General features: G+C 42.3%; 2 protein-coding genes and 1 long non-coding RNA gene across 8 annotated transcripts; 1 reads left to right on the forward strand and 2 right to left on the reverse strand.

The window, feature by feature from the left end:
- Positions 1-19,885: 19,885 nt before the first annotated feature.
- On the reverse strand, positions 19,886-79,892 carry NXPH2 (neurexophilin 2). Of its 2 annotated transcripts, none has more exons than XM_077830475.1 (4): positions 79,857-79,892; positions 79,301-79,385; positions 78,189-78,341; positions 19,886-22,719 (listed from the first exon to the last, which is right to left on the reverse strand). In XM_077830475.1, the coding sequence occupies exons 3-4, from the start codon at positions 78,240-78,242 to the stop codon at positions 21,976-21,978; spliced, it is 798 nt and encodes a 265-aa protein (XP_077686601.1). In that variant the 5' UTR covers positions 78,243-78,341; positions 79,301-79,385; positions 79,857-79,892; the 3' UTR covers positions 19,886-21,975. The 2 variants fall into 2 exon arrangements, with proteins under 2 accessions (XP_077686601.1, XP_077686600.1); XM_077830474.1 differs by having other exon boundaries at positions 79,251-79,385.
- On the forward strand, positions 78,757-103,025 carry LOC144272433 (uncharacterized). Of its 5 annotated transcripts, none has more exons than XR_013347551.1 (5): positions 78,757-78,846; positions 88,694-88,828; positions 92,460-92,585; positions 93,390-98,197; positions 99,538-103,025. It is a non-coding gene; the product is annotated as an uncharacterized LOC144272433 (long non-coding RNA). The 5 variants fall into 5 exon arrangements; XR_013347550.1 differs by having other exon boundaries at positions 78,760-78,846; positions 88,645-88,828; XR_013347553.1 differs by having other exon boundaries at positions 78,760-78,846; positions 88,645-88,828; positions 99,541-103,025.
- A 38,599-nt stretch (positions 103,026-141,624) lies between these two features.
- LOC144272347 (transcription factor 15-like) lies at positions 141,625-143,041 on the reverse strand. The gene is made up of 2 exons (XM_077830348.1): positions 142,607-143,041; positions 141,625-141,657 (listed from the first exon to the last, which is right to left on the reverse strand). Exons 1-2 carry the CDS (start codon positions 143,039-143,041, stop codon positions 141,625-141,627), a joined length of 468 nt encoding a protein of 155 aa, XP_077686474.1.
- Positions 143,042-144,179: the final 1,138 nt, after the last annotated feature.

Below are 144,179 nucleotides of genomic sequence, written 5' to 3' on the forward strand. Positions count from 1 at the left end.
TGGGAAAAAATTTAGACACAGATCTGAATCATATTGAGCAGCCAGGGGGGCAGAGGAGAAAAATGATAAAGTGAAATCATCAATCTTTTTGCATGTTGGTGGGGAGGAAGCATTAACAACTTTAAATCTGAAGAAGGTGAAAGCATGAAGTTAAGTAAAATGCTGACTACATCTGAGGAACTTTGCATGCCAAAAAGTAATGAAACCTTTGAGAGAGAGAGACATTTTTTACATGCATGCAAAAAGCCGGATAACACTGTAGAGCAATACGTCACAGAATTAAGGAAACTCATTAAAACCTGTGACTTTGGTGAGCTGACAATCTGTGGTCAGAGATGGAATCATTTGTGGCTTTAAAGACAATGTGTTAAGAGACAGACTGCTTCGTGAAGGAGACTTAACTTTAGAAAAAGCTCTCCAAATATGCAGGGCAGCAGAATGTGTGAAAGCATAAGCCAAAGAGCTGATTTCACCAGGAGGGTTTATCCTTTTACTTAGTACAAAAGGATATAACCAGAACAGGTCAAATCAAAGAGTGGAACCACTCACTATGAAAACCACTGCTGGGGGAAGACTGGCTACAGTCATGTGGAAGGTGTAGATCACAGCATTGCTCCAAACAGTGTATTGCCTATGGGGAAAATCTGTCATAACTGTGGGGAAAATAATCACTTTGTAAAATGCTGCAAATCCCAAATGCAGAAGTCAGGTGCATTCAGTTAAAGACAATCTGGTTGAGAAATTTTTCATAGATTACTGGGATCTAGCAAGCCTGTTAAGAGGGACTGGATACTGCCTATGACAGTGAATGGAACTATTATTCCACTGAAATGGGACACCAGACCTCAGGTTAATATTCTGTCTGAACAAGCTTGAGAGAGACTAAAAATTAAGACCAAAACTGAGAATGACAAAAAATAAAAGTAACTGGTTATTCTGGAACAAATATACCAGTGAAGGGGAGGTGCGTTCCTAGCGTCAACCATAAAAACACGTACCGGCTCCTGCTCATTGTAGTGCCAAAAGAGGTGACACCAATTTTGGGTGTGGCTGCATGTGAGAAGCTCGATCTGGTAGAACGGGTGCTCTCACTACAAGATCATACTGAACCTGGCTCTGAGGCACTCTTTCAGGCGTATCATGACCTGTTTCAAGGATTGGATTGCTTGCAGGGTGAACATACAATCTAGATAAACAAGCAGGTTCCTCCAGCTATCCATCCATATACCAAGGTACCATTCGCACTCCATGCTGAACTCAAGGCTGAGCTTGCAAGGATGAAACCAATGCAAGTGATACAAAAAATTGAGGAGCCAGCCGAATGGGTGAGCTCCCTAGTCATTGTGGAGAAAAGTAATGGCCAGCTATGCATATGCTTAGATCGCAGAGACCTCAACAAGGGCATAAAAAGAGAACATTTCAAACTACCAACCAGATAAGACATTATGGCTCAATTTGCAGATGCTCAATATTTCAGTAAATTGGATGCATTCTCAGGTTTTTGGCAGCTAAAATTAGTGGAAGAAAGCTCAAAACTATGCTCATTTAATACCACATTTGGAAGATTCTCATGCTTACCCTTCAGGATAGGTTCAGCACCAGAAGTGTACCACAAACCATACAAATGATCTATGAATACATTAATGGTGTTGACACCTCAATGGATGACATCAACTCGGGCTCAGTGAAAAGGAGCATCATTGTAGACTTTGGGAAGTCCTGGATGCAACTAGAACTGCAAATAAACTAAATGGGGAGAAATGTGTTTTAGGGGTTACAGAACTGATTTTTGTCAGGGACATTATTTCCAGCGAAGGAGTAAAACCCTATAAGAGGAAGATTTCAGCCACTGAAATGATGCCACATCCCCAAAGAAAGATGTCCAACGGTTCCTGGGAATGATTAATTATCTTGGAAAATTAATACCGAGTCTATCTACCAAAGCAGCAGCTCTGAGAAAACTCCTAGAGAATAAAAATGAATGGTATTGCGGTGCAGAACAGGAGGAACCATAGGAAGGTTTGAAATAACTGGTGCAAGAACCAGTGTTGAAGTTCTATGCACCAAGAAGGCCTATTAAAATCTCAGGAGATACTACACAGTCTGGGTTAGAGGCAGTGATTTTACAGAAGCATGAGGATTGTTGGCAACCAGTGGCATCCAAATCACTGACTGAGGCAGAAACCAGATATGCACAAATCAAAAAGGAGCATTTAGGAATATTGTTTGCCTGTGAGAGATTCAATTAGTATATCTATGGACAGACAGTGGAAGTTGAAATGGACCACAAGCCCCTGATTGTGTTATTTAGCAAATTGCTAAATGACTGTACCTTAAGGATTCAAAGAATGACGACAAAGCTGCAAAAATATTATTTGGTTGTGACCTACATGCCTGGTAAATTAATGTTCACTGCAGATGCATTTTCCAGAGCAGTGGCTGCCAAGAAACCAGAGAAGACTTTAGAGACAGAGATGCAAGCTTATGTAGATCTGACTGTAAAGTCAATTCCCATAACTAACAGGAAACTACGACAAATAAGAGAGGAAATGGAGAAAGGTGAATCATTGGAAATACTTAAAGAAGTGACAATTAAAGGGTGGTCTGAAGAAATAAGTAGTTTCTGTCCAAGTATAAGAGACTATTGGAACTGCAGACATGAATTTACTGTGATAGATGGGGTGATTTTTCCAGGGCAGTAAGGTTGTAATTCCAATAAACCTCCAAAAGGATTTTCCTTAGCTTTTCTATGAGGTTCATTTAGGAATTGAGAAGTGCAAACAACAAGCATGAGAGGTGCTGTATTGGCTGCAGATCAATCACAACATCACTAATGTCATGGGAAACTGCTTTTCCTGCTTGAAACACAAGCTATGCCAACAAGCAGAACCACTGAGACCTCATCCAGTTCCACAAAGACCTTATGAGAAGGTCAGCACTAATTTATTTACCTGGCAATCAAAGGATCATTTAATAGTCACAGATTAGTATTCTCTGTATCCAGAAAGGTGCACACTGCACAGTACTAATGGTAAGTCAGTGAGAGCTCGAATGAAGGGAATCTTCTCCAGACATGGAATTCCAGTCCAAATTACACCCAATCAAATGGATTTGTGGAGAGGTCTATACGGACAATAAGGAGCCTTATGAAAAGACATTTGAGGGGGGGGTGATTTGTATAAACCTTTATTGATTAACTAAAGTACACCCTGAAGAATGGCTTTCCTCCAGCTCAGCTGTTAATGGGAAGAAGGATCAGATCTAGTTTACCAATTACTGGTAACCTCCTGTAATCTCATAACAATGACACCATGTGGAAGATGGAAGAAAATCAGAAGTGGAAGCAGAAATATTTCAACAAAAGGGCCAATGATCTCCCATCTCTTAACCCAAGTGACAGTGTGCCTGAGGAATCACACCACTAATACTTGGGGCCAAAGGGGTACCATTAAAGAACAGCTACATCCAAGATCTTCTGTAGTCCAGACAGACCAGGGTGACACATTTCAATTCATTGAAGGGATTTCCCATCTGACCCTTTATCATTAATGCACAAAGGAGAAACCTGTCAAAGATCAAGAGAACAACTGACTCTAATGAAAGGTTGATACTAAGAAGATCAGAGCTGGAGATTAAACATCCCAAAAGACTCCTAGATACTTCTTAATCTGTCTCGAGAAGGAGTATTTGAAGAAAGTGAGTAGTAAAGACTCACTCCAGAGTGGTGTGTTGGTAACCTCTGACACACCGGGTTTATAGAAATGTACTAGATGGGTTGAGAGTTTAATGTGTGGTGTTAGATAGTTTGCTGGACTAGATTGAGAACTGGTGTATTTCGGCTATGGGAAATATAAGGAAGAGTGATTCCACAGCAGACCCCAGAATTTGGCCTGACCATTAGGAAAAAAAAATGTTTCTCAGCCACCCTGCTGAGTCTGTGTTGATTGAAATTGCCTGTCAGTTTTACAAGGTCAGTGTTAATTGTAGAAGCACATGCAGAGACAAAGAGATTGTTCTAAAAGTAACAAGATAACGTCTGTCCTTTATGGATGGTACAACTTTGTTTTCCTAAACTCCAGAATAAGATTTGTGAACCCCCCACTCTTGTGTGCTTATCTTGTTTGTTTCCTTTTAGATATAACAAGTGGGATGAATAGACTTACTGAAGTCTGCCATGTCCCACTGACTTTAGAATGGTTATGTTAAAGGATGGGTAGGTGATTAAAATGCAGATGTGACAGGATAGATGGCGGAGTGTAATTGTATTATGATTGAATGAGGAATGAAAGATTAAAGGTTGAGATGCCAGCCTTAAAATAAGATCGTCTGGCTGAAGAAAGCAGTGGACAAGATAGCCCAATAACCCTGAGGGCATACGTGCCCCAAGGACAGGAGGGCCGAAGAACAAGATAATAACATAGCGTCATTTCGTCATTGCTGTGCCATCTGCATGATTGACTATTACCTCAAACATGAGAACAGTGATTGATGATCACTTCAGACATGAAAATAGCATGATAAAGCAAACCCTATAAACTTGTATGAGGATAAATCCCTATAAGAACAAACCCTGAAGACTTTGGGTCTGACTCTTCAAACCAAGTTTCAGGAGCATCAGATGCGCATCTGACAAGGCCCTGCTCCCTCCTTGTGTCCAGGCCACCTGGCCAGTGGCTTGGCATGAGCAACTCTTAGGCTGGTAACTATGATGATAACCCTGCAGAACCTGTGTGTGTATAAATCAATGTGTGAAGGAATGTGAAATTGAATAGAATGTTATAGCTATAACTGACTGCTTACTGTGATTCTTTCTGTATTCACAATGAACGTGGCATTTTGCCGTAACCCTTTTAATAAGACCCTGCAGATTTTTATTTTATGGGTATAACAAGTTAACTGTTCCTTTATATAAGAGTTAATTCTTTTTTCTTTAGCAGGGAAGATGTAGAGAGATGTTTACGAAAGATTGATGCTCCCATAAGGGACTGTGTTGTGAGTGTGGGAGTTTGGAGATGTGTGCCCTGAAGCCGGAGCTTGGAAACACTGCCTGGCTGTGTGCAGCAGTTCACCAGAAACGTTCTCCAGTTTGTTTTATTTCTTTCTCATTCACTGGTTTGCTGTTTAATGAACCCTAAGATCGTGACAGAGACCAAGTTTGAAAAACATCCCAAAAGCTTGGTCACTGAAAAGAAAGGGGATTAGGAAAGAGAACATTATGCAACCGTAACTACAGCAGTTCCTACTGCTACTCCCACAATACATGAAAACAAATTCTTAGACAAAGTTCTGGATAACATAATCACTGTTGTTCAAGGCATCTGGTTGCAAGTTACCTACTTTGGAAACTGGCAGCTTCTCCCTTATTAATGAAATCTCAAAAAGAAAAGATCGCTGGTAAGTAATTAGAGGTTTCCGAGTAGCGGCCATGTTAGTCTGTATTCGCAAAAAGAAAAGGAGCACTAGGGGTCTCTAAGGTGCCACAAGTACTCCTTTTCTTTTTGGTAAGTAATTAGTGTGCTAATTTGTTATATCCAAACTGACTAATACTGAAATCTTGGCATATAACCTGCTAACTTCTTCTGTGCCTATTTTTAAATCTAGGGCTAACTGCCAATGGCCTCCCCATCTCATATTTCACTTTTCTCTTTATTTCCAATTTGGAACTAATTACAACGTATCACCTTTCAGGAAGATCACCAGCTTATTTGGAGCTGTTAAGATAAGGTAACTCAAATGCTGATTGAAACATTGTTGTCCATGAATTGAAGGGTCTGTTGATGAACTGAAGGGTGCAGTGCAGCCGCCTCAGATCAGGATGCTAATAAACAGGCATCTATCCCAGCTTTCTCAGCTGGCTGACCTAACAAATGTAGGGAAAATGATGGAATGTCTACCAAAAAAAAAAAAAAAGACGTCAGAAATGACAACAGAAAGAGAAGCCTTAGGCATTATTTGTATTGTGGTATGGCTCCAAAGTTCCAATTCTGAGCAAGGACCTCATCTTGTGGGACTCTGTACAGACACCTACCCCAGATGAGTTTACAACATAACTTGAAATAAGATGTGTGGCAACCAGAGCCGTCCCTAGGGGACAGCGAATTGGGGTGACCATTCCGGGCCCCGCGCTTTGTGGGGCCCCGTGGACTGGTGTGATTGGCCAGCAACACATGGGCAAAGGGTGAACCACTGGCTGGGGGAGGCTACCCCCAGCCCCGCCCCTTCCACCTGTGGGAGAGTGCGCAGGGAGGGAGAGAACACCACCGCAGCCTCCCCAGCCCCGGGAAGGCGGGTGGTGTGAGCCCAGCCCCGTAGAGCCCTAAGGGGGCAGAGTGTGGGCAGGGCCACGCCTGGCTGTTTGGGAACGCACAGCCCCCACTATACTCCCATACCCGGCCCCAGAGCAGTTGGTCCCGGAAGTGATGTCACTTCCACCCTGGACCCCGCAGCCCTTTAGGGACAGCCCTGGTGGCAACAATAGGAGGGGACAGGGAGGAGAGAGGGTGAGTCTCAAAGACTAGATAGGTTTGAAATGGGTGAAGTTGATTTCAAATCATCTGAAAGATTTTTAATAAAGAAAATTAACTAATCAGGCATAACCTAAGTAGTTGTCCACCAGGGTTGCCCTTAACAGGACACCAGAATGAGCATTAAGGCCCCTGTATGCTCTCATCAACATGGGACCCAAACCTTTCTTCACCTCAGGAAATCTGTTCACTCTTCAAAAGGGTGCCCCTGTTTCATGCACAGTCCATGTGCAACAGGCACTTCTAGTTTCCACATGCCCCCAAATGATCTGCTTTTGCTCCCAGAGCATCTCAGCAGTTAGTCCTGACTGCAGGTTTTAAGCATCGCACTGACAGTTTAGCTGCACATGTGCGTATTTATTCAGTCATCAGGTGAATATGACCATCTAGATTGGATAGTACTTTATGGCCAATTTATTTACAGGTATTTTGTATTTTATTGCATATTTTAACTATTGTAAAAGCACCCTGGAGTCATGGATAAAGACTTTCAATAAATTGCAGGAAATAAAATACCATTGGTCAACTTCTTAAACATCTTTTAATTAAAGCCCTCTTCTTCTATATATAAAGTATATTTAATTTTCTTAAACTATTCCATTTGATCTGTTTGACTGTTGCTGTTTTTTGATAGATTGAAAAGAAGCTTAGGTCATGTACCTTTTTATAAGATCCACACCCCAAAAGGATATTCCACTAAGCCCTTGTATCAAATTACTCCAAATGGTAAGTAGGTAGATCTGTTCTGAGTAAACTGTTTTCCTGTGAACTTATTGTTTTTTAATTGGGCTACAGCTGGTGCTGGATTTGTGCCAAGTTAGTGACTGGTTTATGTCTTTGCATAGTTTATTCTTCTTGGCTTTTCCCTTGAAGCTTTTATGTTGAGTCCAGGTTACGCTGGGAATCGCAACAAGAGGTGCTAGAATTTGGGATTTAATCCTGATTTTTTTTAATGTACAGATGAGTAGCAAATATAGGGGCTAAAAATCTGAGAGACTGAGAAGCTAGCAGCAGTCTCTGCACTATGATGTTTCTATGCTACACTGCTACGTAGCGGCCAATACGTTCTCTCTAGGTATAGGTCTTCAAGTCAGGTCTAGTAGGCCTGTGTTGGAAGCTTTCCAAAATAAGGTGTGGTTTGACCAAAAGTGGGATGTTTCAGCCCCTTGCAATTCATGTTTTTCTATCTAAAACTAGTATATCAGAAACGTATTTCATGAACTCAGTGTATTCCATGCACTTGATCAGCTTCAGGTGCACAATCAACAGGGAGCTGTCTGGTGACATGGGATTTAACCCCTTTCAGCTAACTCCAGAGACCTAAATCCAGTACTTGGGGACATTATATGAATCTGTGGCATTCCTTGAATGACTGTGTTTCCATAAACCCATGAATGGATTACACTAATCCGTAGATTTTTATCAGTGACAAGTACGGTGCAGGCAGTGTTCTCCAATTATAATTCAAAGCAAGCTTGCCAATATATTATATAAATGTCATTTTATTTAATATGGAATGGAAACTACTTATACTAAATATATGTAAGAGATGATGATCACTGAAGAGATAGAGATGGGAATGACATCGTCTAGATTTTTGAATTAGGCATCCCACAGCTAAAAACCCACTTGATGATACGCCTGTCATTGAGCTGCCTGGGATATATATTACTTGTCATTGCAGATCTTTCCGTATATCTGAATATGGAGAGTAATGGTGGGGAACCACATTATTATTATTATATAAATAAGAAATTAGCCAGATTATTCCGGTCTACAGTAAACCTACTAAATGAAAGGCTAAAACAGCAGCTCACTAATGAACAGAAGTCTAACATTCTTGCATTGTACATAGAATCATAGAATATCAGGGTTGGAAGGGACCTCAGGAGGTCATCTAGTCCAACCCCCTGCTCAAAGCAGGACCAATCCCCAATTTTTGGCCCAGATCCCTAAATGGCCCCTCAAGGATTGAACTCACAACCCTGGGTTTAGCAGGTCAATGCTCAAACCACTGAGCTATCTCTCCCCCATTAATTAATAATAATATATAATTATTAACATAATTAATAATAATAAAATTCCATTCACAGGGAGCCAATGATGCACTGATCCCATGCTTTCACTCAGGTGCTCTGGCAGCTCTTACAGTTGGAATAGAGGTTACAATTTTGGGTTCACTTTTTATCACTCTGGTAGGTGAATTCACATACTAAAGGAGAGTGTGCATACCTAGCAAAGCCCAATAAACTCACAAGTGAAAGGTGCTCTGCTGGCCTTATAGATTTTTCTATAGCACTCACCGCATTAGTACCCAAGCATCTCACACTTTATTTATTATTTGTATTGTGATAGCACCTAGTAGCCCTAGGCATGGACCATGACTAGGGTGACCAGATGTCCCGATTTTATTGGGACAGTCCCGATATTTGGGGCTTTTTCTTATATAGGCACCTATTACCCTCCACCCCCATCCCGGTTTTTCACACTTGCTATCTGGTCACCCTAACCACGACCCCATTGTGCTAGAGGCTGTACAAACCTGGATTGTCCCTGCCCCAGGAGTTTATAATCTAAGTATAAGACAAAAGACAACAGAAAGATCTAGACAGATGTGGAAGTACAAGAAAACAATGGGACAATATTGGTTAGCATGATAAGCAGTGGTCTCTGCACACTACCAGCCTAACTGTTCTCACAATGCTCTTATGAGAAAGAAAAATAGTATCTTAGTTACGTTAGGGAATCAAGGCGCACACATTACGCAATTTATCCAAGGTCACACTGGAAATCTGCCACAGAACCTTGATCTCCTGAGTCTAGTCTAATACCTTGAATACAAAGCTATCCTTCCTTATCTTCAACATTATGGTTGTGACCCTGCCAGCTGCTGAGCACCTTTTCAGCACTTTGCACTCTACAGGCTCAGGCCGGTTATATCTATCAATATAAAACAGAATTCTCTGGATCCAAATGATCAAAGTTCTTATAGAAGAAAAGCTAAAACAGATCAACCAATCCACTGAATGAGCCCTATTGTCTAGAGCAAAAGGATTTTTTGTTAGCTAAAGAAAAATATAATTCTATCCTCATATGCACACATTAGGATCCTGATGTTTTTTCAATTATTCATCTTTTTCCATGCATCTAAAGGTAGAATCTGAACCACAGAATTTAAAATGAAGAACAAAGGCGATTACGCAAAAAAAAAAAAAAGTATTGTAATGATATAACTAGAAAAAAGATTTGTTAGACGTGTTTTGGTTAAAATAAAAGTACATTTTAGGATTGTTTTAAAATAAAAGGTTAACGTAAAAGCTGTTTGCTACAAACATTTGCAACTTCCTGCATATTTATTTTGTTACCAAATGTCATTTGTTAACATATTTTAAGTGAAGGTGTAAATTGCTTTCAATTTCTAAATATAATTCAAATTCACACAAAGTGACCATTATTATTAGTCCCTAACATGCCTCAAAATTAATTTTAAAACATCTGCTAGTGTAGCGAGTGACCAGTATATTTGAGCCTACAAAGCTATCAGATCCAGTACATAATCATAATTGAATTAATTCCTATTGTTTACACTCGTAGCCTGAAAATACAGAGTTAAGCTTGAAGCTCTGTCATTGAGCTGCCCTGTTAAGTAGGTATTGGAGGGGGCTCAGCAGTCAGTCTGCATTTCTGGGTTTAAGTAAGACATGTTTCTTTTCATTCCATTTTAAAGTATTTTCAAAAGTAAGAGTAAAGTATTTTCTCTCGTTACATTTTAAAAAAAAAAGTAACCAATTTGAAAGCAAGATGGTCAACTGGTGCTCCACAGGCTAAATGTATCTCACTGAATTGTGCAGCCCATAGCTGACCTCATCTGGCAATGCAGGTGTGCAGCATGTACAGTCCAGTTTTCAGTATGCAACAAACGCTTTGTCTTGATCCAAATGGTGGTTATTGCCAAGCTCAGAGTTCTTGCCCCCACACTATACAGGTTAAATGCTTGTCCTGCAAATATCTGAAATGCCAAAATATATCTGCAGGTTATCTTAGCACACTGTTAGAATATAGCTAGTAAATAAGAATTGTAGCTCACTTCTAGTAATCCTTAGGGCTTGTCTACATGAGGAAATAACTGGAATAGCTATTCCACTATGGCCATTCTGGAATAGCTCCCTGCATGTCTGTTCAGGGAGCTTTCAGTAATAGCTATTCCAGTCTATTTTCCCACATAGAAAAGCCCTTAAGTTCTAGGCATATGACTTACAGATTGTTTAAACTGTAAACGAAAAGTTTTATGAATGATGATGCATCGCAAATGGGGGAAGATGGAGTAAAAGTTAACTAATTGGAAAATGATCCATGTGTCAAATCCTGCTCGCTTTACGTGAATGTTCCCGTAGATGTCAGATTTCTCACATAAGGCAAATAGCTCTAGGCCACAGTAATGGGCGGGGGATAATTATAATGCTTCTAAATGTTTCTTTAGCTGAATGTTTTTTATAGATATAACAAACCTTTTATAAATCCAGTATTCTTTCAGCATTTGTTTCGTTAACAGAACATCCTTTACTATTGTTCTCATCGTTGTCAATCTCCATCATCAACGGCAAAAGCTCTTGTGCAGTTAATGTTGGTTGGGCAACTTTTTCCGGAGTTCTCCTTTCAGTTATCCATTTCTGTGCTGCTTGGAATCTTATCTTCACAAGCACATGTACTTTATTTTCTTTGTGTTGCAGAATCTATTTTCAGTGGCTGAAAACTTCACTTCTCAAGGGAAAAAGGATAAAGTGGGAGCACGCTAACCCAGCATGTCCCTGGCAGTAAATAACTGAAACGTTTGAAAGAAAGAAGTACCATTTGCACAGTGCTAAATGTGCTGTGTCATATAAAGCATCCTCTAGATATTATAGGAAGTCATCATAATCTAGACCAATACCTGGGAGATATTTTCTAAATGTGGGCCAGATACTGAGGTCTTAACAGAATACTCTGGCCAATATTATTTGTGTGGAAGGGATGTTAATTGTGGGTCCTCACATGTCACAGCCAAGGTTTGAAAGAGGCTTAGCTGCTTCTGTAGCAATGCTCTTCTGCCCCAGTCCCTGTGTAGTCTCTTCTGTGCCATTTGGAATTCACAGCCTGGAGGGCAGTTATGAGGATGTTTTGTGTGAGAAGGTGATCCAGACATTAATGGGAGTGTACCCGAGGAAGAACTGAATACGGGGAGGTGACTTACCTGTAACTGGAGGTTCTTCAAGATGTGTGGTCCCTATCTGTATTCCACTGGGGGTTATGTGTATGCGCCCAGACCTGGAGCTTTTCAAAGTAATAATGTCCATGGGTATGCACATGGATCCTTGTGTACTGCCTTGTGGTTCCTCCCGAGGCATTAAAGGGCGGGTTGGACCGACCACATCTTTAGTTCTTTCTCCATCGCAGACCTACTGGATTTGCAACAGAGAGGAAGGAAGGTGGGATTGGACTACAGATAGAGACCACACATCTCGAAGAACCTCCAGTTAAAGGTAAGTGACCTGCCCTTTTTCTTCAAGTGATGGTCCCTATTGTATTCCACTGAGAATGATTAACAAGCAGTATCTAGCTAGGAGGAGGATGCGAGGAAGATGACAGGATCATGGAATGGCAAACTGCTGCACTGAATGAGGTGTCTGTTGCAGAATCATGGACTAGAGCATAATGAGAAGAAAAGGTATGTACCATGATACCAGTCTGCTCTGTGTTCTTGGGGAACCAGGGAGCAGTATCCAGCCTGTCTGACTCATGAAAGACACCCCCCCCCCAGCCTCTCCTTAAACCAAAATGCATCAGAGAAAAAAACTTGCAGAGAGCGATGAAGGATGGATGGGAGACACACCTAGACCCCTCTTGACAAGGGTGACAAGATTAAGACATCTCCATTAGCATACACAATGGAAAACAGAGACAACTCCCATGCATGAAAGATGGGACAGGGAGACATCTCAATTTGCATACAAAATGGAGAACAGAGAACCGCACTGAACTCTGGGACCAGAAAATCAGGGAAGCACGGCATCATGGGGGATCTCTGCTCCAGATGTTAACGAACCTACACCTGCACACACCCAGCTCAGCAATTATCAGACCAATTCTAGTAATGAATACTTGATTGATATCCAAAATACTGAAGCAGCCTAGTTACATTGTGAGCTCCCTGGAAGAAAACACCACCCATAGCCAAGAGTGATCAGCTCCCATTGTCTAGCCTAAAGAAAACCCTTGAGTCATCAGTTTACCTATAAACAAATCTAGTGTTCTCCCTTGAACCACTGAATTTTCTCCACAAAAATCCCAACTCACCCTCCAGTCAGTGTTCTGATGCATGGATCCAAACTCTGTATCAGTTCACTGGGACTCCGTCTCCTGACTGATCGTGCTGGGGGCTTTGCCTGTCTCCAGCACTCAGGACCCTGAGCTACTAGCATCACCTGGGAACCCCGACCAGCTCAAGCCTCATAGAGTGGGTGAGATCCATCTCTCTCTTTTTTCTTTTCTACCTCAGGTATTAACCTTTAAAAATGTAACTGTCATGTTTGTTTAGCCCTCCTTGAGTAATTATCACTATTATTCAATAAATAACTTTTATGGTTAAGTTGGTTGCCTCTCTCTCTCTCTCTCTCTGAACTTTACTTTTTTGTGTTTTTAGCTTCCCGCAGTTACTCTGCAGCAAAGCTTCTTTTACCTAAGCTAAAGAGCCCTGTAGTGCCCAGTAATACCGTGGGGTTGCTCATCAAGTGGGTTACTACCAGTACAATTGTGACGTGAAAGTGGGGATAGGGACGTGTTAAACCTGTGGTATATAAGGGTGGGGGGAAGGGGGGCAGCTGAAAGTGCTGCTTGACCCAGCCTATTGAGACCAGGGGCACTTAAAGGTGACAGCTTGAAGGTGCTGCTTGACCAGCCCATTGAGTATAGGGGCATATAAGGGGATCAGCTTGTGAGTACTGATTGACCCAGTCCGCTCAGACTTGCTCTGTTTGTGTGTGTGTGTGTGTGTGTACACGTGTTCATCTGGTTCTAGGGCTGGAGGAACCCAGGCTGGGGAACCTAAGTACTGCAGGATAGCTCCATTGGGAGAGGACTTGCAGAAGGAAGGAGTAGAGCTCCATATGAACACACAAGTGACATAAGCAGTACATTAATAGAATTACAGAACCTTCCCCCCCACCACTGACAAGGAAGAGTAATCCTAATAAATGAAACATACCCCAAAGTAATGGGCACATCTGGTAACAACCGAACTCCAAAGGGCCATCTTACATACACCTGCAAAGGGCACATCATGGAGCGCAGAGGTAGTTGTGAGGTAGTTGTGCTCACAGGGAATGGGTCCACATCCCACCTGGTGGGGACCATCCTGATGATTGATAGCGGAGAGCAATGCTCCCTGAAACCCATTTTGATATTCTTTGGGTGGAGATGGCCTGCCCTTTAAGTCTCTCTGTTAGGGCAACAAATAGCTGGGAGACTTCCGGAATGGCTTCGTCTTTTGTCGTTAAAAGGCTACGTACATCAAGGGAGTGAAGTTGCTCTTCATCCTCTGAGGTATGTGGTTTAGGAAAGAAAGTGGGTAGATGTATGGATTGGTTGAGGTGGAAGTGGAAAACCACTTTTGGTAGAAATTTGGGATGCGACACAGTGAAACTTTGTCCTTATTGAACGTGGTGAAAGGTGGGTTTGCCATCATGGCCCCCATTTCGCCAACCCTCCTTGCAGAGGCAATAGCAACCAGGAAAACAAACTTCATAGAAAAAAGGGAAAGAGCAGGAGGCCAGAGGTTCAAAGGGAGAGTTCATTAATGATGTGAGGAGTAGGTTGAGGTCCCACTGGGAAGAGACAGTCTGAATGGGTTTGTATTTACATACTAGGCCCTTCCAGAATCAGGCAGTCAAAGGATGGGTAAAAACCAAATGCCCCTCCACTGGAGGGTAGAAAGCACTAATAGCCACTGTGTGCACCCTGTTGGAGTTAAGAGTGAGCTCCAAGGCCTTCAGATGGAGGAAATAGTCTACAAGCATTGGAATGCCCACAGCCTCAGGGGCAAAACCGTTCTGTTGGGCCCAAGAAGAGAAACATGCCCATTTTGCTTGGTACAATCACCTTGTGGAGTCCTTCCTGCTATTGGAGAGGACATCTTGTACTCCCAATGAACACTCCCATGCTAGTGGAGGAGTCCATCCAAAAACCAAGCTTGTCAGGTGAAGTGTCCATGGATTGGGGTGCCAGCGTCTGCCGTTGTGTTGCGTGAGTAGTTCTGGAAAAGTTGGGAGTGGAGAGGAGGATGCTTCGACATGTGGAGAAGAAGAGGAAACCATAACTGGCGAGCCCAGAATGAAGTGATCAGGATGACTGTCACCCTCTCCCACTGGAGTTTTTGAAGGATGCGATGCAAGAGCAGGAGGGGAGGAAAGGCATACTTGATTCGGTCCGAGCAGTCGACGACCAGCGTGTCACCCTAGTCCGTCCCTTGAGCAGTACTGAATGCACTTGGTGTTGGCATGAGATGCAAAGAGGCCCCTGATCAGAGTTCTCCAGGGACCAAAAATGTCTGAGTACAGTGTCATGCAACTCTAATTCATGGTTGATTGTCAATGTTCTCTGCAGAAATTTTGCAATCGTGTTCTGGGTTCCTGGTAGGCAGGCTGTCAACAAAAGGATATGATATGCAATGCACCATTTCCAGAGGTGTACCGATTCTGCACACAGCATTGGGGACCTTGTGTCCCCTTGCTTGTTTATGTAGTAAACCATAATGGTGGTGCCCTCCATGGCAAGAACATGATGAGAATGGATAGCTGGTAAAAATGTATGGCATGCCTTGCGTACCGCCTGAAGTTCCAGGATGTTGATATGCAGCATGGCTTCCTGAGCAGTCCAAGTGCCTTGTGTCATGTGATCTCCCATGTATGCACCCCAGCCATCAAGTGATGCATTTGTTATGACTGTCATGCTCAGAGAGGATGGAAAGAAGAGCATTCCAGAGCAAACTTGGAGCGGGTCTGTCTACCATTCAAAGAAAGAGATGACTTCTGGTGGAATGGTAAGAATGGTGTCCATGGGCTGGTGCATAGGGGAATAGACTCCCTGCAGCCATAGCTGCAGGCAGTGGAAGTGCAGGCAAGAAAACACTGTGACATACATGCATGCTGCCATGTGACTGAAGAGGGAAAGAAAAGTTCTGGCGGGGACCGAGTGACTGGAAGATAAGTGTGTGTGGAGGCTGTGCTCCTATGAATTCCAGGAACTGTGTAGTGTGCAAAGTTGATTTTTTTTTTATGTTGACGCTCACTCCTAGGGAGGAGAAGAGTAGAAGGAGCTGGGACATCAAGTTTCCTTTCTGGACTGTGCCACCAGCAGCCAGTCATCTAGGTAAGAGGAGACAAGGACTCCTTGTAATTAGAAGTTTGCTGCTACCATGAACAAAACATTTGTGAAGACCCCTGGGGCAGTGGTAAGTCCAAACAGGAGTATCCTGTATTGGAAGTGCTGAGGATCCACCATGAATCTCAGGAACCCCCTGTGGGCCATGTGAATGTCGATATGGAAGTAGGCATCTTGCATATTGAGAGCTGTGAACCACATGCCTTTTTTTTAGTGAGGGAATAATGACCGAAAGCATGATTATGCTGAACTTTGGCTTGCGAATAGAACAGTTGAGGTGTTGGAGATCCAAGATTGGTATCCATCCCCCGTTTTTCTTGGGCATCGGAAAATAATTGGAATAGAACCCTGTGCTCTAAAAGGCAGTAGGGCAGTGGTTTTCAAACTTTCTCCACTGACGACCTCTTTCACACAGCAAGCTGAGTGTACCCCCCCCCCTTATAAATTAAAAATGGGGGAAGGTAATTTAATGAGCGCTCAGCCAGAACTCGCAACCCCCATTTAACCACCTTGCAACCACCAGAGGGGTCATGACCCCTAGTTTGAGAGTCTCTGCTATAGGGACTGGCTCCACTGCTCCTCTCTGCAGGAGGTAGTCCACCTCTAGAGTAAGAATAGTGTTGTGAGAGTGATCCTTGGGATTGGATCAGGGCGGGGGATGTGGAGGAGGTAACATCACAAACTTGACGGTAGAGCCTTGTTGAATGACATTCAGGATCTTCTTGTCCATTGCTATTGCTCTCCATGCTGGCAGAAAGAGTTTGAGATGGCCCCTGAAAGGGATGGCTGGCAAGTGCATTGAAGTGCAAAGTGATTGATGGCTTTCTAGTTGCATTTGGACATATCGCTTATGCAAACATTGAGTGTGTTGGGCAGAGGACAGTACTGTTGGAGCAGGCAGAAAGTATCTGGGGACCTTTGGGCGGTTCTGTGAAGGCTTGTAGGTGGTAGAACTGGGGAGTTCTGTAGCATTGCATATGTGGCGGGCGTTAAAATTTTCGCTTTGGTGTTGGCGTATATAGACCTAAGGATTGCAAAGTGGCACTCGAGTCTTTCAGTGAGTGCAAGGAATCATCCGTCTTCTGATTGAAGAGGTGTGATTTATCAAAAGGAGGTCCTCAACTCTTCCATACCTCCCTAGGGAAACCTGAGGCATGTGATCAGGATTCGCTCCTCATGACAATTCCAGTCACCAATATGCCCAAAGATATGTCTGCTGAATCAACTGCAGTCTGACGTATGGACCTAGCGACCAACTTGCCTTCCTCTAAAATAGCTTGAAATTGGGCATGATCCTGTTGAGGTAGCTTATCCACAAATTCTACCATCTGTCCATAGTTTAAAAAGTCATATTTGGCTATCAGTGCCAAGTAGTTCAAGATCCTGAACTGGAGGCTGTCAGAGAAAACCTTGTGACCCATAAGGTCTAGCCTCTTGCCCTCCTCGTCAGTGGGGGTGAAGAGTGTATGCTGCTGTTTAGCCTGTTCTGCAGCAGCCTGAATCACCAGGGAATTGGGCAGAGGATGAGAGAACAGAAACGCAGACCCCTTGTGTGGGGGGGGTCAAAGTATCTCTTTCTGTCCCTACTGGGGTGGGGGCGTACGTGGCCAGTGTATGCCACACAGTGCGAGCCAGTTGGAGAAAGTCATCATTGATCAGTAGGCCACCTTGGCCAGTACCAATGCACGTAAAATGTCTAGTAATTGGTGCTGACTGTCCTGTACCTCATTCAATGGGAGCTGGAGAGCAGGTGCTATCCTTCATAACAGCTCCTGAAACTGACAATAGTCCGGAGGAGAGAAGGCCACCGTCAACACAGCCATGTCTGGGGACTACGAAGGAAATCTCTCTGGATCCATTGGTATAGTTGGGGCCAGGCTGATCAGCACATTGTCTAGTTTTGGTTCCGAACATCTACTCAACGAAGAATGGGGCAGTGATACAGGGGAGCCCTCCTGCATTGAACGGGACAGTTCTGAAGGTGAATATTGGGGCCACGAGCTCCAATATGGCCAACCTGGTTGATCCTGCTGTTGCAGTGGTGGTGCCCAAAGAGTCAGTGGTTCCTGGGCTGAGCTAAAGTAGGGTATTGCCACGGTGCCATCATAAACCTCTGATAGTCATGTCTTCGGAATGGAAGCAGCGGACCATGCATAACATCCAGATCCTCAGACTCAGAGGAACCGGAGTCCAATACAAATGGCAGTGCCGATGGAATGGGGCGTACTGTAGAAACATGGCCAAAAGGTGGCGCTTCCAAGACAGTGGATGGGGCTCTTTGTAGGCGAAAGTATGGGAACACATGGAGATCTCATCCTTTCAAGGTGCACTTTCAAGTCTCCCTGGAGTCAACGGAACCAGGGCCAGTCAGGGGATCAGTCTCTGAACTGATGATTCATGGGACACTGGCAGAGCCAATGCAGAAGGGGTATGTGTGTCCGGAACTGGGACCAGGAGATCCGGCGAGTGATGTGACATCTTGTCTCTTTTGTAGGCCTTGAAGTGTGGCACTGCCCTGTGGACGGAACTCATGGATGGCGTGACAACTTTCTTGGACCTGGAGGAAGACTTATTGCCAGGCTTCTGTGACTCATGGCTAGGACCTGGTGCACGATCTGTAGCAGTAGTACCGGCTCCACGGTAGGAGGCGCACTCTTGGGCTGTTCGGGGGGTGTTCCCTGGCCAGGATCTGATGGAGGACCCCTGGCAACCTCCATGAGGTACTTCTTAAGACCGAAGGCTCTGCCTTCCCGTACGTGAGCAGGGAAGGAGAGGCAGATACTGCACTTGAACATGGTGTGGGCTTCCCCCAAACAGGATAGACAGCATTGGTGCTCATTGCTGAGGAAAAACAAGCAAGGGCAGGAAGCTCAGACTTCAAATCCTGGCCTCTTCAACGTAACCCAGTACCCAGACCTGGGTGCTGGAGGGTGGGGGACTGTTTGGCGGGAATCTGCAGAAGTGGCATCCCAAGACCTTAACTGAACAAAAAACTTCTAGAAACAAGATAATTACTACAAAGAGAGCAAAAATCTTGACTATATACAGTACCCAGACCTGGGTGCTAGGGGTTTGGAGGAGAGGTGATGTTGGGGACTGTTTGGCAGGAAACCATCAAAGCGGCATCCCCAGCCCTTAAACCTACAAAACTTCTAGAAACAAGACAACTATTATAAAAACAGCAAGAATCCTATGTATGAAAATAAAAAGAGTTTTTCTGGGAAGTTTGGAAAATCTGCGAACAAGGATGAGAGGACAGCAGAAGTTCTGACTTGGAACATGCGCTGATGAAAAGGGACTGAAGACATGGTCGGTCCGCCCCACCCTTTATTGCTTCGGGCTAAACCATGAGGCAATGCTAGGGTGCATGCATGGAATGATGGACATTACTACTTTGAAAAGCTCCAGCTCTGGGCACATGGCATATGCATACAACCTCAGTGGAATGCAATAGGGACCATCAATTGAAGAAGCATCAATGAGGCCCCTGATTCTTCAATGATTTATGCTCGGGAGGTCTACCTGTGAGGACTTCATTCCAGGATTGTGGCCTGAGTTATCACCTTAGGATTTGGCTCCTGTGTTATAAACATCTTTTAAAATTTACCTAACATTTTATTTTATTTTATTTTTAAATCCTTATTCAGTAATCAAGTCGTTTAATAAACAGCCCATGGTAAGAACTCTGCCTCTCATGCAAAACTTAGATTTCTTTTCTCAGTCATCTGTGCCTATAGACTTAAACGCTATAGAATCTTACAGTGCTCTGTTCTGCTGAGTGTCCCAGCACAACTGTACATGGATAGTCTGATGGACAACTGTACATCTGGAATAAGAATCAGTACTGAACAGGAAAAAACTTTCATACAAATGAATCACTAAGCCAGTAAATATGTAAGAAGAAGAACAAAAACATTTTTAAAATTAAATATACCACAAACAAGTGACAGATTTAGCAAACTCTCTTTATTTACAGGGAAATACATATACACATATATTCTGTATATGTACACATAGATTTAAGTACTATATATATACATATATGATTTCCACATACTCTACAATAAATACTTTGTAGTTTTTTAAATAGTTTATAGAGCTGGGTAAAACTACATGGCAATAAAATTGTGGCTTACAGCTAAGTTACAAAAGCACCAAACACTGAACATATAGAATATAGTAATAAATACTAGCATATATACAGCTAAATCTAAGACACGCTATACAGAACACAAAACAGAACATTATGTAGGTATCAGTAAGCAAACCAAAACTCATCTGAAACCCAAAGACCATTTGTATGGAATAAGCTGTGACAGGAAACTTTTAGATTTTTATAAACAAATCCACATTTCTAAACTTGTAACTTTAAGACAAAAACAAATTAAACATTTTCTTTAACAAAGGATTTTTCTGTATGAGGCTTTGCAATAAATAAGAATAAAGAAATAATCTAGTGAGTGATATCCTTTCTGATTTGACATATGGTCTATCTAGTTGTTGTTCCAGAAGCACAGCTGCTTTAGCAAAACTTCTTATATTTATGTACCTTTCTGTCAGTGCTCATCAGTTCGTATGTAACAAACAGCTCTCTCCTTTCCAGCCAATCCCTTTCCAAACCTTGGCAAAGAGCTGTGACATCAGACACTAAACTGTGACATCAGAAAAGAGAAGCAGAAGTTCGCTTCTTTTTACACACGTGTCTTGGTAATCAGCAATGGTGGTAAAAAAAATAACCAAAAAAAAAGTCATTTTTGCTTGATCCTGAACTGTTGAAACTGATTTTGCCATTGACTTCAGGGGAACAGTATCAGTCCCTACGTAAGCAGCATACAGGGCCAGATCCTCTGGTGGTATACATTTATACCAGTTGAGGATCTGGCCATATGTTGAAATGTGCTGTACTAATGGCAGTGGTTTGTAATCTTATATGTGGTGTCTAGATTTTCGTTGACCTTTCATTTTTCAGGGATTGTGGTTTTCTTGTCTTAAAAGATACTAACTAGTTTAACTGGGTTTCATGAAAAAGAAAAGCATGTGTTATTGGGGTATTGGCCTTCTCTTGGGACACTTTTCCATTTCCAGGAAGGTAATAAATCAGGATGTGCTGGATAGCAAGATGTTAAGGCAAATACTTTCCTTTAAATGGAAACCACACTCTTATTTATTCTGGGACTTATTGAACATGGACCATGTTTTTCCAGGGTACACTTATATTCTATTACCACCTTAAAACTAGTACCGATATAGATGTAAACATCTGAGTATAAATCAAAACAATGGTGACCACAATAGGGAAAAATGTACACCAAACCTGTATACTTGGTGGGTCTAACAAACTAAGGATCATTGCATTTCCACAGGTAAGAATTTGAAGAAACTGCTCTTCCATTCCAATGACTATGCATTACTGCCGAAACCCAGAGTAGGAATTCAATTCTCTTTCATTTCTTTAATAGAAATAGCATTTTATTTAAATATTAGGACTCAATTCATCAAATCCTCTGTGTGTGACAGTCCTGTTGACATCAATTGAAGAGTTGTTGAAATTGAGTTTTGCATGTGGAGAGCTTCCAGGCCTGGCCCAGTTGTCTTCCTCTTATTGTTTGTTGTTTGGGAACTGTAGGTGCTAACAAAATACAATCAGGATTGGGACCCTAGGATGCGAGGTGCTGTATATACCAGTAAACTATCTCGCTGCATCTGCTATCTAAAGCAGCCCTTTAAACCTACTTCTATAAAGATAACTTTCCAGATCAGTGTTTAGCACATGCATAATTTTGTTCCTCCTTGCCACATTTTGTTCATGTCTGATATTTCTCTTATTATTAACAACATAGCCAGAATGTAATTGTGTTAAACGAAAAGGATTGTTACATAAACAGGCTGAATATTTATGAAACAGCACAAACATCTACAATTTTTTTAAAGACATATTTAACCTGATAGGGAAGCACTGTCCTCTGCAGACGATTAAAGGAAACTCATATTTATGACCAGTGCTGTATTTCTACAGTTACTCAGCATGTGAATTACATCAGCCAGAGGACAAATAGGGCGTCTCACTATGGTAATTATAATCGGGGCAGACCTTTTGCACCAGTTTGTAATCTACACTGTAAAAAGCGATGTAAATGCAGATAACTTTAAATGGTTTAGAACACAACCATGAAACATGGCTTTGTGTCTGCTCTTGGTAGCAGATCTTTGAAGGGTCAAAATTGCACAAGGCAGTTTTCTTAGCCCGATCTGTTTTTTCATACTCAATTCGGCAGTTGAAGGACTTGGATTCCTTGGTCTCCAGCGTTGACTGTGGAGAAGATTCAAATTCCACCACCTTGGAAGGCGGCACCAGGCTTACAGAAACATTTCCAAGACCTGTTGAGTTATGTCGGAAATAAACACTGAAGGTTCCATTGCCATGATCAACAATTTTCCCTGTGATGAGGAGGTTTAGTTTAACAGTTTTGATGTTGGAATGGAAGTCGCCCCACCCAAACATTTTCTTGAATTTCCCAGTTTTTACTATTGGTCTGCGCTTAGTCCGTGCAAGAGATTCTTGAACCTCAGTGATGTTGGCTAACCAATCCCAAAAGTTTTCTATGCTGTCTGAGTATGACATCTGGCCATGTTTCAACACTGGAGATGGCTTAACAAATAGGCGTAAAGGGTTGATGATCCTGGAATGGACAACGTTGTTGACCAATGTCTCTGCAGCATCTTTGTCTTCCCAATCCAGCACTTCTGTGGCATGGACTATTTGTTTAGTGTCACAAAATATCTGTTTCAAAAGAGAAAAAGTGAAAATAAAAATGTGAAGATAATGGGGTGGTTATTAATATTTAGTTGTACATAAATAGGGTCCAAGCCCTTAATTGCATGACTAGCCTTTACATGTAATCCCATTCCAGAGGACTACTCTGAGTAAATACTACTGCTATGATTTCCAGGACTAGGGCTCAAAGGGAAAAGACTGATTTCTTAACCTCAAGAGATTAGTGTCTTAGAGGTAGAGTGAAATGGCAAAGCAGAATTTTCTGTTACTATTTTCATTTGCCTAGTGTCTCTTCCCCACCATCCCCTTCAGATCCTGTTCTCTAAAGACTGTCTGTTTATAATGTCCATACGTAACTTTCTTTTAGTTGTGCTGTACCTGTTAATGCCTTTTATATTGGTCTGTGCCTAGTAACTTACCTTGTGCAATACACTGTAGTAGGAAGAGGCCCTGAAACATAAGCCCTTGTATCAGAGGCCTGGTATGAGGCCTGAGGCCTCGGCTAAAGTAGTGGTCAAAACTTTGCTAATATAAAGCAAAATCAGGCTGTGAACTAGAGGCAGGCCCTGCTCACAGAATCTGTCAAGAATAGGGGTGATACTGCAAAAACACATATTCCTAAGAGGTGCTAGGCACAGAGCACTCACGCAAACGCATTCCAGAAGGATGGTACCAGAACACCTTGATACCAACACATTCCCTAAAGATAACAGGAACACACTGACCCATTCTAAAAATAAGGTCAGTGTGATGGATAGAGATGTACAAGGTGATGGGTGATAACCGGCTACATCAGAGGGTGTCGACTAACTATGTCAGAGGGGCAGTATGTAACTTGTTTGTCTTGATGTATAAAATGGAGTCTAAGAGGGAGTGTCTTTGGCTAGCCGAAGGATAGTGGAAAGTCCTGCCACTAAATAAGCTACGTCGATTGTCCCGGGCATACACGCATTGAGTGTACTTGTAGCAAGTAGGGATGTAAAAGGTTAACTAGTAAGACTAATGCTTTAGTCTTACAGGTTAACCTGCCTTAACAGTTAATCCTGGGCCAACCGGCTGGATTGGCCCCAGCCACTTAATCGGTTAACCGTTTAAATGACATATTTTAACCATTTAAACGGTTAACTTTTAAAATGGTATTTACATTCTTAGTAGCAAGTATAAGGCACCAATACTGTGCTCTGTTGACAATAAACCTAATCAAGTTCCATCGCTAAGAACTTAGTCTGTGGTTATTGGATAGTTCGATCAGAGCCTGCTGTACAGGCTATCTGGCCAGAGTCAGTACAGCACGCAGAGAGAACACACACTCAGCCAACATCTGACCATAAACATCATGTAAAGTTAGCACTCTACTCACAAAAAGACATGGGTATCTAACTGACATTTTAGCTACCTAAATCCCAGAATGAGGCCAAGTGATTCCTAAAATCCACACTCTCCTGCTACTGACCTCACTCACTCGGCACCTAAATTTTTGTTGTAAACATTCTCTAGGCACCTACATTTCTGTCTCTGCACATGCATATTGCTGCCTCCCTCTAGGCATCTGGATGCCTATGCCCTAAAGCGATGCACAAAGCAAGGGGAAGATAGGTGTTCCTTCGCCTAACTTGCCTGCAGGGCTCAATCCAGTAAGTGTACTCAGACCTTGCCTACCAGATCAAGATGAGCTCACACAACACAGCTGGGTGTGGAGGAGGAGGACCACCTCTTCCATAATTGTTCGGTCAGTGGCTAGGTACTAATCTGGGATGTGGGACACCCCAGTTCATGTACCTCATTCCACTTGAGAGGGATAAAGGATTTCAGCAGGGATCTGACACCTCTGAGTTAGGGTTCAAAAAAGAACTAGATGGGTTCATGGAGAATAGGTCCATCAATGGCTATTAGCCGGGATGGGCAGGAATGGTGTCCCTAGTCTCGGTTTTGCCAGAAGCTGGGAATGGGCGACAAGGGATGGATCACTTGATGATTACCTGTTCTGTTCATTCCCTCTGGGGCATCTGGCATTGGTCACTGTCGGAAGACAGGATACTGGGCTAGAATGGACCTTTGGTCTGACCCAGTATGGCTGTTCCTTTGAATGCCCTAGCCACAGGATATGGACTATAGTGTATTTTGATGTGGGGCTCCTTCAGTCTCTCCTACTATGCATAAATAATTTTAAAAAGTTATTGGAGCAGGGGGACTGGATTCTAGGTCTCCCAGGTGTGAGCTCTAGCAATCAGGTTATAGAGCAATTCTCATGCTTGCTTACATGTGTGCTCGTGCTCTGTCTCTCTGGCCCAATGACTCTTTCATTAGTTATCCACAGTGCCAGAGCTTCAACAGGAAAGACTGAGGACTTTTCTACATGGTGTGGTAATATGTCTATGGAGGGGTGGGGTATGATTTCTAAAGCAGATTCATGTGTTAGACATAAATTGGTCTGTGTAGACCCTATTGGTGCGCTTCAATGTAGTGCTGTTTGAAATAGTACTATATTAAAGTGCACAAGGAAAGCATTAGTGGACACCAGCAGGGTCTACATGGGGCCAATCAGTGCATAGCACATTAGTGAGCTTCAGAAATCGCACTCCCCCAAATAGTGCATTATCCCGCGTGTAGACAAGCTGTGGTGGAGCTCTACATGAGACTATTCCAGAACCCAAGGGACTAGGACTCTCACCTGAGGGCTGGTAGATTCCATGTGAGAGGGAGAAGGGATTTGAACAGGGGAGGGGCACATGAATGGTGAGTCTCCCACATTCCAGGTGAATAATGTAACCGTTGGGATAAAAGTTATGAGAGAGGTCCTCCACACTGCTGCTGCCTGCAAAAATGGCATAGGTGTCTACCTCCAAGAAGATATTTGCAGCTGAGAATACCAAGCAGAGGGCGGCACCTCCCTTTATTCTGGGTTTAGATACCAAGTTCCCTGGAGGGGCAGGGTTTAGGACACACCCCTTAGTTTGGCACCTGCTACTGGCTAGGTTAGGTGAGAAGCTAGCATGCTGGCTTTTGTGAATCCTATTCTGAGATGCCTCTCTCTCATTCATTGTATAAAAAGTAGGAGTGCAAACTTCAGAAATATGTGAATCTCATTGATCTGAAGCTGATAAAATACGGTGAGTGTGTGTGCTCTTTCAGAATAGCTTAGATGACACTTCCTTCAAAAATATAGAAATATGTGTTATTTTTGTACAATTCTGGGGCAGGCCTCAGTATAAACAAAAATGTTCTATAGTGATACTGTATAGGCATGCCATATCTTTAGCACTTTTCAGGATCCACTTTCTTGAATGTATAATGAAATCCATCCTTTTCAATGTTTCACTTCTCCCATCTTCTCACCTTGCAAAACACAGAAAACTAAAAGGCCCTAGTCTGTTATGTTCCCTTTACAAACACTCATGTTTTCTAGTAATAAGACTCTAAAACAGCATCTGAACATACACAGTTACTTTTTACAGTCTTTTTATAATGTAAAAATTGAGATGAACCTGAATCAAAACCTTCAGTCGAATGTTGAAGGGGGTTCAGAATATGAGTCTGCATCTCCGTTTACATCTACAGCTGACTCCCTCTCTGTACAACATACTAGCCCAAAACTTGCCAGCTTTGAAATCTGGATCCAAATTTACCAGCTAGACCCTATCTCTAATTAAAAATGAATAAGCACATTTCATTAAGACTCCAGTTAGGAAAGGGGAAAAAAAACAATAAAGATCACTCCTAGGCAGAGACCTTGTATGTCAAGTTTCTGCCTCTGGACTCATTTTTTAGGGCTGAGTTATCAACTCATAAATATAGGGGATTCTAATGGAAACACTGACAGATGGTTATCTACAATAGCACGAAAAGGATTGCTGTAATGATACGATGGAAACCTGTCAATATGATGAAAGGGCCTGGGTGAAGAAATGGCATGTTTATGTATGGCTCTTTAGCCACTCGCAACCTTGCTCACAAGTTAAAGAGCAGCGGGATGGTTTGGGGAATAGCACTTTCCCAGCACAACTTGCCATAACCACTGCTAAGCAAATAACTATCAGCTGCCTTGTTACAGAAACGCCATATTGCTCGGATGAAACAAGAATGGATCCACACTGTCACCCAACCCTCAGTCCAAAACCTGCCACGAACCTTTTCTGAAAAATGAAAAAAGGTAACTCTTTTGCTGCACTTACAGATTCCAACTGGGGCCCAGAAGTAGCAATGTTGAAATACCATGATGGAGGCTGTTAAAACCATGTTTCCTGCCTGCCTGGAAACAGGAGGGCTCCCGGAAACTCATCTCTGGGCCTGTTCTGAGCAAGGTTTGATGACTCCCTGGTTAAAATGCAGGTGCCCAGTCTGCACTTGTGCCTCTACTCTTAATGGCAGCTGCACTGGTGGGAGCAATGGAGGAAACTAAGAAACAAAGCGTAGAACAGAAATTGATGAGGTTGGCCGTGAACATGTTGTGTGTCTACACTCAAACTGGGAAAGTAACAGGGCAGCTCAGAGTGTTTTGCCTTTTGCCAGGGGTGTAGGCTTGCACACAATTGTCTTTCTCTGCCTAATTCAGCACACCCCCCCCTTTTTTTTGCGCACCTTATATTGGAGTCTCTAACTGTGCTTGTGACATCTGTTTGACCAGACTTTTTTTCTCCCAGTTCTCTTTGTAGTAAGAAATCCTAGAAGGGTTGCCTAACATACTGCTGGTGATGCTCTGTGCATTTCGTTAAGGTGCTCTATCTCACAATGAGACAGTATGGGGCTGCTGACCACATTGTCCCAGAATTCACTGCTACAGCATGGTGGGTGTGGATACACAAACTGCATGGTTATGATGTGAAAAATGTAACTGTATGGACACCGCTCAGCTGTTTGTGCTGCAACAGGGTCAAATGCGTGACACAAACTGCTAACAAAAACACAACTCTATTTGTGGCATCAATGGGGCTTTAGAGGGTGAGCTATCATTAATCAAGGTGCTGGGATCACAACACCGTATTGTGTTAAACCAGTGGCATCTGATCACATCACATTACGTAAGAGCATGCGGTATATTAAACCCCCCATGATTGTATTCACAAAGGATAATCTGACATGTTCCTGTAACAAAGGTGACACAGATGACTGCATCTGACAATTTTCTGTCTATTTTTGCACAATATCCAAATAGCCGGTTATACAAATCATTGAGCTATGGGAATGAATATTCTGGTGCAAGGAATATTTTACTCAGGGGGAGAAGGAAGAAATAAACATTGCTGGAAGTGGTGAATAAAACCGTAAACTTTTAATATCGGACTCCACCTCCATTCCTATTGTTATCTTGTCACACTAATTCCATTGAGAGAACAAGGCTCAGCAGCTGCAAAAGTTGAGGTGAATCAGTTGCTTGAAAGGAGGCTACACCAGCTCTTACTAGGGAAATGCTTTATGTTTTGAAAATGTTTAGTTTAAAAATGTTGCTAACAAAGAAAGACTTGACTTTGGACCTGCCAGGGCAATGTACCACAGGAACCCGGGAGAGGAATATGGTGAGATTGTTAGAAATATGAATTTCTATCTGTGCTTTTCTATCTATAACTTTATTTTATTTGTGCAGATTCTTTTATTTTCAAGTCAAAAGGTTTTACAGAATAGAAGAACAGAACTCTCCAAGGGTTCATTTTCCTCTCTACATTTCAAAGGCTCCGTATTTGATGACAGCTTTTTGTTATTAGTGAGCACAGCCCAGTGCCTTTTGTTAAGTTGTTTATTCACTTTGGTTAGCAATTTACAGGAAATAAAAAAATCGGTATTAAAAGAATGCAGCACATGCTGGAAAACTGAATTCCTCAGCATCTCACCTCCAGATTCTAGCTACATTTTGCTGTGTAGCCTTCCTTGTAGTGAAGATCATTGTTGTCTGAATAGTTGAAAACTCTTGTTTAGTAAAATGAGAGAACTTGTGTCTTTTAATTTGTTTGCCTTCAGCAGTAGGTCCCGCTCGTTGCACCTGCTTTTGCTCATTCCCCTAAAGCCAGTCATAGATTTTGAGGCCGGAAAGGATCATTAGATCATTCTAGTTTGACACAGACCTTAGAATTCACTGTTACCTCTGTCTTGAGCCCATATGCTTGTTTGACCGCAGCATATCCTCCAGAAACGCACCTTGTCTTGATCTGAAGGTATCAAGAGATGGAGAATCCACTACTTCTCTTGGTAGTTTGTTCCATATGTGACTTATTTCTAATTTGAATTTGTGTGGCTCTAATTTCTAGTCACTGCTTTCTGCGATGCCTTTCTTCTACACTAGATTGAGGAGCCCTTTCATACCTGCTATTTTCTCCCCATGATGGCACTTATACACCACAACCAAGTTTACTTGATTAGAGACATGGGGTAAAATTCTTGCCCAATTTAAGTCAATGAGAGTTTTGTCACTGACTTCAGTGGAGAGAGGATTTCATGCCTGGTCTCGCTTATGCAGCTCCCCATGAAGTCCATCCCTTGCTCATGGTTTTCTTCCTCCCAGGCTTTGTCTGCGAAAGAAGGCTAAACTGCAGAATGCCCTAGTCTGGGTGAGTTTTAAGCTGATTCCATATTTTGGACACTGGTCCTATTTATATTTTTACTTCATTTGTTTTGTACATCCTCCCAGCCACCAGAGCTTTTCATGTGGGTGACTTTTTAAAATGTCATATTAAATAAACAGAAGATGATAAGAATTGTATCCTTGTAAGGGTCGAATTGTTCTGATGTTTCCAGGGTTTTGCTCCAAGTTATCAGTCAATCTTGGGACATGGTTTTTACAGCTGATCAGTGAGAGAGGCACCAACTTCATCCCTGCCAGGGTCATTTCAAGTCTCTCAGAAATGAGTGCAGATGAATCGGGGAAGGGGAAGAAATAGTTATCGGAATAAAATAGATCTGAACCATTATTCCATCCACTAGTGATGCTGCTGTGATCCTTCTAGCGTATCACTGAGCTGGCGGGGCGGGGAGCGGGGGGGGTCCTAAGAGGGCCAAGATTGTTGTCAACCTCTTCCAGCTGCCTGAATGAATCTTATCAGAGCTCCACTTACGTGGGAAGCTAGAGTCTGGAGGTAGCTCCTAACTCACTCAGGACTTGTCTACATTTGAAATGCTATAGCAACATCACTGCAGCTGCACCTCTGTAGCGATTCAGTGTGGGCGCTACTTAGGCTATGTCAGTACTACGGACCTTACAGCAGCACAGCTGTAATGCTGCAGCTGCACCGCGGTAAGGTCTCCTGTGTAGCTGCTCTATGCCGGCAGAAGAGCTCTCTCTCCCACCGGCATAATTAAGCCACCCCTGAGTAGCAGTAGCTATGCTGGCGAGTGATGCTCTCCTGCCGACATAGCGCTGTTCACACCTGTGCTTTTGTCAGTGAAACTTTTGTTTCACCTGACAGACGAGTTTTGCCGACAAAAGTGCTAGCATAGATATAGCCTTAGGAAAGCGGTTCTCCCCGAGAGGCGGTAGCTATGTCAATGGAAGAATTTTTTCAACAACCTAGTGCTGTCTAAAGGAGGACCTAGGTCAGCTTAACTACGTTGCTCAGGCTTTTTCACACACCCTGAGCAACACAGTTAAGCTGAATGAATTTTCTGCTGTAGCCCAGGCCTCCGAATGCTGTACCAGTACCATGGTTTTATTTTGAAAAATAGATATTCATGTTCACACTATAACTTCTTATGGTACTTCTCTGGCTTCTTCATGCTAATTTCAGTATGTCTGCAGTCTTTTATACTGTGTATTGCAATAATAATGCAAAACCACTGAACTGGTGGAACAAAAACCTGAGCTTGAAAAAAGGGGAGAGGGAGAGAAATTGCTCTGCTTTATCTGTTTGAACATTCAATGATTTCAACACATTTATCAAATTTTAAATAATTTATGCCTTGACAGGGCTTATCAATTTTGCAAAGCACACACATTAGCTAGATACAATGCTATCATATTTGCTTTTTCAGCATCTTACACTTGAGCTCAACAAGATTAATAAAAACTCAGACCTTCATCAATTAAACAGAAAAATATAAAATTGTATTCCATTACAGCCTTTTTGGTATGAAAATTATGACAGATTCTAATAATTCATCACAACAAGCTGAGCTTGAATTTTATTGATAATTAAATGTGTTTCTCCCAAAGGCCGAGACTGTGATGGGTTTTATGGTAGCAGATGTGACTGCTGTCAGGAATGCTGTAAGGAATTTAGGAATTAAGGACCATCTTCTATTAACCAGACCACACAGAAGAGCCATATTTGATGCTATCTAGTCACAGACATGTTTTTCAGAATTTGTTGTGCGCCCATATGCTTTCATCATGATAAAGATTTAATTCACATTCCAGGGGCATTACTGGCTGGGAATGAAGGCCCTGATTCAGCAAAGCACTTAAGGACATGCTTAAGTCCATCCCTATTCTGCAAAGCATATGAATGGATAATTAAGTGCTTTGTTGAATCAAAGCCTAAACTGTTAAACATGTCAAGTGACTGAGTGAAATCACTAATGGCTCTTCTGTGTTGTCCAGTTAAAAGAAGAGGCTACTTTGCCAAAACTGACCCACCAACTGGGTAACTGGCAAATATGAGACTGCTGGATTACACAGATTAGCAAATTTAAGTGTCTAGCATTTACATTGATTAAATGAGTAGTTACCAATACAGCTGATGAAAAATTTTCTATCTAAATGTTTCTGGTGGACAATGCAGCTTCCATAAAATCAAAATTTACCTGGGGAAAACTTTGATTTTTCTGATGATTCCGTTTTCCATTGGGAAAATCTAAATGAAATATAATTTGGGTCAATCTGAATCAGAACATTTTGGTTTGTTGAACAGAATAAAACACTGCATTTTGGCTTGATTCATCATTGAACCAGATCTGTCTGAGCTACCCGGTGCTTCATGGGGGTGCAGTTCAGGTGCCTTATGCCTTTGTTCTCCTTTATAAGCGGGGCTTCCTGGCTGGACTACATTTCCCAGGATGCACAGGGATCTCCCCTCTGGTTGAACTGCTGTGACATCGTGGGGAGATGTCCTCATCCAGCCTAAAGAGAAGAATGGGGCATGAAGAACCTGAACGACAACTCTCATGAGGCATTGCAGTAGCTCAAACAGATGCAGTTCAATGTTGAACAGAGCAAAAATGAAATGCTTTTTAATTTTTTAATGGAAATTTTTCAGAACTTTCTGTTGGTTGAAGAAAAAAATCAGTATTTCTACTTTTCACCCCAATTCTGGATAAAAGCAAATATTAAAATATCTGAATTTTCCAAGTGATGGACATTCTGATTTTTGACCATCTTTGATTCCCAGACACTTATACTGTGGTGTTCTGAAAATTGTGTTCAAGTTATGATCTGTCACTTTAGATTCTCATGGGCTTTCCTGTCCTGCTTGTAGGTATGGGGCTCTGTAGGGAAGCATGCAATCTGGGCTTGCCAGCAGCCAGCCTAGAATAAGGCATGGGGGCTGAGTTGTGGCTCTCTCTTTATGGAGCAGCCTGTTTTGTTTCTTTTTGATTTGGGGTGGTTGTGTGTTATTCTGGATTCTAAGAAATCAAGAAGTGTTACATTATAGCCTTCCAGCAACAATAGTTGTTTTTATGTAACTACTCTGTGTGCACACTGTGAAACATAATAGAGAAAACTGGTGATGAGGATGTATTAAAAATAAAAATGTAAAGCTAAAATGGCTATATATGGCAATATGAACCATTTCCAATTTAATGAAAGAGAGGACAATTTTGCAAGATATATTCGGAGAATTAAGCAGTATTTTTTATGCATGTGCTATAGAAGATACTGATAAAGGGCTGTTTTCCTAACGTTGGTGGAAAAAACAACTACTACTGTGCTTAAAGTTGTTTTCCACAAAAACCTGGTGAACTGGAGTATAAGGGCATAATATACCACGGGCAAATGTGAGCTAAACAACATTAGCTGAAGTCAGTGGAAGTTGAGTGTGTGCAATGACTTGCAGAAGGCACTTACCCTTTTGCCAGGATTGTGCCCTGTGTTTCCCTCCCTTGGTCCATTTTGTGTGAAACGGATGCAGATTATTTAATGACAATTATGTCGGATGATTACTGGAAATTATTTTTGAAAGGTCAATGGGGCGTGTAAATATCACGTAGCTCCCATACTTAGGAAAAAAGAGGAAGCTTTAGGAAAATACAACAGGCTTCTGAATTTGATTTAAGTTGTGGGGAACCTATTAGAATGACTAAAATGAGACAGTTTTGCAACGTAAGGGACAGTCAGCATAAACTCTCAAATGGACGCTCTCATCCAACTCTCTTATTTGAATTCTCTGAGTACTAAATTAGTAGATAGGAGTGAAATAAACATGGATATAAATTTTCCAGGGCTTCAACATTTTACCAAACACCTCTTCACCAGAGACAAAGTTCAGGGACCCTTAGCCTATACGACTTTCTCCAACCTCTGACACTTTCTGGGGTTACTATTTTTTTTAAAACTTACTAACACAGAGAAGTGGCTCCATACTCTCTCTCTCTCTCTCTCCCCCTCCCTCCTTCCCTCCCTCCCTTTCAGGAGTCCCAGTTTCCCCCTTTGTTTCCTCTTGTGCTTTATTCTTCAGTTCCTAAGTTCTGGAGACCCAACTCCCTGCTGTGCCTGGAGAACCTGTGGAAAGTCGAGTGCAGTACACACATGGTATCACACAATAAAAACAAGTGTGTTTTTAACTCGGGTTGAAACATCATTGATAACACGGCAACTTGGCTTTAACTTATCTTTCTATCTCCTATGCTTGACTTGGGCAGGGTGGACTCCAGTGTTTGGGCAGCATTTTGTCCCCCTGTGCATGCTGTGGAGTGGTCACAGAGCACAGCTGTTACCTGAGTAGCAAATCAGAGCACAGTTACCAATAGTTGTGCTAGCAATGATGGGAAACTCAGGGAAGGGGTGGCTTGAGCTCCAGAGCTTTGACTCAGGCCTCATCTACACTGTGGGGCGGGGAGGGGAGAAGATCGATCTAAGATAGGCAACTTCAGATATGACAATAGCATAGCTGAAGTCGACGTTTCCTAAATCGACTTAGAATCACTTACTTCGTGTCCTCACGGCGTGGGATCGACAGCCGCCGCTCCCCCATCGACTCCGCTTCTGTCTCTCACCGTGGTGGAGTTCCGGAGTCGACGGCAGAGCGATCAGGGATCGATTTATCGCATCTACACTAGACGCGATAAATCAATCCCCGATAGAATGATCCCTACCCGCCGATCCAGCGGGTAGTGTAGACATGGCCTCAGAATTCTACCCAGGGAGCCTCCTGAGAGGCTGCAGAGGGTTGGGTTGACTGAGAAGGGAAGAGGTCACTTATGAAAGCACTCTGAATGTTGAATAAGGTTTGGTTCTGTGGCCAGGACAGGGACAGAGGTTTCACTGGCCACGCGCTTTCACTGCATCTCACTTTCAGCAATTTTGTGCTCACTTTATCTGTCTTTTTAACTGCATGTTTCTTTGTTTCAGGCTCTCCTGTTTAAAGTATATTTTACAAAGAAAAAATTCAGGTGTACTGCTCATTGGCTATGGCAAAGCTATTATTATCCACTTAGCAATACCAGTCCCAGTTCTAACCGTAAAAATGTGATCCACAGCCACTTATTTCCTGATGCTCTGTTTCCTAGTACCTTGCCATTCATTGTGAGAGAAGATTTTCACTGTAAAATGCAAAACACCTGTGGTTTGAATGTGGGAAGAGTTGTTTAGGATTAAAACGGGGGCCAAAACTAGAATCTGTAATGTCAGGATTAGACCCTATATTTGCTAGAACTACACTAAAGAGAGAAGAATTATGGCTAATACAGCGGATAACGATAATACCCCAACAATACTAAAGACCCTCCCTATTTACTTTGATTAACAGAGCAATCTGAGTTTTGTTAGACATTTGTCCAAAACTTTGAATTAATTATTCCTCAATGTAAATGAAAAGATCACACACACATTGCTGCCACAGTTCAACCATGCTAATCAGAGCGAGATATGGGAGGTGGGAGTTAAGAAGAGAGGTTAAAACACATACCTTGGAATGCCCTTTGCTTCACAGTCTGGTTATTAAGGGCATTGAACACCCATTCCTAAACTGAAGCAGTTTTCATTTTGCAATTCACCCTCTTAAATTCTAAATAACAGCCAGCCACTCTGGCAGCCCTTCTACCTCTATTTAGAGATTATGGAATCTTTGTGTTACTGCTCTTGCCCAGTTAAAAACCAATAGTAGTCACTAATTTGGTTTTCATTTTCTTGATCAGTAGTCTCATTTTAAAAGATATTAAAAATATTTTCACTCTTTTTTAGGATATTCCCATTTCAGCAAAGATACACATTCAAAAGCAGAACATTGCAATACAGGGCCTCATTATTCAGAAGCGCTGAGCATCCAGAATCCCATCAAAAGTCTGTGAAAACTGTGGGTGCATAACACCTCTAAAAATCAGCCCTTTACTATATTTGGGATTTGCAAATTGCTTTGCAGCTGGGGAGTTTTAAAGCATCTACAGCTACTGCAACTTTGCTGCACTAATGAAAGGTGGCCAGAAATCTCCTGTTCAATAGATTATATAATTGGATTGCTTTAACAATTCTGTCTTGTCTCCTGTAGTTAAAACTAAAATGACAAGCTGCTTCAGCAAAAAAAAACACCCTCATGATCGAACTTTGCAGCCCATTAAATTTTCTGCTTGTAAATGAATCTTACAAAGAACTTCCCTCCCTGTAGAGAAGACACACAATAGTATCATCCCTGCTGACAAAACTGAATACAATCTCTGCAGCACAACATATTGCTATCAATGATTAGTGGTATGAGTTCTCCCAAAACCATATCTCTTCTGAATCTTTAGGGAATTGTCAGAGCAGTATAATAGGAAAGTGACAGAAAGGGAATGAGGAATGACAGACTCAAACTATATATCAGTATATTAATTGTGGATATTAATATTTCCTGACATCATACATCATTGTCTGAAAAGCTATTAATACCGATAAGTACAAATAGGAACTCAAACATCTGAAGGAAGGCATGAAAACAATTGCAAACTTTGCTCAGCTTGCCTGAAGATTTATTTAACTTTTAGCCTTTTTCAGATACCTTTTAAAAGTTGCCAGACTGACACACAAAATATAAATTGGAAATATAAAAGGAAATATATGGGTTCAGCACTGTTTTTGCTGCTAATGTTGAATATGGCAAATTCTTCCTTTAAGTTGGTGCTGGTAATGTGGGAACAACATGAGCACTTTGAAAGACACGTTGCCATTTTTTTTTCATGCAAAGCTCTAAGAGAAGAAATATACAGGTAAGGGTTAAGGAATCAAATAGAAAACTTTTGAAAGCACAAAGTAATTTTCAAACAAAATAACCATAAAAAACTCACACATTGTAAGGAGAGTGGTCACTTTAGATAAGCTATTACCAGCAGGAGAGTGGGGTGTGTGTGTGTGTGTGTGTGTGAGAAAACCTGGAATTGTGCTGGAAATGGCCCAACTTGATTATCATACACATTGTAAGGAGAGTGATCACTTTAGACAAGCTATTACCAGCAGGAGAGTGGGGTGCGGGGAGGTATTTTTTCATGCTTTGCGTGTATATAAAGATTTTCTACACTTTCCACAGTATGCATCCGATGAAGTGAGCTGTAGCTCACGAAAGCTTATGCTCAAATAAATTGGTTAGTCTCTAAGGTGCCACAAGTACTCCTTTTCTTTTTAGAAATATACTGGCTCCATGTTTGCAAACGTTCCGATTTAGGCTGTGAGCTCACTATATCTTCTAAACTAAGCAGATTTGGGCCTGTTCAGTGCTTGGATGAAAGACCTCAAAGGAAATGCAATGTGTCTCAGGAACCTGGGTTAGTTATTCGGTACAGAGCATTCTTTCCCCTTATGGGTCATTAGTGAATCAGTGTTGCAGAAGGGATGCTGCTTTTGGAAGTACTGCCTTTTAGATGTCATGAAAATGGAAGATCCCAGTGTCAGGGGTCATTAAAGATTTAATGGCATCTTTTATTACCTTTAGTGTGCTATCTAGATCCCTATAATTATTACAGATGGTCAACATTTTTCCAACAAACCTTTTTTCAATGAAAAATGGCTTTTTTTCACTAAATGAACATTTTTGCAAAAATGTTAACTTTGTTTAAATTGTCTATTTTTTGGTGAAAAAATGGGTTTTTCACAAACTTTTTTCTAAAAAAAAAAACAGAAAATTTCTGGGGAAAAAATTAAACAAAAATTGTTTTCTTTCCAAATTTGTTAGTGAAAAATGCTTTGTATTTCCCAACCTGCTCTAGTAATTGCGTTTTGCCTATCCTAAATGTTAGATTAATTGCTTGCATACTATGTATAGTATGATCTATATTTTGAATTAATCTACCTGTTCGCTGAGAACAGCCATTTTGTTTTCTGAATTGCTCCCACCTATTCTCAAAGAAAACACATACTGTAGTTTCTCAGGGAGACTTTACTTTTGTTCTTATTATTTTTCTTAATCTAACATAAATCTCTTTGGATTTAAAGTACATGCTTTACTCATTTGTCAGTATAAAAACATGTTTCAGAGTAACAGCCGTATTAGTCTGTATTCGCAAATAGAAAAGGAGTACTTGTGGCACCTTAGAGACTAACCAATTTATTTGAGCATGAGCTTTCGTGAGCTACAGCTCACTTCATCGGATGCATCGGATCCTACAGCATCGGATGCTGTAGCTCACAAAAGCTCATGCTCAAATAAATTGGTTAGTCTCTAAGGTGCCACAAGTACTCCTTTTCTTTTTAGTATAAAAACAGTTCTTCACACTCTTGTCCTAAACTCTTGTGTAGTGTTGCTGTGCTCCGTAAAACATGCCAGTGGAGATTACTTTCTCTACCACTGGAAAGCAATTTCTATATTGTTATAAAATGTCCTGTGATCTTTCTGAATAAAAAGTGCTATGCAAAATATTGTTCAGGAAGTCACTGTTTTTTGCATATTGTTTCTTGCAATTAGAGGCCATTATGGAAATTTTAGTTCAGTCAAATCTTATTTTTCTGTGAAAAGAATTTAAATATGAACTGAAATGATTCCTTAATACATTTAAAAAATCCATTTGGGATAGGAATTGGCATACTAGATCAGACCAGCAATCCATCTACTCTGGCAACCTGTCAGAGGCCAGTACCAGCTACTTCAGAGAAAGAAATCCTGTATTAGGCAGTTCTAGGTGTAACCTGCCCAAAGGCAGGGACAGGTAAGGCATAGGCACCATGGGCCCAGGCCTAAGGGTCCATCTCTTGGGCCCAAGCTTACTTTTTAAGCAAGTATTCAGTCCTCCTAACTACAAAGCTTGAAAACTGATGTGAGTGTAACAGATGCAGTGATATCTTCCTGAGCCTGCAGAGAACCTGGAACAATAGCTCTAGATAGTGTGATAAGGTTGCCAACCCTCCAGGATTGACCTGGAGTCTCCAGGAATTAACAATTAACCATCAATTAAAGATTGTCATGTGAAGAAACCTCCAAGAATAAGCCCAACCAAAATTTGCAACCCCAGGTGTAAACTTCTTTAGTTTAACAAAGAGAAGGTTATGGGGTGAATTGATTACATTCTATAAATAGCTACATGGGGAACAAATGTTTAAAAATGGGTTCTTTGCTCTAGCAGAGAAAGAGGTATAACACAATGCAATGGCTGGAAGCTGAAACTAGACAAATTCAGACTGGGAATAAAGTGTACATTTGGAAAGTAATTAACCACTGGAACGAGTTACCAAAGGTCATGTTGAGAGTCTCCATCACTGACAATTTTCAAATCAAGAGTGGATATTTTCTAAAAGATCTGCTCTCTGAGTTATTTTGGGGATGTTCTGTGGCCTATGTTATACAGAAGGTCAGCCTACATCATCACAGCTGCATCTCTTACAGATTAATACCATGATCCTGCTACCTGTTCTGCCTGGGACTTCTACGTATCAGGCCATGTGGTTCAGATGGCAGAACTGATGGCTTCAGAAGAAACTTGGGCCTAAACCAACTTCTTAAACGTATTTAGCTGAATTTTAGAAAAAGTTCCACCTCACTTTTTTTATGGCTCAATCCTGCAAGATGCTGAGATGCCTTCATCCCACACTGAAGTCACAATGCAACTTGCAGAAGCTGCTCAGCACCTCACAGAGCCAGGCCCTAAATTAGCTTTCTCTTATTGCAGATTAAAATGGGAACACGTAACACTCTTTGCCAAGCTATCACCTGCTGACCATCCGTCTGCTGAACTTTATAGATAATAATTTTCTCTCCTGCTTCTTTCTTTAATGCCTGAGGGATTTCACTTTACATTTGCTAAGATCAGTTAATTAAAATACCAATTTCAAACTGTAATTATCTGTTGGTTAGCATTGCTGGTTGAACCAGCAGTAGTGCCAATATGCTCCTAACTGCAGGAGAGTTCACAGATGTTCCAGTCCCCAGGAGTTTCTAGCAAGAGTAACTATAGCACTTTAAATCTCTTCCAAGGTTGCTTCTATTTGAGAATGTATTTTAAGAATAATAGCAAAGCTAACAATTAAGAATAGTTTATAGAGTGTGGGGGGGATACTTTCATGGAAATCAGTAGCATCCACAATAAATAAATCTTCTGATATTAGTGAAGTCAGCTATACTCTGCATAGCTTAAAAAATTTAAACTAGAAATGGGCCTGAATGTACATGGATCCAGACTGAGCCCCTTAGAATTTTGGAATCTGTTTGGGTTTGGATCAGAATGTTTGGGACTCTGGCTGGTCCACCTTGCGCATAAATACACAATACCAAAGATTGCTTTGAATGCCTATTTAACTCTGTACCATGACACCTCTTTTTATTTTAACTGCTTTATGGGAGAAAATTTTAATATAAAAAACCTAATCATTTTAGCAAGCTACAAGTACAGAGAGAAGCTGCAAATTTTGAGTGGATTTCAGAATGTGTATTATAACACGTAAGAGATCATTAACAAAGAAAAATATTAGTTATCTACACCCTCTGAGAGTCTAACTAATGAACCTCTAACAGCTGCTGTTGAAAAATCAGCAACACTATTACTATCAGTTTCAAGACAAAGCACAGCTGACAGATGTTTGAAGTGATAAATCAGTCTGCACAAGGATTTAAAATAACAAGCCCCAAATGGTCTTTAAAAGACAAAGGTGCTAGAGCAAACTATTTCCAGGCACTTTAGATACTGTCAAAAGTTTAAATCACTGATGCAATTATATTGCAAAACAGCAATGACCAGAGTTATAGATTATGAAATATCTAACAGTGATAGTACCTGAGCCAAATTTTGAAAAAGTTTTATATTCATCTTTGCTTTTGATGGCAGTATTGAGAACACCATGCTGCCCAGAATATTACTTCTGGGGATGTGTTATGAAAAGTTCACAGTGGGATGATGTATAAAATGAAAGCGAATTGCATTTTTCTTGTACATTTTAATTAATCCTATTTTAAGACAAGCAGTTATATCTTAATAGGCTTCGAACACCATTATTTAACTAAGTCATAAGCTTTTTTTGTTGCTTCATTGATGACTGAGACTCATAACACATTACCAAAGTGAGAAAGATAATTAAGAGCCCATTCCTATGAGGTACTGGGTGCTTTCAAACTCTGTTGGCTCCACTGGGCAATAAGGGTGGTGACAAGAGACCTCTAACATGAAATACAGACTTCTTGCACTTTGCTTCAACTTGCATTCATGCGTCTTACTAGATAGTGGGTAACCTTTATAGTTCAGTATGAGGATAAGTATTATGTACATGAAATAAAAATGCAGATGTTTACAACCTCAAAGCCTATGCATTTTACTCCTGATTCAAACAGAAGGTCATACGGATCTGGTCCTATGAGGTATTAAGTGTCTTCAACTCCCATTACTGGAATCCACCTAGGAAAATGGATCAAGATGGAATATGCTGGGCCCTGTGGTGTCCATGGCAGAACAGTGCTGCTCAATTTGCATTACTCTTATTCATCATCTTAAGGTAACACAATAGGTAGCTATGCTATGCTAGGAACACTAGAGAACCCAGCATGCAATGCTTATCTTGAGCTGAACTGTCCCAGGCACCTTCTGCATTTAATCCATGGGCCACACTGGTCATCCAAGCAGCTGGGACTAAGCTAATTTACACCATCTGAGGATCTGTTAACTTAGGTTTCAGAGTAACAGCCCTGTTAGTCTGTATTCGCAAAAAGAAAAGGAGTACTTGTGGCACCTTAGAGACTAACCAATTTATTTGAGCATAAGCTTTTGTGAGCTACAGCTCACTTCATCGGATGCATACTGTGGAAAATACAGAAGATCTTTTTATATACACAAACCATGAAAAAATAGGTGTTTATCACTACAAAAGGTTTTCTCTCCCCCTCCCCCCCCAATCCTAGTCTCCTGCTGGTAATAGTTTATCTAAAGTGATCACTCTCCTTACAATGTGTATGATAATCAAGGTGGGCCATTTCCAGCACAAATCTAGGATTTAACAAGAACGTCTGAGGAACTGTATGGGGGGGGGGGAGGGAAGGAATAAGAAAGGGGAAATAGGTTACTTTTTATAATGACTCAACCATTCCCAGTCTCTATTCAAGCCTAAATTAATTGTATCCAATTTGCAAATTAATTCCAATTCAGCAGTCTCTCGTTGGAGTCTGTTTTTGGAAGGTTTTTTGTTGAAGAATTGCCACTTTTAGGTCTGTAATCAAGTGACCAAAGAGATTGAAGTGTTCTCCGACTGGTTTTTGAATGTTATAATTCTTGACATCTGATTTGTGTCCATTTATTCTTTTACGTAGAGACTGTCCAGTTTGCCCAATGTACATGGCAGAGGGGCATTGCTGGCACATGATGGCATATATCACATTGGTGGATGTGCAGGTGAACGAGCCTTTGATAGTGTGCCTGATGTTATTAGGCCCTGTGATGGTGTCCCCTGAATAGATATGTGGGCACAGTTGGCAACAGGCTTTGTTGCAAGGATAGGTTCCTGGGTTAGTGGTTCTGTTGTGTGGTATGTGGTTGCTGGTGAGTATTCGCTTCAGGTTGGGGGGCTGTCTGTAGGCAAGGATTGGCCTGTCTCCCAAGATTTGTGAGAATGTTGGGTCATCCTTCGGGATAGGTTGTAGATCCTTGATAATGCGTTGGAGGGGTTTTAGTTGGGGGCTGAAGGTGACGGCTAGTGGCGTTCTGTTATTTTCTTTGTTAGGCCTGTCCTGTAGTAGGTGACTTCTGGGAACTCTTCTGGCTCTATCAATCTGTTTCTTCACTTCCGCAGGTGGGTATTGTAGTTGTAAGAATGCTTCATAGAGATCTTGAGCTGTAGCTCACGGAAGCTTATGCTCAAATAAATTGGTTAGTCTCTAAGGTGCCACAAGTACTCCTTTTCTTTTTGCGAATACAGACTAACACAGCTGTTACTCTGAAACCTATCTTGTAGGTGTTTGTCTCTGTCTGAGGGGTTGGAGCAAATGCGGTTGTATCGGAGAGCTTGGCTGTAGACAATGGATCGTGTGGTGTGGTCAGGGTGAAAGCTGGAGGCATGTAGGTAGGAATAGCGGTCAGTAGGTTTCCTTAGGGCTAACTAAGGTTAACTTAGGGCTATTCAATACTGAATTACTCCTGGTGCTGTTTTTAACCTATAGTGCCAACTTTCTGAAAAGGTGGTGGTAGTGGGGAGGGGGTCTATTGCTGTTCCCAAATTCAAAATGTACTTTCAACAAATAGTCTCCAATGTTTGTATAAAATTTGCTGTTCCAGGGAACACTGCTGCCAGCAAACACCTTCAGTAGAATATGTACTGAAAGGAAACACCAAAGGGTGTAAACAGAGACACAGCCAATTTATTGAAAAATGTAAAAAAGGAAGTAGAGGGAATTTTTGGCAGTGTTTTGCTCAACTCCAGTGCTAGGTCATGGGTCCTCTTGTAAACGAGAGTGAGACATGCTTCCTTCTTAATAACAATGTATTATTATTATGGAGTGTGATCCTGCCTCAGCACAGGAGGCTGGATTTGATCTCTCGAGGTCCCTTCCAGCCCTACATTTATATGATTCTATGGTCATACACACTTTTTTCCTTAGGCATACAAAATCAGAGTTCTACTTCCCTCCTTTCTCATCCTCCCCAGTGCAGATGGCACCGGCTGTATTTACTTGGGAGTAGGGAAGGGCTGAAAAATGCTGCTTCTCTTTCACTTGCCCCTTCTGTTGAGTCTAAAGACGTGGCACGCTGGAGTACTTGCAACAACCTAGACACTATTACGTTTGTTTGCAGTTTAGTCTGCAGAAGAGAAGAGTGAGGGGGGATTTGATACCAGCTTTCAATTACCTGAAAGGGGGTTCCAAAGAGGATGGATCTAGACTGTTCTCAGTGGTACCAGATGACAGAACAAGGAGTAATGGTCTCAAGTTGCAGTGGGGGAGGTTTAGGTTGGATGTTAGGAAAAACTTTTTCCCTAGGAGGGTGGTGAAACACTGGAATGGGTTACCTAGGGAGGTGGTGGAATCTGCTTCCTTAGAGGTTTTTAAGGTCAGGCTTGATAAAGCCCTGGCTGGGATGATTTAGTTGGGGATTGGTCTTGCTTTGAGCAGGGGGTTGGACTAGATGACCTCCTGAGGTCTCTTTCTACTCTAATAGTCTATGATTCGATGTGCACACATGTTGTTTGTGTTCTCATGCTGACGTCACATGCAACAGCATGGCGTGGTGTCTGTTACTATTCTCCTCATGTTATGCATGAAAGACCATGACAGTTTTCAAAATTTAATTTAAATCCTTTCCCATTCAAACCAACTAGCATAAAGTAGCATGCTGGGGCACTTCTTGCTCTCTTATTGACTGCCTACCTATGTGCATGCATGCTGCCTTCTTACACAAATTGCTTTTTTTTTTTTAAAAAAAAAAGAGAAATCACTGATCGAGATTATTATTATTATTATTATTTTAAAGGCAACACTATTACCCTCTGACTAGGAGCAGCCAGCCACATTGGCACCTCCTGTGCACTGCTCAATGTGCTGATCTTTCTCAACCGGGTTCTGGAGCAGCAGTAGTGACTCTACTTAAGTCTGTATGAGAGCTTCTCTTATAAACCCAATTTTAATCCCTTTTAATTTGTTCACCCCCTCCCATATCCCACTGAAATGGGGGAAAACCCTTCCTTTAAGCCTGAAAATTTGTAGTCTTATGTCCCAGGAGGATGTGGGGAGTGGGGTTAGAGATAAATTGGCTAAGGCATTTTGAAATTAGATCGGTTTCCTAAAATTGAAGGAGACATTTTTTGACCCACTTATCAATTTAAACATAACTCAGTTTCTGGATTAAAAAACAACAAATATTACACACTGTTAGTCCCATTAAAAACTAGTGCTTATACCTAATTTTTAATTTAGGCATGTTCATAAATCTTTGATGATTTTTGTTTAGGACCAGGGCCAGCTAGAGCTAATCCCCAAACAACAAAGTAAGTAATTTTCAAAGTGGTGGGCCCAAAACTTAAATTCCAATCTGTGCATATTTTATCAGGGTTTGAATGAGAATCATTTCACCGTCTATCGGGTAGCCGGATGGAGCAAACATATTACTTTGCTTTAAGAAAGGGATGGGGAGAGATGGCATAGGCATCCGGCTTAAGCCAGGAGAATGATATAATATCAGATACATACTCAATTTGGTCACTTTGAATAACTTTCAACTTGCAAGAGTATTCAGAGACAAAACACCAGTACTGTACTACATGAAGATAATTTCAAATCTAGTTGTTCTGCATAAACTGCCTCAAACTAGAAAAGGGACTCCAGTAGGTTAATCATCACACCTTCCTATTTTTAGTGTGAATTACTGTTAACTCCCCAGATACTGATTTGATCTCTTCCAGGGACTAATTTCTGTTCCAATTGGCATGTTTTTACTGGACTATTTCTATTGAGCACAACACTTTCAAACTGTGGAAGAGCCACATTAGCAATATGTTTATAGTTTGTTAAACAAGCGTCAAAGACAACAGATAGACATCAGAAAGGGGAGATCCTCCACCATGTTGCTTTAACCTCACAGGGAACTAAAATTTATGTTTTAATGAAAAAATTGTGTAACCCTGGACACAAGAATGCAGGAAGCAATCATTTGAGATTTTGTACTGAAAAAAGAAGTTTAAAAGAAAAGGCTAGAAAAAAGTAAAATACACAAACCCTCTGCTAGGGCACTGCAAATAACATTACTGTATCAACATAGACTACAAATTCTCACATTAGTGGGTCAATAACCTCTGTGTCTGTGCTATCTATATTAATAACTGCATACCCTGCAAAGGCTCAAATTTGAGTTCATTTTGTATACGCATAAAAGATGAAATCCTGGTTCCAACGAAGTCAATAGGGTCAGGCTTTCAGCACAAAAGTTTAGATGCTTGTCTGAATTATCCAAATTCTCCTCCTTCAATAGCTCCTATGACCTTCCCACAGGTTCCAGTCCTGTCTGCTTTCTGATGACAAAAGAAGTTTGATCCCTCTAGCAATGTGGGGTTCCTGTCTCCTTTTGGATTTTTTCTATCAAACATCATGTAGAGCTCTCTTGCAAGTACTGTACTTGTTTCAGACATGGAATTTGCTAATCTGAAAAGCAGCTGCTGCTTGTGCAGTAATAAGTTTTGTGTTTTTAAAAACAGATTGAACCAGTTTGGAGGAATCCATAGCTGCAAGCAAGATTTATATTTCACTGCCTAATGGACCACCTTCAGTACATGCCACTTACTACCATTAGGTTGGTGATAGGAGGAAGGGCTTTCTTTTTCAAATGGCCAAATCCTGAGCCACAAGCCAAACCAAAGTAAAATAGCTTTGTATATATGAACTATAAGGAGCTAGGGGAGAAAGAATCGTCAGTTCCCATTCAAAAGTAGGGTCTGAGCCACATGTGCCGCAGGGTCATTGCTGCTATCGTTGGGCATGAGGAGTAGTGGTTGAGGCATGCTACTCAGTCCAGGGCTGGATTTAGGGGCAGGCGACTGCCTGGGGTGCCGGCTTGGGGGGGCACCCGAGTTGCTGGTTGTTAGAGACAAAAGGGAAAATAGAAGTTTGAAGTAAAATGTTTCAGGTATTCCATATGTGGATTCATTTTTCACTAACCTCCTAGAATGTTCTGGATCTTTGTAGAATCTCATGGAACCTTCCAGACTTTCTGAGAACTACGTTTTCCTTGAACTTCCTAGAATGTTGTCCACCATGACCTCGCGGGTATATAAGGGGTGGAGCATTGCCAGTCAGTCAGAGAGAGGTAAGAACAAAATGAAGTGAAAGCCCAGCTGCGATATTGTGAATCTTGTTTTATTGTGTAATTGTGAAAGTGTACTTGTGTTTTAAGACCTGAAGAGAGTAAGCGGTGACTAATAAAGGATCTATTTAAAGAGACACCAGAGAGATCTATCAAACCACTATCTATGCAACAATACTGTTACTACTTTTGCCACGATTAACACGTAATGTTTGATGACTTTCTTAGACTGCGAAACATAGACTTTTGCTCTCCCTCATACTGTTTTCCTTTGTAGAAAATAAAAGATGCCCCCAAAGAAGCCTTCAGGGGCTTAATGTAGAAAACAAAAAGCTCAATTGCAATCTAGTTTGCCACAAAGGACAAATTTGATGGGAAAATATCTGAAACAGAACAACATGGTATTAGGCAGTAGTGATCATCCCAGTGCAGGAGAAATTGAGGAGCAAAGTGTAAATAATGGAAGTCCTATTACTAAGGAATTAGAAAATTTACCTGAAGATAAGGAATGAAAATGTGAGGAAAGTAATGGAGAATCGTGCAGTTTTCCTGGTGGCATAAAGAACAAAGAAAAATCTGGTTTACATGAAAAGGAAAGAAATGATAATGAAGAATTAGCCTCGCATCACACAGGAAACAGCCATGAGAAAAATTGCACACCCAAATAGATACATCAGATCCCGCTTCCTGGCTGGTGATCCTAAATTCTGCTGATATTGGTCATACAATTTTGAATGGGCCAGACAAAATCAAGGATATGACATTTCCAGTCAATGAGCAGAAGCGACACTTCTCAAAGTCACACTGTGAAAGAATGCTCAAGAATACTGAGAAACTGAATCATTGACAAAGTGTCCTGTTTTTGTTGCAAAATATTTGAAAAGAATGCTAAATTCTTGCTTGCGCTTTCTGGGTACAATTACAGGCATAACTTAGCAGATGCTCTGAAGCAACATGAAAAGTCACCCGGCCATTTTACGGCCTACTCCAAATGGTTGAAGGTTTAGTCCAGGCTCAAGCTGAAGAGAGTCTGATCTCAATTACCCTCTTCACTGCAAAGAATAATTTGGCTTTCCGGGGCTCGTCCAATAAGTTGTTCACTGAACATAATGGTAATTTCCTCAATTTGGTAGAGCTCCTTGGGAAATACATCGAGTAGTTCGTAAAGCAAAACAATTCAAAATGAATTGATTGTCCTTATGGCAAGGAAGGTGCTTGATAACGTATTGAAGTGCCTCAGCAAAGCGAAGCACTACTCTATAATAATGGACTGAATTCCTGACATTAGTCACAGTGAAAAGATGTCATTTACAGTAAGATTTGTTGACAACGAGAATGGCTGTATCCAAGTAAAGGAACACTTTATCTGTTTCCGGTCTGTGGACGACTTTACTGAAAAAAGCCTAACAGAACTGTTTATGAACATTTTGAATGAGAATAAAATAAAGCTTCAGAATTGCTGTGGCCAAGGCTACAACAACAGAGTGAACATGAGGGGAAGAAACTGGTGTCCAGGAAAGGATTCTTGCACTGAATCCAAGAGCTTTCTTCGTGCTTTGTGGCTGCCAATCCCTTCCACCTGGTTGTCTCAGATGCAGCGCCATCTTCTTTAGATTCAGTATCTCTCTTTGGAGTACTGAAAAGAATATATGTCCTGTTTTCAGTAGGCAGACAGGAAGACACTCTTGAACAATCGTATGGGGCTTCACTGGATGCTGACACATGGGGAATGTTTGGATGTCAATGATAAAGACCTCTATGTTGAATTGGACAATATTGTCACATTTTGCAACACGGGAAGCACTCTCCACTCCAAGTTCTCCAATTTACTCATGATGTAGAGTTGAAGGACACTTTTCCTAATGTATGGATAGCTTTGAGGATTCTGCTCACTCTGCCGGTCTCAGTTGTGAGTGGTGAGTGCAGGTTTTTGAAGCCCAGGCTCATTAAAACACAGCTTTGATTGACAATGGCCGATGCTTGAAAATGCCGTTGGCCAGTCTTTGGCTCTCTCTGACACTGCTTCAGTTAGTAAGGGCAAAGGTGAGAAAAGGACCTTTTGAACTAAAGGACGAGGGTTAACATTCTAAGGCTGTCACCAAATGTAACACTATTTAATACTGGTCCACCCAATGCTGGTGCACAATTCAATTACTTTGTTAATACATTTCAGTTCTTAAAATTAAAAAGTTCCTGTAAGTTTAAAGGAAACAATTTTTTTTTAATTTGCTTATGTATGGCATGAATAAATACAGATGTACAGATCCTAGCATGGAAATGTATCATCTTATATGACAGGGATGAACCATGCATGCAGATTGTGCATCAAAATTGTGAAATGGGCTACAAATGCAATAAAAAATAAGGTATTCAAAAGTTTAACAAATGGAGGGGAGGACGCTGAAAACGCTCCTTGCCTGGGGCCCCATTTGGTCTTGGACCAGCTCTGATTCAGTCCTATTCCTATGTCCTCCCTCCCCCACTGCCCTCCAAAAATACACTTATGGAGCCACTGGCCAAATCCCTAGCAAGCCTCCAGCATATGCCTGGATTCTCTTCCCCTCTGCCATGAGCTGTGGAGATCACCTCCACAGCATGCTGTGTGAGAGACAAAAGTCTCCCTGTTAGAGCTGGTCAGACAATGACATTTTTATTCCACAGGAAATTCTGACATTTCAAAATGTGTTTTCATTCCAAATTGGAATGACAAGATAACATTTAGAAATTTCCAGCACAATGAAAATTCTGAAAACTTCAATTCAGAACCATTGAATTGTTTCATTTTGATAATGTTGAACTTGAAACACTGTAATATAAAATATTTATTATATCATATGTAGTATTAAATACAATGTCTATATATTAAAATTAATAATTTAGTATAATGAGTCTCAATTAAACATTTTAAGTTAAAAATATTAAATGAGGCCTTAAAAATCATGATTAAAAAAACTGGGTTCTTTTTATGTGCCTTGCCGTCTCTTAGCCTTTACGGGTGCACTCCGTTCAAGTTTTCAAGCTTTCCCCCACACCCATGAAGGCTAGAGACTTCCTTTATTTTTTTTTAATGAAAACTGAGATTTTCACATCATCACTTGACTCCAGGAGCTGAGGCTTTAAGGAAAATGCCAAATGTAACAATAAAATCTCCAGAGTTGGCAACAGAGTGAGTGTGCTAGAGGCAGGGCTGTTAGCCGACGGCCAAGGATGTTTGGTGAGGTGCCAGCTATGCCCGTTTATACCATCCGTGACTTTAACCGCTAGGACGCACTGTCCCTTCGCGGCGGGCAGCCCGGGCTAGGCTGACGGATGCCCCAAGGTCCTAACCACCCGTGACTTTAACTGCTAGAGCTCAGAGCTCCTTTGCAGCGGGCAGTCAATACTGACTGACAGGTGCCCCAATGGCAGCACTAAGAGCCTCTCCACACCCGTGACTTTAACTGCTAGAGCTCACAGCTCCTTCGCAGCGGGCAGCCAGGATTGACTGACAGGTGCCCCAAGAGTTTGCCCCGTGGAGGCGGCACAACTCAACGCTAGGCTCTTAGTACTCTCACCTAATGGCCAGGCTTTAGAGCCAAAACGGCTGAGGTTCTTTAATTGTGTCGGCTGCTTTACAGTAAACCAGAGAAAACAAGTCAGGCTTATGCATAAATGGTTACCAAAATTTATTAAGCTAGATTCTAATCATGTGGTTACAAAATTGCTAGTGCCTACTTATTTAAATGTAGAGATGTTACACACACAAACAAGTTACAAAACTGAAGCCACAATCCCAAAGGAAGAAAACAAAGTATAGAGCTCTATTTCAAAATATGTGTACACTAAAGATAGGAGATCAGGTGTGGGTGCTTCTTACCCTCCTTGCATCTCTCGATTCCAGCGGTGCCAAGCCAGGATCGGTCACTCAATTCCGCGGAAAGACGAATAAGGGACAAGGCGTAGGGACCCTCTTAGCTGCAGAAGCCTTGGGAGGCTGTCACTTATCTGACCAGCAGATAGATAGTGAAAAGCACTCAAAAATCATGGTGCTGTAGGTCCCCTACTTATACCTCTGTACTCCTTTATTCTCTTTCTCCTTTCTTATGCCAAATTGAGGCTGGTCTGTCTGGGTGACGCCAGCTTTCGCAAGAGTAGTTTACACTTGCAAGGGAGAGAAACAATAAGTGTTGACTACTGGACATTTCTTTTATCAGGGTAAATATTTTCCCAACTAGGATGTTGGTGTGTGTGCATCACGCTATTTAGTAGGGGCTAAAAGCCATGTCTGTCACAGGGCCTCTGCCTGCTGTGAGCTTAATCGTTGTATCTGCCCCCAGAGGCACACCTGTGCTTTCACAGCTTCAAAGGCTGTGCTGGAATATATGTTAAGTGCCCTGTTCCGGCTTCCTCCTGTGTTTCCAGCAATGCTGGTCTGAGGGGGGGGGGCTGGCTGTCTGGCTACAAGGGCCCACATAGATCACAGCATACTGGGACCAACTTCTGCAGCAACATCCTCTGAATTCTATGGCAGCATTAATTATTTTTATCATGATTCTACTACACTCTGATTCCTCCTCTGGATACACACACCACTCTGGCTCATAGGTGAAAGTATGTATTGACATAGAATGTTTGGATTATTTTTTTGGATGGGAACTCTGTTATGCTCTTCAGGTGGTCTAACTCTACCTTTTGGGCCTCAGCTGCTTCACCGTTCATCAGATGGGTTAGCTCACCAACCTACACTTCTGGTGTGACTACACAAGCATCACAGGCAAGAGAGTGGACTGAATTTATGACAAGGGACTCAGCACCAATACGACAGGAAGTGGCATGAGGTTTCTTTGGTTTTATGTTTTTTAAAAACAAACACACACACACACACACACACAATCAGAAACCCAAACAAGCCATGGCTCGTGAATAGATGAGAAAGGTGGTGTTATTTTGGAGGAAGGAGTTATGAAAGATTTGGTGGGCAGGGAGAAGAACTGATGGTAAGTGTGACAGGGTGCACTAGGTGTGGATGCCCCTGCTGGAGGCTGTGTGACCTTGCCACACCCCACCCCAGAAAAGGGAAGTAGAGAGGTCCTCCAAGTTGCCTAGAGCAGCTGTATGGGAAGCAACCAATCAGGGCCCAGCAGGCTAGTATAAGAGGAGGTGCAGGGCCAGCGTGAGATCAGCTTCTTGCTAGAGCTGGAGGAGAGTGGATGGTACTCTAGGCTAGCTGCTGGGACAAGGCCCTGAGGTAAGGGCTACATCCAGATACCCGGCAGAAGATTAAAGCTCCGGCTGAGGGTGTGGGCTAAGGTTGGGGCTGGAGACGAGGGTTTTGGGGTGTTCCGGGCTGGGATCAAGGGGTTTGGAGGGTGAGAGAGAGACCAGGGCTGGGACAGGGGGTTGGGGTGAAGGCTATGCGTGGCACTTACCTCAGGCAGCTCCCAGAAGCAGTGGCATGTCCCCCCTCTGGCTCCTCTGCGGAAGCACGGCCAGGTGGCTCTGTGTGCTGCCCCGTCCATGGGTGCCGCCCCCGCAGCTCTCATTGGCCATGGTTCCCAGCCAATGGGAGCTGTGGGGCTGGCACTTGGGGTAGAGGCAGCACACGGAGACTCCTGGTTGCCCCATGCCTAAGAGCCTTAGCCCCACTGCGCCGCCGACCGGACTTTTAATGGCCTCGTCAGCAGTACCGACCAGAGCTGCTCGGGTCCTTTTTCAACCTGGTGTTCCAGTAGAAAACTGGACACTTGGCAGTCCCAGAAACTGATCTACAAGGCCCCAAAGTAATTTTCCAGTCTGCAAAGAGGCACTACCTAGTTGCTGTCCACAAGGAACCCAAGGCCCATGTTTGACTTTGCATAGATATTGAGTGAATTTCAGCAAAAGTTCTGATAGCTGAAAATTATTTGAACACTATTTCAAGTGCACCTGTTTGCAGCTGAATAGTTGGGAGGAAGCAAAAAGAAAAGGAGTACTTGTGGCACCTTAGAGCCTAACCAATTTATTTGAGCATGAGCTTTCGTGAGCTACAGCTCACTTCATCGGATGCATCCGGTATGCATCCGATGAAGTGAGCTGTAGCTCACGAAAGCTCATGCTCAAATAAATTGGTTAGTCTCTAAGATGCCACAAGTATTCCTTTTCTTTTTGCGAATACAGACTAACACGGCTGTTACTCTGAAACTTGGGAGGAAGCGTTGTTCTTTCTCCATGGTGCCTGCAGCATAATTGGCTTAGCTGCTTTTTCTCCCTTATTCTTCAAGGTCAGTACACGCTGTGACCCAGCACAGATTGTGGGGAGGAAGAGAGGTTACAAGGAGGCTTTGCTGCCTTCTTGCTCCTCTGTGGCAGTGGCTGCTGCTTCTCCCCTCCCCATGGCCAGACCATGATCCTCCAACTGCTGTTTCCCTTCTGGCACCTCTGCAGCATCAGATCTCCTCCTGCTCCGGAATAAACTCAGAAACCTGGCATACTGAAGGTTTGATGTGTGCCTCGGGCTACCCTGCCTGTCTCATGCTTTACTTCTGCAATCTCCACTTTAAAATCATCATTTTGCCACTACTGTCAAGGAAACTGGCTTGTCACTGCAGCTCTCTGGTTCTAGAGAGCCCGCAAAGGAGCATTCACAAGAAGGGCTCTAACCTTCCCAGAGAATTAGTCTGCTTTCATTTTTAGAGGCACAAATTTCTTGGTTTACCCCCAAAAAAGTAATTCTTTCTATAAAAGTTTTAACTGCCAAAATCTCAAATGTAAAAAACTAAGATAAGAATCTCTAATAATGATTATCAGGGATATACTGGAATTCCCATACACTTCTTTAAATCAGAAGTGCAATGGGCACACTTAAAAAGTTAATTCTGGTTTCAGAGCTACTACAGTTCATTTTAAATATTACAAAAGTCCACCTTGTGGTGCTGTCTTCATAATAAAATAGGCCTGCATTTGCAACCAGAATACATGAGGAAATGTCCCATACCACAAGTTAAGGACTTCAGAAGCAGGCCCATTAGGACTCCCATGGACTTCAGTAAGAGATGGCTCATGCCCATATAGACTATAAATTCCTCAGGACATGGAACCTGTCTTGTCCTCATGTCTGTAAAATACCAGTCAGACATGTAAATAATAACTGATGTGTGACCGTGACCACAGAAATTAGAACAGAACCAGAGAGGTAATATCTAGTGACTATATTCTGTTATGAGAATGGGTAAGTACTGGTTTCGTTTTCAATTACTAATATCCTGCTGTGATAAATGATCAAACAGAATACATGTGGTTGTCACATACTGCTTTATCCATTGCCTCAACTGAATACCATTTTCATTTTTTGATATTTGGCTGAATATTACAATCAGACACTCAGGACATACACCAGGAGTTTGTGAAGCACAGCTGAGAGTGACTGTTGTAAAATATTTATTACAGAGCCACTCTTTTTTTAATCTCCTGTATATTGTTATATTCTTATAACAAACAAAGGAAATCAAACCACAAATCCTACAATAACATGATAAACAGGGTCTGAGTTTGCTCCCAGCAGTAAAGTAATATAACACTGAGATTTGAAACTCTGTCCTTCATTTCCCTTTTTCTGCCTTGTCACTAATGCTGCAAAACAGGGCATTATCTCCTATACCAGATGTGCTGCAATATCTAGGTTCAATAAATTTGGAGTTTCAGCCTTATTTCTGCTTTTGTGTTTTAAATTGGATCCTAAAGTGACTTTAATTTAGGTTTTTGAGGGGTTTTTTCCTACATTTCATTAGAGAAATGGAGACAGTACCAGCAATGGCTAACTGGGAGATTTTGGTAATTCTGCAAAATTTGAGAAACCGTGGCCAGATTCTGATCTCTTTTAAATTGGTGTACATCCAACTTCAGTGGAGTTAGTTACACCAGCATAAACAGCATGAGGATCTGGCCAGCAGGCAATAGTCTCTTGGCCAGTGCCATAAACGGCCTTTTAAACTGGCCCATAAAGTGAAGAGAACCAGAAAGTCCATTCAAGCCACTGCCAAATACAGCAGCCATGGTAAGGCATTAAGGAGTTTACACAGCTTCTGTTTAGTCAGGAAGTAAACATACAGGGGCAGTACAAGAGAAACCAATATGTCTCTCTCAAACAGGAACTAAGGCCCAGATACTTGGAGGGATTTAGGCTCCTACCTTTCATTGAAATCAGTGCAGTCCCAAATTAAAATGTGGATGAAACACGCTTCTTTTCTGGCATGTTGGCAGGGAAGGCATGTTTGAAAGAGGGAAATATTGTGGGGGCTAGCTCAGAGGAGAGACACCTAAGTGTTTTCTACCTAAGTATTCCCTATGTTTTGTCCCATTATTGTATGAATCTATGAAGTATCTAGTTTCTTTTGACCCTTCACTCATTTGGGAATTGATTCAATGCACTTTGAAGTCAATGGGAAGACTCTCACTAGCTTCAGTGATCTTTGGATCAGAGCCCAAGAGCTTGATTCTGCATGGTGCTGAGCAATCTTTGTGAGATGCTGGGTGTGCTTCTCTGAGACTTGAAGAAGCTCAGCGCCTTGCAGGATCAAACCATTGCACACCTTTAAAGAAGTGAAGCATAACGTGTAGTGCTTCCAGTCATCCTCAAATGAATCAGTTAATTACATTAAATTTTTTTACTCTAGTATGTAGCATAGTCCAATTAAGTTGCTAAGTCAATCACATCAGCATAAACCAACCATATTGTTACATAATTCTTTTTAATAAACAGAGTTATAATTATATGAACGAGGTTATAAGGTGCCAGATGCTTCTAAGCAGGGAGCCTAATTTATTTCATTGATTTCAAGAACCAACCCACTCATGTGTAATATCTTTTAGCATCTAAAATGTTAGTTCTTATCTCAATGAAAAGTAGCTTTCTGTCTTTCTCAAACATGTAGGGAGGGAAAGTTGCAGAAGAGCTGAAATGTTGCTCCCACTCTGCTCCCTGCCACCCACTCAAACAAATAAATATTGCCATGAAAAACTGAATTTGATTCAGGGCTTTGCCAGAGTTTTTTTATTTTTTAAATCTATGAGATAAAAATTGTAACAGAAAACAACAGAGGTAAAATAATGTCTAATTAACTACACCTACTATAAAGGCACAACATGCAATACGTGAAAACAAATGTGTTTAAAGAAAGACCAGATGTTAGCTAGAGGTTAGTGCTTCACACTGCTGCATGGGGGTTCACCTAGGTTCATTTCCTAGTCACAGTCGCAAGGCTGGGGGAGCTATCAAGTAATGCACTCAGCCCTAGAGGGGAGTGCTCTCTCTCAGTCACCTGTGACTCCTCTGGCTGAATAAGCAGTGGCATTTAGAGGCTGGAAAGGGATCTCCACTTACTCCCTTTTAGGAAACAGGATAACTGTTCTGCAGTTCAGACTCAGGTCTCACTGGGTACAGGAGGAGGAAATTTAAAGTTGGGGTGTCTGTGATGTGGACTCCTTAGGAGGAAAATATAACACAGAATTAAACAGTAGTCTAGTAGGGGTTGTTTTTATCGTTTTTGTCCTTGCTTTTAGCTTTTGTCTACCAAAGTGACGATTGTACAATAAAAGATAAAGTGTTTATGAAGAGCTTTATAAAGGGGATGGGTGAACCATGAAGAATTCCAGTTTTGCAAATCTCACTGTTTTTGGGGCTGCAAAATTAATTATAGTTTGCAGCTTTTTTTTTTTTTTGCATAAGCTGGTGTGTGTTTAAAGGTGATTTAGATTAAAACAAGCATGGTTTTTACATGAAGAAATTTTGTGATACATATTAGGAACTGAATCATCCCTTAATATGCAAGGATAAGGTAACACAAGGGGACGAACTCTATCTATTGTTTGGTACATACTGAGTATACTCAGAATTTCACCGCACCATTCTGTTCCTTTTCCCATTCTTTCTGTATGTATTTTTGACTCTGCCACTCTCTGCTCATCTTTTACTCCATAATTCCATTGTTTTCCCTTCTTTTTAAAAAAACCCACTGTCTTATCAATAACAACACTATTCAGGCTATTCTCACACTTTCAGGATATTTGTGTGCGCCTGAGATTAGGCAAAATGAGTTGTTTGATCCCTAATGCAAAGATTACTATTTTAAAAAAATATTTTTGCAGCTGAGAAATAAATATTTGCTGCATCCTGTACAGTCATGGCTTATAAAGCTTTCAAATTGCTATCAGTCCACTTGCCATAGGTAACTAAGTATTTGTACTTAGATAATTTCAGTATTCAGAGTACTTCTTATAGTATCATAAAACATTTATCTTGCATAGTCCTTATACCAGTATGTGAATCGATACTGAGACACAGTGGAGTAGAATAAGGAGCATTTTAAAATTTGGAGCAAGAAATCTTTGTGGATTCAGGCATTTGTTTCTTCGCAATACAGTTCTTCAACTATACCAGAAATGGACCTGGTATTTAATCAAGATCCACTCATACAGACCGTGGCACAAAGATCTGTGCTAGCAAATCCCAATGCAGTACTACTGGGGCTTCAGTATAAGGGAAAGGCCCTACGCAAGGTCTGGGAGGGATGGAGTTAAAAACCTTCTTCAGACAATCAGCTCTGCACTCTGTTAAACAGCATGGATGGGAAGGCAAATGTTTCTTAGAGAAATTGTCAGTAAACACTAATATCCTTCACCCTTCAGGGATTCAGACTATCAGGGACTAAGCTGGAGGAGACAGAGAGAGGAAATACTGAAGACTAAGAAAGAAGCAGGGATTTCTTCTTGCTGTTGCTACAGCCAGGGTGACTAAAGCCTGACTTGCTTTATAATAAGAAAAGGAGTACTTGTGGCACCTTACAGACTAACCAATTTATTTGAGCATGAGCTTTCGTGAGCTGCAGCTCACTTCATCGGATGCATACTGTGGAAAGTACAGAAGATCTTTTTATACACACAAACCATGAAAAAATGGGTGTTTACCACTACAAAAGGTTTTCTCTCCCCCCCACCCCACTCTCCTGCTGGTAATAGCTTATCTAAAGTGATCACTCTCCTTACAATGTGTATGATAATCAAGGTGGGCCATTTCCAGCACAAATCCAGGGTTTAACAAGAAAACATTGTAAGGAGAGTGATCACTTCAGATAAGCTATTACCAGCAGGAGAGTGGGGTGGGGGGAGAGAAAACCTTTTGTAGTGGTAAACACCCATTTTTTCATGGTTTGTGAGTATAAAAAGATCTTCTGTACTTTCCACAGTATTCATCCGATGAAGTGAGCTGCAGCTCACGAAAGCTCATGCTCAAATAAATTGGTTAGTCTCTAAGGTGCCACAAGTACTCCTTTTCTTTTTGCGAATACAGACTAACACGGCTGTTACTCTGAAACCTTGCTTTATAATGTTCACTTTGGGACTCTGTCTAAACACCATTCCTTTATATATTTACTTTGGATTATGATTGAGGGGCATCTTCTGGGACAGTAACCAAGAAAAAGCAACAGCAGTTTGTTTGGAAATTTGAGGAACACTACATTTGCTATAACATTCTGTTTTTAAAATGCACATCATCTCACAGGTGTTCAAACGCCAAATCTTTTGGTAAAGCTGTCCTCTATCTAACCAGCTCGTCACTACATATGTTAATAAACGGTAGGTCAAGCTAAGTAGGAAAACATAGCTACTCAACAGTTTTCTTCCAAATCTGCAAAATATTACAATACCAGATCAATTTTGAGCTGTTGAGACTAATCTGTCTATTGTTTGAATTTCTCAATTTAATCTAAAACCCCTTGATACACCAACTGCAAACTAATACATAAGTCAAAATGACATTGTTTTTGAAAATAAAAATCAGCTGTCTGACTGAAGGATAGGCTGGCTACTTTGTTTAACTTTTGAGTTCACTGTAAACAAACCACCAGTTAAAGTCAGTGTGATCTTGAATAGGTTACTGAGAATTACAAAACCTTTTTCCTATGGCTGGTCTAAGCATTCAATAAGTTTACATCACTATGTCTGCAGCTAATGTAGATAAGAACATAATAATCAGTATCTGAAGTAAAAATTAGTTTTTTGTTTAACATTTTAGTTCATTTTTGGACCAGAAACCCATATTCATGGTACGCTGTGAAATTTCTGGGGAGATCTTACACATTCATGACATGTCCCTGGGAAGGTGTGTGGCCAGTGATATATACATGCCGACTTGGAGAGACAAGCGAGAGTGGAACAATTCTTACAGGGCCATTATTGCAAAGCCACTCAGCCTGCCCTACTTCCAAAGGTACCACCTACTCAGGGAAAGCCCTCTGTGCCCCACTAGCTCAACCAATCCTTTTCATGCTACCAAGCAGCTTGTGTCAATACACCATACCATAACATAAGAACGGCCATAGTGGGTCAGACCAAATGTCCATCCAGTCCAGCATCCTGTCTTCTGACAGTGGCCAATGCCTGGTGCCCCAGAAGGAGTGAACCTAACAGGTAACGATCTAGTGATCTCTCTGCTGCCATCCATCTCCACCCTCTGACAAACAGAGGCTAGGGACACCATTCCTTACCCATCCTGGCTAATAGCCATTAATGGACTTAACCTCCATGAATTTATCCAGTTCTCTTTTAAACCCTGTTATAGCCTTCACAACCTCCTCAGGCAAGGAGTTCCACAGGTTGACTGTGCACTGAGTGAAGAACTTCCTTTTATTTGTTTTAAACCTGCAACCCATTAATTTCATTTGGTGGCCTCTAGTTCTTATGTTATGGGAACAAGTACTGTAAATAACTTTTCCTTATTCACTTTCTCCACACTACTCATGATTTTATATACCTCTATCACATTCCCCCTTAGTGTTCTCTTTTCCAAGCTGAAAAGTTCTACCCTCTTTAATCTCTCCTCATATGGGACCTGTTCCAAACCCCTAATCATTTTAGTTGCCCTTTTCTGAACCTTTTTTAATGCCAGTATATCTTTTTTGAGATGCGGAGACCACATCTGTTTGCAATATTTAAGATGTGGGCGTACCATAGATTTATATAAGGGCAATAAGATATTCTCCGTCTTATTCTCTATCCCTTTTTTAATGATTCCTAACATCCCGTTTGCTTTTTTGACTGCCGCTGCACACTGTATGGACGTCTTCAGAGAACTATCCATGATGACTCCAAGATCTTTCTCCTGATTAGTTGTAGCTAAATTAGCCACATCATATTGTATGTATAGTTGGGGTTATTTTTTCCAATGTGCATTATTTTACATTTATCCACATTAAATTTCATTTGCCAATTTGTTGCCCAATCACTTAGTTTTGTGAGATCTTTTTGAAGTTCTTCACAGTCTGCTTTGGTTTTAACTATCTTGAGCAGTTTAGTATCATCTGCAAACTTTGCCACCTCGCTGTTTACCCCTTTCTCCAGATCATTTATGAACAGGTTGAATAGGATTGGTCCTGGGACTGACTCTTGGGGAACACCACTAGTTACCCCTCTCCATTCTGAAAACTTACCATTTATTCCTACCTGTTGTTCCCTGTCTTTTAACCAGTTCTCAATCCACGAAAGGATCTTCCCTCTTACCCCATGACAACTAGAGCAGGAAGCACTGGCAGTGTCACCAGCACTCTTTGGGCTGTTCTCTGCATCAATGTTAAATGACCAAACTTATCACCTACTGCTGAAAGTATAGATTAGATTTCTCTAAAGGAACAAAATGTTTCTTTCTTTTTAGTGTGCATCAGCAAAGGTGCCAGACCTTATTAGAGATCTACCTTTTGTGGATCACTGTGCACTTTTAGCTCATTTAGAGCAAGACTTGCAGATAATGACTTTTCATTATGCAGCAGGCTAGGTTAACTTCAGCTTTACAATTAGCTTTGCAAAGACCGGGGTTATATACCATCTGCCACTGAGCCAAACATCTAGCTCACTGGTACAGTAATAAACATAGGGGGAGGAATCTGGTCTTTGTATAAGACAGTGCAACTCTTTTGAAGTGCTTGGGGTCGTAGATCCCATTCCTGTTTCTATCACTGACTTCAGCCCAGATTCACAAAGGTATTTAGGCATCTAGCTCTTATGATTGTAATGGAAGTTAGGCACTTACATACCTCTGAGGATCTGGGCCTTACTGTAAGACCGGAGTTGTCACTGAACCTCTCTATGCCCCAGTTTACCCTTCTCATAGACTCATGGACTTTAAGGCCAGAAGGAACCATTGTGATCTAGTCTAGGGGTTCTCAAACTTCATTGCACTGCGACCCCCTTCAGACAACAAAGTTATTACATGACCCGGGGGAGGGGGAGCCCAAGCCCCGCCACCCCAGGTGGCGGAAGAGAGGGCTGGAGCCCAAGCCCCCCACCCCCACCCTGGGTGGGGGTGAAGCTTGGGCTTCAGCTTCAGCCATGGGTCCCAGCAAATCTAATGCTGGCCCTGGCGACCGCAGTTTGAGAATCGCTGATCTAGTCTGACCTGTACATTGCTGGCCACAGAACCTCACCCAACCTCTCTGCAAGACTGACGGTCATGCAAACTCCATAATGCCCCCTGCTGCTCAAGCATGACCCTGCCAGTGCTTCCTGCCTCAATTTCCTCAGCTCTCCACACACCAGTCTGTGCTAGTGATGTGACTCAGCCCTCCAGCCACATCACAAGCAAACTTAACCCTTTACAGGATAGCAACAGGCCAAACTAAAAACTCCAAACAAACAAAAACGTTTTTCCTGGCCTTTCAGGGCACCTCTTCAGCTCATCCTCTGGAATTTGTTCCCAGCCCCTTTCTGGGCTACTTTTGGCTCATTCCCAGCCCCCGCTGGCTCTGTTCCTGGCATCCTTCACTGCTCTAGTATAGAGCACTAGGTCTCTGAGTCGGTTCCCCGGAGTACTCAGCCTCCAGCAATCTCTGGTTCAGGGCCTTCCACAGGAGCCTACCCACCGGGGAGACTGACCTCCCTCAGCCCTTTAAGCTGTCACCTGATTTCCTTAGTCTCACCCTCACAGTCTGGGAAGCAGCTAATGAATTATGGTACAGGTATAGCTGGCCCTATCTCCCCTTAAGGGGTTCAGTCATTCTATAACACTGATGTAATAATACCTTAAATAATTATTATTGATCAAATGCTTTAAGACTGTTGGATGAAAAGCATGATGTACAAATACAAAATTAATATTGGAATGAATCATTCCAAGAAATATATTCAAACAGTGTAATTTTCTTTGGAAAATATTTCTGAAGCCGTTAAAGAAATTGCTTTCAAAATATTTAGCTACAAGTTCTTAGTATCAGGTTTTGAAGAACCTTAATCAGGGACTCTGCAAAACCAGGGAGATTTTACATTAATTAAAGTTTAACTGAGTAAAATGCAATTCCAGGGGATAAAATAACAAAGCTGTACTGACATGAAGAGTACTGAGCACTTTACCATCTTGGTCTCAGTATCTGGATCTTTGTGTGCACCCTTCAAGACCCATAAAATGACCTCAGGTCAACAAAGCCTATGACACCCTTAGCGAAGGCAAATATGATGATTTCGTTTTGGCTAAAGCAGATGAAAGTGCAGTTTTAATGTAAAGATCTCACCAATTTTTTAAAATCTTAGATGGGGTCTCTAAAGATTGTTTATGTTTAGAAACTTGGGTTCAACAATTTTAAGGCCCAGGTGATAAGTTAGAGATGCAGTTACTACTGGGCAGGATAGCAAGTCCATTCAAATCACTGAACACTTTAGCATCTGAGATGTTCCCTTCTGGACCTGGTATAAAACTCTGGCTGACTCCAGGTTGGCCATTTTATTCAGAGAGTGAAAGTGGCAACAACCTTTTAGGCAAATAACCCTTTTATTTTATGTGTCTTTCCTTGAAATGAAAGCTGTTTGCAGAATTTGTAGCAAACATCTTCAATTTTGGGATAGTTTTCAGGTGCTAAGTTCCAAGGGAGCTGTTTTGTGGATACACAGTGTGTCATGCAATGTGATGCTTCTTCCTCACATTGTAATCTGTCCATTTAGACATTGGTTAATTGTTAATATATCTAAAAAAAATCATATTGGGGTTGTACGGAGGACAGTACAGCGCTTGGAGAGACAGACTTCAATCACTGTCTAAACTGCAGTATCTTAGATATGGGATCTTCCTTTGCCTAGCTGGAATTTAAAAGACCCTAATAAAGTCAGGGCAATTTTAAGACACTAATTCTAGTGGAAATTTTATATAATCATTTGAATCTGGATCATTTCCTTTGGGGAGCAAGGTATTTATATCTGCTATTTGGGTGATCTTTCTGTAACATTAAAGATAGATGACATATGTTGGAAACAACAGTGAAGACAAAGCAGGGAACTCTACTTTTTTACGTCTACAGGAGAAGAGAAAGATTTTGGTGCCTATATTCAGAGCTCAAAGCTATAGACAGAATCATGAAGAAGGAAGAATAATTTGCCATGAAGAGTGATGCTTTTGGAGAAACACAATAGAATTTCATTGTCTCAATGGAGATGGAGAGAGACCCGTTGTGAATTACTGAATTAGACCATGATCCTGCACTGGGATCGGCTAGTGCTTTTCCCCCAGTCCTACATGGATTCCAGGGGCTGTAGTGTCACCCTGAATGGGCGCAAGTGTCTGCACTAGTAGGTGCTGCAGAACTGGAGCCATAGCGAGAAAGTGAGTAAAGAAACTGGGGGAAAAGATGATGCATTATAAAACGTACTTTAATCACTTATGTCAATTGTAGGTTAGTATTTAATTGTAACAGTTTGTGGTACATTAGTAAATGAACTGTAATATACTGAAGAATATTTTATGAAATTAATTTAGTCATAGATCTCGCTACAGAATCTGCTATTAAATCTTTGCTGGGAAGGGGGAAGAGATTGTCAATTTTTAATGCCATTTATAAAGTGTGTAGTTTAACAAAGTGCACATTACCACGGTCCTACTGTACTTTCTCCTCCAGGGTTAGTCATTTTACATTTATGCTTTTATTTCTTTCAAAGGATTTGCACTTCCATATACTGTATATCCCAGGTAGGTATAAAATTTGATGTTTCTAACCAAACTAATGAATCTCTCATACACATTTATTGTTCTAATTTCTGGTTACTACCAGCGACACCAGAAAAACAGCTTTATCCAAGCTCTATATGGGAAGTTTATCTTTTTAGCAGTGATGATTTGTAAGGAAGCTGGTTGAAGCACCAGCTAGTAGGATTATTTTACAGACTTGTCTAACCTTATTTCCTTCAGGAATGGGATATCTGAAATAATATCTGACTAATACTAACAGAAAACATGGCCTCTTTCAAGTGCACCTCTAAAAAAAGACTTTTAATTGATTTTACATTTATAACATTGACAGCTGTCGGAGGTGTCATTATTTGCAACGAAATACAGCTCCCAGGAGCTGATGGGACACTTCTTGATTAAGAAATTGCTGAAGCTGTGAGATAAACAGTTTGGGTGTTTGAGGGTGCTTATGTATAATCCTTGGTATTATTGGTCTTTTAGATGGGCCACTTTTATGTATTATTGTGTTTAATCACTTCCTGAGCACTGCCCGTGGGCTCAGCCCCTATGCAGAGCACGGTGTAGAAGACAGCTTTGCCCTGAAGAACTCACAATTGAAGAAGACAAACAATAGACAACAGTGGCAGAGTGTCTTGTCTTGTTTTGTTGGGCAGAACAGCAGCAATGTCTGTTGGTGAATTAAGACTAATAGGCTGCATAGAAGACTCCTGCTTGAAGAAAGGATATGAAAGATAAGAATGGTGCGGGTGTGCCAGACTGAGATAGCAAGGGCATTCCAGCCTAGGTCAACGTGGAAGAAGGCTCGGAGATGGAAATAGGAGAGATCCACCATCATCATTGTTAGGTATAATGTTGGTTTGTTTCACTACGAAAGCACGGACAGATTAAAGGGAAGCATTCACCACATCATTCCTCCATTCTTCTGACTGTAACTAGGGCCCAGTTTACATTAGAAAAGGTATGTTGGTATACTTATAGCAGCAACCCCCACACAGGGTAGACACAGCCTATAGTACAGCCCACTTAATAGAAACCCAGATATTAACAACTTCTGTTTAATAGCAACATTTTGCTGGGAACCAATCCCATAAGACTTTAATGTTAATGAGATTCGGATATTGGCAATAGCATGCTTCTTATTAGCAATATTTTTGGAAGAAAGTCACCACCTGCAGGCAGGTATGTGGGGCTGCAGCCTCAGAGAGAAGCACTGGGACATGCCAAGCACCCCCTGCAGGCAGGGCAGGAAGTGCTGGGACCTGCCTATCCTAGCTGCAGCTGTGCAAACCTGCCTGCAGCTAGTGCTCACACCATCCTAGCAGTTCCTGCTGGGGCTGCAGCCCTGCATACCTGCCTGTGGACAGGGGCCACGTAAAAGGTAATGGGCTGGGGCGGGGGGAGTTGCAGAGTAACTCTCCCTGTGCTCTCTGGGGGCTGCACTGCCATGGGATTGCATGTACGGAAGGAAGTGCTGGGATATGCTGAACCCTGATTCCCAGACAGTCCCCATGAAAACCCCTGGTAACTGGGCTGCAGACCCCCTCCCTGCTGCTGCCCTGCACACAGGCAGATTTGCAGGTCTGCGTTCAGGGAAGGTATCTACCAGCGCTTCCTTCCCTGGGTCCTGCTTCACAAACCTGCCTACACTACTATACCAGCAAAAGACTGCTTTTTCCCAGTACACCTTATACCAGTTCCCTGGACAAAATAAGCCACAACAACAAAAGCATTCTTGTGACAGTGTAACTGCATCTATGCTAGAGCTTTTGACGGTATAAAAATGTAATTAAAAGTCACCACTACCACTCTCTCCATCCACTCCTAAGTGAATTCGCCATACACTTCAGAGACAAGTCTTGCACGTGACAAACCTCTTGGCCCAGATCCTGAACTGCGTCAGCATCAGCACAGCCCAAGGCCCGGGGTAAAGGTGTCCCCAGCATAAATCAGTGTGGCCTCTACTTTACACCCAGTTGCCCAGGGCACCAAAGCAGCAGCAGCAGCCGCCAGATCTTTTTGGCCAGGCCACATCCTCTGTGTCACAATGGGAAATGGGAGACATTTTTTCACTGATGAAAATATTCATGCTTTCATGTCTCAGGGCGTATAGGAGAGAACGTAAAAAGACAGGCTTAGCATTTCAATGACTTATGAGCAGAACATGCACCAGTGATATGAGGATGTTATTCCGCAACTGACAGAACTACTCATTGAATAGTTCAACAGTAAATTGTTTGGTATTTTGCCCATTTACGTGTGTGTACTTTGTTATGCCATTAGAGGTTCTTATATTCCTCTTCCAATGAATATTATGTTGAAGATGTGCCTGAATCAAAACCCCAGATCTGACTATTCCACTTTTTGGTTAAGTCTGGGTCCAAATCTAAACCATTATTAAAGGAGAGTTTAATTAAAGCGGATACTGGTTTGCACCCTGGGGACTATATATTTAAAATTCACATACCATTTAAAGTTGTCTCCTCAGTTATCAGCTTTATTAACACCAATTAAAAAATCTAGTAGCGAGTCTGAACTGGACAAGACAACCCAATCCATCAAACCCAAACTAAGATATTGACTATTATATATGTAGCTTTCACCACATTAATCTTTTTACTCCACCAAAAAATTAAACTATTACATTCATTTAGAATTGCATTAAAATGTTATCAAAGGCTGAATTTAACAGTACGCTAGTATTCTTGATCTTCATGATTATTATGTGGGTTACATCAGAATTTCTCTCTCTCTTTTCCTGATGGTTAACAACGTAGAACATTGCGATGATTAAAAACAATAAAATGAGTCTTGAGTAAAATAAGCAAGTATATAGTAACAGAGCCACTCCCCTTCCAAAATACTAGAGTATCCCTAAATAAGACACCAGGTTTAAATTCCCTAGTCATAACAATTTCAGGCTCTCCATTGCTGATAATGGATATCACATCATGAAAATCTGCATAAAAGGTTTAAGAAATTAGTATAATAAAATGGATTTGAGTATGAAACACGTCAATTTTTTTCTTTTCCCCCCATATATTTACTGGTGTTCCTTTCTAACACATTTTATTTTAAATAGAATGGGCTCGGAGATGGATGCACACTGGTGAATTTGCTTTCCTGTCCTAACGGGGGAAACAGATTTTATTTTTGAAAGCTATAATAATTACACACAATCAAAATGTATGAGTATTATTTTAAGCTGATTTTGATTTGTGCACTTTCAATTGTGCATTCAGTTTTCACAGTTGAACTAGTGGAAAATACAAAAAAATTGGGAAAGAATTACATGAAAATGGATTTAACTGTTTTTGGAACTTGGTGGGAAAATCTGTCAGCAGTAGTTGTACCCATTTTTGCTGTAACTAAAGCTGGGTTTTGAGAGGCAAAAAAACCAACTTTCTCTGCCCCCAAAATGTTAATGTGTGCACTGCAGTGGAAGTGCAGCTTGCTGTACTGTTTGGTCTTGATGTGAATTTTACACACCAGAGCTCATTGCTACAGCAAGGAGACCTTGTCAGGGAGAAGGTGTCAGAAGAAAAAAATACTGTATACACAAATAGTGCAATCTCTATGGCATCCGCAGTTTTTGGAATGCTTGGCTGAGTGCTAAACAAAACCGCAGAACAAAACAAAATCCACATTTAAGCCAATGGGACTTTTGCCTCAATAGGGGATAGCCTCACTAAGAGGTTTTTGTAAAAAAAAACCCTTTGTGTAGAAAACAAGCCAGAAAGTTTTCTGCATCCTTATAGTTGATTAACAAACTGGGCAAATAAATGAAAGCAACATCCAAGTGTACCTGGGATTCACACACTAAAAGGGGTCACTGGATAGCCTCTCTCCACAAGCTGAGTTTGACCACATACAAAGTGGCTGAAATGCTCCCCATGGTTTTGCTGCCTCAGTTCTACTGAGCACTGTAGCAGTATTGCTGGGGAAACTGAGGCAGGAATAGAAGGGCTGATTTTAAAGTGCAGAAACATTGAAATTCATGAACTGGGCTTCTCCTACCCATCCTTTCACATGGTGCCAGTCTCCAAAGCACAGCCCTGTAACCGTCTATGTAAATTGCAAACTAGCGGCCAGATTCATCAGTACGGAGCAGCACAAAGCAGCTGAAATGATGTTCTGGAATATCTGCCCTTAAAAAAAAAAGTTTTAAGGTTGCTACATCACATCTTCAACTCAGAAATATCACGAGCACCATTGTCTTTGAGTTTCTTACTTAGTGTCTGTGTATGACATTTTTAAGAGTTTTCTTAAAAAAACAAGGACATTCCAAGAGGGAAAAATTAAGATGGGGATTGAGAGGACATATCAGTAATTTAGAGTAAGATACATTACAGAACTGTTGTAATTATCCCAAAACCAAGCATTAGAAAGCCAGGATATTAAGAAGTAAGGTTACACTTTAAAAAAATGTAGAACATGTTGGGGTTTGGAAATGCACGGTTAAAGCACTCAAACAACCTTAACTCTGCCCTGTCGTGATGCTATGCATAAACATATAATTAAGGCATTTTAGTATCTGTGGTCCCACATAAGATTAAATGGATATTTAAAGATGCTTAGTTTGTTTTTTTCCATATTTTTCTCTTCATGGTGTCACTAAGAGGCAGACTTAAGATTGTTTGAGTGCCTTTGCTGTGCATTTCCATAGCTTAGAATGTTTCAATTTTGTTGAAGTGTAACCATAACTCTGAACTTTCTGGGTTTCTAGTGCTTGATTTTGGAATAATTACAAACTTCCTACAGTGTATTTTACTCTAAATTACTGCTATGTACTCTCAACCATGACATTTTTTTGTCTTCAAAATATGACATCAAAACATTTGGGTTGTTTTGAATGCACTGTAGCTGTAATACAGCTTGGCTTTAGGAAACCCAATGATTCAGCATCTCATCAAATTCTACTAGAAAAGTAAATTCAAACAGTATATGAAAAGTATCACATGAACTAGAAACTGGATTATAAACAGGTTGCGTTAAACAGTAGCATATTAAGTTAATGGACATTTGTCAAGAGGGGGTGGCACAGTGTTCACTGGCCTGGATAACTTCCCCTAACACCACAGATCCAGATATAGTGAGGAAGTCAGCCTCCTCCAGGGCAGTGTGGCTCCATCCTCCTACAGATAGTATGCTACCGCTCTGGGCTTGTAGAGGTGAAGCAGAAAGATCCTTTTAAAATTAATTCTAAATCTAACTAATTACTTGTAAATTCTCAAACTGTATTCTATACTCAAAAGTGCTGTAATTCTAGGAAGGATAAACAATAGATACCTTTGTACATAAAAGTACTTGAACTCTTACTTTATGTGCAAAACTCAATTCATTGTTAACTATGGATCTGTGACTAACACTTCCATAATGTTCTCTCTCTCTCTTCCACCCTTCATTTGTTTTGGATTTTTTAGGCCCAGGCCTGCAAGAAGCTCTGTGTTTATTGCAATGGACTACATAGGCACAGAATATCCACCCACACAGAGCTCCTTGCAGGATCAGAGCCTTTGATGGCATGCCTTTCAGGACATGATTATGTCTGAGTAAGCAGAGTCTAAGTGAGCTCTCCCCTGGTATCTAGTGATGAACTGGGAGAAAAAGACTTCAGAAGTGGACTGTATTTGCATAGACACACCTACTCTGCCTAGGTACTCCGTAGATGGAGCTACGTTGCCAAAGTAATCAATTCTGGCTGGTTTGGGGTTACAATTCATTTTTGCATTTAAGGCTGGGATAATGAAATATTATTCTTATTGCATGAGTAAAGGACAGCAAAACTTTACTTGGTATGTCTTGACTGAGGGGGGTCACCCTAGCTGAAATCTCACTTGCAAAGCAGAGGTAGGGATGCCAACGCCCAGTTAAGGAGATAGGGATAGTTGTTTCTATCCACCTTTATAGACTTTGCTTAAACAGTCCTAGACGCCATCTGACCTGCTCTTCTCCCCAGTGTTTAAAGACAGAGCTGATTAAATTCAGCTGAGAGTCCAATGTTTCTGTTCAGTGATTATCAGAGCTGAATCACTGATAGCAGATCTAGGGGCTAAGCCTTTGACCTTGTGTGTGGACAGTGTTGCAGAAAAAGGCAATGTAGAGACTACGCTAGCAGCGAGGTTCCCTGCTACACAGTGAAATCACCGAGAGCTGGGCTGAGGGCATGGCTACACTGGAAACTTCAAAGCGCTGTCGCGGGAGTGCTCCTGGGGCAGCGTTTTGAAGTGCGAGTGTGGTCACCCAGCAGCGCTGGGAGACAGGTCTCCCAGCATTCCTGGTAATCCACCTCCATGAGGGGATTTGCTCTGAGCGCTGGGAGCCTGTTTACACTAGCGCTTTAAAGCGCTCTGACTGGCTGCACTCAGGGGAGGGGGGTGATTTTTCACACCCCTGAGCCAGCAAGTTAGAGCGCTATAAAATGTAAGTGTAGCCAAGCCCTTAGTGGTGGAACCTCAGCACATGGCATCACAGAAGCGGTAGTGAGCAGCAAAGAGCAGCGTCAAGCAACCAGCAGCAGAGTTAGCAGCTGCAATAAGCCAATTGCAGAGTGGCTCAGCAGCAGCAGAGGCATTGCTTGAGCGCCCCCCCTACACCTGCACCACCACTTCCAGGGTGGAAGGTGAACCCACCTCTGAGCTCTGGGTCTTTGCTGACTAAGGACAACCAACTATCAATGGGGTATAGTGAAAGGAAAGGGGAGTGACATGTTAAAGGGACATTCATTTGTTGGACTTTCACACTGCAGGGTGAGAAAATGAGGCAAAGGACATTGCCCATATGTACTGTGGGTTGGGTGTTTGCTTGTGGTCACATGCATTTGAACCATGGTTGTGTTGTTTTCACAAATGAATGCTTGGTTTCCTTTCCCTGTTAAAAGTTTTCTTTTGTTATACACAGACTTGGTGCTTGCAAGGGGGAAAGTATTGCCTCTTAGAGGTACCCACAGGTCCACCGAGGAGGGGAAGGGGGTAATTGCCAAGGGCCCCGGGCGATGTAAAAGGGCCCTGGGCCTCCTGGCCGCCGCTGGCAGCACTGCAGAGCTAAGGCAGGCTTCCTGCCCGTACTCACTCCGCACTGCTTCTGGAAGCGGCCAGAATGGCCCTACAGCCCCTGAGGGGACCTCTGTCCCCAGTGCCGACTCCACAGCTCCCATTGGCTGGGAACTGTGGCCAGTGGGAGCTGCGGGGTGGTGCCTGTGGACAGCGGCACACGGAGACCCCCTGGGCCCTCTGCCTAGGAGCCGCTGCCAGAGGGGTGTGCTGGTCACTTTCAGGAGCTGCCCGATGTATGCGCTGACCCCCTGACCACCTCCTGCACCCCAACCCTCTGCCCCAGCCTAGAGCCCGCACCCAAACTCCCTCCCAGAGCCCGACCCCGAACCCCTTCCCATACCCAAACTCCCTACTGCACCCAAACTCCCTCCCAGAGCAGAACCCCTCAATCACTCCCGCCCCAGCCTGGTGAAAGTGAGTGAAGGTGGGGGACAGCAAGCAACAGAGGGATGGGGGATGAGTGAGCAGGGGGCGGGGTGTCTGAGAAGAGGCAGAACAAGGCATGGCCTCAGGGAAGCGGTGGAGTAGGGAGCGGGGCAAGGGTCTTTGGGTTTGCGTAATTAGAAAGTTGGCAACCCTATTGGGCGGGCATGTGGAAGCCCTGGCCGTGCTGGAAGAGTGCGCCCAGCAGTGCAACCAGCAGCTTGCTGGGCACCAGCCAGCGCAGGTGCAGCACTGCCCAAATGTTGGGCAGACCGCATCCGCGCGGCTTGTGCATGTGTGGGGGCCTATTGACTGTTCTGCCCTGGGACCCAGAATTGCTGTCGGCGGGCCTGGGTACCCAGGATCTGTTAAAGGTGGTGGTTAGTTTTCCCAGATCACTGGGTGGTGCTCAAGCTGGTTCTGTTTTGCATTGTTTTGAGAAACTCCGATATCCTCAACCTGGCCTTTGTTGCTGCCGACTCTGGCAGAAGGGTTACATCTGCACAGAGTCTAGCGCATTTTGGGTGCTACTACAATATAAATAACAACAGTGCTTGAAATAAAGGTCAAAAGAGGGTGAGAAATTGTTTGCATGATTCAGGGTGGAACAAAGTAATGAGGTGAAATTAGAAAAAGGTAGACTAAATATCTAAAAGGTAGACTAAAGGTAGACTAAAACTTGCAAATGGTATGATCCGTTAAATTGTGGAACTGGGATAGGTTTCTAATGAAAGTGGTGAAAGCTATGTTGCATGAGTTATTAAAAATTAGACTAGACACCATGATAGAAAATATACCATAGGAACCAATCCGGTGCTGTCAGGGGTATAGATTAGATAACCTAACAGGTCTTTTTCTTTAAGTTGCATGATTCTATAAATTTCCTAAAGATGCTCGACAGTAATTTAAGCTACTAGACTTCATTGGAAATCAAGAGAGTATAAATTAAATGTAAAGACAACTAAAGGACATAATTTAGGAATTTTGGGAAATATTCTAAAACTTAAATAGGTCACTTTGGCTTTGAACTCAGGAGAAGAAGAGTTGAAGGAGAATATGATGTTTGAAGTCAAACCTATGGTTGATATATGTTGGCCACGTTGGGATGATAACTTTCAAACCTTCTCCTCTTTTTTTACATCTCCCACTTATTGGTCCACTAGAAATTCCCAGGCAAACACCTCATCATCACTGTAGCAGAATTTGGCCACATGGCAATTTGATAGACAGAAATAAAAAGATATGTAAAAATACATCCCGTGCACCTGGAAGAAGCCTGCCCCGTATCTGTTCAGTAAAAGTGCCTTTACTTTTACCAATACTTAAAATCAAGAAGCTTAGATTGGCAAAAAAGAAAAGGGCAATGCTTCTCACAAGTACTCAAGAATGAATTGGTGTAATTGACTTTAATGGTCCCATCTAGTGTGTAAATACAAATTTAAGACTTTTTTTAAAAAATGGTCTGTGAAAATATATTTAAGAAAATGTAAAATGTTAGTTTAATGACCCTCTATATCCTAATGATTCTTGAGACGTTAAGATCTATGCTGTAAATACATACACACAAGGAATTGTTTAAAAATGTGTATTATTGATCTGATGGACCAAGATAGTTGAACTGGAGCCATAAAAGTTTATTTTGTCAGCATGTAATATTGATAAAAATAACAATAAAAATCTTTTAAAAAGCTTGTTGTTCAACTAGTAGAGATACTGACTTATCTGGAGCCTTTATGGCTTGGTGTTCAGTATATATGAATTTAGACACAATTTTAAAATCTGTATGCACCAACTTCCTATTATGTCTAAGGGGCTCATGATGCATGAATAAATGTTACCAGAAATAGTGCCTGGATCTCATGAGTTCTAGGCCCACGTCCAAGCCACTAGACCACAGCATCTCCTGCTGCCAAACCCCTGCCAAGTATTTAGAGTAAAATTTTCAAGAGCACCTAAGTGACTTAGGAGAAAGTCAGTGGGACCTAGCTGCTTAGGGACAGATTTTCAAAGGTATTTTGGTGCCTAAAGATACAGACAGGTGCCTACAGAGCTTTAAGCATCTAGGTAGAGTTAGGCACCTATTTAAGTGCTTTATAAAATCTCTCTGGCTATATCTCTAGGTAGCAAAATACATTTAAAAATCTTGCCCTAAGTCATAGGTCCCATTTACTTTCAACAAGACTTAGGTTCCTAAGTGCCTACGGGTACATCTACACTGCGATAAAAGACTCACAGCACAGCCAGAGCTGGTCCAGGTCAGTTGACTCAGGCTAGTGGGTCTCAGGCTGAGAGGCTATAAAACTGTCGTGTAGACATTCAGGCTCCAGCCCAAGCCCAAACATCTATGCTACAATTTTATAGCCCTCTAACCCAAGCCCCGCAAGCCTGAGTCAACTGACCTGGGCCAGCCGCAGGTCTTTTACTGTATTGTAGACATAACTGTAGTCACTTCTAAAAATGGGATCTTGTCTCTATTATCGTCTCTCTATCTCCATTTTTCCCATCTGTTAAATTAGGCTACTAGTAATTAGCAAAAATTATTGCACATATTTATTGTGTATTTCAGCAGGGGCTGTGAGGCAAACATTATCATCCCCATTCTACAGATTGGGAAACTGAGATGCAGAGGTTGAGTGACTTGCTTGGGAAGATGGGAGACGTGTTGTGATCTAGTACATTAGGCCTGGGCATCACCATCAGGAGACCCAGGTGTCAGTTTTCTACACTGTCTTGCTGTGTGATTTTTTTTTAACAATATCCTTAACTTCTCTATACCTCAGTTATGCTACATGTAAAACGTGACTAATATTTACCTACCACACAGGACTAGATCAACCGATGTTTGAAAATCATGTTTAGATCCTTATGTGGAAGGTGCAAAGTATCACCATTATATTTCATTAATACAAACTGAAACATAATTCTCATTCCACCTTCTTAATATACATCTTTCATGTCATGCAATGGAAATTTCACAACTTTGTTAATCCTATTACCCACAACAGTTGGTCTGTTTTAAACTTCAGTCTCTTTCCATCCTCCTTAAACTATCTATACTCTGCTGTATTAAGCCAAGACAGATTTGGTTTTACATTTTCTGCAGCATCAAGCAAAACACCAAAATAAACAAGGTGAAATCTTGGCCCTATTAAAGTCAGCAGCACAACTCCTACTGAATTCAATAAGAACAGGATTTCACCCACAGGATTTAAGGCGACTGGAAAGTCTTGGTTTTCTATTTGAAATGCAAAATATACAGGATTTGCCATGTCAACCAGCTGTGATTATTTCAGGCAAAATTATCCTTACATAGAGGGGGCCCAGGTTAGCAGGGATAAGGAGACACAATTCAGGTTTGAGGGGACCTTAGCACTGCATTTCAGACTTTTCAACACATACTTCTATTAATTGCAAACTTTGATATATGTTGATATGCCAACTTTCAAGATGTTTGTGTTTCTTCTAATATTACAGTGTTCCAGTAAGGTTCTTTTCCCCTTCTTATCAATGACTTAAGTCTGTTTTAATAAAGACTATGTCTGAGAATTTTGGATTGTTTGTCAAATCTAATTTTTAATAAAGGTAACTATTTCAGCTATTTTAAAAAAATTAAACACAAATGGACTAATTTCTTACTGATTTTCCCTTAAACCAAAGCTACATTAACCAGTCTTACTGAGAGAAAAGTTCTTAAATAAACTTCTCCATTGCATGTGCACGCACACACACACACAATCACAAGCAACTTAAAAATAACTCATCTGCTTTTAAAAAGTATTTATAAAACAAGTGGCTCTTAGATGAACAGCATGTTTGACAACTCTTTGCCAAGTGAGAAAGTTGATGGCTAAGCTAGAATTGAGTTTCATGAGAATGCTGACATAACTTGAACTATAGGCACTAGAAAGTGCTGCTATATATATATATATATTTCAAATCTTATGCTGCAAAGCTTCAGGAAGTAGAATTTGAAGAACAAACAAGCAGTTAAACTACCCTGTTACAGAACCATTACAATGCACTGCACTAGCATTTGTCTATAATGTAAAACACTGAGATAAAGAACTACTGGCCCATTCTTACAGAGCTAAAGGAAAATCCAACTTGCACCCATGAATCAAATGCAAAAATACATGACCATTGTTATTACCTGGAATTAAGAAAGTGAAGGTGCGTTGTTTGGTTTTGTTTATTTGTTTAAGTAGTTCCCCACATTTTAAATTAGGGACCTATGTAAATAACATGACATTTTTCATCAGCAAAATATAAATAGGGGAAATACAATGAAGTTAAGAAAAAAGCAGGCTAAATATCAGGAAAACTTGCTAACAGTAAGATTTATTAGAATGGGGAATAATCTCCCAAGGAGAGCGGAGGAAGCCCTAACTCTTCAGACTCTTAATATTAGATTTGACAAAACACTGGCAAATGTACTGTAGAAAATAATCCAGTATTGATAGAGGATGTAGTAGATGACCCTAGTACTTTAGTTCTTTTCCACTGCTAATGGGGGTGATTCCATTATTCATAAAATATAATTACTAATGCAACACTGAGTAATTAAATGACAATTGAATATCTTAACTAATATTAAATGTCAAGCAATTGTAACTACTGGTTATAATATTGTAGCAGCTTTTTATTTTGTCTTGTTGCCATTTAGCCAATAACTGCCCAGATCAGTATTGACTGTGCACAAATTATCATTCTGACGTATACTGACTAGGGATGTATGGAGTAAACTGATTTATAAATTGAAAATACTCCTAGAAAAGTGAGTTAGCACACCTCTGTAATCTGATATAATGGCATGCATTCTCATTGTATAATATACTTGAATATATAAAGTAGTGTAAAAAAGTGTGTACGTCTATACAGACTTTCATTTGTATTTGAAAAGCATATACTGATTTTGAACTGAAACTGGATAAAGTGTATTTTTTATTTTTAGTTCTAAATGCCTTAAGAAATATGGCACACTCACTGATGTATTTATTTTTTGCATTTTAGCACCTTTTTTTCATTAAACATGAAAATTATATACTTAAGAAGAAATTAACCTAAAAGAATCATCATCCCAATTCCTGTAAGAAATTTTGAGATGAAGGCTTGTTGATTATACAAAGTTTGCTGGGTTACAAGCATTTTGCTCTATCACAACTCTAAAAATGGTAATTTTCTCTTAATTGGCTGAAATGCGGAACCCCTTGTAGTATATTAAGATTTTCTATGTTTATTTTTGATGGTTTAAAAAGATAAGACAAGAATTGATATTTAAATATCACTAATATCAGCTTGCTAAAATTCTACTAATTAGATTCCAAGAAGCAATTATTCCTTTGAAAAATCTAATCTATATACCACCATAGATACCAAGTGTTCAAAATTCAGTTTAGTATTCTCTGTTTAGAACAAAATAACAATAAAACTATAGCTTAACTTTGGTTAACAGAAGGCAAATGATAAATAAATGTCCTGATATAATCCAGTACACCACAGAAGTATAAACACAACTTTTTAAATATTAGCATTACTTGGTACCACAAAGCTACCCCTACAATCTAAGACACTGTTGCTTTGTTTCAAATTATTTTTGATTAAATTCATGATAAGCATTGCAGGACTAAGTGCCTCCAAAGCTTTAATTGTTTATGATGTAAATAGTTAAAAGGCAGAATAATCACGACTCCCCCTCTGAGAGTTATACAGCTTGTATCATCTGAGAACAGGTACTGACTGCATGTGATTTTTGTAACATCAAAGAAAACATATTTGGTTCTTCAAAGTGATCAGCGTTCACACTAAACAGTTTTAAAGACCACAGCAAGTAAGTTCACATCATCATCCATAAAAAATGTGGAATACAACTGATGTCTGTTGGGACAAGTTTTAATCAGTCCCTTTGATATCTGGTAGTAAAAAAGAAAAAGAAAAAGCGTTTCCATTTAGTTCTCTTCTCCTCAGCAACTTTGTAATCCATTTACTGCTTTCCATTCACATCCCTAACCCCTGTGTGTTGGTTAGCTAGAAACCGTGTTGTAAGAATGTGAAGAATGTAAACAGCCTTTTATTGTCCAAAAGGATAGCAGTGTGAAAGAAATGTGTGCCTTATCGCAAGACTGCAGCTCCGTACTTCATTGCCATGATAAAGTGCTGAAGCAAAAAACATTACAAGACAAGCACAATCCAAAAACGGATTAGAATTTGACATAAGCTTCCTCAAAAACTAATCAATCAACTCATGCTTTAATATTAGAATCCAGTTCTTAAGGAGGGTGTTTAATAATCCTTTCAAGGGTTATTACACATTCCCTATTGACTATGGTGACAAACTTTCAGATACAAGACAGCTAGGAAAAGAGGCAGAACTTTTGCAGCATAAATCAGAGATAACTGCTCACATAATTAACATGCTCCTGGAAAAAGGCATTTTGAAATAAAATTACGTTTTCTTTGCTTTCAGGTAAGGCTGGCAAACTCATTTTAAGGTTCTTTATCCCCCCCCCCTCAAATTCAGTTTATTTTTCACTAATATCCCAAGAACCAGAATTTTATTTTCTCATTAAAAGAGGTATGCTAAAGATTACACTCTTTACACACCTATTTCAAATAAACATCTCATTTTAATTTCATTTTGTAGCTCCAGCTTTTTAAATCTATATTGCCGAAACCTACTACTTCAGTCACTCAAATTCTTTTGCATTTAACGTATAATTAAACAGTACTACACAGACACATGTTCCTGTATCGAATCCAAATGGACAGAAATCCTTGTGTGGAGTCCAACAAAGAATCATAAACTCTACAATAACTGTTTAATATGCAGTTAGGAAAACAGAAAAGTTCATAAGGATAATAATTTTAAGCCAGTGTTTGTCATTCACTTCCTTAAAATAGTTAACTAAATTGGTACTGCGCAATGCTAACTGTGGATCTAGAGTACGGTTCAGAAGTGGAATTGTGGTACTCTGAAGCATCGCGTAGCTCAGGATATTCAACATGTCCACAGTCACAGATATGTCCTACAGGCAGTTACAGCTTCTATTGTTAGAGAGCATTATTTAAAATACAGGCCTTAGAAATTTGAAATCCCAATTAAACTTACTGAAAAATATTACAAAAAATACAGAGAAAACTATGGCACTCTTAAAAGAGAATCTTAATTTATGGGTCTGTAACAATCAGTTGTTTTGTTGCAAGTTGTGGCTGCCTTTACTGGATTAAAGTCTACTCCCTATTTTATCTCCAAAAGACAGTATGCAGGTAGACAACAATCATTACCTTTCCCAAGTAACATGACAGCAGTTTAATGGGAGAGAATATACAGATTGTGTGTTAAGAACTCGTATTTAGTTGCTCTTAAAGTTGCACGAAACAAGCAGGGAGAAAAAAGAGTGTTAAATGCCATGCTCCCAGCAAAAAGGCACCACAATCCAGCATAATCACCACCGAGCACAAATGTTTGATGAAGGGGCATGTGCTCCATTACTTTGGATATCTGAAACTGGTTACAAAAAACTAAACTCATCCTGGATAATTAAATAAACCCTCTGCAAAGACTCTGGTTTCAGGTATTTCTAGCCTACATAACAACCTGCAAAGGAATGCCTGCTGCTTTGACACACAGATAGATGCAAACGCCTTTCAGAAGCGCCTTGGCTATAGCTTTCCAAGGGCTCTGCAGTTACTTCTAGCATAAAGATTTATTTAAAAAAAAAAAAAGGAAGAAGCAGACTTACAAGCTGAAGGAAGCTCTGTACCACAACAAGAGGCAGGGGCTGCAGGTACATCATTCTGGCTTGGAGTCTAGGAGATGATTTCCCTTACTTGGATCTTGCACATCTCCACTTTGGGGGGCAGGACTGAGTACAGGGACATACCACTGTGATCACCTTAAGCAAAACGCAAACCGGGAGAATCAAACCCCCAACACATCCTCAGCGCAGCGCTCCGCTCCTCAGGCAGCGGGGCGACCTGAACTGGCCACGGCAGAGCCCTGCCGTGCCGCTGCAGGACCGGACCTGAGATCCAGGGGGGCCGTCACCTCCCCCCGCCCCCCCGGGGGCCGAGCAGCCGCCGCCGCAGCGGCAGCATCCCCGCTGCGCGCGCCAGCCGGCTCTCCAGCTGCCCGCCCCGCTCGCGGGCTGCGCGAGGCCGGGCGGGGAGGAGCTTGGGAGCGCGGGGTCCCGCCGGGGAGTTGGGGGTGGCGTGGCAGTGAGGAGCCGGGGTCGGGGGGGGGGGCGGAGGAGCCAGGCGCGCTTGAGGGGGGAAGTGCGGTGGCGGGGCCGGGGCGTGCCCGGGGGAGCGGCGCTCGGGGCGGGCTCCGCCGGGCAGACAGGACGGGCAGGGGCGCCACGGCCGGGGAGGCGCTGAGGCAGGAGGGGGAGCCGCGGCCGGGTAAGCGGCCTGTCCCCGGGGGCACGGCGGGCGGCATCGCTCTGACTGAGGCAGGAGCTTCGAGTCCGCGGCCCCGGGGGGTAACGCTGAGGGGGGCGGGCGCCGGGCGCAGCCTGGGGGCTCTCTCCAGGCCCGCGGGAGCGGGGGGGGGGTTGTAGTCATGTGCGGGGGCCACGGGGGTCTGGACCAACCCCCCCCCAGCGCGGGTGCTCCTGCGCCGGTGTCCTGGGTGCCCCCCCCGCCAGCCACCAGCCGGGAAGGGGAGAAAGGCAGCTCGCTGGGAGTGGGGCTGCTGTAACCAGGTGGCGGGGGGGCAGAAACGTCCCGTTCTGCGCTTTGAGGAAGGGGGGATTCATAGGGCGGGTTAAGGATTGGCGGTAGCAGGACTGTCCTTTATTGCTAACCCTTAGTCCGTGCCCGGTCTGCACGGCTCCGCTGCAGGTTCAGGACTGACCAAGTAAAGCAAGTTTGCATTTTTCACCTCCGGACAGGACACACTGGGGATCACCTTGAACATCATTTCCATTTCCTTTGGCCTGCTGGTTAAAGAAAAGTATTTAAAATGATCAACTATTTAACCCCTGCCGCCCCCACAATCTCCCTGTTCTCACTGCTTTCCCCTCTAAAAGGAAAGGGAGGATGGTTTGGCTTAATTTACCCATTTTATCCTGATTTTTAGGAAAGCCCGTTGTATTTATAGTGCCTCATTTATAGTTCCCTTATAAATCTCTATTTGCACTCAGATACAGTGCTGGAGAGGGTATGGGAAAGTGTGTGTTTTGGTTTCAGCGTTGTTCTATAGGAGAATGATGCATGGCAGAAGCAGGGCTACCCAGCTACAGGACTTGCAAAAGTCAGTTTATGTTACAGCGTTTAGGCATTTAGAGCTAGTTATAGGAAACTATTTAGGGTTCAACACAATGAGATTTCACTTTCTTCCCATGTGACTCAAGAATGTTGCCAGAAAGACTGACTATCCTTTATAAAACGCACTTTTCCATGTTACATACCTTAACAAGGGCCATTGATTCTTCGGGGAGACATGAATGCAGGTGACTGCACCAGCTGTTTCATCAAAGCCAGGGTCCATCATCACCATAACTCTGGAGGCACTTACAACTTTCTCCAGGGGATCAGAGCACACAGACCCTATTAATTAACTCACCCCTCTGAGCTAGAACAGTGTCTACAAGGGGAGGGAAAGTTCTTAGTTCAGAGCAGATTGTTTTCATATTCAGGAAAAAGAGTGTTATTGCTCATGTTACAGAAGAGAGTAGAATCTAGCACATAGGTAATGAGATACAGGCATGGCAAGTCAGTTGATACACATGTTTGAAAAGATGCAGGGAAGGGGTGGGGGGGCGAGTCCAAGCAAAACAAACCAGGATGAAATGATTTTCTTTTAGTGGCTAGAAAAAAAAAAAACAAAAACACACACACCTGGACCAATTTTTGAGAAAAGGATAAGAAGCTTGATGCTTTTCACTCTCTGCCCTCCTTCCCCTAAATGCCAGATGATTAGTTAAACCCTGAAAAAGGAGAAGTAAAGTTTTGAAAACATGGTGTGTTCATGAGGCAAACTGTTCAGCTGAAGTTCCAATGTGCTCATAGAGCAGATAGCTGCGTTGAACACACACACCTACTGCTTTCTGTGGAAGTGAAGGGGTAGTGCTTTTATTTTTAATTGATGTGACTGTTTTGAGCTTGGCAGTGCCACATCTTTCTAATCTGTAATTTGCATGTGAGTGATATGCAACCTCTCTACCACCAGGCTGAAAGTGGGATAGCAGCAGTTGTTTCATTTTTCAAAACCATGCCTGTCATTTGCAGATTAGTTTCCCCCTAGTTTTCTCTTGCCATGTCTCATCTCATTACTAACTCTATGTTCCAATTTCATTTTAAACTTCTCAAAGCCTCACTAGTAAAAAAATGTTTAAAAATCCTTTAACTGTCCAGAAAAACGGGCACAATTTTACCAGATGATTGCAATAATGTAGTTGTATCCATTAGTTTCCCACTGAGGTTCCTCTTCTGTATGTGTTATATATGGAATTGTATTCTGTGCATGGGATATAGTCTTAAATCTCAGGTATTCATATGGGTCTGAAAAATTACACTTGGTCCATAACAATAAACAAAATTCAACTAGGCAAACTCTAAAATGAGTTCATTTTCATCACACTCCGAAGATACAGAAAATACCTTGAACAAACACACATGCTCATTGAGACCATCCGTTAAAATTCAATCTGCACTGGTGCAGATATTTTTATAATATTTAATATTTTGAAAGTTTTCCCCACTTATGGGCTTTTTAGCAGATTTGCTTAGTGCTGCATTTTTACTTTTTTTTTTTTAAATAGAGAATAATCAATTTCAATGACATATGGATTTACACTTACCTAATAGAATTTGAATCTAAATGCTACTTCCATATCCTGAGTTAAAAATAAATGGTGCCTTCTACAAACATATTTGTTTGGGGACTACGTATGTTAATTTCAATTAAAAGAAATTATATTTATCCACATATAAGTTAAACAATTATTTAATCGGCTAATATATTAATGAGAGAGTGCCCATTTCTATGAAGGCAGCGACATCTACACACCATCCTATTCTGTGCTGAGCTACATAGGAATGCATTTGTTCGATGGTAAACTAAGCACAGTAGCAACAACACAATCTCTCTTCCCTCTAATAAATGGAAACATCTTGAGCGCTATCTGCTGTACAAAGGCAGTACTACCAACATAGAAATAGAGACGTATGCAAGCACACTGCAAAGATTTTATTTCCAAATCAGGGCTAGATTATGCAGTAGTTTGAAAAGACTGTTATGCAATTAGTCATAATTATAAAGACTAAATTCGGATGAAGTATTTAGATAGATCTTTCTAAAATGAAAAGCTGTATGCTATAAATTCCAGGAAAGCTGAATTTCTATAATTGGCTTTTAATGGAACAATAGCATTTAAACTAAAGTACTTTAGTTCTATCCTATTAAATACAAACAGACTCAATTTAAATGACATTAACGTTGTCACACAAACTATCAAAAGTTGGCCTTAAATCATACTTTTCCCAGATTAACTAAGAGTAAAATGTTTGTAAAGCGCTTTGAAGATGAAAAGCGCTATGTACAGTAAATGGTAAGTATTATTAGTTGTATTCCATCCTAGAGAATTCACAATTAAGAACGAAATGTTAGGCCTAAACTTTGCATTCCCTTATTTTGCTGTGTTGGTGTCAACCTAAAATGTTGTTTGAATCTGGGTGTATTAATTTTCTGGTTTAATTTTAAGAAAATAAAAAATCTTTCCCTCGAAGGTTATAAAAATACATAAACTGCAGGAACAGTGCTGCCCTGGCTGGGGGATGGACTAGATGATCCAGTACTGGGATGCCCACAGTATGGCCTCAGTGCCAAATATGGTCCCAAATCATCTCTACCTGTAACTACAGACTAAGGACAAAGATGATTAACAGCAGATTTTTAATGCTAGGGAATCCAGTCAACAGCAACTTCTGTTCCTCTATCAAATAACATACAAGCACAAGCAAATAAAACTTTTATTGATCCATGTGCCAGTGTGGCATTCAGTCTCACTCTTCAAATTGCTGTTCAAACTCATTTCTTTTGGTTAATCTTAAAGAGTGTCCTTCACCTCACCCTTCTCCCCATTCTGTCCTCTAATTTTAATAGAGCAAATTAACAGGAACAAAATAGGCACATACCCAACAATGAACATATCAAGGGTCACCACTGAGTGTAGGGGGAAGAACTGGGGCTCACACCAGAAAGAAAACAATAATGGATGGAGTAGCTGTTAAATGGGTTCACTTTCTTTTCCAAGAGGTTCCAGCAGTGCTGGGCAAAGGCCCTTACATCTGGGGTTCAACAAGCATCCATCTTGTGACCCCTTATATTCATTATGAAAAACTGTAATTAGGGGAGAGGTTGAGACTTTGGACTGCAGTATCCCCATGTGACCGTGGTCGCTGGAGGGGTCACAGAGACTGCTTAATCGGGGCAAACTGCAAAGAATAGGTCAGATGATCCCCCAAACTGGTGATTTACTCTTATAATTAGATTCACCATGCCGGTAACAAAACTGCTTCTGTAATACTTTACTGGTTAGCAATCCAGCTTTTGGCTCCCACCCAGACAGCCAGGTCTATATAGTGAGGGTTATTTAAAACTTATTCACCATATATAAAGTTCTACCAATCTCAAGAGATTGGACACATTATTCACCAGGTCAATGAATATTTCAGATCTTACTCAAATATATGCTCACAGGCAATTCTTATTAACTAAATCTAAGATTTATTAAAAAAGAAAAGAGTTACTCTGGTTAAAGATCATTATACATACAGATCTGAGTAAAGTTCTTATATCAATTTCATAGTAGAGATGGCGAGACTGCTGATTTGTAAAAGTCCTTTCGGAATCAGTTCAATAGGTGATAGTCCAATAGGCAGTCCATGTGTAGAGTTTGAGAGAATTTGCAGGGATAATCCACGGTACACCTGGAGACAGTCTTGAGACTTGAACTTTTCTTGACAAAGTTTAAGCAGATCTGAGAACCTCAGAGTTACGAATACCCCAGGAATGGAGATTGTTCGTAACTCTGAACAAACATGGCTATTATTTCAAAAGTTTACAACTGAACCTTGACTTAACACAGCTTTGAAACCTTACTATGCATAAGAAAAATGCTGCTTTTAACCATCTTAATTTAAATGAAACAAGCACAGAAAATATTTCCTTACCTTGTCAAATCTTTTTTTAAAAAAAACTTTCCCTTTATATTTTTAGTAGTTTATGTTTAAACAGTACTGTACTGTATTTGCTTTTTTGTGTGTGTGTCTCTGCTGCTGTCTGTTTGCATATTTCCAGTTCTAAATGAGGTGTCTGATTGACTGGTCAGCTTGTAATTCTGGTGCTCTTAACGTTGAGGTTCTTCCTTAGTAAGGATCAGGTCCTCTTGGCAGCAAGTGATCACAGCAGGTATTCTTTGGATGAAGAATGGCTTCGAAGTAAATCTCTATTCTTAGTCACACACCAGTAACTAGTTGCCTTCATTAGCATAAGACAATTAACCATTCAAATGGCTCATAGGTAGTTTACTACAAACTTCAAAGAGAAATAAAAACAATGATATCATTACACCACAAGTTTAATCTAAATGTTAACATCCCCTGTTGATTGTTGAATTAAAAGAATATTTTAATGAAACATAACAGCCAGGAACTGAAGTTTAGCACCTACAAATTAATTAGATCACATTGTTTACCTGTATCTTATTAGAAGTTTAACAGAGACAAATACAATTAGTATCTACTTCTAATTCTCTGAAAATACTGGCTTATATTTCAAGAACTCCAGTCATTTAACATGGCTTTGCTAACTATCTACAAGGAATGGCCCTGATTACCATTTCAATACTTTTCTAATATGTGCTTACAGGTGGATTTTGGGTGACTTAGCCTGCTGGTTGCTTAACACTTTGATGTTACTCAGTTCTACATCTCATTTTTAGTGACTGCACACACTACATATTTATTATTTTCCCACTGTCTGACAAGAATAGAGGATGGGATGAATAAACTGGATGAAAATGAACTGATTTAACGTGTTTAGTTAGAAGTGTGGCTGTGGAGGCATTTATATAATTGGTTGAGGGTATGTGCCCACCTTTTATCAAAATGGTTTGTCTCCTGAGTGTTACTGAATCCATTTTTGTCCTGGATTAGTAAGTAGGTAAACATAGGGATGTGTACCTTTCATTCTCTGTGGCTGACTGTAAGGCTGCTGCCATTTCTCTCTCATGTAGACATTGTAATGATCATCAGTGACTTTGTGATTCAAGGATCGATAACCACAGTGCATTGTACTTTGAAGTCCACTTTCCAAGTGAAATTAAAGATGTTGGTGTTGATCTTTAAAAGTCTGTATTGTTTTGGGATTTAAGTATCTGGGGATCACCTCTCATCCTATACCCCAGTGTGACAGTTAAGAGCTGCCGTGGGGCTCTTGCTGTAGATTCCTGAGTTTGAACGTTTCACAGCTGGGCTTCCAACAATTTGTGGGGGATTCTGTAGGAAAAAAACAGGACACATGAGCCTGATTCATTGAAATCAGTGGGTGTTTTGCCATTTACTTTAATGGGTACTGGACTGAGCTCATTTCTTTACGGATTCAGATTTCAAGTGTTTATGTAAGTCAGTTACATCATGGCCTTCTCTTCAGTGGAATAAAACAATGTAAGCTTAACTCAAGTTCGCTTACTTTAGGTAAAATCCTGCTGAAGATAGTTTGTAGTTTTCACAAGTGTTAGCAGGTCAAATTAAAGAGTAGTCTGCCTTTAGTTCAGCCTGCTAACTCGTGTGGAAACAGACTTGTCTTTCCTAGGATTTTACATTGGGTTAGCTCACTTGAATTAAGAACACAGTTTTATTTTATCTAGTGAAGACTTAGAGGGTGTGCGTTGTTTCCCTCTAGTGGCTAGTCCAAATAGAGAATAGCAGTCTACTGCTATCAGCTAATGCAGTGACTCTCAACCTTTCTAGAGTACTGGCCCTCTTTCAGGAGTCTGATTTGTTTTGCCTACCCCCAAGTTTCACTTCACTTAAAAACTACTTGCTTACAAAATCAGTCATAAAAATACAAAAGTGTCATAACACACTATTTATTGAAAAATTGCTTAATTTCTCATTTTCCCATATAATTATAAAATAAATCAATTGGAATATAAATATTGTACTTACATTTCAATGCATAGTATATAGAGCACTATAAACAAGTCATTGTCCATATGAAATTTTAGTTTGTACTGGCTTCACTAATGCTTTTTATGTAGCCTGCTGTAAAACTAGGCAAATATCTAGATGAGTTGATATACCCCCTGAAGACTGCTGTGTACCCCCAGGGGTATGTGTACCATGGTTGAGACCTACTGAGCTAACAGAATCACTGTTTTGGCTCAAGTAGTAGAGGTTGCTGTTGCAGTAATACTGATACCAGGTTCAGACCCTGCTGATGACCAATGCAGGAGTTCATTACACTTACAAATTTAAAGCCTGAGGTATTGAGTGGCACCTGGATGGTATTAAATGTCCTTTGCTCCCTTTTACTTCAGCATGAGATGAGGGTACTTAGCACCTTTAGTCTTTAATTTGTATAAAATTTCAAATTTGAAGTTGAGAAATACTTTAAATAAAATATAAATCTCTAACTCTGCATTCCTACAATTTTTATATGTTCGAAGATTTTTTTTAAAGCAAGCAAATCAAACTTACCTGTGAGCTGGTATCTATGAGTAAATAAAATATTCAAGCCAGGTCAATTTTTATGGCAGATAAAAACCTTTGAAAAAACAAGCTTTATAATAGATGTGCTGGCACAGCTCTATGTAGAGTGGTAACAATAGTTTGCTAGTTAAAAGTGGGATGCATGCAATAATGGTAATCAATACAGTTAAAGCCTTTTTATGAACATGAAAGAAAAATAAAAAGGGGGAACAAAGAAATTAGTGACTAGTTAGTCAAAGCGTAGTACCAAGTAAAACACTTGAGCAAATAATAAAGGAATTGATATGTAAGATCTTAAAAGACAATCTGATGACCAATATGCAGCCTAGTTTAATAAAGAACATACATGCCAGATTAGTCTCATAGTTGTCTTTGTTACAAATATAGCTTCAAGAGTCTAGTCCTGAAAGCCTTACTCATGTGAGTAATCCTCATTCACCTCATCAGTACTATTGAAATCAATGAGGTTACTCATGTGAGTAAGGATTTGCAGGCAAACCGAATTTATTATGTATTATGTGTATTTTAGTAGTGGCCCTAATGTATCTGGATTTTAGTAATTTAGTCCCCAATTCAGGAAGGCACTTAAGCATGTGCTTAAGTCCTTTCATATTCAAGAAAACAGTTAAGTATGTGCTTACCTTTATTGGCTTCAGTAGGACTTATGTATATGCTTCAAGTTAAGCACATATTTAAGTGCTTTCCTGAATACAGATGCCTTCCTGAATTGAGGATTTAGAAATTACCACATAAAGTCATAATCATGATCTTTCTGATTTAGTATCTTGCCTATAATTGTGGCATGTTACCATGTGTCCAAATCTAAGGGCTGTTCTACACACAGTCTTGTACTGTTGGTACAAAAACTGTGTAAACCAGCACTTAGACTTTATGATAATGTCATTAGAATAAAAATACTGTAGGGTGGGTACAAAATTGGCTGTTAGACCATAAACAGAACAATAAACCAGATTGTATAGAGATATCAAAATTCCATGACTTCAATATTGGGACCAGTACTATTTCACAACATCATAAATGACCTGAATATTCAACATCAATCAAATTTGCATGCAATACCTCATTAGAGGGAATAAATCAACAGTGGAGGAGAGAAAGAAATTCCCAAATGATTTAGAGAGATTAGAAAAATATCCATATAGGATATGCTTTAATTTAGAGAAAAGACATATAAAATCTAAGATTGTTGTTATTGATAACCGTCATGCTGAGAAGGGTTTGAAATGATAATGGATGCCAAAGTAAATTTGATCTTGCAATGTGATGTTGTAAGAAAGAAAAAAGTATATAGGGGATAAGGCCAAATTCAGAATATTGTGTATAGTTTGGGACCTGTTGATATAAAATAGACATCAGACAATAGATAACTCAGAGGGGGACAGGAGACATCCTTTCAGGGGGGCAGGAGGGAGACAAACCAGGCTCCTCATGACCACCACTGGCACCCAGACCAGCACAAGACCCTAGTGGCCTATTCTCTCCCCCTCCCTGCCATCTCCCCTCCTTTTGGAATAACAGCCTTCTCCTGCTGTCCCTAATATAGCCAGTCCTATGGCGCCAATGATAGAGTCTGTGCTGCAGTGTTGAAGGTTTAGTGTTCAAGTGCTGTTGATGTAGGGGTGGTTTGTTTTAGTTGTTCATAAAATAACTTATTTTTACCCTTTTCCTTTTTAAAAAAAGGGGAATTCCATTAATATAAAACCCTATGATGAAAAAAATGTTATTTAGGTTGCGAAGTCAAGCACTCAGAAGTTAGGAAATGCCAGACCAATAGTTGCCTTTGTAACCTTAGTTCTATCCTTGTGCATATGCATTATAATACAGTCTTTGGTTATGTAATCATGTACTTTTTTCCCCACAGGACACCTGTCTCATTTAATGTACAGGACAGATGCACAAGAGGGGGCAGAATTAAGGTTGGAAAGGCAACCATAAATCTGGCATTTCCTAACTTTCAAGTGCTTGACTTTGCAACCGCAATAACGTTCTTTTCAAGTAGTTTCTGCATGTAATAGCAATAAAAGTTAGATATCAGGTTTATTTAGTACAGAGGTAAAAGGGGTTTTAACATGAGGGATGTTCCATGTATTGAGGCTGACAGATTTCCGTGTAAATTTAAGCCTCACTTTTAGAACTCTCAAATGTCAGGGTTTGTTTTTTTTTCAGCCGCAGCTTAATTTAGTGAGGCTTAATTTTACCCAGAAATCGCATCTCTCGCGATCAATTCACGAGAGTTGGCATGTCTGCACAGAACTCTTCTTCTCAAACTTATACTTATTTGTAGGCATAAACCACAAGGGAGAGACTTCCTCATCAGTTAGTTACTTAGAAAAGGTGAATTTTATAATCTAAAATGGATCCCTCCATTTATGAATCCTTTTAGTGCTTCAGCTACCCAATTTATACTTTAATTGTATTTTTCTTTTCTCCTGTTTCTGTTTTCTTCATTTGGCTGGAGAGTTAAGGAAATTATTGCTCTCGAGCATTCCTCCTATTTCCTCTGATGCAGGTCACAGGTGGAGTGACACCAGATTACATTTCTTCGTGGGATAGTTTCGGGAACAACTGTCACACCATGGAGGATGCCTTGTTTCCCCCACTCCCATTTTCGGTTCATCTGTACATCTTTGTCTTGCATGCCGAGGTAAGGTGTTCCTCTTTCATCATAGGAGACAAAGCCTATGTTCCTCCTTAGCTGTCATACTGGGAGCCAATTAAGCTTTCATTCACCCCAGAAGCATGCAAGTTTATAAGATGTATTTTACCAGCAGGGGATGTAACAAATTACCAGATAGGCCTGGCTACAGAAATTAAGAAGATATCTTAAAATGACATGGTCTTTACTGATTCCTGCTGAGCCTACACTTTCCCTGTAACATACATCTTTACGACTTATCAAACCTAGCTAAGCGCTTTGATACACTAAATGCAGAAAAATATATATTGAAATAGGATAAAAATTGAGACACAAACTGACAAAAGTGAGGAAACTGACTGGCACCCTACTGTTAACACACACGTTTAAGGAAAAAAGGGCACATCATCCATTTGAGTAAAAGGAGAAGGATTAGCTCCTTGGAGTTTTGTATTTTTGTGCTGTCACAATATCATTCATTATTTAAGTACAAATTTTCTGCAGCTGAAGTCTTTGTAGTTCTTTTAAAAAGCTGTAACGATTCATATGGACTCAGAGACCTTGTAGTTATTTATGTATTTATTTAAAAGTTTGTTTTCTGGAATAGACTAATGAGATAATACAGCTTGAACTATGTTCTGACCTCAGTAACACCAATGTACGTCCAGAGTTATCAGAAGTCAGTGAATACTTCAGATTTATAATGGTGTAACAGACAGCAGAACCTAGCCCCTTGTGTTTATGCAGGTCTCAAAGAGATGTCAGTCATATAATGCTCCAGCATATTTCAGGGGAATGCACACAGTATATGGCAGGATGCTAAAGGCCAAATCCAGCTTGCCTTGCTTACTTATAAGCAAGTAGTCCCCTTGAGGTCGGTGGGAGCAAACAGGAGAGGTGCTGTCAAGGACTCATCTGAGTGAAGCTGATTGTAGTGCAGATTCCACACAAAAGAGCTGGTGGGAAGTGGAGGAAATAATGTATGTGTCCAGTGGCTCCATGCCAAGCCTTTCACACCCTGCCTCCTCTTGCATGGATCTCTGAACTGTGGAACTCTACTTATAAGGTCCAGGACAAGAAATGGGGGAAGGGAGAGAAGGAATAGGACTTTGCCAGATGCGTAAGTTTACTTTTCACCCCAATATGGATCAAGGATTAAAGCATGGGACCCCATTGCACTGATATTAATAGTTAATCATTATTATTATAATAGAACAGGGGTGACCAAACTTACTGAGCATCTGAGATGCATATGATAATCTTCAGAAGTTCAAGAGCTGGGCACGCTTGCTGGGACTCAGGGCTTCAGCCCTGCTGGAGGCACCTGCCAGGGCTCGGGGCTTCAGCCGTGCTCCTACTGCAGACACCTCCTGCAGGACTGAAGCTCTGAGAACTCCTTCCGCGCTTGGCAGAAGCCCCTAGCCCTGCCACAGGGAAGAAGCTCTGAGCTTCCCCTCCCCCAGTCTGGTAGGTAGAGAATGGCAGGGGGGCACCGGGGGCTCCGTGAGCCACACTTTAACTGTAAAAGAGAACAACTGCATGCGGCTCATGAGCCATGGTTTGGCCATCCCCTGTAATACAGATTTCTATAGAACTTGGATCTGGAGCATCTGGGTTACTATCACCTTTCACCAGGATTATAGGAAACTAATAAGGCAGCTCCAGTTACTCTTTGTTAAGAGATTGCTGGATGCTGTGAAAGGGAAAACAGGGAGGGGACCTCAGACTAGCACAAGAATCACAGTGGAATGACCATATATGCAGGGAAAAGCTTGTTTGATTGACAGAAGTCCTTCCCTATGCAAAAATTAATTTACCTCTGTAACCAAAGCCATTATGAGGCTCAGAATAGTTTGGTTAAGGAAGGTAGTGAGGAGGTGTCAGCATGGCCTTTCCATCACAAAGCCTCTATCGCCCTATCCCTTAGCTGTGGACTTCTGTGGGCAGAGACCTTGTGACCTGCTGTCCTTCCTTAGCAACCTGTCTCTTCTTCATATGTGACCAAGTGGTTCACTCTCCTGCTTTGGCATTTGGGCTTCCTTCAGAGATGGCCATTGGCTGTGTAGCTTGTTTTCCTCGTTTCCAGTGAGGAATCTTTTTATGGGCTGGATGGCTGGTCCACTTTCTTGATAAGGGGCAATGGGACCCCCTCCACCTGGTTCTGCTTATGTCTGTAAACTTCCTTTTTCTTAATCTCTGTGGGGCTGATGCAGTTCTTGTTACCTGGATTTGAAATGATCCACTCTGCATGTTCATTATGAGGTATTTGTGTGTCTCTATATTTACACATACCTTTACTTTACATATCGTTACAGCCACTGTATCTGTTTGATCCATACTACTTGGATACTGTTGTATGTTAATGCGGTCACATGTATCTAATTCTGTATTTGAACCTGTTTATAATATGTACCTTGATATTACATGAATACCTGTGCTGTGTACCCTGAATGGGCTGTTTTTGCAGCCTTTATGATAACTTTATAAACATACACTGAGAAAGTTTATAACTACTTGAGTATTAGATAAGTTTTAGAATGACCATTTCAGTTTTATAAAATAGACTCATGTTGGGGGTGTTTCAGTGACTCAAAATGAAATTCCTTCATGGGTCCTGCACTAAATTGTTTTAAAAGTCCTAAGTTAAAAGAAAACGTGATGAGCTGGTTTTTCATTGCTACACTCCTTTTTGTGTGCAAGTTCCATTCTGAGCTAGTAGCATTTTATACTCTGCATGGGTATAAATGTCTATAAACAAGCAAGGCCTGATGATCCAGTAGCTTGTATTTTTGAATATAAAAGTCAATTAGAAGTCTGACAGACAAGGGTCCTGGAAGCAATATGCAGCTTGAAAGAAAAGATAAAGTCCTAAGCAGATTAGTGATGTACTGAGTCCAGTTCTAGACCATTTCAGTTCAGAGAGTCATGCAGACTGGCTGTGTGCCTTCAGTTCAGAAAAGGAATGTTAAAAGCAGAACTGGCAAATGAAATTAGAAAGAGGCGAGGATGGAGACACTGAAAGAAGAAAGTTCTGAAATTGTTTTTTGAAGAGATCTGCAAATATTTCTAATACATTTCCATATAACATCATACCAATGGTTTCACATTGTACCAAAACAATCCTTAGCAATGGTCTGAGAGGCCAACATTAGAATAAGATTGCTTTCAGACATTGCTTAAAACTAAATAAATACATAAAATAAAATCCTAGATTCCACTAATGGCTCCACTTCCAGCTCAGCTGAGAATGAATCACCCACGCATTTATCAGATAAAACAAATATGACTTTTTATTGTGAACTACCTGACATTAGCAGTGATAAAGAAATCTGTTGCATTTGAATACAGAATAGTGAGGGGTATAAAGATCAGTCTTTAGAATGGTTATAAACAGATATACAAATGTAATATTTTCCTTTATTCTTTCAAGTTGGTCAGGAGTAAAAGTAATAGGTAGATACAATAAGGTACACAGACAAACTTTGCCAAAAATACAGTATAGTAAAACTAGTATAATTATCATTTACAGAGTATAAAAACCCCATAAGTGGTCTTATAACAGGCACTATTTCTTGATCGAGGTTAATAAAGTGAAAAGTTGGCAAAAGTAGAAACTTCTTTATTAATGTATCTTTTCCAGGATAAGTGGTGATTGGAGTCACAGATGCAGGTACTTGTATTATGTATCTGTTTTCAAATTGTTCATCTTCTGCATCATCATCAGCTGTCAGATTTTATTACTCCATCCATCACCTGTAGATGAACGGTAAGTTTTTCATAATACCCAAACCTCTAACTTGCTGATAGTTCTATGCCTCTTTATGCCATATGACATAATGGACTACATGCAAGTTCTTGGGCTTCCTCTACATTTTGAGGATAATTATTCTAAACTGGAAAATAAATGTACACCACTGGGCTCAGCTAGTAATTGGTCTCTCCTGTAAAGAAAACAGAATTCTCCATTCCCTACAATACCAAAACAACTATTTACAGATATTTTTTACATGTGAGGGAAGCATGTAATCTAAGTCTACTCTTCAGTTCCATGAGCTATTAATGACAATTTAACTTGGACTATAAAAGATACTGTATTTTACACTTATTGTCTGTAGGCTTGTCATGAGAAAGCTGAGATAGATAGTCCGCATAATATGTTCTACTGATTTCCTATATTCAATGCTACCATTATAAGATGAAAGTATAGTCAATAATGCAGCCTTGCAGCTGCTAAATTTGGTATAGCAGTTGTAGGCCATTAAGGCTTGTAGTTACTCACTCACTAGTGTCAACTTTTTAATTGATTTTTTTTACTTCATAGATCTAAGATTTTCTTTTGTGTTGACTCTAATGTTTTGTAATTTAAAGGGACACAGGGTTAAAAGTAAAATGTATTAAAAATCCTTAACTGTGTTAATAAAATTAACTTGAGATTATGAAAAGTAGAGCCGAGTGAAACTTTTTTTGACAAATAGTTTATTCATGGAAAAATGCAGTTTTAGTTGACCCACAACTACTCACAAATTTGTCAAATACTTTTGCCTTCCCTGCTTTTGTTTTTCTTTTCCAGGACTTTGCTACTAGTCAGAAAACGGTCAGAGGAGGAGACTGCCTTATAATTTTTAACCCAGTCTTCTTAGCTTATGCGCAACTGGCCACAGGTGGCACGTGACCAGGATTCATCACCAAATTTGGTCCACTGTTTGGATCATTAGCTTCCCTGGCTTGGGACAGGGAGCGTGATGTTAAATTCCCTCCTTTGCCTGATGTAAAGACAAAAGCTTATGCTCAAATAAATTGGTTAGTCTCTAAGGTGCCACAAGTACTCCTTTTCTTTTTGATTTTAACTTGATTATCCTACTGGGCTAAAGAGTGGCCCAGTCATTGCACCATGGGGTAATCCCAGGTAGATGACTTTCAATCTCTCCTATTAAAGCTGTTCCACTTTGTATAGATAAATATTCATTGGACTAAGGATTTGAACATAGATCTTCCACACTCCAGGCAAATGCCTAACCCACTATGCTGTAGAATTGCTCTTAGTTCCTTGGTGCAATGTCTATTCACTGTCATTATGAATGACTCTGAATTGCCACTGTGATTTATAAACTGCCCATGTAATACCTGCTAACTACCTCATCCTCTGGCTGTTTTGTGAATCTAGCTCTATAAAAATGATAAAAAATTCCATTTTGGGTCAAACATTTTGATGAAATCTTTTCACAGCTTTCGGATTTGTTTCATATTGAATCAAAAATATTTTTCAATTTTTCTGAACTGCCATGAGTCAATGAGCTATGTGCTTCCAGCCAGCCTCTTTCTCTCTCTCTGAACCAAGAAGGGAAGGTTGGGCATTTTAGTCCCTAGGACAGTTAGGACTACAGTCCAGGGCACTGGCAAGGCCTTCTGGGAAAGGGGTTGGGTTTTTCAGAACAGGAAGAGATGCAGAGGAAGCCAGAGGGGCAAAGGAGCCTCTTCCAGAAAAAGGGGTAAGTAACTCATTCTTGTTTGTTTGTTTTTCATTTTGTATATACTGAGCTTTTATTTGAAAAGTCTTTGAGGCTGACGTATCTGGGGAGAGGCTGGGCTACCTTCACAAAGACTGAGGGCAAGAGAGCCCTGATAGGGGAAGTGTCTTGTTTGTTTTGGAAAAGAACTCCACAGGTATGGACCTTTGTTTGGTTTGGTCTGGTCTGCCACAACAGGTACAGTCAGCACAATTTAGCTCGAACCCTTGTTAAGTAAAAGGAAACATGGAGGAGGTTCTAAAATCCCTGGTTCAACAGGAGCAACCAAGAAGAGCAGCAGTGAGACAGTTGGCTAAGCAAGAACAATAGCAACAATTTATGAGAGCAGCCAAGAGGCCCTTGAACAGCTCCTAGAGCAGCTCAGACAACAGCTTGCTATTTCTGGGCTACTCACAGATCTAAATCTGCTGGCCAGTTTGGAAGTTAGAGCCAATCTGACTATATAATATTGAGGTATATTTGGCTCCCTCTGAGAGGATTGCCATAGTAGCCTATGGGGATTTGCTTTGTTCCTGAAACAAATAGCTCAGATGGCTTGTCTGGGTGTGAACTAAGATTTGGCCCAGAATTTTGACCTCTGGGGAGAAATAAGGCATCCTAGACTGGAATAGGGATCTTTGAGGAGACTTTTCCTATGAGAACAAGCACCTTAATAGAGGCTATACAGCCATCCAAGTAACTGACGAAATTGTCGTATTCTGTTCCATAGTCCTGGAGGAATAGGAAAGGTGGGTCTGAACATTTAGTCTGGCTGCTGGTGCAGAAACATATTAAAGGTCTCCTGGAGATGATAATTGAGGAGGAGAACTTGAACGTGCCTCTTATGAAGAGCTTCCCTATGCGTGGCTAGTAGGGGGGATGCTCTGTCAGGACTTTCTATCTATATCTCTTTGAGGTAGACTAAGAAAGTACCATCCTGCAACTTGAGGAAGACTTGGACACAAAGAACGGGATATTTATTCAGGTTATACATTCATTAGAGGCCCTATGGTGGGTGCAATGGACAGGACTTCTGGGGTTACATGGTGTCTCCACATTGCTGCAAAATAATGTCTAGCCTGGTAAACTTGGGTTGTCCCCAAATCATAGTTAGAGTCTATCTGATATTGCTGGACTTTCTACAAATCACAGATCCCATCCTCATCTCCACGGGTGGAGACAGCCATAAACCTGATGTAAGTGGGAGATCAAGGGAGGATTCTGGGTGGGGTCTCCAAAATAGTTCTCTGGTCTGTGGTTATAAGGAGGGATTGGAAGCATAGCCACATTCTAGCGGGGCTGGTAATTATGCCTTGTCCTGATCCTATCTTAAAAGAAAGGACCTTGCCTGAGGGAATTCTGTGTAGTGTTTCGCTGTTGTAAATTCAGATTGTGAAGATCCACCCCATCTACAAAAATCCAGGAATTAAAGCACAAGGTTTTGTGGGTGGGGTTGTTTGTGAGTTTGATTGGGGAAGATGGAGTGAGGCTTTGTCCAACTGGATTGATTGGGAAGTGAGGCTTCTGACTTAGGTGTCAGAACTACAAAAGATTCTTCTTGTAACATCTTAACAAATTCCTTTGATGTAGTAGCTGAGCAGTGGCAGGTAGTTGGTGCATCATCTGATATCGTGAGTAAAGTAACAGAATACACTAAAAGGTTAATACCATATATATCTCCTGTAGGTCTAAAATAAATCACGTCAATGACAGTTGGTTTTCAAGTAAGAGGTAGTCTGGAATCCAGGTATAGCATGTTAAATTATGCAGATATGTTCTAGCTAGCAAGAATACTAAACATACTTTTCATCTGATCATCAATGTTATATTATAATACAAGAAAGGGATACAGCAAGTAGAAATATAATTTTGAAGTATGTTGCATCAGAACTAGTGCTTTTAGAGTTAATCTGTAGGTAAGAAAAGAGATTCAAACAGATATTACTATCTGCACTGTCTTAGGCAGTGATGCCATCATTATCTGTTAAAAGAAATACAGAACATGAGTTTAGAACTTGGATGATAAGTGAAGGAGATGGTGACTTTCAGATATATTGTTTTAGAATGTTAAAGGTGTCTGTAATTTCTAAACTTAAATACTCTGGTTAAATTTCATCATTTACAGTCATGTGGCGTTACACTGGGGATGAATTTGACCCATTATGTTACCGAGTTTCTTTGTTTATAAGCCTTAAAGTTCATATTTGATTCTATGACAACAGGAAGTCTGAGATCAAGCACTGTGAGTGGCAACATATTTTCAGCTATTACATATTTTTAAAAATCTATCGTATTTTAATAATTTACTAAAAAAAAGCGTTTTGATGTTTCTCTTCTGAATAGCATTTGTAATTTGACCTCATCAGGGTACCTCCTGAGGATCTCTACGTGCTCCTAGTTTTACCTCATAAAAATTTATTTTTTTCTTCTAATTGCTGTAAACTTGGAGTAACTTTGTGCTAATCGCAGTTGCCATAAATTTCTGAAGTTTATAACAACTCCGTGGTAAACTGAAATTTACACAAATTGCCATTTGTTCCCCACAATCATCATGACTGACAATAACAATATCTCACTCGCTGGGGCAGCCAATATTCAAGCAAACAGCCTGTTGTTGTGGTAAGCACAGACAATGTGCTTGGCACTGTGCAAAGCATAAATATAATATAATAAACCTTGCCCATAGGAGCTAAAAGGGAACATGACAAAATGCACTGGGAGACCCCAAAGAAGTGATTAACATAGGGCCAGATTGTGCTCTCTTACACCTTCTGGCTTCTCGGCACACAAGTGCAGCTTAACTACCAATGGAGGGATTTGAAGACAGAATGATTTGACTGGTTTGGCAGGCCAGGAAAGTCATTTTAGTAGTTGTGTTTTGGATGGACTGGAGGAGAGTGATTTAGATGAGTGGGGCAGAAGCAAGTGGGGAGGGGACAGGAGAAAGGAGAAGAGATGACCTGGCCATCTAGTTAATTTACATTATAAAGCAGCATTTCAGTGCATCTGGTTGCAACCACATAGTGAAAATGGGAAGAGGTGGGGATTAGGTGCTGATATGGACAGGGGCAGAACATGTCTGACTGAATAGGGGAAGCAAATGGGAAACAAGGGCAGAATGAGGGAGGTTTCCTAACTCTCCCCCACCTCCCATCAGCTCCTATTCCTATTCCCCCTACCTTGAACAACCTTCCCATAGCGACTCCACCTGCACCCCTGTTTCACTCCAGTGTCCCTCCAGACACATTCTCTCCTGCCCCACCCCCACCCTGCAGAGTCCTCCAGTTTCCCTTATGTGACTGTCTGTACCCCATGTTCACCCTTTTTACAAGACTATTATAAATTTTGTACACAATATGCCCTGTGAGGTATCATTTGAAAACTCATAATCTGCTGAACATTATTGTCCTGGTAAAATATATGTGGCAACGTTGTATGTAAAGTTATAAGATTCTATTGTATAACATTGCTGTAACATGTTCCAAAGTTAGAAAGGCGGGCCCAAACCGGTTCTTCAGAGACAAAGGTACTGGCACGCCCTGACAGGTATCAGCAAAGGCAAATGGGCTGTCACTTAGTTAAGCGGCTGTTCTCAGGCAGGGGGAAGGAGTGAACAAGAAATTTACAGTTCATCACAAGGACGGTTCAAACCTCACGTCCACACTAGATTATTTTGTCACCATGACTCAGCAAGGATCTTTCTAGCACAAGAAATTGAATTATAAAGAGGTTTATATTATTATATATATTATAAGTTATAAAAACGCTTGTCCTCACTCTCCTTCTTCATCTCTGCTCATGACATCAACAACTCCTAAAGAACTGAATTTGGGGAGGCTCTTCAGCCAGTATAGACTGCTGTAAGCTTATGGTAAGAAAAACCTTTTGCTTTTAAGTTCACTTAGTTTATTAAGTGAGGCAATTAGCTTGAGTTTTATAATTTTATTTCTTTTGTAACCAACCCTGATTTTTATGCTTCATTGCCTATAGCGACTTAAAATCTTTTTCTTTCTGTAGTTAACAAATGGGTTTCACTGTTTTATCTAACCAGTACATTTGGATTAAAGTGTGTGGGGAAACTCCATTTGGGATAACAAAGCTGGAGCATATCGTTTTCCATTGATGAAATGACAGACTTTATATGAGCTTGCATCGTTCAGCAGTGTGTTGGACAGTACAAGATGCACCTTTCTGGGGGAAAGTCTGGAACTAGAGAGCTTGCTGGTGTTGCTTTGTAGTTTAATTCACAGGTGGCTAGCTAGTAGCACTCAGTTCTGTGGAACTGGGAGCAAGTTACATGCTGGAGACTGTGTTTTAACTGGCCAGGAGTGGCTGTTCTCACAATAAAGCAGTGAAAGAGGCACCATAGGTTGGAGAACTGCGGGGGACACAGCTGTTCAACAGTCCAGATTATACCCTAGGCAATGTCACACCTTGGTTACACCTAAGTTTTCTTGAATCTCTCCAAGACCTGTCACACATTTTTGAGGCGTTCAAGAAGTAAACTCCTTCTTCCATAGGTGCTGACTTTTATTTTTCCACCCCCACTCCACCCTGAGACCCCAGCCTACTCCGCCCCCTCCCCTGAGGCCCTGCCCTTGCTCCCCCTGTTCCCGCCCCTGCTCTGCCTGCTCCCCGAGGTTCCTGCCTGCCCGCTGCTCTCCGCCCTCCCACAGCTGCCAAACAACTGATCAGCGGAGTTGGCACTATGCCTGCTTCCACTGCTAGGGGTGGGAGAGAGGGAGCCCTGTGAGGGAAATTAGTGACTTGGCATCACTGGAGTAAAATGTGACACACACACACACAGCTGCAGTTTTATGAGAGTTAAAAAGAAGTTTGCTGGACATACTTTCTTCATTTTCCATCATAGCATTGGGTTCATAGAAGGAAAGAATGAGAAATCTGTTATTCTACAGCTTGTGGCAGTGTTACAAACAATGGAAAGGAAAATTATACAAAACTAGTTGTGTATGTCCCTTCAACAGGAAATGGTTTTACAAGTAAAGAAAAGGGTGAAGTAGAAAGGGCATGTAAAATGCAGGATAATATAAAGTGTCCGATAAAGTCCCAGGTTCTTTATTTGCCACTATGAAGAATTAAATAGATCATTGAAGTAATTTCTGTTCATGTGTAACAGTTTTAAAGTATTAGCTGTGGTGATGGGGATGATGTGTTATTTATTGCGTATTGTCTGAAATGTTTTACTTCCAGCAGCTTGTCACATAAATGAGGTTTCCAATAACTTGCCACAATTAATGTTTGCCAGAGGATTCTGTGGTTATAACAGACAATGACTTCAGCAGAACATCATTCATTACTGAGGCTGGTTTGATTGCTGCACTGACGTTTGTTATGTTACCAGATTCTTCCACCGATGGGCATTTGCTACAGGTGTAGAAGCTTTGCCTAAGATACAGTACAGTATATACTGTTAAATTCACCAGCATAGCGTAATTGAAGCTTTGTCAGAAACAACAATCGCATAATCTGTTTGCCAGTAGCTTGTCAACTGCTTGCCTCAGAAGATTTTTGCAGTTCTCATTTGCAATATAAAACTGCTTTTGCTGAAGGTCTGCAGCAAAGATGCAGCGCCATAGCCATAACAGGCTGCCAGAGGGCATATTGTCCCAGTTGGGCAGTCATGGCTAGCCTAGATCTTCTATAGATATATAATCAAATCAAGTAAAATGTGGTCTGTGATGGCCTGAAAAAGATGAAGGCATACATGAGGAATCATAGGCCATCTAATCTCATCCCTTGCACGAAGCCAAATGCAGATAACTATAAATAAATACCAACATTCTTTATAGCCACCCACTGTTTTGGAAACACGTTCAGGTCCATTTGCCAAGTACTAGTGTGCAGAGCCCGTTTTTCCTTCTAAACAGTGAAAATCAATCTTGGCTGTGTATATATTTTCAGCTGTATGTTTTCTAGCTGCATTTAGGCCTTGATTTAGGCCATTTGGTGTTGTCTAGATCAGATATTAACTGCAGCTCAATGGCTGTGATATTAGCTGGAGACAGTGCAATTATCCTTTCGCCTGGGTTAAGCCATGGTTTAATTTCTTGCATATTTCTGTTCTTCGTCCTGGGCTATCTCCCAGATGATTCAAAGTTAAGCCAAATCTGTGTTTTTTTTAAATAGCACTACAGATTCATCCACATACATAGCATCCCTTCACAATCTTATCCTGTGATGAAAATTGAACCATTCTTCATTGACAAATGGTTTTAGATTTTTGCTTTGTTAGCTAGCTAGGTCTCTGAGCCCAATTTGTATCTTTTTAGCTATTTCCAGGGGACCGAATATATTTTTGAAAGCAGAGCTCCAGTGATAGATTACAAACTCTGAAACTTTTGTCCTGAAGTACATTATTACTGAGGTTTAAAATGGGGTATAATCTGGGGAGACAGAAATCAGGTTTATACCTTAGTAACAGCTGGTAGGTTCTGGCATTCCTGCACTTTGACTATTTGTAGTATTTAAATGTATGCAGCCTGATGCACCTCCTTTTTTATTTTTTTTATTTTATTTCTTTTTAACTGTCAAATAGAAAGCTCACTTTGGAAAGCTTTTTTGATGTTGAGATATGAGTAGTTTATTAAGAACTTTAAGAGAAGAGATTTTAAAAGGGAGGTTTAGAGGAGGCGGAAAGGAAATTAGATGTAAGAAAGAAAAGAGGAAGTGGTCGGAGGAAAGAAAATGTGGGAGCGGGGGAGAAGAGATATTGATTGAGGAGACCAGAGAACTGTTGAGATCAGCTACCAGACTGAATATTCAAAGATATTATATAGCACCTACAAGAGATTTTGAGATGCAGTTCAAGAAGCTAGTAGGCATTGTGCATGATTATGATTATATTATGGATGGGGGGAAAACTACTTGTTTGAACCCATTCACAACATTAGGTTAGCACAGATGTTGGAGTTCTCTGCATTGCTGCTCTCACAGTCTGTCCCTTCCTTGGATGTGTCTAAAACCTTTCCACAGGATCTTGCTCTCTGGAAACCCCACCATTTTACTCTGCTACCTCTGCCTAGCAGGATAAAGTATTTTCAAGCTTTCAGTCCAGTTGATTCTTGTCAAAGATTACTGACCCAGTTGGCTGCCCATTTCAACTCAAAACACAGTGAACTTCTAAGGCACTTTGAGATTTGACTCTTCGAGACAGACAATAGCAATAACTGCCTGGTGACTTTATGTTGCAGTTCACCGTCACTCTTCGTGACCAAGCAGCTGCGTCCGACGTCTGCTCCTTGACAGATGGACTTTTTAGAAACGAAATAATCCAATGAACTGCAAGGGAAAGCCTCAGGGAATGTTGCTCTTTCTGCCAGATGACTTGATATCTGCCAAGCAGTAACCATCACTGACTATGGGAAGAGCCATGATCCAGGAAGAACAAGAAGCTGGAGCTGCCACTATTGAAATAGCGGTGACAGAGATTCAGAAATTCTGGACTGTGGGCTCAGTTTCAGGCGTATGAGTTCACTGTAGAACTATGGCCTAAGAACACATGATACTAGTGCTGCCGTGCCTGGTGAGCAGAAAATGGTGCTACCTCTGATGTTCCAATCGCCTACGTGACTGTCGCAAGTCCATGCCAAATGTGTTATATTTTTACATATCAGAAACCATTCCTGGGGCCTTTACTATTAATCATGTGTATGTGCTTCCATAAATGTACATGGTACTGTAGTATGCTGCTGTGATGCTATCTTGGGGTGCCCAGGACTGTGAGACAGCTGGTTACACCTCTGCCAGTGCAAGAGAGACTTGTTTGTCCTTAACTGAATGTCCGCTCCCTGACACCATGTGGTGTTAGATGCTGCTTGTAATTATTAGAACTGGGAGCACTGGCTGTTGGGAGTCTGAAAGGACAGGAAACAGGAAGGAGGGGGGAGGAGTTGAGGAGGCTGAGTGAGAGCTATCGAGGGTGCAGCAGCAGCTTGGTAAAAAGGTTTCCACTTTAACGATAAAGTTCTGTTGAAGTTTGTTAGTACCTTGCCTGGTTGCTACAACACACCACCAGTCTGTTAGCCACTCAAACAATCTCTGGGCTTTGCCAGCCCTTACTTTGTCTTGCAGGTAGCAATAGGTGTATCCCAGCCCCCGAACCTCTCTGAAAGTATCCCACTGCAGTATCCAGCAGCCCCCGACACTGGACACTCATAGAAATGACCAGGTTTGCTGTCCCGAGGGGAAAACTATCCACGCAGCTTGACTGGTACAACTAAGGATCAAGTCCTTTATAACATCACAGCACTGAGAAATAGTGATAGTGAGACAATCATAAATTTTATTATGAAAGGCAGAGATTTGAGAGGTACTGAGTAAGGATAATGGAAACAGAAGTGATTACATATCAAAGAAAAATACAACATGCTTTTTAGAGTTTGAAATTAATATTAACAGACTAAAATCCCCGTCTAAAATATTTTCTTACCTAAAGCAATTTCCCAGTGTCACCAGCCAACATGGCTGGGATCCACCTTTTGTGAATGCAGAAAGCACTGTCCTTTTTGCTCCCTCAGTGCTGGGTAACAAGAGTCAGGATGGCTCCAAATTGTCGTCACATACTTGTGTTGACTGCATATACAGAATTAGCTTCCACTGTGTTGGCTTACAATGCTTAATCTACATATGAACCTAGGCAGACAGGTGAATATACATCCCTTTTTCTGGAGAAACCTGTTTGTCAGCCCAGCCTGGGACACAGACTGTAAAATATAATTTCAGTACGTATACACAACTCCTTAAATATAATCTATACATACATCTCTCAACAATTCTGAGGATCAATATGACTACTCCTGAGGGAATTCTGCTCCAAAAATTTAAAAATTATGTGCACGATATTTTAAAATTCTGCAAATTTTATTTGTCAATTGTCAAATAAATGTGGCTCCAGCATGGCAGTGGGGAGCAAAGGCCACTGGCTGCAGTGAGATGGGAGATCACCCTAAAGCCCCCACCTCTCCCGGTATAGGGACTTGGCAGTGAGGCTATACCTGACACAGTGCAAAGGTTGGGCCTGCCCCAGAAACACCCCGGGGCCCTGCCCCTCTGCATCAGGTGTGAGTGGGCAGGCTCAGCCCAGCAGGATCCAAGTGTGGGGAGATCCAGGTGTGGCGTGAGAGGTTTTTGTGTGGTGCAATCTGGGTGTGGACGGCTCAGTGGGAGATCTGGACAGGGGCTCATTGGGGGGCTCTGGGTGCAGGGGCAATGGGACTCTGCAGGGGATCCGGGTGAAGATGGTAGGGGTTCAGCAGGTGGGTCTGGATGTGGGGAGATGGGGCTCAGCAGGGGGGGTTGGGTGTGGGGGGGCTCATTGGAGGGATCCAGGTGTAGGGTAGGGCTTGTCAGGGTAAGGGTTTGATGGGCCTGCTTAACGGGGAGCCCCAGATGCTGCCGGGGGAACACCGCATGCTGGGCTCCTGCTTCCCCCCATGATTCCCCTATCCCCTTTTCTTCTCCATCCCCCTCCTCTCACTCCCACAGTCCTCCCCCCGCCCTATTCTACCCCTCACCCTTGCTTCCCTCATTCCCCCACCCTTACCCAGCCCCACCGTGGGCGCTCACTGTTGCACAGAAAACAGAAAGGCTTCCAGCACGCAGAAGAGGAGCACGACTGGCACTAGGATCCAGGAGGCAGTGTTCAGCTGCAGAATCAGCAGAGGACAGATGCAGCCTCCTTCAGCTGGGCAGCTCTGTGCTTGCAGAAATGGGGGTCGGGGGGCAGTGGCACGTAACCCATATGCCCCCCCATGCCTCACCTCTGTTTAGGGGGGAGCAATCCCCCCCAAAATACTGCACCCATGGACTCCCCGTCCCCTCGCGTGGCTTCCCTGCTGTTTTCTGCAGGGAAGCATAGTAATTCTTTGGGGGGGCCATTTTCTGCAGGCGTGCAGTCACGCAGAATCCCCCCAGGAGTAATATGGCATAAGCTTTTATTAGACACTGTACATGACCCTTTTTGGATAAATGCTATGAAAGCAGTGTGTTAGGTGTAGTGAGTTTGTCAGGCCTGATAAGAGTTGTTACAGAACAGAGAACGCTTTGCCAGCTGGCATTCAGGGGTTTTTAGGCTCACAGCTGGACTCTGCGAGGAACACTGGTACAGCTGGTTCCTACTACTAAGGTCTTTAGTAGGAAGGCACTGATGAAGAAAAATCAGTTTCCATCTGCTTCATGGAAAAGGCACAATGTTAGCCACTTCTTGAAGATGTAGACTGAGGGAACTAGACATACATTGATGGAGAGGCTCTTTGAGGCATAAAACCCCCTTATCAACAATCAACATTAGATACTTGGTTCTCTAAACATCTATTTTGAACTGGGCTACTGAACATATTTACTGCTTTCTGGCAATGTTTTCAACCCCAGTATCAATATGACATAGAGACTGTGGAACTTGTGTATTGATTTCTGCATCGCTATACAGCTACTTGTCACACACACCTTTCAGCATCCTAATACCATATGGCCACAAATTAAATGATTTAGCTATCTTTTATAGTGGAATAGGAGGAGCTATAAGAGAAGGGCTGAAAATATTTGATAAATAAGCCCATAAAAGGCTTTATCAGGAAGACTGACATCGATACAAGATCAAAACTTACTTATAGAAATTTTCCTAAAATTTCGTTACTTTGAAGAGCCCCCCACGTAGTTTAATAAACCCTGCACACCCAGGAGGCATTCTTGGGTATTTCGTAACATTGGCCTTGGTATTTATTACAGCTGCTGTATTGATATTCGTAAGCTGTTGATTGTTGTGTGAGATTTGAAAATTCCCATGTTGACTTCATTTCTGCCTTATTTTTTTTTTTTTTTGAAAGAGCAGGGGACTATGGAATTGGAGTGACTTCAAATTTTAGCTTCTACTTAGTCATTTGATTTCATCTAAGCCAGTGTTTCCCAAACTTGGGACGCCACATCTTCAGAGAAAGCCCCTGGCGGGCCCGTCCGGTTTGTTTACCTGCCGCGTCCGCAGGTTCAGTCAATCACGGCTCCCATTGGCTGCGGTTCACTGTGCCTGGCCAATGGGGACTGTGGGAAGTGGTGCGGGCCGAGGGATGTACTGGCCGCTACTTCCCACAGCCCCCATTGGCCGGGCACAACGAACCGCGGCCAGTGGGAGCCGTGATTGGCCGAACCTGCGGATGCGGCAGGTAAACAAAGCGGCCGGACCCGCCAGGGGCTTTCCCTGAACAAGTGGCATCCCAAACTTGGGAAACACTTACCTAAGCTATCAAAAGAATATCACATTTATACCAGTTAGAAGAGGGAATAGAAAAATTGCAGTGTCTTGGTCTTTGGAATGTATATGGTCTACAACAGTGGCTCTCAACCTTTCCAGACAACTTTATTCCTTTTAGGAGTCTGACTTGTCTTGCGTACCCCCAAGTTTCTCCTCATTTAAAAACCACTTGCTTACAAAATCAGATGTAAAAATACGAAAGTGTCACAGCACACTACTACTGAAAAATTGCGTACTTTCTCATTTTTACTATACAATTATAAAATAAATCAATTGGAATATAAATATTGTACTTACATTTCAGTGTATAGTATAGAGAGCAGTATAAACAAGTCATTGTCTGTATGAAATTTTAGTTTGTGATGACTTTGCTAGTGATTTTTATGTAGCCTGTTGTAAAACTAGGCAAACATCTAGGTGAGTTGATGTATCCCCTGGAAGACCTCTGTGTACCCACAGAGGTAAGTATATCTCTGGTTGAGAACCACTGGTCTACAACCATGGAAATGTTGATACCAGCAATAATAGGGGGGGATCTCTAAAAATTGGTTGGGAAATTGTACAAGGGCTCTGGAACAGTTTTTATAGTGGGGGTGCTGAGAGCCATTGAACCAAACTGTAAACCTTGTATATAATTGAAACCACTTCAAGCCGGGGGGTGCAGGAGCACCCCTAGTTCCAGCACCTACGCTAGTTGGCCAGGAAAATATACAATGTAGTCAAGAACTCTGAAGTGGTGGGGAAATGGACTAGCTGATTTATTAATTGTAGAGATGGGCCTCAGTTGCAAAGATAGGGTTTGGATCTGAAAGTTTCCCAAACTTCAGGGGCATTTGGACCAATAGTTGTTGTTCAGACCACCAATATATATAAGTGTAAGCAGTGTCAGCTCCACCCTGACATCTGGTGGTGAGGTGTGGCAAGTTGTGGAAAAGAACTTCAGGGGCCGATGTCATTTGCATAGGCACACCCACCACGCCTAGAATGAGACCATAGCTGCTCAAATGGTCACTTTGGCTGCTGTGGGATCCCCAGCGTCTCTGTTATTGGGGCAGGAAGAATAAATTGTTATTACCCTGATTATGGGAACTGTGCTTGGAACTGTACGTGGCCTTTTGTTATGATGGAGGGATTCACCATCAACTAAGTAGCACTCGCTAGGCAAGGGTCATGGGTTCCAAAACTGTGTGAATAGAGAGAGGCTGGGGACAAGTATTAATACTTGGTGGCATGGGCCCCTTGGTGAGGGCCTTACATGCTAATTGCACTTCCTCCTCTCTCCACTGTGGAATATCAGAGCTAATTTTGATTTCATTAGAAGTCTAGTTATAGGCTGCTGAGCTCACTTTGGGCTGACAGTGCACCAGCACTGGGGCTCCCCTACTACAAGCTGAATTCACCTAAGAGCTGAAATCACTGAGTGTTGTGTTAAGTAGTGGGGGAGCCTGAAGATATATTGTGGAGCAGTTTGCGGCACGGCTGGTGAAGCAGTTCAACGCGGAGCAGTGTGTGGATGGCAGGAGCTGCTTGTGGGTCGTGGAGCTGAGCGAAGGAGTTCGTGGGGCGGCTGGCGGAGCGGAGCACAGCGGAGCGAAGGAGTTCGTGGGGCGGCTGGCGGAGCGGAGCGCAGCGGAGCGAAGGAGTTCGTGGGGGGGCTGGCGGAGCGGAGCGCTGCTATGGAGCTGTGGGGCGGTCAGCTTCAGATCATGGAAGGTGCCTCTTACCCCCGTCCCATTTCCACCCAGGTTGGGAGGTAAAGCTCCGCAGATAAACTTTCGAACTCTGGGGCTGCCCTGACCAGGGACAGAGACTTTTGGGGCATTGGACTTTTGGGACCTTGGGTGATTTGGGGTTGCTGGACTCAAGAACCAAAAGGAAAAGGGCATGCCCCAATTTGCCTGGGGTGGGTTTTTTTTGCTCATGGGTTGTGTTATGAATCCTGTTGGTGGTGTTTCCCCAACATAATGCCACATTGTTTCTCTCTGTTATTAAAAGGCTTTTGCTACACTCAGGCTATGTGCTTGCGAGAGGGGAAGTATTGCCTCTTGGAGGCGCCCAGCGGGGGTGGTATATATTTGTCCCAGGTCACTGGGTGGAGGCTCGAGCCGGTTTGCATTGTGTTATTGGAATGGATCCCCTAGATATTGAACCCGGCCCTTGTTGCTGCCAACTCTGACGGGCAGAAGGGTTACATTTTTGGGGGCTCGTCCGGGATAGCCTGGGTCAGTACCCCTCGCAAGCACCTGTTGAGTGATCCACTACATTGGGAAACAATTTATATTTTTTTTTTGTTTTGTTTGTGCTTATATTTTGAGGAAATTACTGTTTGTATAATGGCTAATATGTCAGGTTTGTTGGGCCCTGGCTCAGCAGCTTCTAGCTCAGGGGCTGCAGCCTCGGCTGATGATTGGACAAAAGCTCTGGGGCAAATATTGGAAAAGGTTGTGCTGCCCCATGCTGAGTCAGACTCTTGTCGTAAGTTAAGATTATTTGCTGGGGAGGAGGAGTTTGAACCCTGGTTAGAGCATACCACTGAAATGCTGCAAGAGTGGGCCGTACCAGATGCAGAAAAGCGAAGATGCCTTATAGAGAGCCTTGGCGGCCCAGCATTAGATGTGATTCGCACCCTGAAGCTCATTGACCCTGGGGTCAGTGTGAAGGACTGCCTAGAGGCCCTTGAACACAACTTTGGGAGCGTAGAGGGCCCTGAAGACAGCTACTGTAAGTTCCTTAATTCCCGACAACAAAAGGGCGAGAAGGCTTCAGCCTACATACAGAGACTGGAGAGACTGCTTCAGAGAGCTGTCATGAGGGGAGCAGTGACTGCTGAGCAGATGGATCAGACCAGACTGGCTCAAATTGTAAGAGGAACTCAGTATCAGAACCCGATTCTACTTCATCTCCAGCTAAGAGAACGACGGGAACATCCCCCAAGTTACTCCCAGCTGATAAAAGAGGTCCGAGAGGAGGAAGAAAGGCAGGCTGCCAGTGAGTTTTGGGAAGCCCAAACATCGGAGCCAGGCAGCACAACACCACTGCAAACGGCCAGTGTACTGATGGTGAGCACCAGAGAGGAACTTGCCCAACAAATGCAGGTCCTGACGGAACGGATAGCTGAGCTGCAAAGTACCGTTGACCGAGTTAAGACTTCCAGGAATAAGAAGCCTCAAACTGTGGCGATTGAGAAGCCCGCACTTAGAGCCACCATCCCCCCCAGGCGAAGGGGAAAAGGTCAATTCTTCTGCTACCGATGTGGTCAGGATGGACACAGTGCTGCCAAGTGCCGTAATGAAGAAAACCCCTCCTTAGTGTATGGAAAGCTGAGGATCAGTTGGGAGAGATCCGGTAGCTGCCAGAGGGTCTGGGGACGGGGACCCCCCAGGTCTGCAGGATTTGAAGATTCCCCCAGAAAAGACTGTCCAGCTGGGATCCCTGCAGGACTGATAGGGCCTCGAGCAGAGGTCACGGTGAGGATTGAAGGGGTGGAGTGTAAAGCAGTGCTTGACACTGGATCTCAAGTGACTATTATATTTCAGTCATTCTACCAACAGATGCTTAGGCACCTGCCTATACAGCCACTGACTGGCCTTGGCCTGTGTGGCCTCAGCATGGATGAATACCCCTACCAAGGGTATGTCATAGTGCACCTGGAATTCCCAGAGGAGGTTGCTGGGGTAAGAGAAGAGGTAGACACAGCTGCCTTAATATGCCCTGACCCTAAAGGGACTTCTGATGTGTCTGTGCTGATAGGGACCAACTCCAGTCTCTTCAAGGTACTCGCGGATTACTGCAGAAGGCGGGCTGGGGACCAATACCTGAATACCCTGATGATCCATACGCTTTGTGCTGAAGCCTATAGGAAAATTGAGAGCGCTAAAAGGGACACATCTGAGCTACCGCTTGGGGCACTGAAGTACGCGGGCACAACCCCCTTAGTAGTGCCTGCAAGGACGGAGCAAGAAGTGCTTGTCATGAGTACCTGTCTGAAAGGCAGTAAAGGGACATTAGCAATGATAGAGCAGCCGATGGGAGGAGAGCTCCCTGAAGGAGTGTTGGTCCCCAGTGGAGTCATGACCCTACCTGCTGAAGCCCAGGAAAGGGTGACTATACTGATTGCTAATGAAACGAGTCGTGATGTTGTTGTGAAGCAAGGACAAAAGATAGCAGACCTCTTTGAGCCTGAGTCGATTGTAAAACCCCAGTGTGAAACTCAAGTTCCGACAATAGACCCAGCAAAGTTTGACTTTGGAGATTCACCAGTGTCCGAGGACTGGAAAGATCGCCTGAGGAAGAAACTTTGTGAAAGATCCAAGGTGTTCTCACTGCATGAGTGGGATGTGGGATGTGCAAAAGGAGTAGAGCACAATATCAGACTACATGACTCTCGACCTTTCAGGGAGAGATCTAGGAAGATTGCTCTCTCTGAGATGGAAGATGTGCGACATCATCTTCAGGAGCTGGCTGCGAATGGCATCATTACAGAGTCCCGTAGCCCATACGCCTCACCCATTGTGGTAGTCCGCAAAAAGAATGGGAAAATCCGGATGTGTATTGACTACCGCACCCTAAACAGCCGTACTGTGGTCGACCAGTACACTATGCCTCGAGTGCAAGATGCCTTAGACTGTTTGCTGGGAAGCCAGTGGTTCTCTGTGTTGGATCTTCGAAGTGGATACTACCAGATCCCTCTGGGAGAAGAAGATAAGGAGAAGACAGCCTTCATCTGCCCATTAGGGTTTTATCAGTTCGAACGCATGCCCCAAGGGATTTCTGGAGCACCTGCCACCTTTCAACGTCTCATGGAGAAAGTTGTGGGAGACATGAATTTACTGCAAGTGTTAGTTTATTTGGATGACCTGATTGTGTTTGGAAGAACCTTAGAGGAGCATGAAGAAAGACTTCTTAAAGTGCTTGATAGGTTGGAGGATTATGGTCTGAAGCTTTCAATTGACAAATGCCAGTTCTGCAGAACCTCAGTGAAGTATGTGGGTCACATTGTGTCCCAAGAAGGTGTGAGTACTGATCCTGATAAAATAGAAGCACTCACTACATGGCCACGTCCAAGTAACTACAGAGAACTCAAGACCTTTCTTGGATTTAGTGGCTACTACCGCAGATTTGTGAAAAACTATGCTACGATTGTAAAGCCTCTGAATGATCTTACCAGGGGACATCAGTCCAGCAAGAACAAATCTAAGTCCAAGAATAAGGGGAGGTCCCCAAAGCCTCCTGTGCAGAGACACAATGGCCCCTTTGCACCATTTGGGCCACGGTGGAATGAGAGATGTGAAAGGGCTTTTCGAGAAATCATTACTTGCCTAACTCATGCTCCAGTCCTAGTTTTTGCTGACCCAAGCAAACCATTTATCCTGCATACTGATGCCAGTTTGGAGGGTCTGGGAGCAGTCCTGTACCAGGAAGTGGAAGGCAAATGTAAACCTGTAGCCTTTGCCAGCCGAGGATTGTCTGATAGTGAAACTCGCTATCCCACCCACAAGCTGGAATTTTTGGCCTTGAAATGGGCCATCACTGAGAAATTTCGAGACTACTTGTATGGTGCTCAGTTCCAGGTGTGGACAGACAACAATCCACTGACTTATGTGTTAACAAGTGCTAAGCTGGATGCTACAGGGCAGAGATGGGTGGCTGCCTTGGCTAGCTATGAGTTCAGCATTCAGTACCGATCAGGGAGAAGCAATGTAGATGCAGATGCATTGTCCAGGCGTCCGCAGGCTCCAGAAGTTGCTGTGATACCCACAGATGGAGTGAGAGCTATTTGCAGTGTGAGTCGCCGAGAGCCAGAGGCCCGTGAGGGCTTTCAGGGATGTGTTGCAGAAGCTTTGGGCCTGCCCCCTGAATGCATGCCTTCTGCTTCAGTGAACTATATTGCATTAGACCAATCTCCTTTGCCCATGCTCAATGCGGCTGACTGGCAAGAAGCCCAGCGGCAAGATATTGACATTCGTGATACACTACTTGCCAAAAGGGAGGGGCGAAGCCCAGCTGCGGTTGTCCCACCTAACCCGGAGGGTAAACTACTATTGAGAGAATGGACCAAACTAAAACTGATTCAGGGAGTGCTACACCGAATGACCACTGACCCTTTACAAAAACAACGAGCACAACTAGTACTGCCAAAAAAGTACAGAGCCCTGGCCATGAGGGCCCTGCATGATGACTTTGGGCATTTAGGGATGGAGAGGACCCTGGAACTTATTCGTAGTAGGTTCTATTGGCCCCGAATGGCTGAAGATGTTCACAGGAAATGCGAGACTTGCGCTCGATGTGTTCAAAGGAAAACTCTGCCCACGAGGGCTGCATATCTCAAGAACATCACCAGCAACAAACCTTTGGAGTTGGTATGCATTGATTTCTTGTCTGTAGAGGTAGACAAGAGGAATGTTGGAAACATTCTAGTAGTGACTGACCATTTTACACGGTATGCACAAGCGTATCCCACACGTGATCAGAGGGCCACCACCGTTGCTCGAGTATTGTGGGACAAATATTTCTCAGTCTATGGATTCCCGGCTCGGATACACTCTGATCAGGGGCGGGATTTTGAGAGTCACCTTCTGAAGGAGGTGCTGAAGATAGCAGGAATTAAAAAGTCTAGGACAACGCCTTATCACCCCCAAGGTGATCCTCAGCCAGAGAGGTTCAATCGAACCCTATTAGATATGTTGGGAACTTTGCGACCAGAGCAGAAGGCAACCTGGAGCCAGCATGTCGCATTTCTGGTGCATGCCTACAATGCCACAAAGAACGATGCTACGGGAGTCACCCCATATCTCTTGATGTTTGGGCGAGAACCAAGATTACCCATAGACTTGTGCTTTGGTGTATCAGAGGATGGAGATAGAATCATAGAATCATAGAATATCAGGGTTGGAAGGGACCCCTGAAGGTCATCTAGTCCAACCCCCTGCTCGAAGCAGGACCAATTCCCAGTTAAATCATCCCAGCCAGGGCTTTGTCAAGCCTGACCTTAAAAACTTCCAAGGAAGGAGATTCCACCACCTCCCTAGGCAACGCATTCCAGTGTTTCACCACCCTCTTAGTGAAAAAGTTTTTCCTAATATCCAATCTAAACCTCCCCCACTGCAACTTGAGGCCATTACTCCTCGTTCTGTCATCTGCTACCATTGAGAACAGTCTATAGCCATCCTCTTTGGAACCCCCTTTCAGGTAGTTGAAAGCAGCTATCAAATCCCCCCTCATTCTTCTCTTCTGCAGGCTAAACAATCCCAGCTCCCTCAGCCTCTCCTCATAAGTCATGTGTTCTAGACCCCTAATCATTTTTGTTGCCCTTCGCTGGACTCTCTCCAATTTATCCACATCCTTCTTGTAGTGTGGGGCCCAAAACTGGACACAGTACTCCAGATGAGGCCTCACCAATGTTGAATAGAGGGGGACGATCACGTCCCTCGATCTGCTCGCTATGCCCCTACGTATACATCCCAAAATGCCATTGGCCTTCTTGGCAACAAGGGCACACTGCTGACTCATATCCAGCTTCTCATCCACTGTCACCCCTAGGTCCTTTTCCGCAGAACTGCTGCCTAGCCATTCGGTCCCTAGTCTGTAGCGGTGCATTGGATTCTTCCGTCCTAAGTGCAGGACCCTGCACTTATCCTTATTGAACCTCATCAGATTTCTTTTGGCCCAATCCTCCAATTTGTCTAGGTCCTTCTGTATCCTATCCCTCCCCTCCAGCGTATCTACCACTCCTCCCATCCGCAAATCATCCGCAAATTTGCTGAGAGTGCAATCCACACCATCCTCCAGATCATTTATGAAGATATTGAACAAAACCGGCCCCAGGACCGACCCTTGGGGCACTCCACTTGACACCGGCTGCCAACTAGACATGGAGCCATTGATCACTACCCGTTGAGCCCGACAATCTAGCCAGCTTTCTACCCACCCTATAGTGCATTCATCCAGCCCATACTTCTTTAACTTGCTGACAAGAATACTGTGGGAGACCGTGTCAAAAGCTTTGCTAAAGTCAAGAAACAATACATCCACTGCTTTCCCTTCATCCACAGAACCAGTAATCTCATGATAAAAGGCGATTAGATTAGTCAGGCATGACCTTCCCTTGGTGAATCCATGCTGGCCATTCCTGATCACTTTCCTCTCATGCAAGTACTTCAAGATTGATTCTTTGAGGACCTGCTCCATGATTTTTCCAGGGACTGAGGTGAGGCTGACTGGCCTGTAGTTCCCAGGATCCTCCTTCTTCCCTTTTTTAAAGATTGGCACTACGTTAGCCTTTTTCCAGTCATCCGGGACTTCCCCGGTTCGCCACGAGTTTTCAAAGATAATGGCAATGGCTCTGCAATCACAGCCGCCAATTCCTTCAGCACTCTCGGATGCAACTCGTCCGGCCCCATGGACTTGTGCACGTCCAGCTTTTCTAAATAGTCCCTAACCACCTCTATCTCCACAGAGGGCTGGCCATCTCTTCCCCATTTTGTGATGCCCAGCGTAGCAGTCTGGGAGCTGACCTTGTTAGTGAAAACAGAGGCAAAAAAAGCATTGAGTACATTAGCTTTTTCCACATCCTCTGTCACTAGGTTGCCTCCCTCATTCAGTAAGGGGCCCACACTTTCCTTGGCTTTCTTCTTGTTGCCAACATACCTGAAGAAACCCTTCTTGTTACTCTTGACATCTCTCGCTAGCTGCAGCTCCAGGTGCGATTTGGCCCTCCTGATTTCATTCCTACATGCCCGAGCAATATTTTTATACTCTTCCCTGGTCATATGTCCAACCTTCCACTTCTTGTAAGCTTCTTTTTTATGTTTAAGATCCGCTAGGATTTCACCGTTAAGCCAAGCCGGTCGCCTGCCATATTTACTATTCTTTTGACTCATCGGGATGGTTTGTCCCTGTAACCTCAACAGGGATTCCTTGAAATACAGCCAGCTCTCCTGGACTCCTTTCCCCTTCAAGTTAGTCCCCCAGGGGATCCTGGCCATCCGTTCCCTGAGGGAGTCGAAGTCTGCTTTCCTGAAGTCCAGGGTCCGTATCCTGCTGCTTACCTTTCTTCCCTGCGTCAGGATCCTGAACTCAACCAACTCATGGTCACTGCCTCCCAGATTCCCATCCACTTTTGCTTCCCCCACTAATTCTACCTGGTTTGTGAGCAGCAGGTCAAGAAAAGCGCCCCCCCTAGTTGGCTCCTCTAGCACTTGCACCAGGAAATTGTCCCCTACGCTTTCCAAAAACTTCCTGGATTGTCTATGCACCGCAGTATTGCTCTCCCAGCAGATATCAGGAAAATTAAAGTCACCCATGAGAATCAGGGCATGCGATCTAGTAGCTTCCGTGAGCTGCCAGAAGAAAGCCTCATCTACCTCATCCCCCTGGTCCGGTGGTCTATAGCAGACTCCCACCACTACATCACTCTTGTTGCACACACTTCTAAACTTAATCCAGAGACACTCAGGTTTTTCTACAGTTTCGTACCGGAGCTCTGAGCAGTCATACTGCTCCCTTACATACAGTGCTACTCCCCCACCTTTTCTGCCCTGCCTGTCCTTCCTGAACAGTTTATAACCATCCATGACAGTACTCCAGTCATGTGAGTTATCCCACCAAGTCGCTGTGATTCCAATCACATCATAGTTCCTTGACATTACCAGGACCTCCAGTTCTCCCTGCTTGTTTCCAAGGCTTTGTGCATTTGTATATAAGCACTTGAGATAACCTGTTGATCGCCCCTCATTCCCAGTATGAGGCAGGAGCCCTCCCCTCACAGACATTTCTGCCTGTGCTTCCTCCCGGTATCCCTCTTTCCCACTTACCTCAGGGCTTTGGTCTCCTTCCCCCGGTGAACCTAGTTTAAAGCCCTCCTCACTAGGTTAGCCAGCCTGCTGGCAAAGATGCTCTTCCCTCTCTTCGTAAGATGGAGCCCGTCTCTGCCCAGCACTCCTCCTTCATGGAACACCATCCCATGGTCAAAGAATCCAAAGCCTTCTCTCCGACACCACCTGCGTAGCCATTCGTTGACTTCCACGATTCGACGGTCCCTACCCAGGCCTTTTCCTTCCACGGGGAGGATGGACGAGAACACCACTTGCGCCTCAAACTCCTTTATCCTTCTTCCCAGAGCCACGTAGTCCGCAGTGATCCGCTCAAGGTCATTCTTGGCAGTATCATTGGTGCCCACGTGGAGAAGCAGGAAGGGGTAGCGATCCGCGGGCCTGATGAGTCTCGGCAGTCTCTCCGTCACATCGCGAATCTTAGCCCCCGGCAAGCAGCAGACTTCTCGGTTTTCCCTGTCAGGGCGGCAGATAGATGACTCAGTCCCCCGGAGGAGAGAGTCCCCGACCACCACCACCCGCCTTCTCCTCTTGGGAGTGGTGGTCGTGGAACCCCCAACCTCAGGACATCGCATCTCATGCCTTCCAACCAGCGGAGTCTCCTTCTGCTTTCTCGCCCCAGACATATCATCTGGTCCACTCTCCGCAACGGTACCTGTGGAGAGAACATGAAAGCGGTTAGTTACCTGTGTCTGTGTTACTGGAACCCGGACATTCTATGACATGAGCTATGAAACTCATCAGCAATATGTATCCCGACTAAGAGAAAAGCTGCGGGATGCTTATCGCTTAGCTACCGCTGCGGCTCGGAAGAACGCAGACCGCAACAAACATCGATATGATGCTAGAGTGCGTTCGCAGGAGCTCCAGCCGGGGGACAGAGTCCTGCTGCGAAATTTGGGTATTGCTGGCAAACACAAGATAGCTGACAGATGGAAGGCAATACCTTACCTGGTGATGGAAAAGCTGGGAGATCTGCCGGTCTACAAGATCAAACCTGAAGACGGTCCAGGGCAAATAAAGACGGTGCATAGAAACCTTTTGCTCCCTGTGGGGGAATTGGTAAGCACCCCTTATGAGATGGGCCACGGCAGGGCCGCCGGGCAGAACAGAGGTGCTAGACCAAAGCCGCCATCCAACACAGACAGTGGGCCCCCTGCAGCTAACTTACCCCTATTCTGCACATCTGAGAGTGAGTCTGAGGAGGAAGACACAACCCTGGTGTATCCTGGGATGGAGACAAGATTTCAGTCTCGATCAGCTGAACCAAACGAGAGTTTTCCCTCTTCCGCCCTAAACCCAATGGCGGAACTATTTAGGCCCCTTTCTGATACCCCGGTGCTGCTGATGAGACCCCCCTGTGATGACACACACAGGTTACTGGACAATGGGGACAGACAGGTAGAGGATGTCCTGGGCACCTTGGACCCTCCAGCGTTAGAACTAGGAGTGCAGGGGCCTACACCAGTAGCCGAGGGACCCTCCAGGGAAGCCTCTCCATCCGTCACTCAAGAGGATGTTCCCCCTACCTCGGCAACAGAGATTCTCAATAGACGAGACAGGGTGATAAGACCAGTGAAACGGTTAACTTATGATGCACCTGGGGTGACTAGTGAGGAGCCAATACATTTAGCACACAGGCTTGTGGAAGCTAAAGTGGGCTTCCTGAGGCCCTTTGGAGGAAACCAATGAGTTGGTATAAAGGGGGTGTGATTTGTCGGGACGACAAAGTCTCGGCTGGGGGGAGGATGTAAGCAGTGTCAGCTCCACCCTGACATCTGGTGGTGAGGTGTGGCAAGTTGTGGAAAAGAACTTCAGGGGCCGATGTCATTTGCATAGGCACACCCACCACGCCTAGAATGAGACCATAGCTGCTCAAATGGTCACTTTGGCTGCTGTGGGATCCCCAGCGTCTCTGTTATTGGGGCAGGAAGAATAAATTGTTATTACCCTGATTATGGGAACTGTGCTTGGAACTGTACGTGGCCTTTTGTTATGATGGAGGGATTCACCATCAACTAAGTAGCACTCGCTAGGCAAGGGTCATGGGTTCCAAAACTGTGTGAATAGAGAGAGGCTGGGGACAAGTATTAATACTTGGTGGCATGGGCCCCTTGGTGAGGGCCTTACATGCTAATTGCACTTCCTCCTCTCTCCACTGTGGAATATCAGAGCTAATTTTGATTTCATTAGAAGTCTAGTTATAGGCTGCTGAGCTCACTTTGGGCTGACAGTGCACCAGCACTGGGGCTCCCCTACTACAAGCTGAATTCACCTAAGAGCTGAAATCACTGAGTGTTGTGTTAAGTAGTGGGGGAGCCTGAAGATATATTGTGGAGCAGTTTGCGGCACGGCTGGTGAAGCAGTTCAACGCGGAGCAGTGTGTGGATGGCAGGAGCTGCTTGTGGGTCGTGGAGCTGAGCGAAGGAGTTCGTGGGGCGGCTGGCGGAGCGGAGCGAAGGAGTTTGTGGGGCGGCTGGCGGAGCGGAGCGCAGCGGAGCGAAGGAGTTTGTGGGGCGGCTGGCGGAGCGGAGCGCTGCTATGGAGCTGTGGGGCGGTCAGCTTCAGATCATGTAAGGTGCCTCTTACCCCCGTCCCATTTCCACCCAGGTTGGGAGGTAAAGCTCCGCAGATAAACTTTCGAACTCTGGGGCTGCCCTGACCAGGGACAGAGACTTTTGGGGCATTGGACTTTTGGGACCTTGGGTGATTTGGGGTTGCTGGACTCAAGAACCAAAGGGAAAAGGGCATGCCCCAATTTGCCTGGGGTGGGTTTTTTTTGCTCATGGGTTGTGTTATGAATCCTGTTGGTGGTGTTTCCCCAACATAATGCCACATTGTTTCTCTCTGTTATTAAAAGGCTTTTGCTACACTCAGGCTATGTGCTTGCGAGAGGGGAAGTATTGCCTCTTGGAGGCGCCCAGCGGGGGTGGTATATATTTGTCCCAGGTCACTGGGTGGGGGCTCGAGCCGGTTTGCATTGTGTTATTGGAATGGATCCCCTAGATATTGAACCCGGCCCTTGTTGCTGCCAACTCTGACGGGCAGAAGGGTTACATAAGGAGTCTTTATTTTCCATAATTCATTAAAAAAAATTCTTCTAGAGGCCCCCTGAAATATTATAGTAAGGTCTGTCACCACTTGTGGTGCTGTTATGTTGGAGAACAGAGATGAGTGTGGGTTTAAACATACAATTCTCTTGTTGCCTCTGAAGTTATTTTTCCTCCTTAGGACTGTTTTGCACACAGCACAGACAGTATTACTTACTATCTAAGCAGCTCTATGCTGCCATCTATTGTTCACTGGTGTTATAACATGTATTTAACAGTACAGTAAAATAGGGGTATTTAAAAGCAGGCCATTGCAGAACACCTCTCAGTCTCAGTCAGTAAAAGGTAAAAGTAACAAGGGGGAAAATATTTTGGATATTTTGGAACAGAATCCCAAATTGCAAAGAAGACTAATAAAGAAGTGCTGTAAATCACTGTACCTAAGTGCTATCAAAACACAGTATATAAAGATTTCATTCCATGCTAGAGAGGAATTCTGGAATAAAATTAAATCTCTTCTCATGACCGAGCCACATTTCTTTGCCAGCACATTGAAAAAGAGAGCAATCTGCAGCATTTCACATACAAAACATAAAGTTGAAATGGTTCTACAGCTCTGAAAGCTAACAATATGTAGCCAATGGGGAAAAGTTGTAAGTATGTAGGTGGTAAGCAGTGCTCGGTGAATAAATGATATTTTCAAACCCCTATGAACTGATCTAACTTCACATACTTGGAACGAGTAATGTTTTTTACTGCTTTTAACTCTTATCACTCAATCCGTAGAACCAGTCCCTAAGGAACTGGGGTTTGGATACATGTAGTTGACAAATCATCATATAGGGAAAACACATGACCTTAAGTAGCCTTTAGTACTTTTAAGAAATCATTATGTAAAGTATTTTTAAAATGCATGATTGGCTAGACATGCACCTGGCTATTGTGCTTGGATCCAAACACTGGATCCTGCATGCTTCTGTCAAGGTTCCTTCCCCACTCTGAACTCTAGGGTACAGATGTGGGGACCTGCATGAAAGACCCCCTAAGCTTATTCTTAGCAGCTAAGGTTAAAAACTTCCTCAAGGTACAACTTTGCCTTGTCCTTGAACAGTATGCTGCCACCACCAAGCGTTTTAAACAAAGAACAGGGAAAGATACCACTTGGAGACGTCTTCTCCCGAAATATCCCCCCAAACCCTACACCCCCTTTCCTGGGGAAGGCTTGATAATATCCTCACCAGTTGGTACAGGTGAACACAGACCCAAACCCTTGGATCTTAAGAACAATGAAAAATCAATCAGGTTCTTAAAAGAAGAATTTTATTTAAAGAAAAGGTAAAAGAATCACCTCTATAAAATCAGGATGGTAAATACTTTACAGGGTAATCAGATTCAAAACAAAGAGAATCCCTCTAGGCAAAACCTTAAGTTACAAAAAGACACAAAAACAGGAATACACATTCCCTCCAGCACAGCTTATTTTACAAGCCATTAAACAAAAGAAAATCTAACGCATTTTCTAGCTAGATTACTTACTAATTTTACAGGAGTTGGAAGGCTTGCATTCCTCATCTGTTCCCGGCAAAAGCATCACACAGACAGCCCAAACCCTTTGTCCCCGTCCTCCGTCCCCCAGATTTGAAAGTATCTTGTCCCCTCATTGGTCATTTTGGGTCAGGTGCCAGCAAGGTTACCTTAGCTTCTTAACCCTTTACAGGTGAAAGGGTTTTGCCTCTGGCCAGGAGGGATTTTATAGCACTGTATACAGAAAGGTGGTTACCCTTCCCTTTATATTTATGACACTTCTAAGTCCACTGAGCAGCAACCAGGCCCTGTCTCTGGCCTCCTAGGCTTTCTACCAGGATACAGACTCCCTATCTAGTACTCCTTGGAAGTGGGACTCCTTGGTCCAGCTGCCATAGGCCTCAAAACCTATAGAGATGGAAGAGGCCTATCAAACCATCTTCTGCTACCAGCACATTCATGTGTCAGAGCACATCGACAGAGGAAAAAAACAAAGAATCTATTTGTGTAAAAATTAAACTGTCAGTGTCTAAAACTTTGATACTAAGCAAAATCCCCTAAACTATAAAATCAACAAACACTATAGAACAAAAATTCAGAAAAAATTAAGGCTCTTTCTTTCTTTCTTTCTTTCTTTCTTTCTTTCTTTCTTTCTTTCTTTCTTTCTTTCTTAAAAGAGCTAGATTTCTGGGGGCAGTTCCTTTGCAAATCAGGCATTTCAGAGTTATCTCTGTGGTCATTAACATAAGACCGGTCATTGACGGATTATTACAAGAACAATTATGTGGGTTTTTGTGACAAATATGACAACGTCCAGGTAACTCTCACTCAGCCCAGTGCAGAGGGACCTCTGCGCCTCCTATGCCCTACTTAAATCCTTAACACAACACTGAGGGGTATAGAAGGCCTTGTTTAGGGTCTCAGTACTGAGGTGAATTTCACTCAATCCTCTGATTGCTTGTAACACTTTGTTGGTACAGATGCACTGGAGGCCCCAGTACTGACTTACTAACTCAAATATGCTAATAATAGACATCTGCTGAAATTTATAAGATTTATCTGATTACACTAACAAATTAAAAGAATGGCCACTTGAAATGCAAATCACTTGCTTATGCAGGGCTGCATCCTTGAAATTAAATATGGATTACCTGCAAATATTTGAAAACATAAGTACCATTCAAGTGTACAGCTCTCAGCTTGTACAGATCAAAGGAACTTGTTCAATACTTACAGACTTGTCCTTGAAAATCTACCTACATCCATGTGTAATATGAGACTTGAGCTGTACTGCCAGTGCAGGTAGGTTGTTGTATGTATGAGACTGCTGTGCTATGAATATATATATATTCTGTTATATATAATAGCACATCCGAAGAAAATGTGCTATACTTAAATTGAACTCCAGCTTCCATTCTAACTCACTCACTAGCCCTCCCTCGCACCCTCCCCCCCCCCATTTTCTTTCATAACTTTTCCAAATCCCATTGGGACTGTATGTACCATGCTTGGGGCAACTGTTGTTGTGGTAAATTGAGCAAAATCAGATCACCAATTTATAAATTAGCAGCATGTGGAACATTCCCCTTCACCCTCATTTGTTCCAATCATATATATTGCGTTCAGACAACTAAGGTGAAATTTCAGACTTGACTTGCTGATCTCTGGCATGACTCTCCACTGTCTTCCATCCATGTGTAGTCGAGTACACATGCAAAGTGGGTATGAAGTGTGGTTATTCTGATCTAATTTATTTCTCTTTCTTCTCAAGCAGGGATTGGACTCTTATTATTTTGTTTTGTTTTTCTTCTTAAAAAGTAAAAAGCAACCTCCCTTTATATCAATAGCCTCATCTGGGCAATTGGAAATGAAAATAACAGAAAAGAGAAACTTTTGCTTTAACGTCCAGACTGCAGATATTCTAACTCAATGACGGTGGAAAGAGTGCAGAAATTATCCTGTTATGAACTAATGTTATATCTTAAAATGCACTTTGAAGACGTATGCTGTGTTTTCCATTTCCTTGATAATCAGTGTAAGCACAGCGTGCACAATGGGAGAGGTGTATTCTGGTTAAATATCACTGCTGAACTTCAAACTGGGTCATGGATAGGGATTTGCAGATCTCAGCATTGAGTGAACAGTGTACTCAGTTCAACAGGACTGCTTCTAGCAAGTTTCACTTGTCCCTAGCATTCATTACTTATCATCCCTTTTTTTTTTTCTTTTCTTCAGGAAGCTTTACTAGGCCTATTAAGGGCATCCTTTATACAGCTTTCATTTTCATGTGCTGGCTCCCTTGGGTTGCCTTTATCCTTCGGATAAACACGGGAAGCTGCAATTTCCTTCTCCTGTTTTGTTTCCTCCCACGCTCTTTCCTTCTGTTTGAATGACATGGTTGGCCAGGGAATTCAGAAGTAAGACTGCAGCTCAGATCCTATTTCTAACTTCACTCTGTTGCAGCTAATATTGCCCTCCTGGGTGCCTAAGAAAAGGAGAGGGGAGCACAATATAATCATTTATAATGGAATGCAACACTCCAAATAAACATGCATCAGAGGGCATAATCCTTGACAAATGTTTCTAAACCCAACATGGTTGCTTTGGAAAAGGTTACAAAGTTGAATTGCTGTAAAAGGAGGAGGTGGATGTCATGTTTAGAATATAGCATCTGGTAATTAGGAGAAAAGTCTGTAGAAATTCATCTTTCTTTTGTAATTTTTCTCTTTTTCATCTATCTATGTAGCTTGTCTGTCTCTTACTCTCCATTCATCTGAAATTGACATTCTTAATAGTGTCATAATCCAGTGGTGCAAGCAATTTCTTGTCAATCATAGCACAGGAAACAAAGGAGTGTTTTGTCTGAGCTTGCTTGTCCCACAAGAATAAAGGGTTTCTGATGTTTTTTCAGGAAAAAAATGGAGTAAGAATGAATCAAGTGGTTTCAGAGGAAGGGAAATATTCTCTTTCCCCATGTAGATCTCTGGCACAAACCCCGTTTTCTCATCTTTGTGAAGGAGAACTATGTGGAGTTAGGGAGTAGGGGATGTTTTACTTACTATTTATCTTGTTGAGTCTTGGATTCCAGAAACTGCCTCAAATGATGTAGAAGTTGGAACTTTCCTAAATGTGTTAGAAGAAAGTTACTAGAAAAAGTCTCATTGACTTAAAAGATTTGGTGCATAATTCAGAAGGTATAATTACTATAAAATGTATTATATGGTCTGTATATGGATGCAAACAAATAAAATATATCCCTCCAAGTACCCAAGAATGCAATGTCCAATGAAGGAACATATTCAACCAAAGAGCATGCTCAGTGTGGGCTAGAAGGCTATGTGATTCTTATGATTTTTCTCTGTGTACTGAATCTTTAAATATTTCCAAGTCTGCTGTTTGTAGAAAGCTGTTTTGTGAGACAGAGTTGATGCAGTATGTTAGGAGGGAGTCAGACTCATGGAGACTTTATTTTTGTTTGTTTCCCTTAAGTGAAAATAAGTCATTCAGACTAAATGTGCTGATCAGTGTGGATGGAAAATATACATATATTACCTCAGGAGTCACAGCCTTGCATTAAACCTTGAACTCTTCACGCCATTGGACATACCACACAGCAAAGATACAACTGAAAAAAGTTAAACTGTTCATGTAACTCTGTATAGGTAGCAGACATGCCAAACCTGCAAAAAAAAAAAAAAAACGCAGAAATTGGGCTTGGTTTTGGCTTAATTGGCTTTTGAGTTGCCTGTTGGCTAGTTTTTGGCTTGTAGCTTTTTGCTTATTTGGCCTGTAGCTTCTCGTAGCTTGTTGCTTCTTTTTTTTTTATTGGCTCCCGGCAAGCAGGGACAATGGGGGACAAACAGGGGCAAGGGGGGAGAGAGTCAGGGGTGCACAGTGGGCACAGTGGGCACAGTCCTGCATGCCGGGGGGATCTAGTCACACAGAGTATTAGGGTTCATAGGGATTGGCTTGTTTTGGCCTTGTTTTGAAATGGGATTAGCTTGATTTTTGGTTTATTGTGAAAGTCGGGGTGCTTATTTACCCCGTGAAAGTTGGCAACTGTGATTGGGAGTATGTCAAACCACTAATGTTTACTGCCTCATTATGGTTTTTTTGTGTGAATAAGACAGCTTACTGAAGTCCCATCTGCTCATTTCTGGTAGTGTATAGGAAGATGTTAAAGATCTTGTTGCAATATTTGAAAAAAGTAGTGGAAAACTGCAGCTGGCCAACACTCCTTCTTTGAGTTCATGGCACTACAGATTAATTGGCATTAATAAAAATATTCACAGCTGCACATGGAATATTACAGGAAACATAATGGTGGCCATGTTTTCCTTGCATTTGTTCACTCAACTACAAATATTTTTTTCAGAATAGGAAAAGCACTATTAAAATTCCAGTAGAGTACAACACAATGAGAGCGTCCCACAATTGCAAGTATATGAAAGGTGTCAAAGAGAGAGCGAATGAGAGAAAGGTAATTAGTATTTTAAAATTATTTAGCTGCACAGAATTGGTGCCAAGATTTAGAACAGTAATTAGAAATGAAGCTGGACCACAGAAATTTAGATCTGACCCCTGATTTTGAACATCCCAAAGTTTGCACTTCTCCAATTCATTGTTCTGGTTCGACCCATTATAGAACTGTGAGGCAGGTCATCTACAAAATTCAGGTCCTGTTTGGGATTCTGAAACTAGATTTAGTGGGGTTTGGATACAGTATTTTGGTTCTGGTCTAGCTCTAGTCATAATATTCAACCTTCAAAGAGCCATTCTCTCACTTTTGAATGGTGGTACAGAGAATCACAAGCTGATGCCCTTGTGAGATATTGGTTGCAATAGTGGGACTATCAGAACTAAGGGCCACAGGAACCCCTCCTGGGGTTAAAACCTGCAGGAAGGTGACCTCATGAAGCATCTCGTGACTCCTTCTGTGAGGAAAGAGTTTGAGGCTGTGGAGAAGGCAGCACTGTGTGGCTTTCAAATGCCACACTAGGCCTCATGATGTGCTGGACCGTTCATAATACTGCCCACCTTCCTTTTCCTCCCTCGTGGCTGAACTGCAATTGATCCCTCTGTCCAGGCCTGTGAAGAATCAACCTCTTCTAGGGAGGTACAGCTGCAGAGTTCAGTTAACACTGCTCAGAATACCATTATATTCTTCTGCGCACATAATCACTGGTTTGGAAGGGAAGCATGCCATAGAGAGTGGCTATCTTGCCCCATTCCCTCCCTTTCCCAAGACGCTCCTGAACCATATAGAGTCCCAGTCATGCACAACAGGCAAAGAAAGGCTTGACTGGCTCAGAGGAAAGGACATATCATACCATACTGGTTTTGCTACAATCCCTTCATTACTGTTGGGGCCTTTCTGACCTAGTTTACTTCTTATTTGCTCCTGTCTGTGCCTCAGGGTAAAGTGAAAGAAAAAGTCCAAAATCTGGTTCTAATGAGAAGCAAATGTTAAATTTGTAGCTCAGTTTTGCTGGTAGGTTAAACTTCAATTTACAAAATGCACAAAAGGTGTCTCTTCATGACAACAAGACAAGCTGAGCTGCAAAGGCAAAGCCATGATGACACATTCTAGCATTCAGTTGCAGGAGGACTGAATGTATTGGAACACTTTTTAATGAATGTTTTATTCTAAATGCTTGGAGAGACATACATATTAACCACTGTGCTTCAGGACTAAAGGAGAAATATCTGTTTTTTATATTTGTAAAATAGTTAATGGGGCATTTGAACAGTATATACATTTTGAACAGAATATGACAGTAGGTTTTGCTGTATCTGAGTAATAAGATAAACAAATGAGATAGCACTAACATTTCGCAAAAGGGTAACATCCACTTGTTTGAGTTAGGGAAATTACAAAACAAACCGTAACCCCAAACCCCATCACAATAAATCCCCTAATTCATTCCTATTGTTAATAGGGAAGGGAAACTGGATTCTTAGCAGCATAGATCTGAGGCTTTCTTAATCTATTTTCCTAGCCAGATAAAGGGCCCAATCCTGATCCCATGGACGAAGGCAGAGTAAAAGGACATTGCCTCCAGAGACCATGGTCAGTTTAGGGCACAGGTACACACCTGGGGCCACAGATCTTGGAGCAATGTGATAACATCTGCATCTAAGCTTTCATTAAAATAAAAGCATCTCACCCTAATAGTTGTGAAGAAAAGCTTGAAATTTGACTGAAGTGTAATGGAGACACTGACATCTGCCCGAACCTGCAGATAGTCTGAAACCATCATTCAGAGTTGTGAATTGTACCCTGGCTTGTTATGAATCCTCCTGCTGTGGGCTGTCCTAGCCAACACTACCCCAGCAAGACCTGGCGGGGAGGGGCTCTTGCTACTGTCACCCTATTATAGCTCTTGTCAAGCGGTGGGGCAGAATCATTTCTCCAGAATGGACCCAGCCCACTTGTGAAACAAGATGCAGTGGTCTGGAGAAGGAGTTCCCAAAGAGGGTTGGTGGTAGACTCTCTTTAGCCCAGCAGACAGCTTTCGCATGGGCAGGACCAGGACATGAGTGGGGTGACGGGGGGCCCAGTGTGGGAGTGTGCCAAAGGCCCCTATATTACCTTCATTTGTCCCTCCTTGAGAATAGGGGAAGACTAAGGGAAACAACTAATTGACCTCACCCTCTGCAGTTTTGCGGCCCGTGGATTCACACTGTACAAGAAGCCATTGGCTATGCCCCCATCACATCTCTAACACATGCACCGCACTGAGAGATGTAGCAGAGCCTAGCTATGCAGCACACAGTGAGATGCAGCCTACCTGCATGAGCTCTGCATGCAGGATCTGCCCCTGCTTTGTCAAGCTACCATGAAGAATTACATCATTTCATTTAAGGATGTGTCCAGATTGTGTTCAAATAGATAAACTACATTTCATTTTTTAAAAAGGGACAGACAGTGATGGACTAGTAACCTCGATCACTTTAGATTAATAAAAACATAATCTTACAACTAAACAATATAACATTCGCAAAAATCAGAAATAACCTTGGAAATGATCATTTCACTTCTTTCATAAAGACAGAGTGCTGTTTGTATTTTGCATGTCTCTCCATACACATGTTGATCCAATTTTAGGAACTTGTAATCCATTTTACAAATTGAAAAACTATAAAAATATCATTACAACATCTATTTTTAACTTCCCATGCTTGAACAAAGTGTTTGACTACTGACCTTTGCTGGGTGACACCTGTGTAGATTACTGAGTAATAGCCAATTTGTTGTTCTAACACAGTAATGCTGGCACTTTAGAATGGTTAGACCTACAATCCAAATATTTTAGGATCATTTTATTTAAAACACACAAACAGAAGGATGTATTGTTGAAGACAGGAAGCTCTCTGTGTTAAAGAACCAGGAATGTCTTGCTATGACTTCCATGTGACTTTCAAACTCTGAAATAAATATAGCTATACAATTCTATGGGGACTTTCTTTAACTTCAGACTTTATTTCAGCATTGCAGTACCTCTGTGCATATTTAAACCAAAATCAGGGCAGTTAAATTAAAACAGTGAACCTCTGTATTTCCCATGCAGTGGAACAGATTAAAGTTTATCTTTGTGCATATGCCAATTTAATCTAATGATCAGTTACCCTCTGATATTGTCTTCATTTCTTGAAAGTGAAAGTTTAAATGGATTATACAGTGCATGGATATGTCCAGTCCTCTCTTACAGATGACGTAAATACATCTTATTCCATAACTGTACCTGCCGGAGAGAGAAACAGAAATAAATGGACATAGTAATATCTTTAATTGTATAGTCAATTATAATGCAAATTTATACTAATAGGAACATATGTAGATATGATATGTACATATTAAACTTAGTTGTTAATCAGTAAATCTTGTTTAATAAAAGGTTTGGGTATGAAGATGAGCAGAACACTTAGTCCAACTGAGACAGAAGATTGTAGCACTGCTGTTACTGTCAGTCACAAGTTTAAAATACTCTTGATCACAAGTCTTTCTGTCAGCAGCCTTGAATTAAATTAGGCAAAGCTCCTAATTAACACAGAAATGTATAGGAACCTCATGCACTTGAAAGTCAGTTCCTATAAAATGGCATTTTTATGCTAAATCTTAGATTAATTCAGTCTACAGCTGAACCCCTAAAGTAGTAGTTGCAAGTTAATGCCCATATTATTCAGATTATGTGCATACAAATGATCTCTATTGCAGGGCAGAAAAAGCTGGTGGTACTTGCTTTTGGATAGATTAGCAACAAGTCAAACAGGAATCAGGCCCCTCAGAATATTGAGGACAGGAGTTTCCCATTAGTTATGTTGTGACATTTAAGGACTCCTAACTGCCTAAGTCCAATGCCTCTATACTTCCCAGTTCTGACCCTTGCTGCACAGACACCAGTGGAGGCAGATTCACATTGGGATACAGTGATAAAATGCTTAGGACTGGATTCTAAGCTCTAATGTCTGGAACATTTACTGACTAGCATATAAGAACTCCCTAATGTGTTTTCACATGAAAGCAGAATACCAAATATTTTCAATAAGGTACATGATGATATGTATTAACCATTAAAGACTGAAATTTCACCTTAAATATTAAAGTAAACCGGGCTGAAGGTTCCCCTCTGTAAAAAATGAGAGTGTAGGGAAACACTTATGCTGTTTCTGATGCATTATCCTTCTTCTGCACAGCTTCAGAGCCTGATTTGTATCCAAGGTCAAGGATCCAGAAAACCTGGGCCAACCACCATAGGTCCTTAAATAGCCACCAGGAAGGTTTTTCCTTCTGGGAAGCTGTCAGACCTCTTCCTCTCACCCCACAGCCATGGTACTGTTGGTGGCCCAGCTGCTCTGCTGACATTTGGCTCTTAGACACCAACTATGTGTTCTGTGACCTCTTCAGTGGGTTCACTGGGCATGGGAAGGAGAGAGTGTTTTGAACTGCATTAACCAGACTTTTTCTTCTTTCAGTCTACATGATCTTTGAGTGGCAGAAAGGAGCAAACATACTGTGCAGGGTGCTCATTTCCTGTTTCCTCCTCCCTGTGGCCTGGCCTCATCTCCTGTTTCTCCTCAATGCTGTGCTGCATGGAGATTATGTCGAAGAGCTGGTGGTAACAGGAAGAGAGGCAACGTTCTGTTCACCTGCCTTTCCCTCACAAAGTGACCTAATATTGCCATGGTGTTTTCCCTCCCTCTGAGATGCACAATGAAGGGGAACAGAGGGGACACAGTCTGTAACATCACTGTTAGCATAGTTCAGCCTAGAAGCATAGAAACAAAAATGCTTGTGTTATGCTGCTGGTAGCCATTACAGAGATGTTGCCATTTTTCACGACACATGTAAAAATGGAATCTGGGTAACATTTTCAAAGGAACCCACGTTTTTTCCCTTTAAATTAGTTCGAAGCCTACATTTTATTGTAACTCAATGGATGCCTATGATGGGGTATCTACCCCACACAAGGCCTGAAGGGGTTAAGGTGGCCAGGTGAGCCAATTAACCACCTAGACTACACCTAGAGGAGGAGCTAGGGGAGCAAGGACTAATTAGAAATGAGGCTCAGCTGGATAGGAACAGGACAGAGTGATCTGTATGAAGCCCAGCATCTGAGAGCAGAAGAGGCACCGTAGAGAGAGAAAAACTGTAGTCCCTTTCAGGGTGACCAAAGGCAAGGTAGAAAGTAGTCCTGGGGTACAGCAGTAAGGTTGAGGACTGTGCAGACCGTGACTGTTTGTTGTAGGGTCCCTGGGCTGAAACCCAGTGTAGAGGGCAGGCCTAGGTTCCCCTACCAAATGGCACTGGTAATGGAATAGTGGGTGCTGTGAGACTTTGGGGCATGCAATGTCCCCTGCCCCTGGAAGGGGAAAATTACACTGACCTGGCCAGGGGGACAAGCCATAAAGTAGTAGCAGTCAAGTCCTCAGAGAGAGAGACTAAGAGAGTGGTGGAGTGCAACTTCAGGAAGGAGTTAATCCCCAGCTAATCCCCAGACATGGCCAGAAAGAAGCTCCACTGGTGAGTAGAGCATGAAGTGCCTATGTCACTAATTTGAAAATAAAGTCAGTGGGCTTAATTCTCATTTACTTTAAGGACCTTTTTCATGGCTGAAGTGGTGTAAAGTGGCTGTAAATATAATGTAAATCCCAGTAAGGTTCTTTAACGTTCCCAGAGCAATATGAAAGGGACCCAGTGTATGTCTATACTGCAAGTGCTGCAGCTTCACTGCTGCAGATATGCCACTGTAGTTCTGTAGTGTAGACATTTACTGTAGCAACAGAAGGGGCTGTTCCATTGCTGTAGTAAATCTACCCTCTCAAGAGGTAGTAGCTAGGTTGACGGAAGAATTCTTTCATGTGCCCTACAACAGGGGGCTAGTCTGAGCTCTCTGAATTGCGCAGGGTGTGAAACTTTTCACAGCCTTGAGTGATGTAGCTAGGCTGACCTGAAGTTTTAGGTGTAGACTAGGCCCCAGTATAAACAGGAATCAGGCCCTGTAACTTCCTTCAAAAGACTAAATTAAACATTTAAAGAGGGTTTTTTTTATTGATGTGTAAACTAGTTTTTCAAGTACTCTTCCCAGATGGGGTTCAGAGTAGCAGCCGTGTCAGTCTGTATTCGCAAAAAGAAAAGGAGGACTTGTGGCACCTTAGAGACTAACAAATTTATTTCAGCGTAAGCTTTTGTGAGCTACAGCTCACTTCATCGGATGCATTCAGCTGTAGCTCCTGCAGCTGTAGCTGTAGCTCACGAAAGCTCATGCTCAAATAAATTTGTTAGTCTCTAAGGTGCCACAAGTACTCCTTTTCTTTCTTCCCAGACGTTTTTCCCTGTGGAATGTTGTGACACATCAGTGTTTGCAAACTAGCAGAGATGGTGACAATTATATGTACCAACCATACTTATATTTATCTAGAAATCTATTTATTTTATGCACAGAATAGAATCCACTCATTTGCAACACACCAGTGGAAACTAAAATGTGCCAACCAATGGATCTTCTCATTTAACAGAAGTATACTGCAATATTATGGCACTTTTTTTTTAATATGGAGGCAGATCATAGCATATGCATTTTATTTCTATTATTTCTTTACAGAAGCTAAAATAAGCAGTAATATGTTTTATGTAGCAGAAAAGTAGTCTATGATTTCATTCTGATTCTAGTTGGATCCAGCTACATACTGCATAGAATTAGCATGGACAATGTGGACCCTTTTACAGAGAGTTTGCCTGTCTCACCAGATATGCCATAGACTATAACTACTTTTTCTTGGACTGGTAATGACAGATACCTCTAAATTTCCAATTGGAATCTGGTACTATAGAGAAGGGGATTGTTTTGGATGATGACTGAAAACTGTTGTCTGATGACTGGTTGGTGGCTTTTTGTGAAATGGTGTTCTTAGGCATCTGTCCTTTAGGAAACGGACTCTCTCTCTCTCTCTGGTGATATTAATTCCTCAGAGCTGCTACAAAACACCTAGGCAAAAATCTGTTTATGCTATCATACCATTTAAGTGGTTGTATAATTGTCTGTTAGCCAATGAGGTCAAAGAAGTAATGTTCTAATTATCAAGATAATGAACAAATCTTACTATTTAAAATCTTGTCGTCTTTTAAAATGATGTAAAACTGTTCCCACACTTCACAAACCATAACATAGTTTGGGTTGCAAGAGACCTATAGAACATCCTCTTTACACGGGCATTAGGATTACTAGTGTTCTCTCCGAAAAGTCGTGTCTTGACTATCTCCAGTGATGGTGATTCCCACAACCTGCTTTGGTAATTTGTTCCATTATGCAATTGTTCTGTTAGGGTGAAGTTTGTCACACAGCAGGGGCCCTCACAGAGCATAATTTAAATCCCATATCAAAAGCCCAGTCCTGCTGTCACTGAAGTCAATGGGCGTAGTACGTGTCCTAAAGGCATTAAGTGGCACACAGGGCCACCTTCTGAGTTTTTGACACTAAGGGTGAATTTCAGCCTCAGTTAATTTTCAGCTGTAGCTGGGAAAATTTAGGCTGTATCTTGAGTACTTAAATAGTAACTGAAGTGGTGCATAGACTGTATTCTGGTTTCAGAGTGGAATTTTTTAGTCTCTAAGGTGCCACAAGTACTCATCATTCTTTAGACCAGGGGTCGGCACGCGAGCCAGTTTTTAATGGCACGCTGCTGTCTGTCGGACCCGGGCACTAAAAATCTTGCCCGGCCCACACTTTTCTGCCCACTGCTCTCTCTTTGCAGGGCAGGCAAGCTTCCCCCTCCCCCTGCCTCTTCCCCCAGCGTGCTGGGTTTCTGCTGACAGCCCTTGCTACGGAGTGGGAGAGGAAAAACCGGAGCCGCAGCGCGCTCTCTGCTCCGGGGACCCTGGGGAAGGGGGTGGAATCAGGGCATATCCCCTCCAGCCCCCTGCTGTGAGCTGCTCAGGGCAGGGGGCTGGGAGCACCCCCACGACCCCAGCCCACACCCCCAGCCCACTGCCCTGACCCCTACACCCTCTCACACACACTCTGCCCTCACCCCTGCACCCTCCCCCTACAACCCCAGCCCTGACTCCAGCACCCCCCACACACCCAGCCCCCCTAGCCCCCTGCCCTGACTCCTGCACCCCCCACATCCCCACTCCCACCCTGAGCACCAAACAGGAGCTCCTGCACCTCTCCCCCCACATTCCCACCTGCACCCCTTGCACCAAATGGGAGCTTCCCAGGTAAGTGCTCCACACCCAAACCTCCTGCTCCAACCCTGAGCCCCCTCCCTCATTCTAGCTCCTGGCCAGACCCTGCACCCCAGCGCCCCGCCTTTCCTTCACCCCCAGCCCTGTTCTCAGCACACTCCCACCCTCATCTCAGTGCAGAGAGAGGAAGAGAATGGCTAGAACCAGGGAGAAGGTAGGTACCTACTCTATGTGGACAGGGCCGGGATCCCAGACCGGCAGTGGGCTGAGCGGGGCCGGCAGCCAGGACCCTGGCTTGGCAGGAGCCGGCGGATGGAACCCCAGACCGACCACCTCAGCCCACTGCCTGTCTGGGGTTCTGGCTGCCTGCCCCTTGCCAGCCGGGGTCCCGGCCGCAGGCCCCCTCAGCCCGCTGGTGGCCTAGGTGAACGGAACCCCATGCTGATGACGGGCTGAGTGGGCCGGCGGCGTAAGATCAGCATTTTAATTTAATTTTAAATGAAGCTTCTTAAGCATTTTGAAAACCTTGTTTACATACGACAATAATTTAGTTATATAATATATAGACTTATAGAGAGAGACCTTCTAAAAAATGTTAAAATGTATTCCTGGCATGCGAAACCTTAAATTAAAGTGAATAAATGAAGACTCGGCCCACCACTTCTGAAAGGTTGTCGACCCCTGCTTTAGACTGTATTCTGGCACTCAGCACAGAGGTGAATTTCACCGTGTGAGACTGAGTGGGTAACATTCAATTTAGAAACACTCAGCAGAGAGCTAGCAGGAGCAGCAGCCTTGAGATTCTGGAAAGGGCTGTATGTTTTGTGTGTGTCACATCCAAAGTTCTCTGCTCAGGTATGAGCATCAGGTTCCATGGAATGCTCAACAAGGCTAAATATTTGAGGGCATGGCTACCCTGGAAACTTCGAAGCGCTCCCACGGCAGCGCTTTGAAGTGGCAGTGTGGTCGCGCACGAGCTCTGGGAGAGAGCTCTCCCAGCGCTCCTGGTAATCCACCTCCACGAGGGGATTAGCTGGGAGCCTGTTTACACTAGCGCTTTAAAGCGCTCTGACTTGCTGCGCTCAGGGGGGTGATCTTTCACCCCCCTGAGCCAGCAAGTCAGAGCGCTATAAAATGTAAGTGTAGCCAAGCCCTGAGGACTTTATACAAAACTGGTGGCAAGCAGTCCTTATGTTTATGATAGGCTGGATCACAGAACTAAAGAGAGGCAAAGCTTGGGTGAGTCACAGCCTGTGCTGCCACTCATGATTAGTGAGGGAAACTCTAGTGCTATCCATTTTAAATGTGCGTACACTACACTACAAATCTAGTATAACTTGCACTTTTCACAGTGAGGCCATCTAGTTATTTAATGTTCCAGGGAGGTGGGTAGGAAGCATGCTTGTCATATAAATAGAGAAAATGCCTCAATAAATTAATTAGAAAATTGTCAACATTTGGAAAGAATAGGTCAACATAACAAAGTGGTGGTAAAATTTACGCTTAACTGCATGGATAATATGTAAGATTTCATCATGATTCAGACCACCACTATACATCACTAGGTTCAGCTATATGAAGAATCTTTTGATTTTCATCTGATTACAATTTACTAGGCAAGGGCTAGATTCTCAGCTGGTATAAACTGACGTGGCTCTTGACTCACTGGAGTTACACCAATTTACACCAGCTGACAATCTAGTCTGAAACCAGCTGTTTCATATCATCTGCCACAGCAATGATATGTTTAAAGAATATCCATACCTTAGGGCAACTACTAAACCTATTCCATGAGAAAAGTATGAGCTTAAGAGCTTCCTCTTTCAGGATTTACTTTATTGGCTGGAGACCTTGAGCCCACTTTGCTGCTTTTCATACTGAACATGTTGTCGCTTTCCTAGAAAGGCTCAACTTCAAACACCCTTTCAGGTTAGAACACAGCTGCCTGATCCCATCTAGACCTGACAGATGCCTGACCTTTCTGCCAGACATAATTCTTTTCCTATCCTATTTGTCTTTTCCTATTGAGGGAGGTTTAGGTTGGATATTAGGAAAAACTTTTTCACTAGGAGGATGGTGACGCACTGGAATGCGTTACCTAGGGAGGTGGTGGAATCTCCTTCCTTAGAAGTTTTTAAGGTCAGGCTTGACAAAGCCCTGGCTGGGATGATTTAGTTGGGGATTGGCCCTGCTTTGAGCAGGGGGTTGGACTAGATGACGTCCTGAGGTCCTTTCCAACTCTGATATTCTAGGATTCTATGATTCTATATCATCTACTATCAACTACTGTTAAATAACATGTGTATGTTTGTACACGTAAGCTTTTTTTATTCTGTTGGGGTGGGAGGAAATGGGTTGGAGAGGTAGGAATGTAGGTTTGTTGTTAACAAGTAACATTACTTCCATCATTAATGTCACCACCCATATCAATAAGTTGTTTTTATTTCTATTGAATTTTTCCTTTGAGGATCTCAAAGCACTTCACAAACACTAAGTAAGACTCACAATGCTGTGTGATGGGGAAAGTGAGACAGAAGTTTAGATCCAGATTCTCAAAGGTAGTGGCAGAGATAGGAAACCTACAGTCTATTGCTAAGTCTATAATATGCTATAACTGTTACTGGATTTGGCTAGACATTCACTACCACTTTTAAAAACATTTGATAGCACTATATGCTGAGCACCTATTAATAAATGGGCCCTAGGTGCATGCTCTCTGAATCTTGAATTTCCTTTTTTCTTAGATTTTGTAATACCCAAAATGCTCTTGTCCCAATGGGAAGTTTCTCTCTCCTAACCTCCTTGTTGGTTCTACAGTCCAGTCTCCATTTCATCAACCTTCAAAGGTTCTGTTAGAATTAGTAGTAATATAGGGTACCACCAGATATAAACTATAAATTCCTTTATTAAATCCAAAGGCCAGATGGCATTTCTACAATTGCTCTAAACATGTCTAAAAAGCGTAAATAATAAGCAATCATTACATCCAAAGAGTAACAGACATTCTTAAGTGTTTAAGATATGAATGGACTAAACCTAGAGGTGCTTAGTCTCATGTTGGTTGGTTCCATCTTGATCAGGCAGGTATTATCAAAGAACCCTTTAAGTGTTTGCCCTTTTTATGCCCATTAACAAAGAGATGCCATTGCCAATTGCTACATTTAGCTAAAATCCAGAATTTGCTTGGTTTGGAGTCATTGCTGGTTCAATGTCCACAATCCTTTATTATTAAGTAGCCCTGATAACCGGGATTTCTTCTTTCTTCTGTTTTGTCAGTTACCTTTCAGGTCCAGTTTTGTGAATAAGCCATATTCTTTCAAGGTCTTCCTACAAGTGTTAATGGACCTGCAGTTTGCAAGACCTCCACAAACATATATTATTTTAAATCTAATTTAACCTTTTATTTTACTTAAACTACAAAACACATTTTTCTTCATTCCTGCAAGCTCCCACGCATATTCTGTCTCCGTATAAGTCTCTTCCCTGGCACTAGGCCATCTGTATTATTTCATTTGTCTCTGTCTGTCTCAACCTCCTTCCATGATCCTTTACGCTCTTATTACTAATTAAGACTTTGCTGCTCTTATGGTACATGCTAAGCTGTCTACTTAAGGATCCCATCACATTGTATCTCAGTACCTCATAATTAGAACTAGCTGGAAAACTGAATTCCCCTCATGAAAAACTTCAAAAAAAATTGGGGGGTGGGGGGGTGGGAAAATCATTCTGAATAGGGATAAAAAGGCTGAAAACTCATAATTTTCATGGGATGGAAAGTCTAAAAATCTGTTTCAGAAGAACTGAAACAACAAATATTTGGCTTCCTCCCAGCTCTGTTCCTAACCTTTAATGTATTTACCCTCTCAACACCCTTGTGAGGTGGTAGGTAAATGCTATTCTCCCCATTTTACAGATAGGGAATCAAGACACAGAGAGGCTGTGACTTTCCCATGGTCACACAGGATATCTGCGGTAGAGCAGGGCCTCCTTTGGCCCATGGTAGCATTTTAAGTACTTGGACCATCCTTCCTGTCTTCATTCTGACACCAGAACCCACAATGAGAGCAGACGCTGTTAGATGAACTTAGCAAACGTGTATAGTTATTTTTATTATTACTGAAAAAATTAAAGTAGTGGTGCCCACCTCAGTGATTTTGGAAACACTGAGATTTGTGAATAAACTTCAAATCCATGAAGTCTGATTGAGTTTGAAATTGTTTAATGCAGGAGGAGGAGAGTCTCAGCGTTTTTTTGTTTTGTTTTGGGGGGAGGGGGATGAAGGCAGTAATTGACTCAAGGACTAACTCCTTAGAGTTTTGTAATGCTTCCCATGACCTAAGGATCTGAGCATCTTCCACATGAAAGCGAAGCAAAGTCCCTAGTGGACTTCAAGGAAGCTATTGTACTTCTCCCTTTTCAATGTAAAACTCTGCTAGGGGGTAGGGTTTTTTATTTTCTTTTTGATTGGGTGGGGTTTAGAGCAGCAGGGATGTTAGTGATATGTCACTCCTATGGCGGACAGGGTCTTCCAAAGGTTTTGCAGCATTCACTAAACACAGTAAGACTAGATTTGCCTGGTCTCCTCTGGACATTTGTTGCGTAGCTGCTCAGCTCCCTTAGGCTGAGAATGCTTTATCTCTTTTGTTAAGAGATCGCCATCTCATTTGCTGTCACATGAAGCATATACCTTCCCATTCATGATTGCATAACATCCCTGTGGCAACAAAAGCAATTGCTTATGTGAAAACAATATTAGCAAAATATTTTTAAAAAAAATCTTTTAATATGACTTTAAGCAGTTGGAAGTAAAGGGAGACTGCACCATACCACTATTGACTCATGGCAAGTCTGAGAAACACTGATTAATGAAAATCCTCTACCGGCCCTATTGTAGAATTTTAATTTTTTTTTAAATCCTATTTGCAATAAATATACAAGGATTATCATACAGAGTCTTTTAAAAGGTACAAAGAAATATCTGCTTTTAACATACAGTATTCAACAGTGCATATTTTCAACAATGAGATTGCTAGAGAGAAAGAAAAGATGCATACCTCCAGAACTTTAACATTTTATTGTTTATACAAGTTATAAAAAGTTTATTTTAGCAAAATAGCACATTTTGCAAACAAATGTGGATTTTATACAGAAGCTAGATTTTTTTCAAGTACAAATTAGAAAGGAAACACTTCTCCTTGAAGAACAACTACTTTAAAATATAGTAACAAACACCTTAAAGAACATTCAGACATACATTCCGATTAGTTTATAAGTAATCAAATAGTATGGTCAAATACTTGTTTAATAAACCTAGTCAAATCATATTTTGATTTGTCCTTTTTGCTGGCACTTTTTGTATGTTTGCAACAGATTCAGTGGCTATGATAATGTGGAGTATGGGGGTTTAATTTTTAAAATGATCATTTAATAAAATCTGATTGAGATCGGCTTCTGTGTCTTACCAATGAGCCTCTGGATAAAACGGATGTATCTAAACTTGAATAGCCAAGTCGACACAGGGAAAATAATTATCGGGGTTTAAATTAGGTACACTTAAATAAATTATGAATAATATACTCAAATATATATATAGAAAATCAATATTTTCAGTGGGAGTGGAGGGTGTTCAGCACCCCTTGAAAAAAATTTAATGTAGGTGCCTAAATGTGAGTTTAAAGTATTCAGTTTTAGACATCCAAGTCTGTGCATGCTACAAACAATGTGTGACTGACTTAAATAGAATTGATAAGGCACACAGACAAGTTCATATGGAGTAAATACAGTAAGCATCCTAATAAATTGTTTTCACTCCTCAGTTGTGACTCCTAATTGTTAAATTCATACATGTCTCTTGAAAACTAAGTGTCATTACGTTGTCCACCATCCAGATCTTTCACGCTGATCGGAGAACCTGTTTATCAATAACAACTCAGTTCTGCATGCATCTATGCACATGAGTAGAGACACTGGGGAAGATCCTCAGTTAACAAATTGTCAAAGAACTTTAATGGAACTATGACAGTTTATACCAGCTGAGCATCTGCCCCACTGAGTTCAATGGTACTCACATGCATAAAGTTATTCACACCTGTCTGCAGAATCGGGGCCTGTGTCTATGAAATCTTACCAGGATAGGCTTTAGAGGGCAGGTACTGTTTATGTAACACAGAGCCTAATGCACTGCGGGTCAGATTGGAACCTATAGGTGTTGCAACAATGCAAATAATATTTAATAATCGAAACCCTTGGCCCAGTCCTCTTGAAGTGAACGGTTTTAGTGAGTAAGGACTGCAGCATTTAATGCCACATTAAGTCCTATTCAGTGTGGAGTATGTCCCTTCCACGCCACGCCACCCCCCCCTTTTTTTTTAAGCAGAGGGCTCCCATTTTGTCATTGACTTAAATGGAAGCAGGAGCAAAACCATCCTGTATAAGTTTGACACATAGCACATAAATACCATGGATGTGGGATCCCATTTTAAAAAATACTGTAGCACTGTGCAAATCACTTGTTCATGAGTTTCTTCAAGTAATAAGCTTTAAGTTAACACTACATTAAAAATAGTGGACCACACCTTTCAATGTTGATTGCCTTTAAAAAATTGAAATGCAATCATACTAAATGTAAATATGCTACATTTGCCAGGAGATTCTATTAAAAATTAAATGAACATTAGTTAAGATGTTTATGAAAGTCCAAAATTACTATTTTGTTCAACTTCTTTATGAATTTCTGCAATTAGAAAATATTTGTAATATAAAACAAACCTTAAAAAAGAGTGTTTGAAATTGCAGTTTTTTAAACATTTCATCACTTACAGTATCCTAATGGAAGATACAACTGTTATATAAGTGAATCTGTTTATTTCTGTTAAAGGAGCTAACATTTGATATAGTTTTATCATGTTTCAAGATAATCTACAGTACAATCTAAAATAAATTCTGCTTTCAAAACTATAAAAATGTAAATTTTAAAAAATTTACACATCCAGTTTAAGCAATTACAAAACCATTTGAAAAACAAAGCAAAACTTTGGAGGGCATATTTGTAGAAATCTGCACTCAAAAATAAATGTACAGTCTAAAAATGTGAATAAGTCCCATTTTACAGAAAACATTGATCAACACCAAAGCAAAAAAGTTAATCTGGCAGCGGTTTGAATTACTACACTGAAAGAGTGCTAAGGATGCAGTAAAGATAACAGCGTACTAAAAGCAGGAAATTCAGACCTCACTCCGGAAAGCACTGAAGCACGTGTGCAACTTGAAGAACATGAATAGTCCCATTGGAATCAGTATTTTGTGGATCAGCCTCTTTGAGGAGAAATTTCCTACAGCTCCTGTAGGTACAACAGAACGTGTCTTAAAGTGGCACTGAAAAATGCCCGGTGGGGGGAGCATCAGGAATTCAAAGTTCCAAGACCAAAGTAATGAGGTCTCCTATATGTTTTTTGATGTGTCTATTGGAAAAATCTGCAGAATTTGCTCTGTATGTGTTGGGTGGGGAGTGAGGTGAAGGAAAGTCAACTACACGATAAACATCTCAACAGCTACAGCCTACCTTTCCTTATCCCACCATATTGGCTTTGACATAACAGCAGAGTGCTACAAGAGGGTGTAACCAACCAGGAGAAGTGGTGACCTGGTAGTGGTGGGAAGACAATTATTCTGTGCAGCAAACATAAGCCTTTCTCAGGATGGCATAAATTACTCTATTGCTTTAAAATTCCATAGGGGAGGTATATAACACACACAGTTGATATTTTTAAGGTACATACAATGTTTAGGAGGGCAGGAGACGCTTATTTAGGGACTGTTAACCCCGACTCCTTGGAGTCATTCTGTGCTTCACTAGCAATGTCTGATTTTTTTTTTTTTAAAAAAAAGCTTAATAAGTCCCACAGAGACTGGGTGCTAAAACTTGTATCCAAATTCAAAAAGTGGGTAAAACTTACCGTTTTCTAAACCATCCATTGTAAATTGACCTGGATATGGAGATTTAATATTTTAGCTGCTTTTTCAGGTCTCATTGTGCCCAAATTGGGAACCATGACAGACGTGTGCTTTTTAGTCTCCATTTCAAATAAAGTTTTCAAGTTCATAAACTAACAGTGATAAATGACATCAGTGATGTAAAGGCACAACTTGGGAATAACCTAGCTGACAAATTTAGAGAGCCCGGGGGAAACCCTCCCTATTCTGTGGGCTTAACAAGAACAAATTTAGAAAGATCCCACACTATTTAGAGGACTGGCACAGCACACACTGTGTATTATGAAAAAAACATCCCTGGCACAGCACTTCTCAGCTTTCCTGGGTACTGACTGAGATAGTGACTTCCTCCCATCATAGCTGTCTCTTTAAGAGGCATTCTGTTGTACTGCAGCTCACCCTACACCTAGGCACATGTCCCTTTTAATTGTGATTATCCTGGCTTTTGGGTGAGCACCTTAAAATAATCTCAGTGTAATTTCAAAGACCCTCAACATGTCAGCTGCCACTTTCTCTCACACAGATGAGTGTACAACTGTACAGCCCAATACTGGTTCAAGGCATAGAGGATGGCATGTTATGACAGCTTCCATTGACAGGAGATGCTGTGTGGTTTCAAAGCTCAAGTTTCATCATGTGACATAAGTTGAGGAGCCATCAAGATCAGGGCTTGGCTGCTTAGGTTAACATTTCTTGCATTAAAATAGCAGCCACACCAGGTGCAACTGTCCCCACAGTGTTCAGTTTCATTGGCAAAACACCATGAACCAACCTGTCACAATGTAAAACAAAGTGCACAGCAGTGGGTTTTTTATAGTTTAAAAAGTAGTTTTTACTGTTGCATAATTTCAGTGTAAACATTGTGAATAGAGACGTTATCTAAAACAGTTCTACAGTCAGTGCAAGATTTGTGCAAGCTTCTCATCTGATTCAATGTCCACTTAAACTTTAAATAGACAAGTTTTTCTCCCCTTCTCTGTTCTGTAAGAGGGGACAGAAAATATATATTAGAAACATGAACACAGAAGAAGGAAAATCACTTTCTCCCTTAACTTGGCATCTATTAATATTATACCCAATTTAACACACACACAGTCACAGTAAACATAAACATTTAACCCTTTACCTTCCTAGCAATTATGTCATTAAACAGTGAACATCACATTTTAACTATTTAAATTGTTACAAACTATGAAATATACCAGGAAATACAACAGTGGAGTTAAATGAAAATAGCTGGGGCAGAACAGATTTCTGAAACTGCTACTGTACTTAGGGAGTGAAGTGAAGACACACAAGTCTCTAAACGGTAGACCAAGGTAAATAGTTTGTCATAGTTAACTGATTTTCTTGCGTGCCCCCCCTCCCCCGATTTATATACTTTGTGGAGCTTGGAATGTACAGGTCATAGAGCACAATTTTTGCTTACAGTAGATTTCTACTCATATAAGCAATGCTTACAAGAAGTGAGTTCATCATAAATTAACACAAGCATCAAAGCTGTACCCAGAGGGATTTAGAATGTTCTGCCTCTGGATATGTGTGAGGCTGTCAGCTTTTCACTGAAGGGACAGTCTTTGCAGCGGGTATGTTTACAGTACTGAACACGCTGTAGATGCTAAGCATATAATATCAGGTCTCCTTGTCTACCCCGCTATCCCAGGGAAGCCAACAGGAGGATGGGCTCCGGGCACATATGGGCAGCAGAACAGTGGAGTCTAGGTGCTTGCTGTGGCTGGGAGATTAGTTTTAAAGGTGTATGGGGTGGGTGAGACGGGGACTCTCCTTGCCACACACACAGGCCTCACTGGGGCAGTGCCAGGATGCAAACCAACGCCAGCCCCTTGGCGGCAGGGGGGAACCTCCACTCTACCAGCCGCCCCTGGGATGGCCGGGGCAGCACTCAGCCCCTGCTGCGTGCCAGCCTTACCAGCTTCCTCTGGTTACTGAGGCAGAAGGTGCAGATGGGCCGGGGAGCCGCGGCGGTGCTGCCGCCCTGCAGGCGGGGCTGGTACTGCAGGCAAGGCTGCTCCGCCCCCTCGCCCTGCTGCAGGAGCAGCACGTTGGCCAGGTGCGCGATGTAGCTGGCGGCCAGGCGCAGCGTCTCGATCTTGGAGAGTTTGCGGTCGGCGGGCTCGGTGGGGATGAGCGTGCGGAGCGCGCTGAAGGCGGAGTTGACGCTGTGGGTCCGGTCCCTCTCCCGGGCGTTGGCCGCCTGCCGCTGCTTGCTCAGCCCGCTCAGCCGGGGGCTCTTCCGCTTGCGCTTGCCCGGGCCCCCGGCGGGGGGCAGGGTCTTGTCCGAGCTGCTTTCGCTGCTGCTGCCGCCGCTCTCCGGGTCGGATGCGGCACCCCCGCCGGCCTTCATGGCGCTCCCGCCGGCCCCCCAGCCCCATGACTTTTATGCACGGCAGCTGCCGGCTGGCCGCCGCGGCCCCGGGTCCCCTCCAGCGGCGGGGCCGTGCTTTGAATGGCTGCTGCTTTTAGCTCGGGCATGTGGCCGCGCCGTAAATAAGGCGAGGAAGGTGGAGCTGCGGCCTCAGTGCTCCGGCCCGGCAGCCTTGCACCTGTTCCCCCGGCTCCGCGCGGCTCGGGCAAGGCGCCCCGGGGGCATTCCTCGGGGGGAGCGCGGCCACCGGGGCAGGCCGGCCCCCCGCCTCGGTCCGCGGGGCGCTCTCCCGGGAGCGCTTCAGCAGGCTGGCTCGGGGCTGCGAGGAGTGGAACGCCCCCGGGACGGCCTCGTCCGGAGCCCAGAGCGGCTCAGAGGAGAGGGGGCAGCGAGCGAGGGGCTTCCTGGGCCCTTAACGTGTGCTCTGTTCTTAGGGGTGAACAGCGGGGCCTGGACACATCTGGGGGAGGGGGATTCACTCGCCCGGCCAAATCTGCAACCAGGCATCGCCTTGGCAGGACCTGACACCTGCTCCTACAGAGCCCTTCCCGGCTGGGTGGATGAGCGCCTGTCTGCCTCTTCAGGTGCTGCTTCCCCTACAGCCAATGAATGCATCCGATGAAGTGAGCTGTAGCTCAGGAAAGCTTATGCTCAGATAAATTGGTTAGCCTCTAAGGTGCCACAAGTCCTCCTTTTCTTTTTGTGAAACAGGAAAGCTAGGCTCCAAAGCAGCTGCAAACTATAACCCTCTCCAAGGCCTGATGCCAATAAGAAGAGTAGGTAGTATCTATTCACGTGGATCCAAATGAAGGATCAACCCACTATGCAAATATGTTGTTTAGTTTTATTATGGGATATTAATATGGAGTAATCACTCTGAAGAATAAAGGACAGGCTTTGCTCGAGTACATTTTCCAAATTACTGTTGGTTTGGAATGGACTAACAGGCATTTCAGTGCTATTTCTTTCATCAATTTTCCCACCAAGTATTAGACCAGTGTTTTTCAACCTTTTTTCATTTGCGGACCCCCTAAAATTTTTTTCAATGGAGGTGCAGATCCCTCTGGAAATCTTAGACATAGTTTGCAGACCCATGAGGGTTCTGTGGACCGCAGGT

This window comes from Eretmochelys imbricata, chromosome 11, assembly GCF_965152235.1.
Source record: "Eretmochelys imbricata isolate rEreImb1 chromosome 11, rEreImb1.hap1, whole genome shotgun sequence".
In the NCBI taxonomy this organism is placed as follows: Eukaryota; Metazoa; Chordata; order Testudines; family Cheloniidae; genus Eretmochelys; species Eretmochelys imbricata.

Excerpts from the sequence above, each read along its gene's own strand:
- NXPH2 (XM_077830475.1), bottom strand. The coding sequence starts at position 78,242 with ATGATGTACCTGCAGCCCCTGCCTCTTGTTGTGGTACAGAGCTTCCTT. Across the intron at positions 22,720-78,188 it reads TACAGAGCTTCCTTCAGCTT|ATATTTTGTGACACTAAACA; the intron begins GTAAGTCTGCTT and ends CTTTTGAAACAG.
- LOC144272347 (XM_077830348.1), bottom strand. The coding sequence starts at position 143,041 with ATGAAGGCCGGCGGGGGTGCCGCATCCGACCCGGAGAGCGGCGGCAGC. Across the intron at positions 141,658-142,606 it reads TCAGTAACCAGAGGAAGCTG|AACAGAGAAGGGGAGAAAAA; the intron begins GTAAGGCTGGCA and ends CCCCTCTTACAG.